General features: G+C 34.3%; 1 pseudogene; it reads right to left on the bottom strand.

Annotated features, from left to right (window-relative positions):
* Positions 1-41597: 41597 nt before the first annotated feature.
* On the bottom strand, positions 41598-122888 carry LOC139876399 (uncharacterized; annotated as a pseudogene).
* Positions 122889-144179: the final 21291 nt, after the last annotated feature.

The following is a 144179-nucleotide window of genomic DNA, read 5'->3' as shown; positions in this document are numbered from 1 at the left end:
AAGAAATTCTTCAGTGATATAAAACACTATTTTTGGGAAGATCCACATCTGTTTAAAAGTTGTCCTGATGGAATAATACGCCGATGTGTATTTGGAGATGAAGCTAGTAAAATATTAAACCATTGTCACACAGGACCAACAGGAGGGCATTATGGGCCTCAACTAACAGCAAGAAAAGTTTATGATGCTGGATTCTATTGGCCTACAATTTACAAAGACGCACACCTTCTTTGCAAATCCTGTGATGCTTGTCAAAGGGCCGGAAAAATAAGTCAACGTGATGAAATGCCACAAAATGTCATCCAAGTATGTGAAGTATTTGACATTTGGGGTATTGACTTTATGGGTCCATTTCCAAAATATCATAATAATCTATATATACTCGTAGCCATTGATTATGTATCTAAATGGGCGGAAGCACACGCTCTCCCAACTAACGATGCACGAGTTGTAGTCAACTTTTTAAAACGTCTTTTTGCAAGGTTTGGAACACCGAAAGCTTTAATAAGTGATCGGGGTACTCATTTCTGTAATAATCAACTTGAGAAAGTTCTTAAAAGATATGGAGTAACTCATAAAATCTCCACCGCATATCATCCACAAACAAGTGGACAAGTTGAAAATACCAACCGAGCTTTAAAACGTATTCTAGAGAAAACAGTAGGATCAAATCCGAAGGAATGGTCCATTAAATTGGAGGATGCACTCTGGGCTTTTAGAACAGCCTACAAAACTCCAATTGGAACCACACCTTTTAGACTTGTTTATGGAAAAGCATGTCATCTTCCAGTAGAAATTGAACACAAAGCATTTTGGGCTTTGAAGACATGTAATCTTGATTTACATGAAGCCGGACGTCTACGATTAAGTCAACTAAACGAATTAGAAGAATTAAGACATGAAGCATACGAAAATTCGTTAATCTATAAAGAAAGAACGAAGAAATGGCCTGATAAAAGAATCAGAAGTTCAAAAGAATTTAAGGAAGGAGACAGAGTTCTTCTTTTCAATTCACGATTCAAGCTATTTCCTGGAAAATTGAAATCAAGATGGTCTGGACCATTCATAGTCAAAAGAGTTTTCCCATACGGAACGATAGAATTAATAAATTCAAATGAGATTGAATTTAAAGTTAATGGTCACAGAGTTAAACACTACATAGATAGTCCGATGGAAGTCGACAACGAAGTTAATCACAATTTCGACATCACAGCTAACTAAGTATGGGGAGAATCAAGGGGTTTATGTATTTCTGTTAGAGTTAGATTGTCTGTTTTCGTGTAGTTTTCGAAAATGGAACCCGAATGGTCTTTTCCTAGCAGACCCTAAAGAACTAGTCTTCTCCCCCCATTCTGAATTTTTATTTTTTTTAGGAAATGAAGACTGCCTGTGAACTAAACCATGGTCTAATGCTACATGCTTTGATCACTAAACGTAATAATGACACACTACCAAGTGAAATAGTATCAGTAATCTGAGAAAGATTGGACGGAGTTAGAAAAGAATCCAGATGCGAAGATAATAAGTTACAATTTGGTAAAGGAAAATCAAAATCCGCTGCGAAAAGAAGAGCACGACACCTAGAAAGATGTCACAAATGCGGAAAATGGTCACATGGAGGTAAATGTTCAAATAATCAAACCTATTCAAATACCGAATTTGTTACTTTATGCAGAGACGGACCGTTCATATGTTTAGAAGAAAAGACACTGAATGCTCGAGGTTACGCCTATGTAGCCATGGAAAACCAATTAAACCGACTATCTTATGAATGGGATAAATCATATAACTAATAAATCTATTTCACAGGTATGCTTGTACAGTTTTTTTTTTATTTTTTTTTTATTTTTAACCTTTTGATAATAAACGCTAATTTGTTCGCTATAAAGTATTAAATTGGTATTGAATAAAATTAGGTTTGGCGACCGAAATTATTGATATCATTCAAAAATTTATTACATCACTGCGAAATTTAACGTTTATTCTTAAGGTATAAATATCTTTAATCAATCAACCCAAAATATTTCAAAAATTCGTCATGAGTTAAATTAGGTCTTGGAACCAAAATTACTTTACCGAAAAGAGGGGCGCATATTTTTGATAATATTTGATTGATTAAAGTGGGATAAAAAGCCAAAAAGATTTTTAATTTTATTTTTACCATGTTTTTAAAATTAATATATAAATCTTAAATTAATATTGTAAACTTTATAAAATCAAAATATTTAAAATTGTAAATATTTGAAAAATTAATATAAGTTTGGTGTGAATTTATAATATGAATTTTTAAATTAAGTTTGGTGTGAATTTTTAATTTTTAAAATATGAATTTTATTTTTATGCATTTTAAATTTTAAGTTTGGTGAGAATTTTTAATATTAATTTTGAATTTTATATTTAAATTGTATGAATTTAAAAACAAAAATTTACTTTATCTCATTAAGTTAAAAATATGATTTTTAAAATTCGTCGTAAGTTGAAGACTAGGTCGTTGAACCTAAATTGCTTTACCCGAGGGAGGGACGAGAACTTTTATTATCATTATTTTTAATCTTATTGAATTAAAGTATGCCAAAAACATTAAAAAAACCCAAAAATCTTAGCTTTTAAAACAATCGCTACAAAAAGACAAATTTTAAAATTTTGTCGAGGGACGGACTAGGACATCGATCCGAAACGACCTCGTCCTAAATAACAAGGAAAACAAAAGTTTAAAATTAATTACTTAATTGTTTTAATTAGTATAAGATATATAAAAAAAAAAAAATAACAAACTCCGCGAGTCGCGGAGTTTGAAGGTTTAAACCCCGCGACTCGCGGGAGGACCAAAATACAGAAAAAGATAAAAGCTGAACGAACAGCTCAGTCCACACACCACAAAACCAAATACTGCGAAAATAAAATCCGAAAATACACGAGAAAACACCCCCAAAATCATAATTTTTATCCGTTAATCATCAAATCTTTTACTAAAATCATGTTGAGAAGGATGCTATCAAGGAATTACTCAAGAAAAACGACTGAAAGGGGTGAATCTTCATCCCAATCTCGCAATGCTCCTGCTGAAAATGCGGAACAACAGGAGGTGGATAACTACTACAAGCAAGATATACCTCATCCAGTCATGACATTTTCTGATATGCACTTGGAAGATTTGCACCCGAACCTGATATTTGACAGACTTTGGATAGATTATCCAAAATACCAAAGGGGTTTGCATACTCTTCATTCTAAAGTTGTTGAGGTACCTAGGGTCATAGAATGGGGACCATTAGAAGCTGTAGAATTGGCCAGGCCAATTAGGAAATTACTTGCACAGAGGTATGGTAATTCTACTTTTAATGACTGGGTATGTTTATTCACCATGCGTAGACCTGTATATAAAGTATGGTGTGAAGAATTGTTGTGTAGTATAGAATTAAATGATCGGGTAGCTAGTTTAACCGATCGATCTTTTATTAGATTTTTGTTAGGAGGTTCGATGCGCCACATGTCTTTACTAGACATGGCTCAGGCTTTACGTATATATACGCCTGAGGAGTTAGCATCTGCCGATTGTAGAGGGTTGATACTAAATGGTAGAAAGATAGATGAAAATTTTGATACACATGGTGTATGGACTCAAATGACAAGCCATCACCGATTCAAAGGGGGAAATTACTCTTATTTAGATATAGATAGAGCTGAATTAAGAGTGATTCATAGGTTTTTAGCTAATTCGATTACACAAAGAGGTAAGAACAAGGAAAAGGTAAATGAACAGGATTTGTTTTACCATATGTGTATTCGAGACCCACAAAGCGCTGTAAGTATACCTTATTGTGTGGGTTATTATTTATCAGCTATGGTTAGGGGGATGAGACCGCATAGCATAATAGGAGGTGGTATTTTTATTTCTTTGATTGCTGAATATCTCGGTGTGGATATAAGTCGGGGGGGATTATTAGTCGAAGAACCAGAACCCCGCGATACAATAGGTTTAAATGTATACCATGGTGCGAAAGTTTTGAAGAGGCGAAATAACGCCGCAGTACAATACCATGGTAGACATCCATAGGTTGAGAGAAACCAACAGCAAGGTAATGTGGGAGGGGGAAATGAAATGCAAGAAATGCAAAGGTTTATAGCTTCACAGGAGTACGAAAATGCTAGACAGAGAGCATTTGAAGATTGGCAAGTTCATCAAAACCAAATCATAGCTCATTGCCAACATATAGGTAGAAACTATATTCCTACTCCAAAACCCATATTCCCTTCCTGGTCTATAGAGATGCAACCACCGTATCCTACGTATAACCCAGTCGAAGCATTCTATAGCACCTATGGTTATGCATGGAACCCCTATTGGTATCAGTATCATCCCTAGTCTACTTAGTTTTATTTATTTTGTAATTTGTAATGTTGATACGTTTAATACTTATGTTAATATTGTAATAGTTTTTATAATTTTCTAACTTTTATTCTTAGATTTTAATAATTTTTGAATGTGGGGTAATATACCAAACTTCAAAAAATATGTATATATGTTTGCAGTTTATCTTATGTATACAATAGGGTAAAACAACGCATTTTGAAAGACTGGCATTAAGTTCAGCAAAAGCAACTAATTTTGACGACAAGATGCAAAATATATGTGAAATAACAACAAGACGGAATGAACAAATGATGTGCACCATTTATCATTCAGCAAACAAACGCCAATATATTTGGAAACTTTGGTAAAAATTTAATCATTTTCACACAAATCACCCTCAATAATTTAAATTGTTACTGATTTCTTGCAAATGAGGGCATTGCAAGATCTTAAGTGTGGGAAGGGGTTAAATTCTTTCGGATTTTATAATTTTTATCTTAAACACTTGGTTACTATTAAAAATACTAGTAAAGCAGTAGTTGTATTAGAATCTAGTGCTCTCTGATAATAAAGAACAGCCCTAGTCTTATATACTGACTACCCAATTCTAGTAAAATTTTTCAAAATTTTCAATTAAATGAACTCAAAATCATGTTTATACATATTTATGAACGATAAAACTAGGTTTTAACACCGAAATTATTGTAACCTCGGAAAGGACATAAATTGAGAAACAAACCAAAATGTTAAAATTCATTTAAAATGGAATAGAGGACAATAAAAAGGAAAATAAAAGCCAAGTGTGGGAAAATTCTCCAAGTTATTCAAAACATATATCACATATTTTTGTACAAATAACTGAAAATACTTTTGCTTTGGACTAAACTAAAAAGTTTTACCTGATTTACTGTAAGAAAGATGGATCTACACGATGAATCAATTCCATCATTAAAAGGAAGTAAAGTCTTCCGAAAAAGACACGCGCTTCTTGATTTAGGTCAAGAAGTTGTCGTCCAGACCAGCTGTAGGTTGACGAAAAATCTAGAAAAGTCATCACTAAAATCAGCAGGAAATCCACGGACCTCAGCATTAAACAGGGTCGCCAAGTGGTCAGATTTATCCTAACCATGAGAAGGATTTATCTCGTAAAATGGGGGGCACCATGCAAATTAGCTGGATAAGACTAATGAATCAGATCCCCAGAAAGGATAATCTCTTTAAAAGATCAAAAATCAGCTTTTAAGCCTGATATTACTCAATCCTTGAGATTGACCTTAAAGATTGAGAATTACAAACTCATGGAATTCAATGATATCTAAACTCGAGCTTGAACGAGAAAATATTTTGATCAAAATTACAAACCGATTTGTTTTCTGAAAATCCTATTTTCAATGCGTTCATTACCATTGAACGTAAAATTCTAGGAATTCACCTGGAATTCATTAGGTCACCTGAACCAAATCGGGTGTCAATCGTAAGAACGGTGGTTGCATAGTGGTCAAAGACAGGACCTTGTGCCAGACCGAAAAATTATAAGGATGAGCTTTACTATTGCTCCTACCAAGGATAGTAATTGCGTCTGACACATTATAGACCATAATTAAAAGCATGTCAGGGGACATTGCCTTAACAGTTGCTTGTTCAACGCTTTCCTTTACAACCGGACGGTAGTTTACCGAAAGGTAATATACGGGACAAGTAAACTGGACGTGTTGCTTTCCAAATACAAGGTTAGCAAATGGGTGACACAAAACAATAAGTTTTGAGCTAAAATTTTCAAATCTGAAACCCACCAAACCCACAAAAATATTTTGCAAACACCGGTAAAGGGTTATTCCGGATAACTTACCTAGGGTAAAAACTAGATTTAATTTTCAAAAGATCAAATGTTTTCATAAAGATCCAATTTCCTTAATGGATCTAAATTTTTATAGTCATGTGGGACTGTAAACCATATCGTTACTACCATTGTTTATACCGCCGTATAGAAATCATTGATGTACAAAGTGTGAAGAATAAATAAGTGATTCTAGTATTTCAAGACGATATTGCTTGAGGACAAGCAACGCTCAAGTGTGGGAATATTTGATAATGCTAAAAACGAACATATATTTCATAGCATTATTCCTCAAGAAAGACAAGCTTTTAGTTGCAATTGTTCTATTTAAAAATGATATTCGTTTAAATAATAAAAGGTGAAGACAAAAGACAGATTCGACGAAGTGAAGACGCAAACGACCAAAAAGCTCAAAAGTACAAAATACAATCAAAGAGGTTCCAATTATTGATAAGAAACGTCTCGAAATTACAAGAGTACAAGATTCAAAACGCAAAGTACAAGATATTAAATTGTACGCAAGGACGTTCGAAAATCCAGAACCGGGACATGAGTCAACTCTCAACGCTCGACGCAACGGACTAAAAATTACAAGTCAACTATGCAAATAAATATAATATAATATTTAAATAATTCTTATAATTATTTATATATTATATAAATAAAAAAAATCCGTCGGCAAGAAAGACTCCAAAGTTGGTGAGCTGTATTTTCAAACTCCGCGACTCGCGAAGTTTGAAGGCAAAAAAGGGCCGCGAGTCACGGAGTACCCCTGAACTCAATTCCCTATAAAGCCAACCGAATTCTGATCATTTTCATCATCCATAATCTATCTCTCTCTCAATATATACATAAATATATATATATATAATTTATATTTTAATTTATATTTTAATTTTAAATCCTAATAATAAGGGTATGTTAGCGAATGTTGTAAGGGTGTAAGTCGAAATTCTGTCCGTGTAACGCTACGCTATTTTTAATCATTGTAAGTTATGTTTAACCTTTTTAATTTAATGTCTCATAGCTAAGTTATTATTATGCTTATTTAATCCGAAGTAATCATGATGTTGGGCTAATTACTAAAATTGGGTAATTGGGCTTTGTACCATAATTGGGGTTTGGACAAAGGAACGACACTTGTGGAAATTAGACTATGGGCTATTAATGGGCTTTATATTTGTTTAACTAAATGATAGTTTGTTAATGTTAATATAAAGATTTACAATTGAGCGTCCCTATAAATTACCATATACACTCGATCGGACACGATGGGCGGGGTATTTATATGTACGAATAATCGTTCATTTAACCGGACACGGGAATGGATTAATAGCCACTAGAATAATTAAAACAGGGGTGAAATTATGTACAAGGACACTTGGTATAATTGATAACAAAATATTAAAACCTTGGGTTACACTCAGTCGACATCCTGGTGTAATTATTAAACAAAGTATTAAAATCTTGTTACAGTTTAAGTCCCCAATTAGTTGGAATATTTAACTTCGGGTATAAGGATAATTTGACGAGGACACTCGCACTTTATATTTATGACTGATGGACTGTTATGGACAAAAACCAGACGGACATATTAAATAATCCAGGACAAAGGACAATTAACCCATGAGAATAAACTAAAAATCAACACGTCAAACATCATGATTACGGAAGTTTAAATAAGCATAATTCTTTTATTTCATATTTAATTTCCTTTATTTTATATTTAATTGCACTTCTAATTATAGCACTTTTATTTATTGTTATTATATTTAATTGCACTTTTAATTATCGTACTTTTTAATTATCGCAAGTTTATTTTATCGCACTTTTATTATTCGCAATTTCATTATCGTTATTTACTTTACGCTTTAAATTAAGTCTTGTATTTATTTATTATTTTACATTTGGTTTTAACTGCGACTAAAGTTTTAAAATCGACAAACCGGTCATTAAACGGTAAAAACCCCCCTTTATAATAACAATATTACTCTTATATATATATATTTGTATTTTTATAAAAGTAAACTAATATAGCGTTAAGCTTTGTTTAAAGATTTTCCCTGTGGAACGAACCGGACTTACTAAAAACTACACTACTGTACGATTAGGTACACTGCCTATAAGTGTTGTAGCAAGGTTTAAGTATATCCATTCTATAAATAAATAAATATCTTGTGTAAAATTGTATCGTATTTAATAGTATTTTCTGCTAAAAATTTAATAGTATTTTATACCACTCTGCTCAAACATCAGTAACAGCCGAGAGTTATTCCATTTTCTTTCTATTTGTGATTAGATCTTTCAAGAATTTAGCATATCTAGGTATTTCTGAAATCACATCAATGAACGGAAGATTTACATTTATTTGTTTAAACATATCCAAGAATTTGGATTGTTCGGCTTCAAGTCTCTCTTTTCTCATTTTACTCGGGGTAAGGAAGTGGTGGTTGGTATGGTTTAACATAAGGTTTAGCCTTAACTGTGTTATCTTCATTAACCTTTTCAACTACCGGTTCTTTTTCCTTATCTTGTTCAGACTGTGGTTCTTGTGGAGTAGGAATAGCTTCATCAGAAATTACAGGCATTTCAGGTGGTTTAAGTGTAATACCACTTCTTGTGGTAATGGCTTTAGCTGTTTCATTTCGGGGGTTAGCATTTGTATCACTAGGTAGACTTCCCGGTTTCCTTTGACCTATCAACCTTGCTAGGTTACTTACTTCTTGTTTCAAATTTTGAATAGAAGCTTGTTGATTTCTAAATGCTTGAGCATTTTGTTCATTCGTTTGTTTCTAAGATGTGAAAAACTGCGTTTGAGATTCAACTAGCTTCGACATCATGTCTTCTAAATTTGGCTTTTTATCATCGGTTTGTGGTGGTTTATTTTGAAAAATAGGTCTTTGTTGATTGTAAGTATTGTTGGATACTTGTTGATTACTAGGACCTTGCTGGTTGTTGTATGGAACATTACGGTTATAATTCTGATTTTGATTGTAGTTTGGTCTTGGCGGTTGATAATTATTCTGATAATTATTTTCAGGCCTTTGGTTTATGTATGAAACATTCTCTCTTTGTTCCATTGTTAGTTCAATACTGAGACAATCTTTTGTTAAATGTGGTCCTCCACACTGCTCACAACTAATTCGTATTGAGTGAATATCTTTATTCATCTTTTCCATTCGTCTCTCGACATCATCTATCTTTGCGGAAATGGAATCTAAGTCATGGCTAGAATCGGCTCTAGCTGCTTTAGATGATCTAACGATATCTTTTTCTTGGTGCCACTCATGTGAGTGGGAAGCAGTGTTATCAATAATTTTGTAAGCGTCAGTTGCTATTTTCTTCAAAATGGAACCACCTGCTGCTATATCGATGTCTTTTCTTGTAGTGATGTCGCATCCTTGGTAGAATATTTGTACTATTTGACAGGTGTCTAAACCATGTTGCGGACATCCTCTTAACAACTTTCCAAATCTTGTCCACGCCTCATAAAGAGTTTCGTTTGGCTTTTGTGTGAACGTAACAATTTCTCCTTGAAGTCTCACGGCTTTAGATGCCGGAAAGAATTGTTTAAGAAAATTTTCAACTAAAACGTCCCATGTATCAATCGCCCCTTCAGGTAACAATTCTAACCAATCTTTGGCTTCTCCCTTTAAAGTCCAGGGAAATAACATGAGATATATCTGTTCATCCTCAACTTCTCTTATTTTGAATAAAGTACAGATCCTATTAAAGGTACGAAGATGTTCATTTGGATCTTCCTTCGGTGCACCACTAAATTGGCATTGATTAGTTACCATATGTAGGATTTGTCCTTTGATTTCATAATCTGGCGCATTAATGTCTGGTTGAGTAATTGCGTGACCTTGGCCAGTGCGTTTAGCTCTCATTCGGTCTTCCATACTTAGAGGTTCCAGATTCTCCATGATTGAATTTGTTGAATCTGAATCACTATAGGATTCTAATTTAATAGTTGGTTCCTCGACAATCTCCGTTTGAATGATTGGTGGTTCCGGAGGAAAGATTAGTGGTTCAGGATCTCTGAATTGTCCCTGAAGATCCTCCGGATTCTCAAATGTGAGGTTGGGTTCAAAAAATGGATTATCGAAAATTTGAATTAGAGTACTTGGTCGACCAGATGACGATTCTAAAGAAAAATCAACGGTGACAATATTTGCTAGATGTCTTGATCGAGTTACAGGTGGTGAACGTACAAAAGGTGGTGAACGTTTTGCTCGGTGCATTCACTGAATATCCTATTAGTTATAAAAGATAAAAATTATTAAAGTTATCAAATTAATAGACTTTTCTGCTTTTGCCCACGTTTCGAATAGCCAATAGATGCAGCAGGTAGCCAGGACCCTTTAAATCGGAAGCCCACAACTCGCCACTAACAAATCCAACTATTACTACGAACCAGAAAATTTTGGATGTCTATCAATTTAACCACTTAAAATAATTTTTCGTTAAAATTTTAAAGAAATTTAGAGAAGAAATAGAAAATTTTATGTCCTAAAAACTAGAGTGTCGAGAAATAAGAAAGAAAAAGAGTGCGTCCAAAAACGTCGAAAAATAAAAGGTCGAAAAATAATAGGCGTCGAAAAATAAAAATAAGAATGTAGCGCGTCGAAACTTAAAAAGGAACTAAAAACTAAGAATTAAAAGTTGCGTCTAAAAATATTAAAGCTTAAAAGAAAAACTATTTCCCAAATGGCAATAACTTAAAAAGGTACTAAAATATAAAAACGGCGTCGTAAAATTCTAAAGCACCTAAATCTTAGTCTAAAGAAAAAGCACTTAAGGGATTTTACGGCAAAGCCTAAAAATCTAGAAATAAAATAACTATGGCAAATACTATGAATTAAAACTAAATACGAGCGAAAAATACAAATATTACGCTAAAACAAATTAAAAAGATACAAAAATATAAAAATAAACTTAAAGTTGTAAAAAGTACAATTTTTATAAAAATATTAATTTTTATATAATTTATTTTATAAAAGTATTAATTTTATATAATTTGTAAAACTAAATAAACTAAATAATACAAATTAAATAATAAAACTAAAACTTAATAATATTAAATATAAAACCTAATTAGGGTTTAATTAATAATAATAATAATAATTACCCGTAATGATTGCGGTTTTAGGTTAAACCTGGCTTGTCAGGTATGTTCATGCGATCGCATGAATTTTTGCCTTCGGGCTCATGCGATCGCATGGGCTAGGGTTTCGGGCCAGTATATGGGCTGCTACAGTACGGGCCGAGTAATTTTTATTTTTTTTCTTCTGTTTTCTGATTTATATATTTATATAATATATTTATATAAATTAAATAAAACTTATATTTTTACAAAAAAAAAATAAAGAAACTTTATATATATATATATATATATATATATATATATATATATATATATATATATATATATATATTTAACAAACTATTAAAAATATATAATTTTTGTTTTTCTTTTTATATTTTCGTATATTTAAAACGTATTTTTACAAAAGCGTATTTTTATAAAAGTAAACTTAAAAATTAATAAAAATCTTTTTTTATATATATTTAGCGTTGCGCTTTCGGCGTTTTAGATTTCCCCGGCAGTGGCGCCAAAAATACTTGATGTGTGCGAGGAGTACTAGGAAATAGTATTATTTTTGCAACGAAATACTATTAAATATGATACAATTTTACACAAGATATTTATTTATTTATAGAATGGATATACCTAAACCTTGCTACAACACTTATAGACAGTGTATCTAATCGTATAGTAGTGTAGTTTTTAGTAAGTCCGGTTCGTTCCACAGGGATCTTTAAAACAAGCTTAACGCTATATTTTTTAAAAACTATATTTGCAAAAATACAAAAATATATATAAGTAATATTATTATTATAAAAGGGGGTTTTTACAGTTTAATGACCGGTTTGTCGATTTAAAAAAAACTTTAGTCGCAGTTAAAACCTAATGTAAAATATTAAAAATAAATACAACTTAATTTAAAGCGTAAAGTAAATAACGATAATGAAATTGTGATAAATAAAAGTGCGATAAAATAAAATTGCGATAATTAAAGAGTACGATAATTAAAAGTGCAATTAAATATAATGACAATAAATAAAAGTGCGATAATTAAAAGTGCAATTAAATATGAAATAAAAGAATTATGCTTATTTAAACTTCCATAATCATGATGTTTGACGTGTTGATTTTTAGTTTTATTCCCATGGGTTAATTGTTCTTTGTCCTGGATTATTCAATATGTCCATACGGATTTGTCCATAATAGTCCATCAGTCATAATCATAAAATACGGAAGTCTTCGTCAAATTATTCTTATTCCCGAAGTCAAATATTCCAACTAATTGGGGATTCGAATTGTAACAAGGTCTTAATACTTTGTTTAATGAATACACCAGGTTATCGACTGTGTGTAAACCAAGGTTTTACTACTTTGTTAACAATTACACCAATTACCCTTGAATGTAATCCACCCCTATTTCAACAAGTCTATTAACTATTAATCCAGTTCTGTGTCCGGTAAAATGAACAATTATTGGTATTTATAGATATCCCGCTCACCGTGCCCAGTCAAGCGTATGTGGTTATATATAAATACGTCAAATTATAAGTCTATATATTAAATCAATGAGATATTATTTAGTTAATATAAAACCCATTAATAGCCCATAGTCTAATTTTCACAAGTGTCGTTCTTTTATCCAAACCCCAATTATGGTACAAAGCCCAATTACCCAATTTTAATATTTAGCCCAACATCACAATTATTTCGGCATTAAATAATCATAATAATAATTTAGCTACGAGACATTAATTTAAAAATAACATTAACCATAACTTACAGTGATTAAAAATAGCGTAGCGTTACACGGACAGAATTTTAACTTACACCCTTACAACATTCGCTAACATACCCTTATTATTAGAATTTAAAATTAAAATTAATATATATATATATATATATATATATATATATATGTATATATATGTATATATATATATATATATATGTATATATATATATATATGTATATATATATATATATATATATATATATATATATATATATATATATATATATATATATATATATATATATATGTACGTTTATAGATAGAGAGATAGGATGGATATTGAAATGTCCCGTTCTTATTGATTAAAAATGTTCCATATTAATTGATTTCATTGCGAGGTTTTGACCTCTATATGAGACGTTTTTCAAAGACTGCATTCATTTTAAAACAAACCATAACCTTTATTTCATAAATAAAGGTTTAAAAAGCTTTACTTAGATTATCAAATAATGATAATCTAAAATGTCCTGTTTACACCCGACCATTACATAATGGTTTACAATACAAATATGTTACATCGAAATCAGTTTCTTGAATGTAGTTTTTACACAATATCATACAAACATGGACTCCAAATCTTGTCCTTATTTTAGTATGCAACAGCGGAAGCTCTTAGTATTCACCTGAGAATAAACATGCTTTAAACATCCACAAAAATGTTGGTGAGTTATAGGTTTAACCTATATATATCAAATCATAACAATATACCACAAGATTTCATATTTCAATACACATCCCATACATAGAGATAAAAATCATTCATATGGTGAACACCTGGTAACCGACATTAACAAGATGCATATATAAGAATATCCCCATCATTCCGGGACACCCTTCGGATATGATATTAATTTTGAAGTACTAAAGCATCCGGTACTTTGGATGGGGTTTGTTAGGCCCAATAGATCTATCTTTAGGATTCGTATCAATTAGGGTGTCTGTTCCCTAATTCTTAGATTACTAGACTTAATAAAAAGGGGCATATTCGAGTTCGATAATTCAACCATAGAATGTAGTTTCACGTACTTGTGTCTATTTTGTAAATCATTTATAAAACCTGCATGTATTCTCATCCCAAAAATATTAGATTTTAAAAGTGGGACTATAACTCACTTTCACAGATTTTTACTTCGTCGGGAACTAAGACTTGGCCACTGGTTGATTCACGAACCTATAACAATATATACATATATATCAAAGTATGTTCAAAATATATTTACAACACTTTTTAATATATTTTGATGTTTAAAGTTTATTAAGTCAGCTGTCCTCGTTACTAACCTACAACTAGTTGTCCACAGTTAGATGTACAGAAATAAATCGATAAATATTATCTTGAATCAATCCACGACCCAGTGTATACATATCTCAGTATTGATCACAACTCAAACTATATATATTTTGGAATCAACCTCAACCCTGTATAGCTAACTCCAACATTCACATATAGAGTGTCTGTGGTTGTTCCGAAATATATATAGATGTGTCAACATGATAGGTCGAAACATTGTATACGTGTCTATGGTATCTCAAGATTACATAATATACAATACAAGTTGATTAAGTTATGGTTGGAATAGATTTGTTACCAATTTTCACGTAGCTAAAATGAGAAAATTTATCCAATCTTGTTTTACCCATAACTTCTTCATTTTAAATCTGTTTTGAGTGAATCAAATTGCTATGGTTTCATATTGAACTCTATTTTATGAATCTAAATAGAAAAAGTATAGGTTTATAGTCGGAAAAATAAGTTACAAGTCATTTTTGTAAAGGTAGTCATTTCAGTCGAAAAAACGACGTCTAGATGACCATTTTAGAAAACATACTTCCACTTTGAGTTTAATCATAATTTTTGGATATAGTTTCATGTTCATAATAAAAATAATTTTCCCAGAGTAACAACTTTTAAATCAAAGTTTATCATAGTTTTTAATTAACTAACCCAAAACAGCCCGCGGTGTTATTACGACGGCGTAAATCCGATTTTATGGTGTTTTTCGTGTTTCCAGGTTTTAAATCATTTAGTTAGCATATCATATAGATATAGAACATGTGTTTAGTTGATTTTAAAAGTCAAGTTAGAAGGATTAACTTTTATTTGCGAACAAGTTTAGAATTAACTAAACTATGTTCTAGTGATTACAAGTTTAAACCTTCGAATAAGATAGCTTTATATGTATGAATTGAATGATGTTATGAACATCATTACTACCTCAAGTTCCTTGGATAAACCTACTGGAAATGAGAAAAATAGATCTAGCTTCAAAGGATCCTTGGATGGCTTGAAAGTTCTTGAAGCAGAATCATGACACGAAAACAATTTCAAGTAAGATTTCCACTCGAAATAAGATTGTTATAGTTATAGAAATTGAATTAAAGTTTGAATATGATTATTACCTTGTATTAGAAAGATAACCTACTGTAAGTAACAAAGGTTTCTTGATCTTGGATGATTACTTGGAATGGATTTAGAAAACTTGGAAGTAAACTTGCAATCTTGGAAGTATTCTTGATTTTATGAAACTAGAACTTTTGGAATTTATAAAGAACACTTAGAACTTGAAGATAGAACTTGAGAGAGATCAATTAGATGAAGAAAATTGAAGAATGAAAGTGTTTGTAGGTGTTTTTAGTCGTTGGTGTATGGATTAGATATAAAGGATATGTAATTTTGTTTTCATGTAAATAAGTCATGAATGATTACTCATATTTTTGTAATTTTATGAGATATTTCATGCTAGTTGCCAAATGATGGTTCCCACATGTGTTATGTGACTCACATGGGCTGCTAAGAGCTGATCATTGGAGTGTATATACCAATAGTACATACATCTAAAAGCTGTGTATTGTACGAGTACGAATACGGGTGCATACGAGTAGAATTGTTGATGAAACTGAACGAGGATGTAATTGTAAGCATTTTTGTTAAGTAGAAGTATTTTGATAAGTGTCTTGAAGTCTTTAAAAAGTGTATGAATACATATTAAAACACTACATGTATATACATTTTAACTGAGTCGTTAAGTCATCGTTAGTCGTTACATGTAAGTGTTGTTTTGAAACCTTTAGGTTAACGATCTTGTTAAGTGTTGTTAACCCAATGTTTATAATATCAAATGAGATTTTAAATTATTATATTATCATGATATTATGATGTATAAATATATCTTAATATGATATATATACATTAAATGACGTTACAACGATAATCGTTACATATATGTCTCGTTTCAAAATCATTAAGTTAGTAGTCTTGTTTTTTACATATGTAGTTCATTGTTAATATACTTAATGATATGTTTACTTATCATAATATCATGTTAACTATATATATATATCCATATATATGTCATCATATAGTTTTTACAAGTTTTAACGTTCGTGAATCACCGGTCAACTTGGGTGGTCAATTGTCTATATGAAACCTATTTTAATTAATAAAGTCTTAACAAGTTTGATTGCTTAACATGTTGGAAACACTTAATCATGTAAATAACAATTTCATTTAATATATATCTAAACATGGAAAAGTTCGGGTCACTACAGTACCTACCCGTTAAATAAATTTCGTCCCGAAATTTTAAGCAGTTGGAGATGTTGACGTATCTTCTGGAAATAAATGCGGGTATTTCTTCATCTGATCTTCTCGTTCCCAGGTGAAATCGGGTCCTCTACGAGCATTCTATTGAACCTTAACAATTGGTATCTTGTTTTGCTTAAGTCTTTTAACCTCACGATCCATTATTTCGACGGGTTCTTCGATGAATTGAAGTTTTTCGTTGATTTGGATTTCATCTAACGGAATAGTGAGATCTTCTTTAGCAAAACATTTCTTCAAATTCGAGACGTGGAAAGTGTTATGTACAGCCGCGAGTTGTTGAGGTAACTCAAGTCGGTAAGCTACTGGTCCGACACGATCAATAATCTTGAATGGTCCAATATACCTTAGATTTAATTTCCCTCGTTTACCAAATCGAACAACGCCTTTCCAAGGTGCAACTTTAAGCATGACCATCTCTCCAATTTCAAATTCTATATCTTTTCTTTTAATGTCAGCGTAGCTCTTTTGTCGACTTTGGGCGGTTTTCAACCGTTGTTGAATTTGGATGATCTTCTCGGTAGTTTCTTGTATTATCTCCGGACCCGTAATCTGTCTATCCCCCACTTCACTCCAACAAATCGGAGACCTGTACTTTCTACCATAAAGTGCTTCAAACGGTGCCATCTCAATGCTTGAATGGTAGCTGTTGTTGTAGGAAAATTTTGCTAACGGTAGATGTCGATCCCAACTGTTTCCAAAATCAATAACATATGCTCGTAGCATGTCTTCAAGCGTTTGTGTCGTCCTTTCACTCTGCCCATCAGTTTGTGGATGATAGGCAGTACTCATGTCTAGACGAGTTCCTAATGCTTGCTGTAATGTCTGCCAGAATCTTGAAATAAATCTGCCATCCCTATCAGAGATAATAGAGATTGGTATTCCATGTCTGGAGACGACTTCCTTCAAATACAGTCGTGCTAACTTCTCCATCTTGTCATCTTCTCTTATTGGCAGGAAGTGTGCTGATTTGGTGAGACGATCAACTATTACCCAAATAGTATCAAAACCACTTGCAGTCCTTGGCAATTTAGTGATGAAATCCATGGTAATGTTTTCCCATTTCCATTCTGGGATTTCGGGTTGTTGAAGTAGACCTGATGGTTTCTGATGCTCAGCTTTGACCTTAGAACACGTCAAACATTCTCCTACGTATTTAGCAACATCGGCTTTCATACCCGGCCACCAAAAATGTTTCTTGAGATCCTTGTAGATCTTCCCCGTTCTAGGATGTATTGAGTATCTGGTTTTATGAGCTTCTCTAAGTACCATTTCTCTCATATCTCCAAATTTTGGTACCCAAATCCTTTCAGCCCTATACCGGGTTCCGTCTTCCCGAATATTAAGATGCTTCTCCGATCCTTTGGGTATTTCATCCTTTAAATTTCCCTCTTTTAAAACTCCTTGTTGCGCCTCCTTTATTTGAGTAGTAAGGTTATTGTGAATCATTATATTCATAGATTTTACTCGAATGGGTTCTCTGTCCTTCCTGCTCAAGGAGTCGGCCACCACATTTGCCTTCCCCGGGTGGTAACGAATCTCAAAGTCGTAATCATTCAACAATTCAATCCACCTACGCTGCCTCATATTCAGTTGTTTCTGATTAAATATGTGCTGAAGACTTTTGTGGTCGGTATATATAATACTTTTGACCCCATATAAGTAGTGCCTCCAAGTCTTTAATGCAAAAACAACCGCGCCTAATTCCAAATCATGCGTCGTATAATTTTGTTCGTGAATCTTCAATTGTCTAGACGCATAAGCAATCACCTTCGTTCGTTGCATTAATACAAAACCGAGACCTTGCTTTGATGCATCACAATAAATCACAAAATCATCATTCCCTTTAGGCAATGACAATATAGGTGCCGTAGTTAGCTTTTTCTTCAATAACTGAAATGCTTTCTCTTGTTCATCCTTCCATTCAAATTTCTTCCCTTTATGCGTTAATGCAGTCAAGGGTTTTGCTATTCTGGAAAAGTCTTGGATGAACCTTCTGTAGTAACCAGCTAATCCTAAAAATTGACGTATATGCTTCGGAGTTTTTGGGATTTCCCACTTTTCAACAGTTTCTATCTTTGCCGAATCCACCTTAATACCTTCTTTGTTCACTATGTGACCGAGGAATTGAACTTCTTCCAACCAAAATGCACACTTTGAAAACTTAGCGTACAATTCTTCCTTCCTCAATACTTCTAACACCTTTCTCAAATGTTCACCGTGTTCTTGGTCATTCTTTGAGTAAATAAGTATGTCATCAATGAAAACAATGACAAACTTGTCAAGGTATGGTCCACACACTCGGTTCATAAGGTCCATGAACACAGCTGGTGCATTAGTTAAACCAAACGGCATGACCATAAACTCGTAATGACCGTAACGTGTTCTGAAAGCAGTCTTTGGAATATCATCTTCTTTCACCCGCATTTGATGATACCCGGAACGTAAGTCAATCTTTGAATAAACAGACGAGCCTTGTAGTTGATCAAATAAGTCATCGATTCTCGGTAGTGGGTAGCGGTTCTTGATGGTAAGTTTGTTCAACTCTTGGTAGTCGATACACAACCTGAATGTACCATCTTTCTTCTTGACAAACAAAACAGGAGCTCCCCACGGTGATGTGCTTGGTCGAATGAAACCACGCTCTAAAAGTTCTTGTAATTGGCTTTGCAGTTCTTTCATCTCGCTGGGTGCGAGTCTGTAAGGAGCACGAGCTATTGGTGCAGCTCCTGGTACAAGATCTATTTGAAATTCAACGGATCGATGTGGGGGTAATCCCGGTAATTCTTTCAGAAATACATCGGGAAATTCTTTTGCCACGGGAACATCATTGATGCTCTTTTCTTCAGTTTGTACTTTCTCGACGTGTGCTAGAACAGCATAGCAACCTTTTCTTATTAGTTTTTGTGCCTTCAAATTACTAATAAGATGTAGCTTCGTGTTGCCCTTTTCTCCGTACACCATTAAGGGTTTTCCTTTTTCTCGTATAATGCGAATTGCATTTTTGTAACAAACGATCTCTGCTTTCACTTCTTTCAACCAGTCCATACCGATTATCACATCAAAACTCCCTAACTCTACTGGTATCAAGTCAATCTTAAATATTTCGCTACCCAGTTTAATTTCTCAATTCCGGCATATATTATCTGCTGAAATTAATTTACCGTTTGCTAATTCGAGTAAAAATTTACTATCCAACAGCGTCAATGGACAACTTAATTTAGCACAAAAATCTCTACTCATATAGCTTCTATCCGCACCCGAATCAAATAAAACGTAAGAAGATTTATTGTCAATATGAAACGTACCCGTAACAAGCTCCGGGTATTCCTGTGCCTCTGCCGCATTAATATTGAAAACTCTTCCGCGGCCTTGTCCATTCGTGTTCTCCTGGTTCGGGCAATTTCTAATAATGTGGCCCGGTTTTCCACATTTATAACAAACTACATTGGCATAACTTGCTCCGACACTACTTGCTCCGCCATTACTCGTTCCGACACCATTTGTTCCTTTCGTTCTGTTAACCCCTAGTCCGTAGACCTCACACTTCGCCGCGCTATGACCATTTCTTTTACACTTGTTGCAAAATTTGGTGCAGAACCCCGAGTGATACTTTTCACACCTTTGGCATAGCTGCTTCTGATTGTTGTTGTTGTTGCGGTTATTATTGTTGTTGGGATGATTGTTGTTGTAGTTGCTGTTGTTGTTGTTGTTGTTGTTGTTGTTGTTGGGCCGTTTGTTGTAGTTACGATTGATGTTGCGATTGTTAGGATAATTGTTGCGATTATTGTTGTAATTGCTGTTGTTGTTGTATTGGTGACTCTTATCACCGTTTTCCTCCCACTTTCTTTTGACTTGCTTCACATTGGCCTCTTCAGCAGTCTGTTCTTTAATTCTTTCTTTAATCTGGTTCACTAGTTTGTGAGCCATTCTACATGCCTGTTGTATAGAGGCGGGCTCGTGTGAACTTATATCTTCTTGGATTCTTTCCGGTAATCCTTTCACAAACGCGTCGATCTTCTCTTCCTCATCTTCGAACGCTCCCGGACACAATAGGCACAATTCTGTTAATCGTCTTTCGTACGTGGTAATATCAAATACTTGGGTTCGTAACCCTCTAAGTTCTGTCTTGAGCTTATTGACCTCGGTTCTAGGACGGTACTTCTCGTTCATCAAGTGCTTGAATGCTGACCACGGTAGTGCGTAAGCATCATCTTGTCCCACTTGCTCTAGATAGGTATTCCACCATGTTAACGCAGAACCTATGAAGGTATGCGTAGTGGACTTCACTTTGTACTCTTCAGTACACTTACTTATGGCAAACACCGATTCGACCTTCTCGGTCTACTGTTTCAATCCGATCGGTCCTTCGGTTCCATCAAATTCCAAAGGTTTGCAGGCAGTGAATTCTTTGTAGGTGCATCCTACACGATTTCCTGTACTGCTAGATCCAAGGTTATTATTGGTATGTAGCACATCCTGTACTGCGGCTATGTTTGAAGCTAGAAAAGTACGGAATTCCTCTTCATTCATATTCACGGTGTGTCGAGTAGTCGGTGCCATTTCCTTCAAAATAGTCAAATGGAACAAGTTAATCATACAGAATATTAAGAGTAGTTAATAGTATTTCGTAGCATAATATGAACTCATTTATAAAAGCTTTTTCTTCATATTAGCGTTTTATAAGTTTAAATTCGGGTAGTACCTACCCGTTAAGTTCATACTTAGTAGCTAATATACAATTCAACTACTACAATTCTATATGAAAAACTGATTATAATAATATTTCGCATTCAAACTTTTATACAATATTTTACAAACTTACAATACCGCATATTTTACATAAAGCATGAAATATAGCACACAATAACTTTGATACAAGATAGTTGTGAAGATAATTCTAGCTAGTACACAAGTCGTTCAGCAAAGGCAATAAAGACACGTAATTCATACGTCCAGAAACAAGTCATGCATTCTAGTTTTACTAGGACTACTTCCCATCCTTGGTCTTGTGGAACATAACCGTTATGGCCGTTGATAAGACAGCGTGTTGTAACGTTGTCAAAGGGACGAGGGTTACATAATGACCAACAGTCTCGTAATAACCTAAAAACCTCATTTCTTACCCCAATTACCGACTCCGTCACTTGTGGGAACATTTTGTTTAATAGTTTTAGCCCGATGTTCTTTTTCTCACTTTGGTGAGAAGCGAACATTACTAACCCGTAAGCATAGCATGCTTCTTTATGTTGCATGTTAGCCGCTTTTTCTAAATCATGAAGTCCTATATTCGGATACATTGAGTCAAAATAATTTATTAACCCGTTGCGTAAAATAGCATTTGGGTTCCCCGTAATATATGCGTCAAAGTAAACACATCGTAACTTATGGGTTTCCCAATGTGATATCCCCCATCTTTCAAACGAAAGTCTCTTATAAACCAAGACATTCTTGGAACGTTCTTCGAATGTCTTACAAACTGATTTCGCCGTAAATAGTTGTGCCGAAGAATTCTGACCGACTCTAGACAAGATTTCATCAATCATGTCTCCGGGTAGGTCTCTTAAAATATTGGGTTGTCTATCCATTTTGTGTTTTTATACTGTAAAATAGACAAGAGTTAGATTCATAAAAAAAAATACTTATTAATACAAACAATTTTTACATATATCATAAAGCATAAGCACACTATATTACATATATTACACCACAAGAATACAACTATCTTATTCCGACTCGCTCGTTTCTTCTTCTTCGGTTTTGGTTTGTTTTGCCAAGTTTCTAGGGATATATGATGTTCCCCTAATACGAGCTGTCGTTTTCCACAACGGTTTAGAAAAACCTGGTGGTTTAGAGGTTCCCGGGTCATTGTTACAACTTAAGGGCTTCGGGGGTTGACGATACATATAAAGTTCATCGGGGTTGGAATTAGATTTCTCTATTTTTATGCCCTTTCCCTTATTATTTTCTTTTTCCTTTTTAAATTCAGTTGGGGTAATTTCTATAACATCATCAGAATTCTCATCGGAATCCGATTCATCGAAGAATTGGTAATCCTCCCAATATTTTGCTTCCTTGGCGGAAACACCATTGACCATAATTAACCTTGGTCGGTTGGTTGAGGATTTTCTTTTACTTAACCGTTTTATTATTTCCCTCACCGGTTCTATTTCCTCCTCCGGTTCCTCCTCTTCCGGTTCTGATTATTCTTCCGGTTCTTCTTCGGGAACTTGTGAATCAGTCCAATATATATTCGACTCTTCATTATTATTAGGTGAGTCAATGGGATTTGTGCTAGAGGTGGACATCTATCACACAATATCAAACATGTTAAGAGATTAATATATCACATAATATATACATGTTAATAATATATAGTTTCCAACTAAAATGTTAAGCAATCATTTATAAAGAAAACACGGTCGAAGTCCAGACTCACTAATGCATCCTAACAAACTCGATAAGACACACTAATGTAAATTTTCTGGTTCTCTAAGACCAACGCTCGGATACCAACTGAAATGTCCCGTTCTTATTGATTAAAAACGTTCCATATTAATTGATTTCGTTGCGAGGTTTTGACCTCTATATGAGACGTTTTTCAAAGACTGCATTCATTTTAAAATAAATCATAACCTTTATTTCATAAATAAAGGTTTAAAAAGCTTTACGTAGATTATCAAATAATGATAATCTAAAATGTCCTGTTTACGCACGACCATTACATAATGGTTTACAATACAAATATGTTACATCGAAATCAGTTTCTTGAATGCAGTTTTTACACTATATCATACAAACATGGACTCTAAATCTTGTCCTTATTTTAGTATGCAACAGCGGAAGCTCTTAGTATTCACCTGAGAATAAACATGCTTTAAACGTCAACAAAAATGTTGGTGAGTTATAGGTTTAACCTATATATATCAAATCGTAACAATAGACCACAAGATTTCATATTTCAATACACATCCCATACATAGAGATAAAAATCATTCATATGGTGAACACCTGGTAACCGACATTAACAAGATGCATATATAAGAATATCCCCATCATTCCGGGACACCCTTCGGATATGATATAAATTTCGAAGTACTAAAGCATCCGGTACTTTGGATGGGGTTTGTTAGGCCCAATAGATCTATCTTTAGGATTCGCGTCAATTAGGGTGTCTGTTCCCTAATTCTTAGATTACCAGACTTAATAAAAAGGGGCATATTCGAGTTCGATAATTCAACCATAGAATGTAGTTTCACGTACTTGTGTCTATTTTGTAAATCATTTATAAAACCTGCATGTATTCTCATCCCAAAAATATTAGATTTTAAAAGTGGAACTTTAACTCACTTTCACAGATTTTTACTTCGTCGGGAAGTAAGACTTGGCCACTGGTTGATTCACGAACCTATAACAATATATACATATATATCAAAGTATGTTCAAAATATATTTACAACACTTTTTAATATATTTTGATGTTTTAAGTTTATTAAGTCAGCTGTCCTCGTTAGTAACCTACAACTAGTTGTCCACAGTTAGATGTACAGAAATAAATCAATAAATATTATCTTGAATCAATCCACGACCCAGTGTATACGTATCTCAGTATTGATCACAACTCAAACTATATATATTTTGGAATCAACCTCAACCCTGTATAGCTAACTCCAACATTCACATATAGAGTGTCTATGGTTGTTCCGAAATATATATAGATGTGTCAACATGATAGGTCGAAACATTGTATACGTGTCTATGGTATCTCAAGATTACATAATATACAATACAAGTTGATTAAGTTATGGTTGGAATAGATTTGTTACCAATTTTCACGTAGCTAAAATGAGAAAAATTATCCAATCTTGTTTTACCCATAACTTCTTCATTTTAAATCCGTTTTGAGTGAATCAAATTGCTATGGTTTAATATTGAACTCTATTTTATGAATCTAAACAGACAAAATATAGGTTTATAGTCGGAAAAATAAGTTACAAGTTGTTTTTGTAAAGGTAGTCTTTTTCAGTCGAAAGAACGACGTCTAGATGACCATTTTAGAAAACATACTTCCACTTTGAGTTTAACCATAATTTTTGGATATAGTTTCATGTTCATAATAAAAATCATTTTCTCAGAATAACAACTTTTAAATCAAAGTTTATCATAGTTTTTAATTAACTAACCCAAAACAGCCAGCGGTGTTACTACGACGGCGTAAATCCGGTTTTACGGTGTTTTTCGTGTTTCCATGTTTTAAATCATTAAGTTAGCATATCATATAGATATAGAACATGTGTTTAGTTGATTTTAAAAGTCAAGTTAGAAGGATTAACTTTTGTTTACGAACAAGTTTAGAATTAACTAAACTATGTTCTAGTGATTACAAGTTTAAACCTTCGAATAAGATAGCTTTATATGTATGAATCGAATGATGTTATGAACATCATTACTACCTTAAGTTCCTTGGATAAACCTACTGGAAAATAGAAAAATGGATCTAGCTTCAACGGATCCTTGGATGGCTCGAAGTTCTTGAAGCAGAATCATGACACGAAAACAAGTTCAAGTAAGATCATCACTTGAAATAAGATTGTTATAGTTATAGAAATTGAACCAAAGTTTGAATATGACTATTACCTTGTATTAGAATGATAACCTACTGTAAGAAACAAAGATTTCTTGAGGTTGGATGATCACCTTACAAGATTGGAAGTGAGCTAGCAAACTTGAAAGTATTCTTGATTTTATGTAACTAGAACTTGTAGAATATATGAAGAACACTTAGAACTTGAAGATAGAACTTGAGAGAGATCACTTAGATGAAGAAAATTGAAGAATGAAAGTTTTTGTAGTTGTTTTTGGTCGTTGGTGTATGGATTAGATATAAAGGATATGTAATTTTGTTTTCATGTAAATAAGTCATGAATGATTACTCATATTTTTGTAATTTTATGAGATATTTCATGCTAGTTGCCAAATGATGGTTCCCACATGTGTTAGGTGACTCACATGGGCTGCTAAGAGCTCATCATTGGAGTGTATATAACAATAGTACATACATCTAAAAGCTGTGTATTGTACGAGTACGAATACGGGTGCATACGAGTAGAATTGTTGATGAAACTGAACGAGGATGTAATTGTAAGCATTTTTGTTAAGTAGAAGTATTTTGATAAGTGTATTGAAGTCTTTCAAAAGTGTATAAATACATATTAAAACACTACATGTATATACATTTTAACTGAGTCGTTAAGTCATCGTTAGTCGTTACATGTAAGTGTTGTTTTGAAACCTTTAGGTTAACGATCTTGTTAAATGTTGTTAACCCAATGTTTATAATATCAAATGAGATTTTAAATTATTATATTATCATGATATTATCATGTATGAATATCTCTTAATATGATATATATACATTAAATGTTTTTACAACGATAATCGTTACATATATGTCTCGTTTAAAAATCATTAAGTTAGTAGTCTTGTTTTTACATATGTAGTTCATTGTTAATATACTTAATGATATGTTTACTTATCATAGTATCATGTTAACTATATATATATATCCATATATATGTCATCATATAGTTTTTACAAGTTTTAACGTTCGTGAATCACCGGTCAACTTGGGTGGTCAATTGTCTATATGAAACATATTTCAATTAATCAAGTCTTAACAAGTTGGATTTCTTAACATGTTGGAAACATTTAATCATGTAAATATCAATCTCAATTAATATATATAAATATGGAAAAGTTCGGGTCACTACAGTACCTACCCGTTAAATAAATTTCGTCCCGAAATTTTAAGCTGTTGAAGGTGTTGACGAATCTTCTGGAAATAGATGCGGGTATTTCTTCTTCATCTGATCTTCATGCTCCCAGGTGAACTCGGGTCCTCTACGAGCATTCCATCGAACCTTAACAATTGGTATCTAGTTTTGCTTAAGTCTTTTAACCTCACGACCCATTATTTCGACGGGTTCTTCGATGAATTGAAGTTTTTCGTTGATTTGGATTTCATCTAACAGAATAGTGAGATCTTCTTTAGCAAAACATTTCTTCAAATTCGAGACGTGGAAAGTGTTATGTACAGCCGCGAGTTGTTGAGGTAACTCAAGTCGGTAAGCTACTGGTCCGACACGATCAATAATCTTGAATGGTCCAATATACCTTGGATTTAATTTCCCTCGTTTACCAAATCGAACAACGCCTTTCCAAGGTGCAACTTTAAGCATGACCATCTCTCCAATTTCAAATTCTATATCTTTTCTTTTAATCTCAGCGTAGCTCTTTTGTCGACTTTGGGCGGTTTTCAACCGTTGTTGAATTTGGATGATCTTCTCGGTAGTTTCTTTTATAATCTCCGGACCCGTAATCTGTCTATCCCCCACTTCACTCTAACAAATCGGAGACCTGCACTTTCTACCATAAAGTGCTTCAAACGGCGCCATCTCAATGCTTGAATGGTAGCTGTTGTTGTAGGAAAATTCTGCTAACGGTAGATGTCGATCCCAACTGTTTCTGAAATCAATAACACATGCTCGTAGCATGTCTTCAAGCGTTTGTATCATCCTTTCACTCTGCCCATCAGTTTGTGGATGATAGGCAGTACTCATGTCTAGACGAGTTCCTAATGCTTGCTGTAATGTCTGCCAGAATCTTGAAATAAATCTGCCATCCCTATCAGAGATAATAGAGATTGGTATTCCATGTCTGGAGACGACTTCCTTCAAATACAGTCGTGCTAACTTTTCCATCTTGTCATCTTCTCTTATTGGCAGGAAGTGTGCTGATTTGGTGAGACGATCAACTATTACCCAAATAGTATCAAAACCACTTGCAGTCCTTGGCAATTTAGTGATGAAATCCATGGTAATGTTTTCCCATTTCCATTCCGGGATTTCAGGTTGTTGAAGTAGACCTGATGGTTTCTGATGCTCAGCTTTGACCTTAGAACACGTCAAACATTCTCCTACGTATTTAGCAACATCGGCTTTCATACCCGGCCACCAAAAATATTTCTTGAGATCTTTGTACATCTTCCCCGTTCCAGGATGTATTGAGTATCTGGTTTTATGAGCTTCTCTAAGTACCATTTCTCTCATATCTCCAAATTTTGGTACCCAAATCCTTTCAGCCCTATACCGGGTTTCGACTTCCTGAATATTAAGATGCTTTTCCGATCCTTTGGGTATTTCATCCTTTAAATTTCCCTTTTTTAAAACTCCTTGTTGCGCCTCCTTTATTTGAGTAGTAAGGTTATTATGAATCATTATATTCATAGATTTTACTCGAATGGGTTCTCTGTCCTTCCTGCTCAAGGCATCGGCTACCACATTTACCTTCCCCGGGTGGTAACGAATCTCAAAGTCGTAATCATTCAATAATTCAATCCACCTACGCTGCCTCATATTCAGTTGTTTCTGATTAAATATGTGTTGAAGACTTTTGTGGTCGGTATATATAATACTTTTGACCCCATATAAGTAGTGCCTCCAAGTCTTTAATGCAAAAACAACCGCGCCTAATTCCAAATCATGCGTCGTATAATTTTGTTCATGAATCTTCAATTGTCTAGACGCATAAGCAATCACCTTCGTTCGTTGCATTAATACACAACCGAGACCTTGCTTTGATGCGTTACAATAAATCATAAAATCATCATTCCCTTCAGGCAATGACAATATAGGTGCCGTAGTTAGCTTTTTCTTCAATAACTGAAACGCTTTCTCTTGTTCATCATTCCATTCAAATTTCTTCCCTTTATGCGTTAATGCAGTCAAGGGTTTTGCTATTCTGGAAAAGTCTTGGATGAACCTTCTGTAGTAACCAGCTAGTCCTAAAAACTGGCGTATGTGTTTCGGAGTTTTTGGGGTTTCCCACTTTTCAACAGTTTCTATCTTTGCCGGATCCACCTTAATACCTTCTTTGTTTACTATGTGACCGAGGAATTGAACTTCTTCTAACCAAAATGCACACTTTGAAAACTTAGCGTACAATTCTTCCTTCCTCAATACTTCTAACACCTTTCTCAAATGTTCACCGTGTTCTTGGTCATTCTTTGAGTAAATAAGTATGTCATCAATGAAAACAATGACAAACTTGTCAAGGTATGGTCCACACACTCGGTTCATAAGGTCCATGAACACAGCTGGTGCATTAGTTAAACCAAACAGCATGACCATAAACTCGTAGTGACCGTAACGTGTTCTGAAAGCAGTCTTTGGAATATCATCTTCTTTCACCCGCATTTGATGATACCCGGAACGTAAGTCAATCTTTGAATAAATAGACGAGCCTTGTAGTTGATCAAATAAGTCGTCGATTCTCGGTAGTGGGTAGCGGTTCTTGATGTTAAGTTTGTTCAACTCTCGGTAGTCGATACACAACCTGAATGTACCATCTTTCTTCTTGACAAACAAAATAGGAGCTCCCCACGGTGATGTGCTTGGTCGAATGAAACCACGCTCTAAAAGTTCTTGTAATTGGCTTTGCAGTTCTTTCATCTCGCTGGGTGCGAGTCTGTAAGGAGCACGAGCTATTGGTGCAGCTCCTGGTACAAGATCTATTTGAAATTCAACGGATCGATGTGGGGGTAATCCCGGTAATTCTTTCGGAAATACATCTGGAAATTCTTTTGCAATGGGAACATCATTGATGCTCTTTTCTTCAGTTTGTACTTTCTCGACGTGTGCTAGAACAGCATAGCAACCTTTTCTTATTAGTTTTTGTGCCTTCAAATTACTAATAAGATGTAGCTTCGTGTTGCCCTTTTCTCCGTACACCATTAAGGGTTTTCCTTTTTCTCGTATAATGCGAATTGCATTTTTGTAACAAACGATCTCTGCTTTCACTTCTTTCAACCAGTCCATACCGATTATCACATCAAAACTCCCTAACTCTACTGGTATCAAATCAATCTTAAATGTTTCGCTAACCAGTTTAATTTCTCGATTCCGACATATATTATCTGCTGAAATTAATTTACCATTTGCTAATTCGAGTAAAAATTTACTATCCAAAGGCGTCAATGGACAACTTAATTTGGCACAAAAATCTCTACTCATATAGCTTCTATCCGCACCCGAATCAAATAAAACGTAAGCAGATTTATTGTCAATAAGAAACGTACCCGTAACAAGCTCCGGGTCTTCCTGTGCCTCTGCCGCATTAATATTGAAAACTCTTCCGCGGCCTTGTCCATTCGTGTTCTCCTGGTTCGGGCAATTTCTAATAATGTGGCCCGGTTTTCCACATTTATAACAAACTACATTGGCATAACTTGCTCCGACACTACTTGCTCCGCCATTACTCGTTCCGACACCATTTGTTCCTTTCGTTCTATTAACCCCTGGTCCGTAGACCTCACACTTCATCGCGATATGACCATTTCTTTTACACTTGTTGTAAAATTTGGTGCAGAACCCCGAGTGATACTTTTCACACCTTTGGCATAGCTGCTTCTGATTGTTGTTGTTGTTGCGGTTATTATTGTTGTTGGGATGATTGTTGTTGTAGTTGTTGTTGTTGTTGTTGTTGTTGTTGTTGTTGGGCCGTTTGTTGTAGTTGCGATTGATGTTGCGATTGTTAGGATAATTGTTGCGATTATTGTTGTAATTGCTGTTGTTGTTGTATTGGTGACTCTTATCACCGTTTTCCTCCCACTTTCTTTTGACTTGCTTCACATTGGCCTCTTCAGCAGTCTGTTCTTTAATTCTTTCTTCAATCTGGTTCACTAGTTTGTGAACCATTCTACATGCCTGTTGTATGGAGGCGGGCTCGTGTGAACTTATATCTTCTTGGATTCTTTCCGGTAATCCTTTCACAAACGCGTCGATCTTCTCTTCCTCATCTTCGAATGCTCCCGGACACAATAGGCACAATTCCGTGAATCGTCTTTCGTACGTGGTAATATCAAATCCTTGGGTTCGTAACTCTCTAAGTTCTGTCTTGAGCTTATTGACCTCGGTTCTGGGACGGTACTTCTCGTTCATCAAGTGCTTGAATGCTGATCACGGTAGTGCGTACGCATCGTCTTGTCCCACTTGCTATAGATAGGTATTCCACCATGTTAACGCAGAACCTGTGAAGGTATGCGTAGCGTACTTCACTTTGTCCTCTTCAGTACACTTACTTATGGCAAACACCGATTCGACCTTCTCGGTCCACCGTTTCAATCCGATCGGTCCTTCGGTTCCATCAAATTCCAAAGGTTTGCAGGCAGTGAATTCTTTGTAGGTGCATCCTACACGATTTCCTGTACTGCTAGATCCAAGGTTATTGTTGGTATGTAGCGCAGCCTGTACTGCGGCTATGTTTGAAGCTAGAAAAGTACGGAATTCCTCTTCATTCATATTCACGGTGTGTCGAGTAGTCGGTGCCATTTCCTTCAAAATAGTCAAATGGAACAAGTTAATCATACAGAATATTAAGAGTAGTTAATAGTATTTCGTAGCATAATATGAACTCATTTATAAAAGCTTTTTCTTCATATTAGCGTTTTATAAGTTTAAATTCGAGTAGTACCTACCCGTTAAGTTCATACTTAGTAGCTAATATACAATTCAACTACTACAATTCTATATGAAAAACTGATTATAATAATATTTCGCGTTCAAACTTTTACACAATATTTTACAAACTTACAATACCGCTTATTTTACATATAGAAGGAAATATAGCACACAATAAATTTGATACAAGATGGTTGTGAAGATAATTCTAGCTAGTACACAAGTCGTTCAGCAAAGGCAATAAAGACACGTAATTCATACGTCCAGAAACAAGTCATGCATTCTGGTTTTACTAGGATTACTTCCCATCCTTGGTCTTGTGGAACATAACCGTTATGGCCGTTGATAAGACAGCGTGTTGTAACGTCGTCAAAGGGACGAGGGTTACGTAATGTCCAACAGTCCCGTAACAATCTAAAAACCTCATTTCTTACCCCAATTACAGACTCCGTCACTTGTGGAAACGTTTTGTTTAATAGTTGTAGCCCGATGTTCTTGTTCTCACTTTGGTGAGAAGCGAACATTACTAATGCGTAAGCATAAGATGCTTCTTTATGTTGCATGTTAGCCGCTTTTTCTAAATCACGAAGTCCAATATTCGGATATATTGAGTCAAAATAATTTATTAACCCATTGCGTAAAATAGCATTTGGGTTCCCCGCAATATATGCGTCAAAGTAAACACATCGTAACTTATGGATTTCCCAATGTGATATCCCCCATCTTTCGAACGAAAGCCTTTTATAAACCAAGGCATTCTTGGAACGTTCTTCAAATGTCTTACAAACTGATCTCACCTTAAATAGTTGTGCCAAAGAATTCTGACCGACTCTAGACAAGATTTCATCAATCATGTCTCCGGGTAGGTCTCTTAAAATATTGGGTTGTCTATCCATTTTGTGTTTTTATACTGTAAAATAGACAAGAGTTAGATTCATAAAAAAAATACTTATTAATACAAGCAATTTTTACATATATCATAAAGCATAAGCACACTATATTACATATATTACACCACACGAATACAACTATCTTATTCCGACTAGCTCGTTTCTTTTTCTTCGGTTTTGGTTCGTTTTGCCAAGTTTCTAGGGATATATGATGTTCCCCTAATACGAGCTGTCGTTTTCCATAACGGTTTAGAAAAACCTGGTGGTTTAGAGGTTCCCGGGTCATTGTTACAACTTAAGGGCTTCGGGGGTTGACGATACATATAAAGTTCATCGGGGTTGGAATTAGATTTCTCTATTTTTATGCCCTTTCCCTTATTATTTTCTTTTGCCTTTTTAAATTCAGTTGGGGTAATTTCTATAACATCATCGGAATTCTCGTCGGAATCCGATTCATCGGAGAATTGGTAATCCTCCCAATATTTTGCTTCCTTGGCGGAAGCACCATTGACCATAATTAACCTTGGTCGGTTGGTTGAGGATTTTATTTTACTTAACCGTTTTATTATTTCCCCCACCGGTTCTATTTCTTCATCCGGTTCCGATTCTTCTTCCGGTTCCGATTCTTCTTCCGGTTCCGACTCTTCTTCCGGTTCCTCTTCGGGAACTTGTGAATCAGTCCACGAATCATTCCAATTTACATTTGACTCTTCATTATTATTAGGTGAGTCAATGGGACTTGTTCTAGAGGTAGACATCTATCACATAATATCAAACGCGTTAAGAGATTAATATATCACATAATATTCACATGTTAAAAATATATAGTTTCCAACAAAATTTGTTAAGCAATCATTTTTCAAGTAAACACGGTCGAAGTCCAGACTCACTAATGCATCCTAACAAACTCGATAAGACACACTAATGCAAAATTCTGGTTCTCTAAGACCAATGCTCGGATACCAACTGAAATGTCCCGTTCTTATTGATTAAAAACGTTCCATATTAATTGATTTCGTTGCGAGGTTTTGACCTCTATATGAGACGTTTTTCAAAGACTGCATTCATTTTTAAAACAAACCATAACCTTTATTTCATAGATAAAGGTTTTAAAAAGCTTTACGTAGATTATCAAATAATGATAATCTAAAATATCCTGTTTACACACGACCATTACATAATGGTTTACAATACAAATATGTTATAACAAAATAAGTTTCTTGAATGCAGTTTTTACACAATATCATACAAGCATGGACTCCAAATCTCGTCCTTATTTAAGTATGCAACAGCAGAAGCTCTTAATAATCACCTGAGAATAAACATGCTTAAAACGTCAACAAAAATGTTGGTGAGTTATAGGTTTAACCTATATATATCAAATCATAATAATAGACCACAAGATTTCATATTTCAATACACATCCCATACATAGAGATAAAAATCATTCATATGGTGAACACCTGGTAACCGACATTAACAAGATGCATATATAAGAATATCCCCATCATTCCGGGACACCCTTCGGATATGATATAAATTTCGAAGTACTAAAGCATCCGGTACTTTGGATGGGGTTTGTTAGGCCCAATAGATCTATCTTTAGGATTCGCGTCAATTAGGGTGTCTGTTCCCTAATTCTTAGATTACAAGACTTAATAAAAAGGGGCATATTCGATTTCGATAATTCAACCATAGAATGTAGTTTCACGTACTTGTGTCTATTTTGTAAATCATTTATAAAACCTGCATGTATTCTCATCCCAAAAATATTAGATTTTAAAAGTGGGACTATAACTCACTTTCACATATTTTTACTTCGTCGGGAAGTAAGACTTGGCCACTGGTTGATTCACAAACCTATAACAATATATACATATATATCAAAGTATGTTCAAAATATATTTACAACACTTTTAATATATTTTGATGTTTTAAGTTTATTAAGTCAGCTGTCCTCGTTAGTAACCTACAACTAGTTGTCCACAGTTAGATGTACAAAAATAAATCGATAAATATTATCTTGAATCAATCCACGACCTAGTGTATACATATCTCAGTATTGATCACAACTCAAACTATATATATTTTGGAATCAACCTCAACCCTGTATAGCTAACTCCAACATTCACATATAGAGTGTCTATGGTTGTTCCGAAATATATATAGATGTGTCGACATGATAGGTCGAAACATTGTATACGTGTCTATGGTATCTCAAGATTACATAATATACAATACAAGTTGATTAAGTTATAGTTGGAATAGATTTGTTACCAATTTTCACGTAGCTAAAATGAGAAAAATTATCCAATCTTGTTTTACCCATAACTTCTTCATTTTAAATCCGTTTTGAGTGAATCAAATTGCTATGGTTTCATATTGAACTCTATTTTATGAATTTAAACATAAAAAGTATAGGTTTATAGTCGGAAAAATAAGTTACAAGTCGTTTTTGTAAAGGTAGTCATTTCAGTCGAAAGAACGACGTCTAGATGACCATTTTAGAAAACATACTTTCACTTTGAGTTTAACCATAATTTTTGGATATAGTTTCATGTTCATAATAAAAATCATTTTCTCAGAATAACAACTTTTAAATCAAAGTTTATCATAGTTTTTAATTAACTAACCCAAAACAGCCCGCGGTGTTACTACGACGGCGTAAATCCGGTTTTACGGTGTTTTTCGTGTTTCCATGTTTTAAATCATTAAGTTAGCATATCATATATATATATAACATGTGTTTAGTTGATTTTAAAAGTCAAGTTAGAAGGATTAACTTTTGTTTGCGAACAAGTTTAGAATTAACTAAACTATGTTCTAGTGATTACAAGTTTAAACCTTCGAATAAGATAGCTTTATATGTATGAATCGAATGATGTTATGAACATCATTACTACCTTAAGTTCCTTGGATAAACCTACTGGAAAAGAGAAAAATGGATCTAGCTTCAACGAATCCTTGGATGGCTCGAAGTTCTTGAAGCAGAATCATGACACGAAAACAAGTTCAAGTAAGATCATCACTTGAAATAAGATTGTTATAGTTATAGAAATTGAACCAAAGTTTGAATATGATTATTACCTTGTATTAGAATGATAACCTATTGTAAGAAACAAAGATTTCTTGAGGTTGGATGATCACCTTACAAGATTGGAAGTGAGCTAGCAAACTTGAAATTATTCTTGATTTTATGTAACTAGAACTTGTAGAATATATGAAGAACACTTAGAACTTGAAGATAGAACTTGAGAGAGATCAATTAGATGAAGAAAATTGAAGAATGAAAGTGTTTGTAGGTGTTTTTGGTCGTTGGTGTATGGATTAGATATAAAGGATATGTAATTTTGTTTTCATGTAAATAAGTCATGAATGATTACTCATATTTTTGTAATTTTATGAGATATTTCATGCTAGTTGCCAAATGATGGTTCCCACATGTTTTAGGTGACTCACATGGGCTGCTAAGAGCTGATCATTGGAGTGTATATAACAATAGTACATACATCTAAAAGCTGTGTATTGTACGAGTACGAATACGGGTGCATACGAGTAGAATTGTTGATGAAACTGAACGAGGATGTAATTGTAAGCATTTTTGTTAAGTAGAAGTATTTTGATAAGTGTATTGAAGTCTTTCAAAAGTGTATAAATACATATTAAAACACTACATGTATATACATTTTAACTGAGTCGTTAAGTCATCGTTAGTCGTTACATGTAAGTGTTGTTTTGAAACCTTTAGGTTAACGATCTTGTTAAATGTTGTTAACCCAATGTTTATAATATCAAATGAGATTTTAAATTATTATATTATCATGATATTATCATGTATGAATATCTCTTAATATGATATATATACATTAAATGTCTTTACAACGATAATCGTTACATATATGTCTCGTTTAAAAATCATTAAGTTAGTAGTCTTGTTTTTACATATGTAGTTCATTGTTAATATACTTAATGATATGTTTACTTATCATAGTATCATGTTAACTATATATATATATCCATATATATGTCATCATATAGTTTTTACAAGTTTTAACGTTGGGTGGTCAAATGTCTATATGAAACATATTTCAATTAATCAAGTCTTAACAAGTTGGATTGCTTAACATGTTGGAAACATTTAATCATGTAAATATCAATCTCAATTAATATATATAAACATGGAAAAGTTCGGGTCACTACACACAAGTCCATCAAATCCACCTATATGTGAAGTGAGCTCTATAGCCGAGAATCACTTCACCCGACCCGCACCCATCCTACACATACATATGCACATAGGATATTAACACTCACCTTGTCGCCTTGATGAATGCCACCGAATAATCCGCAATTCACCGATGTAATGAACCTATTCCATTATCACAAATACAACAACACAATTAGGGAGGATTTACAAACTAACCCAAATTGATAACTAGTGCAATCTCGACCCAAATGCACCTCCAAGCACAAACCGCGCCCAAACTAACCAATAATCACTATCACTAGTGACAATGGTCCTAATAAGCCAATTAAACCCGAACACAAGTGTTAAACACTTGTCTTGCCCAATTTGACACCAAAACCCTAATTTTGGCCCATTTCAAAATTAGTCAACCAAACACACCCAAATGAGTTCCAACACTTCCATAATCACTATTAATAGTGATTACACTCAATTCAAAGCTCCAAACAAGGCTAAATCATCAACCAACCCAAAACTCGCCTTCATCACTAATAAGCCCGAATCCTAGTTATTATCTTCCATTAACAACTAGTGGAGTTCCAAGTTTGAACATACAATCAAAAACCCTAAATTTGGATGAAGAACACGAAAACGAAATTCAGAGTTAGAGCTTACTAATAATATCACCTTGTAGCTAAGAATGAGGAGAACAAACCTGTCTCTTACGCCTTCGATCAAAACCCGAATCTTCCTTTCCAAAATTCCACTTGAATGATTTGAAGAATTTGTGTTTTGAGAGAAAAGGAGGAAGAAAAATGGAAAAGAAAATGAAATAATGAATGAGTGGACCAGAATTGGGGCTTAAATCTGCCCAATACGCGAAATGACCAAAATGCCCCCATTTATTCATTTTTAAAATTGCTGTCCAGCATTTTCTCCTGTTATAGGCCGCGGCGCGGCTGAAGAGCCTGCGGCACAGCTTAAAACTGAAATCCAGGATCGAGCATATTCAAAGAAGTGACCATCAGAGCCTGTTGTAGCCCGTGGCGCAGCTAGAATACCCGCTGCGCGGCTTAAAGCTGGGACAGAAAATTTGGGATGTTACACCAAGTCAAGCTGACTTCCATGAACACGTTCGATTATCCTAACAGTCAAATCCTTTATGTGTCTAAACAAATAATTCCTTAATTAACTAAGAATCCCTCAAGTGGGGTGCAATGCTTGAGACCGCGTTATGGTGCAGTGTACTAATCAACACTGACCGGGTTCCATGGCCTTACTTAGCAGAGGTACAGCTTACAACAACCTTTGTGCTTCAGCGTGCACGTACGAATTTTATATGCTTGGTGACTACACTAGCATGGTCTGGGACAGACAATGTACTAAGGGTTTAGTCAAATGTTTCACTACGAAAGAGTCCTCAGTCGGAATCCAAAGCTCGATAGACTTACTACAACCGGTGTGCCTCAGTCGATCTTACATTGTATTCGATAGACTTCTCTTACCAAGGGGTGACACAGATAGTGTACTCTGAATCGGGGTTCGCGACTTCCCAATAACAGAGCCAATAACTACGTTCTATTAGTTGGAAAAGAGATTGAGTTTAAAGCATAATCGGAAAGAATTTCAACAACATACACAAACCATAATATTATTTCGACATTATAACTACTTACATCATAGCATACACTAAAGATAACTACTCGCTAATCATGGCAACAATATCACATAACATAATGATAGAAGACATTATATAAAGATAAAGGATAGAAGTACCAGTAGATTAAACGAGTTCCGAATACAAAAGTGACAACTTCAAGACTCCAGACTGCTCCTAATACAATCTTCGGCGTTCTTCTCCGGGTACTAGGTTTCTCGCACGGAGTCGAAGGCCTTGAAAGTATGACTAATATTGTACAAGAGAGAGAAAGAAGTGAATTGAAGTGTGTGTTGGAATGAATGACAAATACCCTTTAAATAAGCATGAAATTTGCCTGCAAATGGCTGGCAGGCCATTTGGCAAGCCGTTTGCAGGGCCCTATTTTCCAAGGCAAGCCTTTTAATGTGCCCGTTTGATCTGGGCATATGGCAGGCCGTTTGCCATGCTGGCAAGCTGTTTAGCAGCCAGTTTGGCTTGCTGGTTTGCTGGATCGTAACTTGATTTCTTGTCTTTCACCGTTTTCGCTATAGAATCTTCATTTTAGCTCTGATTCTCTTGATTCTTTTTGCACCGTCTTCATAATTACTTGTTCTTCAATTCTAACTGATGAAGTGGGTATTTTTCCAACAAAGTTTGAATCTTTCTTGTTTTTGGGCCTTAATAACGGGGTGAAAACGTGACTTTTTAGCCGATATCACCCATTTAAACTTTTCTTCCACTCTTTTGTTCACAATCCCTCGATGCAAGTAATTTGTCCAGTATCAGGCTCTGTCAAGTCTTTCTTCCATCTTGCATCCGAGGCACTGACACTGCTTATCTCGTCCAACACACCCCATCTTCTCTCTCTCAGCTTTCTCTCTCTCTCAACTTCTTCCTCAGTCATTTGAACTCTTACAACATTCGCATGATGATCATATGTGTCAGTCACAAAAATCGACCAGTCATAAACCTCATCTTCATATGTTGCAGCTAAGGCTTTTGTGGTCTCCTCTGCAACAGGTATATTGATCTTAGTAGTAGGTTCTTTTTTCTGATTGTAAAATGGATTATAAAAGCCTGGTTGCTTTGGCTTGCTACAGTTTCTCTTGAAGTGTCTCAACTCATTACAATTGAAGCACCTAACTTTATTCATGTCGAAGCCAAACTTGGTGTTCTTGGTAACACCCAAATTCTTCTCATCAGTCTTCTGAAGATACCTCTTTTCCCTGCGAATAACACTACCCATATCCCAGAGGATGTCCATCTTTTCCATTTCATTCTCATCGATCTGATCATAATCCTCTTGTTCCAAATGACTGTTTCCAATGCGTCCATTCAGCAGATCCTTATATGAATTCACAACCATAGCAACCAACGCCATGTCCTCTTCAACCCATTGAATAGTACGCAAACGAATGTTATCAGTTTTTAAGACCTCTGTGGTCTCATTCTTGCAATAAGTAGTCTTGGGAAGAATACATTGTGGAGCTGGAGTGACATAACTAGACGTTAGCTTCTGAGTGTTCGAAGTGAAAGCGGTCTGAAGAGGTGCGTGTTTCTTGTTTATCAAACCAATTGCCGGAGCTTTGTAAACCATGAGGCTTTGTACTACCTCCAATCTCTTTAACCTCTCCTGCAAATCTAGTTCCTTTGCCTGCAACTTAGTGACAAAACTGCTAAAAGAGTTATCATAGATCACACAAGTTTTCTCAATCTCTTGCACAATAGGATCCCATTTAATCGGTAAACCCTCACGAAAACACTACATGATTCTCTTATTTGTGAAAACAATATCAAATTGTTTCAGCTCTGTCATCAAATGACGAAACCTAGCAACAACAGCTTCTAAAGTTTCATCGGGCTGAATTGTAAAATTCTTCCATTCCTTCTTGAGAACCTTACCCTTGGTTTTTCGATATTCAGCACTTCCCTCAACTCCACTCTCAATTGCATTCCACATAGCATATGCGGTCAGATGAGTCTCGAATTGATGGAATATATCCTTAGAAAGAGCCTGAGTAAGATGACTGTAGGTTTTTCATTCTAAGTTGTAATCCTCTCTTTCAACTACATTCAGTTCCATAGGGGTCTTTGGTTCACCATGATCCTTAAACGGGAATGTATACTCAACCTTCAAGAAATTGTATAGACGTGAGTATATTCCATTCAGTGAGATCAAGAACCTAGGTTTCCATTCAGCAAAGTCATCAAGTGATTCAAGCCTAGGTACACGGTACACGCTTCCTATCTCATTCTTTGTCTTAAGCAAATGATGTAAACCCGACGAGGAAGCACCAACTAGAGCGGATTGTATTTCTGAACTATCAAATTGATCTGACATTGTAACCGTATGGTTGCAATACATGGTTGCAAAAATTAACACGGGTGCAAAACACGGTTGCAGAATTAATACGGGTGCAAGGTCAACACGGTTGCACTAATACGGTTGCAAACTACACGGTTGCAGGGTGTAACCGGGTTAAATGAATACGGTTGCAAGTAACCAGACGGGTACAGTGTGTATCTGTACGGTTGGAGTTGGAATGGTTGTGTAATGCACGGATGCAGATGTGTATCCGTGCGGTTGTAGTAACCGGGTGGTGTATCCGTACGATTGCAGAGTGTAACCGTACAGTTCTGTTCTTGGCTGAATCTAGGCAGAATACTGCACAAAAACTAGGGTTTTGGGTTGGATTGGTTCCAGCACTCGATCTGGATCAAAACATTAAGGTTTTTAACGTTTAAAACATTAAATAGACCTGACTAACAGTTTAGGTTAACAAAAACATGATTAAACACGTGAAAGTTTTAAGATTTATTAATTTTTCAACAAAACCCTAAAAACCCAAACTTTTCAAAAACTTTGTAAACGATTTTAACACAAAACAGATCGTTCAATCACGTACACAATCTCTAATACCACTTGTAGGATCGTGTAGAGAGGATTAAACGATCTAATCTTCTATATCGAGTGCAGAAAATCTCGATATCGGGTCTTATACTCAAAACACACAATAATACTTTGATCTATAGGTAATAAACGACTTTAGGGTGTTAAAGATCGACCTAGATGAATGCTAGATAACCAGGGAATCGATCTGGACGTTTTTGTGCGGCTTGGAACGTTAACCTAACAATGAACCCGTAATTCAAAATATATAAACACATCATGTGCAATCGTGCGGTTGCACCCCTGCAACCGTGCGGTTGCCCTGTGTACCCGTACGGTTTCATTTCACCAGTGAAAGTTAAACGTTAAAGCATTCCAACTTGATCGTAATGAACTCGAGGACTATAATGCACCAACACAAGTTTTAAACCTTAATCCATACTTTTTCTCATCAATGTGAATTGATTGGTTGGGTACCTTTTGGGCTCAGTTAGTTTGGGCGTGAATCGTCACTTTATTGCAAATTTCAAAAGAAAAAGAAAAAAAAAACTTTGCTTTTTACTCGAATATTTTATCTTTCCTGTCACACTTTAAGTTGCTCTTTGGGTTCGATTATTATGACATGTATTGTATAGTTACCGTAATTGACAACCTTAAAAAACACAAATTTATATGAATTTGTATGAACTTGAATACAAAACATGGATGTATATATATGATCCATGTTACATACTGTTATACAATTTGTTGAACTCTGTACGCGCTATCGACGCAAAATTAATATTCATAGTTTGAGTAGTCATCATTTGATTGGAATCATAACTTCATTAGTCCTAAAAGGAGGCAACGTGATCCACGGCGGATTATACCTTCCCAATACATATTCTCCGGCAACTTTAAACCCGTCTCTCTCCAAATCCTTCTTTAACTTGTCCACTTTGTCAGCCACCACCTTGTGTGTGGCCACCCCGCTAAACGTCACAACCCCGCACTTTCGTTCACCCTCTTCCCTTGTTAGATTTGTAGTAGTTTTAGATTAGTTTAATTTGATAAAATAATGTATTGGTTTTAATTGATTGGTTGAATTGTTGTTGTAAGTGAGGGGATGTTTTGAAGTATTGCAAGTTGAAGACTTAGATTTAGAAATGAAAGCTTTTTATTACTTGAGTTTTTGGTGTGTTTGTGAACTTCAACTTTGCAAACATCTTAGCCTATTTATAGGCCTCCTAAGTTGGCTAGAATCATCTAGCAATTGCTAATCTAGATTATTCTAATTAAATATCTACTAGTTAATATCTAATACTACTACATAATTCTAGATTAATCTTTTTATTCCTAATTACATGTAGATGAGTCTAGAAATACATTACTATATTTCAACACTCCTCCTTAATGTATTCCGATGTTACTCCGAGCATGTTGCGCAGGAACTCGAACTTCGGTCTTGGAAGTGCTTTGGTGAATATGTCTGCAATTTGCTCTTCAGTTTTGCAGTATTTTAATTCAATCTCTTTCTTAGCCGTGACTTCTCGTAAGAAGTGATATTTGATATCAATGTGTTTTGTTCTACCATGAAACACAGAATTCTTTGCCATTGCAATTGCAGACTTGTTGTCGCAGAATATTTGAGTTGCTTCGTCTTGTTTTTTACCCATATCTTCAAGTATTCTTCTTAGCCATATAGCTTGATTAGCTGAGTTAGCAACTGTGACGTACTCTGCTTCGGCTGACGATTGTGCTACTGTTTCTTGTTTCTTTGATGCCCATGAGAATACACCAGATCCAAGTGTGAATGCGTATCCAGAAGTACTTCTCATGTCATCTACCGATCCGGCCCAATCGCTATCTGTGTATCCTTGAAGCTTCGAATCTATAGTGGGCTTGTACCATATACCATAGTCCATGGTACCTTGCAAGAATCGTAGTATTCTTTTAGAAGCTCCGTAATGTTTTTGAGTAGGGTTTTTCATGTACCTGGATAGTAGACTCGTTGCGTACATGATGTCTGGTCTTGTTGCTGTTAGATATAGTAGACTTCCGATGAGACTTCTAAATCTTGAAGCGTCTGTTTTCTCCGATCCATCTTCTTGTCTCATCTTCTCATTGGCAACTAGTGGCATCGCGACGGTTTTACAACCGTATAGCTTAAACTTTTTCAGGAGATTTTCTGTGTATTTCTTTTAACAAATGAAGATGCCTTCATTTTCTTGACTGATTTCGATGCCAAGAAAATAGCGCATCAAACCAAGGTCGCTCATCTCGAACGTTTTCATCATGTCTTCTTTAAATTCTTGTATCATTATCTCATTGTTTCCCGTATATATAAGATCATCGACGTACAGGGAAATAATGAGAGTGTCAGAGTTACCTAGGGTTTTGATGTAGAGTGTGGGCTCACTTTGACTCCTCTTGAATCCTAAACTTGTGAAGTAGCTATTAATACGAATGTACCATGCGCGTGGCGCTTGTTTTAGTCCATATAAGGCTTTCTTTAGCTTTAGGACTTGATCTTCTTTTCCTTTCTGGACGAACCCTTGTGGTTGCTCTACATATATTTCTTCTTCGAGATACCCATTTAGAAAGGCTGATTTCACATCTAGTTGGTGAATCTTCTACCTTCGTTGAGCTGCTAGCGCCACAAGTGCTCTTATAGTATCCAGTCGTGCTACAAGTGCGAAAGTTTCATTGTAGTCAACTCCAGGCTGTTGTGAGTAGCCTTTAGCTACTAGCATTGCTTTATGTTTTTGTATAGAACCGTCAGGGTTAAGCTTTATTTTGTAAACCCACTTAACTCCGATGACTTCTTTATCTTTGGGACAATTAACTAACTCCCACGTGTTGTTTTTCTTGATCATCTGGATTTCTTCGTTCATAGCAGCCACCCACTTTTCGTCTTTGGCTGCAACTTCATAGCTTTCAGGTTCTATAGTTGTGAAGTTGCAAGTCTCGTATACCTCTGTTAACTTTTTAACTCTTCCAGGTGTTGACTCTGGACTTGATTCGTCTTGTGCTAATGGTAATGTTGCTGACGGAGAAGTTGGCATAGTAGGGCTAGTTTCTCCGGTGCTTTCCTGTTGTCCAGAATGCTCCATTTGTAGTGGTTGTTCAGCTGGAGTTTTCATAATCCGCGGCAGATATGTTTGTTTCTCAACTTTGTCTTTCTCCCAGTTCCAAGAAGCGTCTTCATCAAACTCCACGTCTCAGCTGATCACAATGTTATTGGTTTTCAAGTTGTAGACTCGATAGCCTTTTGATTGTGTGCTATAGCCCAAAAATATTCCTTTTTTTGATTTTTCTTGGAGTTTGTGACGTTTCTCCTTAGGAACATGGATGTAGCAGATAGATCCAAATACTCGCAGATGTTTCGCCGATGGTTTCCTTCCACTTCATACCTCTATCGGAGTCGTATTTTCTATAGCTTTCGTGGGACATCGATTTAGTATATATACAGCTGTGTATACAGCTTCAGCCCAGAAACTGTTTGGAAGGCCTTTTTCATGTATCATTGTTTTGGCCATTTCCATTACAGTTCTATTCTTACGTTCAGAGACGCCATTTTGTTCAGGGGCGTAACCAACAGTGAGTTGGCGTTTAACTCCTTCATCTTCACAGAATTTATTAAACTGTGTAGAGGTGTATTCTTTCCCTCTATCACTCCTCAGTGTTTTTATATAATGGCCACCACTTTTTTTTTACGTAATTTTTGAATTTCTTGAATATCGTGAAGACTTCTGATTTTTCACGCATGAAATAAACCCACGTCATTCTAGAATAATCATCGATGAAGAGGATGAATTACGTGTTTTGGTTAAGAGGCGGGGTCCTCATTGGTCCACAAATGTCAGTGTGCACCAGTTCTAGTATACCTTTCGCTCTCCAGGCTTTGTCATGAGGGAAATGTTTTCGATGTTTCTTGCCCATCATACAACTTTCACACGTATCATTGATCTCGTCTATGTTCGGCAAGTCTCTCATCATATTCTTTTGTTGGAGGATTTTTAGTGCGTGAAAGTTAAAGTGGTCAAATCTTCGATGCCATAGCCATGATTCTTCAACTTGAACTTTCATGGATGTGTCTCTGATATACTGATATACTGCCAACGAAGTGGAAAATTGCGATTCTCCATTGGAACTTTGGCTATTAATTTATAGTTGTTTTTCTTGTCACGAATAACACATGATTTGTCTTTGAAGAGTAAAGAGTAGCCATGCTCCATTATTTGGCCAACACTTAGCAAGTTATTCGCTAAGCTTGGTACTAAAATAACGTCATTAACAGATCGAGTGATGTTATTAGTTTGAACAGTTATCGTACCTTTGCCTTTAGTGTCAACAAGCGCTTCATTCCCTAGTTTGACGCGGGACTTTACGGAAGTGTTGATACTATCAAATAACTTTTTATCTCCTGTCATGTGGTTGCTGCACCCACTGTCGATCAACTAAGTATCGTCCCTCAGTTTATTTGTGACATGACAGACATAGAATAGCTGATTTTTGTTCTCTGGTATATCTTCACTTTCTTTCGTGAAGTTAGCTCGATGATTTTGTTTTAAATGGCAATTTTTTTCTAGATGCCCAAATCTTTTGCAGTTATTGCATTGTGGTTTCCCTTTGTGAAAACAATCTTTCTCCAAGTAGTTTGTCTTTTTGCAGATATCACATGGAGGATAGTTTTTTCTCTGATAGAACCCGGTTCTGGGTTTTTCTCATCCTCTCGAATTTTCTTCAAGATTTCTTTTCCCCCTATTATTAGATTTTTGAGACCTTATTTTGAGTTTAGACTGAAAGGCACTTTCAAGTGAGTTTTCACTACGCCGACTCAGTCTAGCCTCGTATGCTTCAAGAGAGCCAATTAATTCTGGTACCGACAGAGTCTCGATGTCTTTCGACTCTTCGATGACATGGTCATATTTTTCTGTTGTGATGCCCCGACCAAATCCATATGGACGAGAACATTACATATGATTACATCGCGAGGTATTTGACCTCTATATGATAAATTTTAAAAACATTGCATTCATTTTTAAAAGACAAAATTTCATTTCATCGAAAGTTGACAGGTATGCATACCATTTCATATATCCAATCTATAAATGACCTAATCCGTCATTTACTTAATAATAATCTCTAATGAACTTCAACGACTCGAATGCAACGTCTTTTGAAATAGGTCATGAATGACTCCAAGTAATATCTTTAAAATGAGCTAATGCATAGCGAAAGATTTCTTTCAAACCTGAGAATAAACATGCTTTCAAGTGTCAACCAAAAGGTTGGTGAGTTCATTAGTTCATAGTAATCATTTTCATTTTCATCATTTTAATAGACCACAAGATTTTAAATATTATAAAACGTGCAGAAGTCCCATTCCAACTGCAAAAAAAAAATATCTTTCATATGAAGAACACCTGGTGAGGATTCAAAATATAATTGTAACCATCTGTGCCAGTCTTTCACCCCACGGCTGAATACATATGTCTTCAAAATATAGAACCTCTGTGCTGGTCTTTCACCCCACGGCTGAATACATGTGCCTTCAAAATATAGAACCTCTGTGCCGGTCTTTACATCCCACGGCTGAACACATGTTTATAAAATATAGGACAACCGGTGCCAAAATGTCGTAAATAATAAACCATCCACCCGGCTCGCGAGCTCACACGCTCTAACGGAAACCGGGGGCTAATGCGTGTCATAATAATCAACCCCAATCCCAGATAATTCTATCATAGAATGCAGTTAAGGTACTTGTGTTTATTGCGTCAAACATTTATAAATGCGCATGTATTCTCAGTCCCAAAAATGTAAAGAGTAAAAAGGGAATCAAATGAAACTCACCTATTGTATTTTGTAGTAAAAATACATATGACTATATTAAACAATGCAGGGTTGACCTTTGATTCACGAACCTATATCATTCATATATATATTAAAACATATACTTGTAATCTACTAAATATATATATTATTACTAGTGATATAATTTTTATGTTATTAATTTATGTATTTCATTGTTACTATATAAAAATATAGCTTTTGTTATGTTATATGTATCAAATATTTTATATGTATATATTTCATTTGTATGTTAAAATTATAATTATATTAATACTAAAATAATACTAGTAGTGATTAAAATAATGATAATGATAATGCTAGTGTTAATAATAATGATAATAATGTTAATGATTTTATTAATAATAATATTAATAATAGTTTTAATGACAAATCTTATAATAATGATAATAATAGTAGTTTTTAATGAAATGAAAAATTTAATAGTAATGGTAATGAAAATAATGATTTTGATAATAATACTTATTATTTAATAATAATAATAATAATTATAACAATCTTATTATTAGTGTAATCTTAATGATAATATTTTTGTTAATAAAAAGTCTAAATGTTACTAATACTAATATTAATGGTGATTATAATAGTTTGTATTATTTTTATACCATCGATAATAATAATAATCCTAATCATAATAATACTTATAGCAATAATAATGATTATGATATTTATAATTAGGATAATATTAATAATAATGATAATTATAATACTAACACTAAAAACAATTATAATACTTATAAATATAAATGTGATAATAATTATAATCATAATATTTAATGATAATAATAATAATCATAATAATAATAATAATAATAATAATAATAATAATAATAATAATAATAATAATAATAATGAAAAGGAAAATAATAATAATAACAATAATTTTAATATTAATGACTACCTTAGAAGTCCCTTAAAAATAGTTGCACCTAGCAAGGATCGATCCTGAGACCTCTCGAAACCCAACACTTCTCATAACCAACTGATCTAGCGTGTTTTTCTGTTTATATCACCAACCCGTAATTATTTAACCCGTCTTCTTTTACGGCCCAACAACTGAAATACTTTGAAGCCCAACAGAACCAGGAACCCAATAGAAGAAGGAAGGTAACAGCCCAAATCTAATAATGACCCCATAGTATTTAACGTAGGTTAGGTTTATTACTCTTCGACAGGCACAGAAACAAGGAAATACGTAATCATCCTCTTTATCTCTTCATTATTAATTTGTCATCAACGTGATCATCATCAAGCATCATCTCTTTCGTTGTAAATAGAAATATAATAGAAACAGAAATCGAGTAGCGATATGGGTTTTGTTTAAATTATGTAAGTGGGATTAGGATCCAATGGATATGTGACCCCTCCATTCTTCCTTTATTTTCGTAAAAAAAACATTGTCACCCTCCACTAACTAGCCCACCAATCAAGTCCCTAATTGGAATAAATTCCTGGTTGGATTGAAACCCCACTTATAATCTGTAATTGATTGTTTCAGTTCCTTTGTCGGCCATCAAGAAGTAATACCCATTTAGCAAAAAAAATATGATACGGAGTAATATATAACACATATAGCAATAAGCTTGAGTACATAACAATTGTGGTGGTGTTCGGTTTAGAATAGAAACAGTGGCTGTAGCGAGGGACAAGATGAAAAAAGAATATATAGTGATAATGAAAGCTGCAGTTTGCAGCATGAAAACAACGAGTATTTCTCGAGTAGATGATCGACTAGATAAAAAAATACAGAAGATAGCGATTAGCATAACAGTAGTTTATATTCAAGATAGAGTTTGTGTTGAAGGGTTTGGCTTGTTCGATCCAAACAGAAAATAACAGTTTACTTTAGCAAAGTTTAATGGGTGGTTCAAGGTTGTTTGGGTCTCGGTTACAGAAACAATACAGAAACTCAACATTGGTGATAATAGTTTATGTGATGATGGTCTCATGGTTTTTTATCATGAAAAAGAAGAAGCCGTTCAGGTAATAACATATAAATGGATTGTTTGTGATTTTATGTGATGATTTAACAACAGAAAAATAAAAAGAAACGAGTAGGTGATTGTTTGATACAAAGAATGAGGTGTGAGTGGTGGTTATAACAGAAAAAGGTATCGAGCTTGTGATTGTTATGATGGGTTTGGTGAAGGAGGTTATATTTGTTGGTTTCGTTTGACAGAAACATTAAATGAAGGAGAGAAAAATTTTAGATGATGGTTTGAGGTGGGTTCGATGGTCATGGTGGTTGTTACGTGTAGTGACCCGAACTTTTCCATGTTTATATATATATATATATATTAAATGAAATTGTTATTTACATGATTAAGTGTTTCCAACATGTTAAGCAATCAAACTTGTTAAGACTTGATTAATTGAAATAGGTTTCATATAGACAATTGACCACCCAAGTTGACCGGTGATTCACAAACGTTAAAACTTGTAAAAACTATACGATGACATATATATGGTTATATATATAGTTAACATGATTTTATTATAAGTATGTATCTCATTAGGTATTTTAACAATGAGTTATATACATAAAAATGAGACTATTAATTTAAGAAACTCGAAAACGATATATATAACGATTATCGTTATAACAACGTCTTACTAGGTACATATGAATCATATTAAGATATTGATACACTTGGTTAATTATGTTAAATGATAAGTAAATATATTATTAAGTGTATTAACGATGAAATACATATGTAAAAATAAGACTACTAACTTAATGATTTCGAAACGAGACATATATGTAACGATTATCGTTGTAACGACATTTAACTGTATATATATCATACTAAGATATATTATATATCATAATATCATGATAATATAACAATTTAACATCTCATTTGTTATAATAAATAATGGGTTAACAACATTCAACAAGATCGTTAACCTAAAGCTATCAAAACAACATTTACATGTAACGACTAACAATGACTTAACGACTCAGTTAAAATGTATATACATGTAGTGTTTTAATATGTATTCATACACTTTTGAAAGACTTCAAGCCACTTATCAAAATACTTCTACTTAACAAAAATGCTTACAATTACATTCTCGTTCAGTTTCATCAACAATTCTACTCATATGCACCCGTATTCGTACTCGTACAATTCACAGCTTTTAGATGTATGTACTATTGGTATATACACTCCAATGATCAGCTCTTAGCAGCCCATGTGAGTCACCTAACACATGTGAGAACCATCATTTGGCAACTAGCATGAAATATCTCATAAAATTACAAAAATATGAGTAATCATTCATGACTTATTTACATGAAAACAAAATTACATATCCTTTATATCTAATCCATACACCAACGATCAAAAACACCTACAAACACTTTCATTCTTCAATTTTCTTTAGCTAATTGATCTCTCTCAAGTTCTATCTTCAATTTCTAAGTGTTCTTCATAAATTCCAAAAGTTCTAGTTTCATAAAATCAAGAATACTTCCAAGATTGCAAGTTTACTTCCAAGTTTTCTAAATCCATTCCAAGTAATCATCCAAGATCAAGAAACCTTTGTTACTTACAGTAGGTTATCTTTATAATACAAGGTAATAATCATATTCAAACTTTAATTCAATTTCTATAACTATAACAATCTTATTTCGAGTGGAAATCTTACTTGAAATTGTTTTCGTGTCATGATTCTGCTTCAAGAACTTTCAAGCCATCCAAGGATCCTTTGAAGCTAGATCCATTTTTCGTATTTCCAGTAGGTTTATCAAGGAACTTGAGGTAGTAATGATGTTCATAACATCATTCGATTCATACATAAAAAGCTATCATATTCGAAGTGGTAAACTTGTAATCACTAGAACATAGTTTAGTTAATTCTAAACTTGTTCGCAAATAAAAGTTAATCCTTATAACTTGACTTTTAAAATCAACTAAACACATGTTCTATATCTATATGATATGCTAACTTAATGATTTAAAACCTGGAAACACGAAAAACACCGTAAAACCGGATTTATGCCGTCGTAGTAACACCGGGGGCTGTTTTGGGTTAGTTAATTAAAAACTATGATAAACTTTGATTTAAAAGTTGTTATTCTGGGAAAATGATTTTTATTATGAACATGAAACTATATCCAAAAATTATGGTTAAACTCAAAGTGGAAGTATGTTTTCTAAAATGGTCATCTAGACGTCGTTCTTTCAACTGAAATGACTACCTTTACAAAAATGACTTGTAACTTACTTTTCTGACTATAAACCTATACTTTTTCTGTTTATATTCATAAAATAGAGTTCAATATGAAACCATAGCAATTTGATTCACTCAAAACGGATTTAAAATGAAGAAGTTATGGGTAAAACAAGATTGGATAATTTTTCTCATTTTAGCTACGTGAAAATTGGTAACAAATCTATTCCAACCATAACTTAATCAACTTGTATTGTATATTATGTAATCTTGAGATACCATAGACACGTATACAATGTTTTGACCTATCATGTCGACACATCTATATATATTTCGGAACAACCATAGACACTCTATATGTGAATGTTGGAGTTAGCTATACAGGGTTGAGGTTGATTCCAAAATATATATAGTTTGAGTTGTGATCAATACTGAGATATGTATACACTGGGTCCTGGATTGATTCAAGATAATATATATCGATTTATTTCTGTACATCTAACTGTGGACAACTAGTTGTAGGTTACTAACGAGGACAGCTGACTTAATAAACTTAAAACATCAAAATGTATTAAAAGTGTTGTAAATATATTTTGAACATACTTTGATATATATGTACATATTTGTTATAGGTTCGTGAATCGACCAGTGGCCAAGTCTTACTTCTCAACGAAGTAAAAAATCTGTGAAAGTGAGTTATAGTCCCACTTTTAAAATCTAATATTTTTGGGATGAGAATACATGCAGGTTTTATAAATGATTTACAAAATAGACACAAGTACTTGAAACTACATTCTATGGTTGAATTGTCGAAATCGAATATGCCCCTTTTTATTAAGTTTGGTAATCTAAGAATTAGGGAACAGACACCCTAATTGACGCGAATCCTAAAGATAGATCTATTGGGCCTAACAAACCCCATCCAAAGTACCGGATGCTTTAGTACTTCGAAATTTATATCATATCCGAAGGGTGTCCCGGAATGATGGAGATATTCTTATATATGTATCTTGTTAATGTCGGTTACCAGGTGTTCACCATATGAATGATTTTTATCTCTATGTATGGGATGTGTATTGAAATATGAAATCTTGTGGTCTATTGTTACGATTTGATATATATAGGTTAAACCTATAACTCACCAACATTTTTGTTGACGTTTAAAGCATGTTTATTCTCAGGTGAATACTAAGAGCTTCCGCTGTTGCATACTAAAATAAGGATAAGATTTGGAGTCCATGTTTGTATGATATTGTGTAAAAACTGCATTCAAGAAACTGATTTCGATGTAACATATTTGTATTGTAAACCATTATGTAATGGTCGTGTGTAAACAGGATATTTTAGATTATCATTATTTGATAATCTACGTAAAGTTTTTTTAAACCTTTATTTATGAAATAAAGGTTATGGTTTGTTTTAAAAATGAATGCAGTCTTTGAAAAACGTCTCATATAGAGGTCAAAACCTCGCAACGAAATCAATTAATATGGAACGTTTTTAATCAATAAGAACGGGACATTTCAGTTGGTATCCGAGCGTTGGTCTTAGAGAACCAGAAAATTTGCATTAGTGTGTCTTATCGAGTTTGTTAGGATGCATTAGTGAGTCTGGACTTCGACCGTGTTTTCTTTAAAAATGATTGCTTAACATTTTTGTTGGAAACTATATATTATTAACATGTATATATTATGTGATATATTAATCTCTTAACATGTTTGATATGGTGTGATTGATGTCTACCTCTAGCACAAATCCCATTGACTCACCTAATAATAACGAAGAGTCGAATATATATTGGACTGATTCACAAGTTCCAGAAAGAAGAACCGGAAGAAGAATCAGAACCGGAAGAAGAATCAGAACCGGAAGAGGAAGAACCGGAGGAGGAAATAGAACCGGTGTGGGAAATAATAAAACGGTTAAGTAAAAGAAAATCCTCAACCAACCAACCAAGGTTAATTATGGTCAATGGTGTTTCCGCCAAGGAAGCAAAATATTGGGAGGATTACCAATTCTCTGATGAATCGGATTCCGAAGAGAATTCCGATGATGTTATAGAAATTACCCCAACTGAATTTAAAAAGGCAAAAGAAAATAATAAGGGAAAGGGCATAAAAATAGAGAAATCTAATTCCAACCCCGATGAACTTTATATGTATCTTCAACCCCCGAAGCCCTTAAGTTGTAACAATGATCCGGGAACCTCTAACCCACCAGGTTTTTCTAAACCGTTGTAGAAAACGACAGCTCGTATTAGGGGAACATCATATATCCCTAGAAACTTGGCAAAATGAACAAAAACCGAAGAAAAATAAACGAGCTAGTCGGAATAAGATAGTTGTATTCGTGTGGTGTAATATATGTAATATAGTGTGCTTATGCTTTATGATATATGTAAAAATTGCTTGTATTAATAAGTATTTTTTTTTTTTTTTATGAATCTAACTCTTGTCTATTTTACAGTATAAAAACACAAAATGGATAGACAACCCAATATTTTAAGAGACCTACCCGGAGACATGATTGATGAAATCTTGTCTAGAGTCGGTCAGAATTCTTCGGCACAACTATTTACGGCGAAATCAGTTTGTAAGACAATCGAAGAACGTTCCAAGAATGTCTTGGTTTATAAGAGACTTTCGTTTGAAAGATGGGGGATATCACATTGGGAAACCCATAAGTTACGATGTGTTTACTTTGACGCATATATTGCGGGGAACCCAAATGCTATTTTACGCAACGGGTTAAGAAATTATTTTGACTCAATGTATCCGAATATAGGACTTCATGATTTAGAAAAAGCGGCTAACATGCAACATAAAGAAGCATGCTATGCTTACGGGTTAGTAATGTTAGCTTCTCACCAAAGTGAGAAAAAGAACATCGGGCTAAAACTATTAAACAAAATGTTCCCACAAGTGACGGAGTCGGTAATTGGGATAAGAAATGAGGTTTTTAGGTTATTACGAGACTGTTGGTCATTACGTAACCCTCATCCCTTTGACGACGTTACAACACGCTGTCTTATCAACGGCCATAACGGTTATGTTCCACAAGACCAAGGATGGGAAGTAGTCCTAGTAAAACCAGAATGCATGACTTGTTTCTGGACGAATGAATTATGTGTCTTTATTGCCTTTGCTGAACGACTTGTGTACTAGCTAGAATTATCTTCACAACTATCTTGTATCAAAGTTATTGTGTGCTATATTTCATGCTTTATGTAAAATAAACGGTATTGTAAGTTTGTAAAATATTGTATAAAAGTTTGAACGCGAAATATTATTATAATCAGTTTTTCATATAGAATTGTAGTAGTTGAATTGTATATTAGCTACTAAGTATGAACTTAACGGGTAGGTACTACCCGAATTTAAACTTATAAAACGCTAATATGAAGAAAAAGCTTTTATAAATGAGTTCATATTATGCTACGAAATACTATTAACTACTCTTAATATTCTGTATGATTAACTTGTTCCATTTGACTATTTTAAAGGAAATGGCATCGACTACTCGACACACCGTGAATATGAATGAAGAGGAATTCCGTACTTTTCTAGCTTCAAACATAGCCGCAGTACAGGCTGCGCTACATACTAACAATAACCTTGGATCTAGCAGTACAGGAAATCGTGTAGGATGCACCTACAAAGAATTCACTGCCTGCAAACCTTTGGAATTTGATGGAACCGAAGGACCGATCGGATTGAAACGGTGGACCGAGAAGGTCGAATCGGTGTTTGCCATAAGTAAGTGTACTGAAGAGGACAAAGTGAAGTACGCTACGCATACCTTCACAGGTTCTGCGTTAATATGGTGGAATACCTATCTAGAGCAAGTGGGACAAGATGATGCGTACGCACTACCGTAGTCAGCATTCAAGCACTTGATGAATGAGAAGTACCGTCCCAGAACCGAGGTCAATAAGCTCAAGATAGACCTTAGAGGGTTACGAACCCAAGGATTTGATATTACCACGTACGAAAGACGATTCACAGAATTGTGCCTATTGTGTACGGGAGCGTTCGAAGATGAGGAAGAGAAGATCGACGCGTTTGTGAAAGGATTACCGGAAATAATCCAAGAAGATATAAGTTCACACGAGCCCGCCTCCATACAACAGGCATGTAGAATGGCTCACAAACTAGTGAACCAGATTGAAGAAAGAATTAAAGAACAGACTGCTGAAGAGGCCAATGTGAAGCAAGTCAAAAGAAAGTGGGAGGAAAACGATGATAAGAATCACCAATACAACAACAACAACAACAGCAATTACAATAATAATCGCAACAATTATCCCAACAATTGCAACATCAATCGCAACTACAACAAACGGCCCAACAACAACAACAATAACAACAACAACAACAACAACAACAACAACAACAACAATAACAACAACTACAACAATCATCCCAACAACAATAACAACCGCAACAACAACAACAATCAGAAGCAGCTATGCCAAAGGTGTGAAAAGTATCACTCGGGGTTCTGCACCAAATTTTGCAACAAGTGTAAAAGAAATGGTCATAGCGCGGCGAAGTGTGAGGTCTACGGGCCAGGAGTTAACAGAACGAAAGGAACAAATGGTGTCAGAACGAGTAATGGCGGAGCCAGTAGTGTCGGAGCAAGTTATGCCAATGTAGTTTGTTATAAATGTGGAAAACCGGGCCACATTATTAGAAATTGCCCGAACCAGGAGAACACGAATGGACAAGGCCGCAGAAGAGTTTTCAATATTAATGCGGTAGACGCACAGGAAGACCCGGAGCTTGTTACGGGTACGTTTCTTATTGACAATAAATTTGCTTACATTTTATTTGATTCGGGTGCGGATAGAAGCTATATGAGTAGAGATTTTTGTGCTAAATTAAGTTGTAGCGACCCGACAAAATCGTCATTGACGGCGCCGTCTACTTAGGTCCCGTTACGTGGTCATAAGTCTTTAAAACAACGTTTGACCAAAAGATATGTCCCATTCATTTCAAATGTAAAGATTTTTCAAAGTTTACAAGAATAGTTCCACCACAAGATACGATACAAAGTTTTAAGTACAAATGAAACTTATGCGACACAATTTAAAAGTAGCCAAAAGACGCTCCATGTATGCATATATACTCGACATCCAATGCAAGTATCAAAATAATGAGCGGAAGCATGTATCATGTATCGTTCGAGGACCTGAGAAAAACATAGAAATCTGTCAACGAAAACGTTGGTGAAATCATAGGTTTAAGTAAGTAAGTACAATTGAACCACAAGATTTGCAACCATGAGATAATAGTAATACATTCCAAAAGTTTGTTTCACGAGCACCCAATTATCAATGCTTAACATTCCTTCCATAGAACCCCATCACAATAGTGTTAGAACATACACTGTTTCTCGAAAATACATTTCATTCGTAAACGGTAGCGAACCGTTTGAATGAGGGTTTGTCAAACCCATATGGCCATATAACATAAGTTCTCACTTACACCCGGCAAGTGTAACTAATGATAATCGAATTGAGGATTTTTGTTCAAACTCGTATGTAGAATGTTTGTTTTCCTGTACTTGTGTTCACTTAGTAAAAAGAAACATTTATGTTTTTCTCATCCCAAATGTAAGTGCAAAAGAGTAAAAGTGGGACTATGATCTCACCTTGAGTGCACGTACGAAAAGTACTTCACAAAATAACGTGTTTCAAGGATAGTGCTAGTCTTGACCTAAACAAATAGGTCGTATCAATAACGGTAAACACGATAGGTCAAAGATGTTCAATTAGTCCTATGGCTCGTTATAACTCGATTATGTAGCATGTGAAATCAAATTGTCAAGTTTCATGCAAGATACAAGTATATAAACAAGTTAGGAAGGTTGCATAATCATTTGGTTAAGTTTGACAAAAAGCCAAACTTTGGTCGGTCAAAGTCAACGAAAAAGTCAACACGTTCGGGTCGGGTCCCGAACTATTTTTCTGAGGTTTTTAATCATATATGAGCATGTTAGAACAAGTTACATGTGAATCGGAGGTGCGTAGCATAGCAAACATTATTCAAAAATTGACAAAGTTGGACAGACCACTTTGGCGCGCCGCGCGGGTATATGGCGCGCCGCGCCATTACCTGTGCAGAGAATTCTGGCAGTTTTTAAGTTTTATGCACGAACCTAACTTCAAACAATCACCATTTATGATCCGCAAACAATCAAGACAAGTATCTTATACCGTTGGGAAGGTAATTTGACGAGGAAAACAACTAAACACATTTCATCAATCAATCTACCTATTACAACAACCAAAACCGCATCTAATGCTTAACATTAACCGCATACAAGTTCATAAATGCAATTCAATGATTCGGGCAACCAATTTACATGAATGATATGCCGTTTCGAAGGTAATCAAGCATACAATCCAACTAAACACTTACCAATAATAATCCATGGCATTCAATGCATCAAAAGTCCATTTCAAGTTCATCAAACCCTAACCCAAATTCACCAAAATCAATAATCAAGTTCATGAAGTTTTCTAAGGCAACCTACACATCAAATTGAAGCTAGTGATGCTAGTAACACAATTAAAACATCAACTTTTAACATCTAACAACATATGATCATCCTAAATTCAAGAACAACACACCAAAATTCAAGTTCATGCTAGTTACACTAAAACAACGAGATCGAGCATATAAATCATATATTCATGTTAGACTTGAGCCATAGACACTAATTAACACTTTTATAAGTTAAAAACATCAAGAACACAAAATCTAGTGATTTTAGAAAGTTACCCAAATGTAATGAAATCGGTATGGAATCGAAGAGGAAGATGCAAGGATCACGAATTTGCAATTTGTTTTGTTGCTAGCTTCCTAATCCGAATTTAGATGATGAATTCTTGTTGGTGTTCTTGAGAGAAAAAGGGAGTAGAAGAAAGATGGAGATGTTGAAATGAGAGGAGGAGGTTGAAGGTTTGACTAGTTGACCTAGTCAAATCTTTGGCCTCTTGGCAAGTTTAGTCCCTCTAATTTAGATCGGGTGCGTGAATTACCTAAACGAGATAATTTAAAACGCGTATTAACGGGAGATGTTATAAACATATAACGGAGTTTAAATTAGTATAACGGAAAAGTAAATGGAAAAAGGCGGGATGTTACATTACCTACTCCTTAAAAGAAATTTCGTCCCGAAATTTAAGTAGGCGTAATAGTCGTTGTTTCTTCCTCGAGATCTTGTGTTTCTGAATTCACGAATAGATGAGGGTACTTCCTTTGCATTTGATCTTGCCTTTCCCAAGTAAACTCGGGTCCCCTTTTGGCGTTCCAACGGACTTTAACAAAATGAAGTTTGTCATCAATAGTAAGTTCCTCGAGAGGAATGACGATATCGGGTTCGGCAAGACACTTTTTCAAGTTAGATACATGGAAGGTAGGATGAACGGAGTTCAATTGAGGCGGAAGATCTAAATGATACGCAACGGTTCCAATACGCTCCAAGATTTCAAAAGGACCAATATACCTTGGATTCAGCTTCCCGCGTTTCCCAAAACGGATTACACCTTTCCAAGGCGTGACTTTTAACATTACTCGGTCACCGACTTGAAATTCAAGATCGTTGCGTCATTTGTCGGTATAGCTCTTTTGACGACTTCGGGCCATCCTAAGCCTATCTCGGATTTGAACGATTTTCTCGGTGGTTTCGTGAATGAGTTCGGGTCCGGTGATTTGTACGTCGCCTACTTCGGCCCAACAAAGAGGTGAACGACATTTTCGGCCATATAGCACTTCAAAAGGTGCGACTTTAATACTCGCGTGATAACTATTGTTGTAAGAGAACTCGGCGAGAGGTAAGTGCTTGTCCCAAGCTTTTCCGAAATCAACCACGCAAGCTCGTAACATGTCCTCTAAGGTTTGAATTGTACGTTCGCTTTGTCCATCGGTTTGAGGATGATATGCGGTGCTCATGTCTAAATGCGTTCCCAATGCTTCTTGCAAAGTACGCCAAAATCTAGAAACGAAACGGCCATCTCGGTCGGAGATAATCGATAAAGGTACACCATGTCGGGCTACGATCTCCTTAATGTAAAGTTGTGCAAGTTTATCCATTTTGTCCGTTTCTTTCATGGCAAGGAAGTGTGCGGATTTGGTGAGACGGTCAACAATAACCCAAATGGTATCATAACCGCCCGTCATTTTTGGTAGCTTGGTGATAAAATCCATCGTTATCCTTTCCCACTTCCATTGCGGGATCTCGGGTTGTTGAAGTAGTCCGGACGGTCTTTGGTGTTCGGCTTTGACTTTGGAACATGTCAAACACTTGGAAACATAAGTAGCTACGTCCCTTTTGATGTTCGGCCACCAATATAGTTGTTTAAGGTCGTGGTACATCTTATTGGCACCGGGGTGAATCGAGTATCGTGACTTATGGGCTTCATCTAAAATAAGGCTTCGTAGGTCCCCATAACTAGGCACCCAAATCCTTCCGGCGTAATATCGGAGTCCGGTCTCCCTAATTTCGAATCGAGAGACGAGAATGTTTAAGAGCTCGTGTGAAAGGTTTTCATCCTTGAGAGCCTCATCTTGGGCTACCGGAATTTAGCTATTAAGGTTGGTGTGAATGGTGATGTTTAAAGCTCGGACACGAAGAGGCACCGCTCTTTCTTTTCGACTTAAGGCATCGGCTACTACGTTTGCCTTCCCGAGATGGTAACGAAGCTCGCAATCGTAATCGTTCAAAGTTTCAATCCACCGTCGTTGTCTCATGTTTAGTTGCTTTTGATTGAAGATGTGTTGAAGGCTTTTGTGATCAGTGAAGATAGTACTCTTGGTTCCATAAAGATAGTGTCTCCACATTTTAAGTGCAAAGACAACGGCTCAGAGTTCGAGATCATGTGTCGTATAGTTTCGTTCATGAATTTTGAGTTGTCGAGAAGCATAAGCAATGACTTTCGTTCGTTGCATCAATACACACCTAAAACCATGTTTCGAGGCATCGTAATATACAACAAAGTCATCATTGCCTTCGGGAAGTGACAAGATAGGAGCGGTGGTTAGCTTCGTTTTCAAGATTTGGAATGCGGATTCATGTTCGGTCGCCCAAATGAATTTCTTTCCCTTGTGAGTCAATGCGGTTAGAGGACGTGCAACCAAAGAGAAGTTTTCGATGAATCTACGATAGTACCCGGCGAGACCCAAGAATTGACGAATGTGAGTAGGAGTAGTAGGAGTCTCCCATTTACTAATGGCTTCGATTTTCGTGGGATCGACTTTAATACCTTGATCACTTACAACATGACCAAGAAATTGAACTTCCTTTAACCAAAATTCACACTTGGAGAATTTGGCATAAAGTCGTTCTTGTCTCAAGAGTTCAAGCACAAGTCGGAGATGTTGTTCGTGCTCTTCTTCATTTTTAGAATAGATCAATATGTCATCGATGAACACAATAACGAATTTATCGAGATACGGTTTGCACACGCGGTTCATAAGATCCATGAACACCGCCGGTGCGTTAGTGCGACCAAATGGCATGACAAGGAATTCATAACTACCATAACGAGTTCGGAAAACAGTTTTGGAGACATCTTCCCCCTTAACCCTCAATTGATGATAACCCGAGCGGAGATCGATTTTCGAATATACACAAGACCCTTGTAGTTGATCAAAGAGGTCATCGATGCGAGGAAGAGGATATCGGTTCTTAACCGTCAATTTGTTTAGTTCACGATAGTCAATGCACATTCGTAGGGATCCGTCTTTCTTTTTAACAAACAAAATCGGAGCGCCCCATGGTGAATGGCTAGGTTGGATAAGACCACGATCAAGTAGTTCTTGGATTTGACTTTGCAATTCTTGCATTTCGGATGGAGTAAGTCTATACGGTGCATGTGCTACGGGTGCGGCTCCCGGAATAAGATCGATTTGGAATTCAACCGGTCGATGAGGTGGAAGACCCGGCAATTCGTCGGGAAATACATCGGAAAAGTCACTAACAATTTGCACATCATCGATATGCTTCTCATCGGACTCGACTTTCTTAACGTGGGCAAGGATCGCAAAACAACCCTTACGGAGTAGTTTTCTAACTTTAAGGCACGAAACGAGGTTGAGTCTGGTGCAACTCTTATCGCCATAAACAATCAAAGGTTCACCATTCTCGATAGGAATTCGGATTGCGTTAAGATCACAAAGGATGTGAGATTTCGTTTTGACTAACCAATTCATACCGATTATTACATCAAAGCTTCCTAGTTCCATGGGTATCAAGTCAATTTCAAATTCCTTACCCAAAATGTTTAACGTACACCCTCGGTAATATGTGTCAGCACTTAATAGTTTCCCGTTAGCCACTTCAATGGTATAAGTGGTATCTAATGGAAGAGGTGGAGTGCTAAAAGAATGAGTCAAAGTCTTGGATACAAAGCATTTATCGGCACCCGAATCGAATAAGCAAGAGACATAAGAATTGTTGAGAAGAAACGTACACGTGACTAGTTCAGTGTCATCCCGGGCTTCCTCGGTGTTGATGTTGAAAGCTCGGCCGCGCGTATTGGGGTTATCTTTCTTCTTTGGGCATGCATTTCTATAATGACCCGTTTGGCCACATTCGTAACAAGTGCCCGTATTTGGTGCATTGGGCCACTTTCGAGCGACGGGAGTGGCACTTTTACAATCGTTGGCCTTATGACCAACTCCTTGGCACCGGTGGCAAATTAACTTACTACATTCGCCAAAGTGATGTTTGTTGCATTTGTTGCAAAGAGGTAGGTTCCCGGCATAACCCTTCTTGCCGTCGGAGGTGTAAGGCTTCTTAGCAAAGTTGTTGTTGTTTGATTGGGAGGGTTCCCACTTTCTTTTGTTGCCGCCCAATTTATCCTCGGCCTTAGGTGCCGGAACTACGATTTCGTCAACCGTTTCTATCAATTTGCGGGCCATGTTCAAAGCTTCTTGATGATTACTGGGTTTGGATGACATTACTCCGTGTTTGATACTCTTTGGAAGACCATCCATGTAAAGTTCAACCCTTAAAGCTTCGGGGTTCACAAGATTTGGGCACATCAAGGCTAGTTCGGAAAATCGTTGATTGTAAGCCTTGAGATCATTTCCGATCGCCTTTAAAGTTCTTAGCTCTTGTTCGAGCCTTCGGGTTTCTTCACGAGGGAAATATTCAACAATCATCTTTTCCCTCAAGTCGGCCCAAGAGAGGGCGTGAGCTTCATCGGTACCCACCGATTGTACATAAGTATTCCACCATGTAAGAGCGACACCGGCGAAGGTGTGAGTGGAGTATTTGACCTTGTCTTGGTCTCGACAACCGCTTATGCTAAAGACGGCTTCTGTTTGCTCAAACCATCGGGTGAGCACGACCGGTCCCCCGGTTCCATCAAAAGTGTGAGGTTTGCACCCCATGAAAGCTTTATAGGAGCATCCCTCGTTTAAGTTTTCGGCTCCATTGTTGTTGTTGTTGTTGTTGTTGTTGTTGTTGTTGTGGTTGTTATTATTATTGTTGTTGGATGAGTGACCGGCCATGGCCGCATCTACGGCGGTGGCTATCATCCGTTCAAGAGCTTGTTCGGGAGTTTCATTGCGGCGTACAAGACGAGGAGCCATTGTTCCTTCAAGACACAAGAATATCATTGATTAGTATTCTCAATAATACTAACCGTGATATAGAATAAAGATAAAGAGAAGTTTTTCCTCGACTAGCCTTAAATTCTTTATGTCATAATGTCGGAACGTTCATATGAGTCACCGTAATATAATCCCGGCAATTATATTACCCTGATTCATATGTGCATTCGACATTATTCTATAAAGTCAAGGTGGCGTGTCAATCAATTTAAACAATGTGAGATTAAGATGAACTAAGAGTAGATATGAGTAGAAGCGTTCGAGTATAAATGCACAAGTAGTCAAGTAATTCCTACTTCAAGTCTATATGCCGGTTGTAGTCTAGACTCAACAATGTACCCTATGACTCGAGGTTGACACCAATGAACTCTAAATCCCTACAACCAACGCTCTGATACCATCTGTAGCGACCCGACAAAATCGTCATTGACGGCGCCATCTACTTAGGTCCCGTTACGTGGTCATAAGTCTTTAAAACAACGTTTGACCAAAAGATATGTCGCATTCATTTCAAATGTAAAGATTTTTCAAAGTTTACAAGAATAGTTCCACCACAAGATACGATACAAAGTTTTAAGTACAAATGAAACTTATGCGACACAATTTAAAAGTAGCCAAAAGACGCTCCATGTATGCATATATACTCGACATCCAATGCAAGTATCAAAATAATGAGCGGAAGCATGTATCATGTATCGTTCAAGGACCTGAGAAAAACATAGAAATCTGTCAACGAAAACGTTGGTGAAATCATAGGTTTAAGTAAGTAAGTACAAGTGAACCACAAGATTTGCAACCATGAGATAATAGTAATACATTCCAAAAGTTTGTTTCACGAGCACCCAATTATCAATGCTTAACATTCCTTCCATAGAACCCCATCACAATAGTGTTAGAACATACACTGTTTCTCGAAAATACATTTCATTCGTAAACGGTAGCGAACCGTTTGAATGAGGGTTTGTCAAACCCATATGGCCATATAACATAAGTTCTCGCTTACACCCGGCAAGTGTAACTAATGTTAATCGAATTGAGGATTTTTGTTCAAACTCGTATGTAGAATGTTTGTTTTCCTGTACTTGTGTTCACTTAGTAAAAAGAAACGTTTATGTTTTTCTCATCCCAAATGTAAGTGCAAAAGAGTAAAAGTGGGACTATAATCTCACCTTGAGTGCACGTACGAAAAGTACTTCACAAAATAACGTGTGCGAAGGATAGTGCTAGTCTTGACCTAAACAAATAGGTCGTATCAATAACGGTAAACACGATAGGTCAAAGATGTTCAATTAGTCCTATGGCTCGTTATGACTCGATTATGTAGCATGTGAAATCAAATTGTCAAGTTTCATGCAAGATGCAAGTATATAAACAAGTTAGGAAGGTTGCATAATCATTTGGTTAAGTTTGACAAAAAGCCAAACTTTGGTCGGTCAAAGTCAACGAAAAAGTCAACACGTTCGGGTCGGGTCCCGAACTATTTTTCTGAGGTTTTTAATCATATATGAGCATGTTAGAACAAGTTACATGTGAATCGAAGGTGCGTAGCATAGCAAACATTATTCGAAAATTGACAAAGTTGGACAGACCACTTTGGCGCGCCGCGCGGGTATATGGCGCGCCGCGCCATTACCTGTGCAGAGAATTCTGGCAGTTTTTAAGTTTTATGCACGAACCTAACTTCAAACAATCACCATTTATGATCCGCAAACAATCAAGAAAAGTATCTTATACCGTTGGGAAGGTAATTTGACGAGGAAAACAACTAAACACATTTCATCAATCAATCTACATATTACAACAACCAAAACCGCATCTAATGCTTAACATTAACCGCATACAAGTTTATAAATGCAATTCAATGATTCGGGCAACCAATTTACATGAATGATATGCCGTTTCGAAGGTAATCAAGCATACAATCTAACTAAACACTTACCAATAATAATCCATGGCATTCAATGCATCAAAAGTCCATTTCAAGTTCATCAAACCCTAACCCAAATTCACCAAAATCAATAATCAAGTTCATGAAGTTTTCTAAGGCAACCTACACATCAAATTGAAGCTAGTGATGCTAGTAACACAATTAAAACATCAACTTTTAACATCTAACAACATATGATCATCATAAATTCAAGAACAACACACCAAAATTCAAGTTCATGCTAGTTACACTAAAACATTGAGATCGAGCATATAAATCATATATTCATGTTAGACTTGAGCCATAGACACTAATTAACACTTTTATAAGTTAAAAACATCAAGAACACAAAATCTAGTGATTTTAGAAAGTTACCCAAATGTAATGAAATCGGTATGGAATCGAAGAGGAAGATGTAAGGATCACGAATTTGCAATTTGTTTTGTTGCTAGCTTCCTAATACGAATTTAGATGATGAATTCTTGTTGGTGTTCTTGAGAGAAAAAGAGAGTAGAAGAAAGATGGAGATGTTGAAATGAGAGGAGGAGGTTGAAGTTTTGACTAGTTGACCTAGTCAAATCTTTGGCCTCTTGGCAAGTTTAGTCCCTCTAATTTGGATCGGGTGCGTGAATTACCTAAACGAGATAATTTAAAACGCGTATTAACGGGAGATGTTATAAACATATAACGGAGTTTAAATTAGTATAACGGAAAAGTAAATGGAAAAAGGCGGGATGTTACATAAGTTGTCCATTTACGCCGTTGGATAGTAAATTTTTTATCGAATTAGCAAACGGTAAATTAATTTCAGCAGATTATATATGCCGGAATCGAGAAATTAAACTGGGTAGCGAAATATTTAAGATTGATTTGATACCAGTAGAGTTAGGGAGTTTTGATGTAATAGTTGGCATGGACTGGCTGAAGAAGGTGAAAGCAGAGATCGTATGTTATAAAAATGCAATTCGCATTGTACGAGAAGAAGGAGAACCCTTAATGGTGTACGGAGAAAAGGGCAACACGAAGCTACATCTTATTAGTAATTTGAAGGCACTAAAACTAACAAGAAAAGGTTGCTATGTTGTTCTAGCACACGTCGAGAAAGTACAAACTGAAGAAAAGAGCATCAATGATGTTCCCGTCGCAAAAGAATTTCCCGATGTATTTTCGAAAGAATTACCGGGACTACCTCCACATCGATCTGTTGAATTTCAAATAGATCTTGTACCAGGAGCTGCACCAATAGCTCGTGCTCCTTATAGACTCGCACCCAGCGAGATGAAAGAACTGCAAAGCCAACTGCAAGAACTATTAGAACGTGGTTTCATTCGACCAAGCACATCACCATGGGGAGCTCCTATTTTGTTTGTCAAGAAGAAGGATGGTACATTTAGGTTGTGTATTGACTATAGAGAGTTGAACAAACTTACCATCAAAAACCGTTATCCACTGCCGAGAATTGACAACTTATTTGATCAACTACAAGGCTCGTCGGTTTATTCGAAGATCGATTTACGTTCTGGATATCATCAAATGCGAGTAAAGGAGGATGATATTCCAAAAACTGCTTTTAGGACGGTTTATGGTCATTACGAGTTTATGGTTATGCCGTTTGGATTGACTAACGCACCAGCTGTGTTCATGGACCTTATGAACCGAGTGTGTGGGCCATATCTTGACAAGTTTGTCATTGTTTTCATCGATGACATACTTATTTACTCAAAGAATGATCAAGAGCACGAAGAACATTTGAGAAAAGTGCTAGAAGTATTGAGGAAAGAAAAACTGTACGCTAAGTTTTCAAAGTGTGCATTTTGGTTGGAAGAAATTCAATTCCTCGGTCACATAGTGAACAAAGAAAGTATCCAGGTAGACCCGGCAAAGATCGAAACCGTTGAAAAGTGGGAAACCCCAAAAACTCCGAAGCATATACGTCAATTTTTAGGATTGGCTGGTTACTACAGAAGATTCATCCAAGATTTCTCCAAAATAGCAAAACCCTTGACTGCATTAACGCATAAAGGGAAGAAATTTGAATGGAAGGATGAACAAGAGAAGGCGTTTCAGTTATTGAAGAAAAAGCTAACTACGGCACCTATATTGTCATTGCCTGAAGGGAATGATGATTTTGTGATTTATTGTGACGCATCAAAGCAAGGTCTCGGTTGTGTATTAATGCAACGGACGAAGGTGATTGCTTATACGTCTAGACAATTGAAGATTCACGAGCAAAATTATACGACGCATGATTTGGAATTAGGCGCGGTTGTTTTTGCATTAAAGACTTGGAGGCACTACTTATATGGGGTCAAAAGTATTATATATACCGACCACAAAAGTATTCAACACATATTTAATCAGAAACAACTGAATATGAGGCAGCGTAGGTGGATTGAATTGTTGAATGATTACGACTTTGAGATTCGTTACCACCCGGGGAAGACAAATGTGGTAGCCGACGCCATGAGCAGAAAGGACAGAGAACCCATTCGATTAAAATCTATGAATATAATGATTCACACTAACCTTACTACTCAAATAAAGGAGGCGCAACAAGGAGTTTTAAAAGAGGGAAATTTAAAGGATGAAATACCCAAAAGATCGGAGAAGCATCTTAATATTCGGGAAGACGGAACCCGGTATAGGGCTGAAAGAATTTGGTTACCAAAATTTAGAGATATGAGAGAAATGGTACTTAGAGAAGCTCATAAAACCAGATACTCAATACATCCTGGAACGGGGAAGATGTACAAAGATCTTAAGAAACATTTTTGGTGGCCAGGTATGAAAGCCGATATTGGTAAATATGTAGGAGAATGTTTGACGTGTTCTAAGGTCAAAGCTGAACATCAGAAACCATCAGGTCTACTACAACAACCTGAAATCCCGGAATGGAAATGGGAAAACATTACCATGGATTTCATTACTAAATTGCCAAGGACTGCAAGTGGTTATGATACTATTTGGGTAATAGTTGATCGTCTCACCAAGTCAGCACACTTCCTGCCAATAAGAGAAGATGACAAGATGGAGAAGTTAGCACGACTGTATTTGAAGGAAGTCGTCTCCAGACATGGAATACCAATCTCTATTATCTTTGATGGGGATGGCAGATTTATTTCAAGATTCTGGCAGACATTACAGCAAGCATTGGGAACTCGTCTAGACATGAGTACTGCCTATCATCCACAAACTGATGGGCAGAGCGAAAGGACGATACAAATGCTTGAAGACATGCTACGAGCTTGTGTTATTGATTTCAGAAACAGTTGGGATCGACATCTACCGTTAGCAGAATTTTCCTACAACAACAGCTACCATTCAAGCATTGAGATGGCGCCATTTGAAGCACTTTATGGTAGAAAGTGCAGGTCTCCAATTTGTTGGAGTGAAGTGGTGGATAGACAGATTACGGGTCCGGAGATAATACAAGAAACTACCGAGAAGATCATCCAAATTCAACAACGGTTGAAAACCGCCCAAAGTCGACAAAAGAGCTACGCTGACATTAAAAGAAAAGATATAGAATTTGAAATTGGAGAGATGGTCATGCTTAAAGTTGCACCTTGGAAAGGCGTTGTTCGATTTGGTAATCGAGGGAAATTAAATCCAAGGTATATTGGACCATTCAAGATTATAGATCGTGTCGGACCAGTAGCTTACCAAATGGAGCTACCTCAACAACTCGCGGCTGTACATAACACTTTTCACGTCTCAAATTTGAAGAAATGTTTTGCTAAAGAAGATCTCACTATTCCGTTGGACGAAATCCAAATCAATGAAAAACTACAATTCATTGAAGAACCCGTCAAAATAATGGATCGTGAGGTTAAGAGACTTAAACAAAACAAGATACCGATTGTTAAGGTTCGATGGAATGCTCGTAGAGGACCCGAGTTCACCTGGGAGCATGAAGATTAGATGAAGAAGAAATACCCGCATTTATTTCCAGAAGATACGTCAACACCTCCAACTGCTTAAAATTTTGGGACGAAATTTATTTAACGGGTAGGTACTGTAGTGACCCGAACTTTTCCATGTTTATATATATATTAAATGAAATTGTTATTTACATGATTAAGTGTTTCCAACATGTTAAGCAATCAAACTTGTTAAGACTTGATTAATTGAAATAGGTTTCATATAGACAATTGACCACCCAAGTTGACCGGTGATTCACGAACGTTAAAACTTGTAAAAACTATAAGATGACATATATATGGTTATATATATAGTTAACATGATTTTATTATAAGTATGTATCTCATTAGGTATTTTAACAATGAGTTATATACATAAAAATGAGACTATTAATTTAAGAAACTCGAAAACGATATATATAACGATTATCGTTATAACAACGTCTTACTAGGTACATATGAATCATATTAAGATATTGATACACTTGGTTAATTATGTTAAATGATAAGTAAATATATTATTAAGTGTATTAACAATGAAATACATATGTAAAAATAAGACTACTAACTTAATGATTTCGAAACGAGACATATATGTAACGATTATCGTTGTAACGACATTTAACTGTATATATATCATACTAAGATATATTATATATCATAATATCATGATAATATAACAATTTAACATCTCATTTGTTATAATAAACAATGGGTTAACAACATTCAACAAGATCGTTAACCTAAAGCTATCAAAACAACATTTACATGTAACGACTAACAATGACTTAACGACTCAGTTAAAATGTATATACATGTAGTGTTTTAATATGTATTCATACACTTTTGAAAGACTTCAAGCCACTTATCAAAATACTTCTACTTAACAAAAATGCTTACAATTACATTCTCGTTCAGTTTCATCAACAATTCTACTCATATGCACCCGTATTCGTACTCGTACAATACACAGCTTTTAGATGTATGTACTATTGGTATATACACTCCAATGATCAGCTCTTAGCAGCCCATGTGAGTCACCTAACACATGTGGGAACCATCATTTGGCAACTAGCATGAAATATCTCATAAAATTACAAAAATATGAGTAATCATTCATGACTTATTTACATGAAAACAAAATTACATATCCTTTATATCTAATCCATACACCAACGACCAAAAACACCTATAAACACTTTCATTCTTCAATTTTCTTCAGCTAATTGATCTCTCTCAAGTTCTATCTTCAAGTTCTAAGTGTTCTTCATAAATTCCAAAAGTTCTAGTTTCATAAAATCAAGAATACTTCCAAGATTGCAAGTTTACTTCCAAGTTTTCTAAACCCATTCCAAGTAATCATCCAAGATCAAGAAACCTTTGTTACTTACAGTAGGTTATCTTTCTAATATAAGGTAATAATCATATTCAAACTTTAATTCAATTTCTATAACTATAACAATCTTATTTCGAGTGGAAATCTTACTTGAAATTGTTTTCGTGTCATGATTCTGCTTCAAGAAGTTTCAAGCCATCCAAGGATCCTTTGAAGCTAGATCCATTTTTCTTATTTCCAGTAGGTTTATCCAAGGAACCTGAGGTAGTAATGATGTTCATAACATCATTCGATTCATACATAAAAAGCTATCATATTCGAAGTGGCAAACTTGTAATCACTAGAACATAGTTTAGTTAATTCTAAACTTGTTCGCAAATAAAAGTTAATCCTTATAACTTGACTTTTAAAATCAACTAAACACATGTTCTATATCTATATGATATGCTAACTTAATGATTTAAAACCTGGAAACACGAAAAACACCGTAAAACCGGATTTACGCCGTCGTAGTAACACCGGGGGCTGTTTTGGGTTAGTTAATTAAAAACTATGATAAACTTTGATTTAAAAGTTGTTATTCTGGGAAAATGATTTTTATTATGAACATGAAACTATATCCAAAAATTATGGTTAAACTCAAAGTGGAAGTATGTTTTCTAAAATGGTCATCTAGACGTCGTTCTTTCGACTGAAATGACTACCTTTACAAAAACGACTTGTAACTTATTTTTCCGACTAAAAACCTATACTTTTCTGTTTAGATTCTTAAAATAGAGTTCAATATGAAACCATAGCAATTTGATTCACTCAAAACGGATTTAAAATGAAGAAGTTATGGGTAAAACAAGATTGGATAATTTTTCTCATTTTAGCTACGTGAAAATTGGTAACAAATCTATTCCAACCATAACTTAATCAACTTGTATTGTATATTATGTAATCTTGAGATACCATAGACACGTATACAATGTTTCGACCTATCATGTCGACACATCTATATATATTTCGGAACAACCATAGACACTCTATATGTGAATGTTGGAGTTAGCTATACAGGGTTGAGGTTGATTCCAAAATATATATAGTTTGAGTTGTGATCAATACTGAGATATGTATACACTGGGTTGTGGATTGATTCAAGATAATATATATCGATTTATTTCTGTACATCTAACTGTGGACAACTAGTTGTAGGTTACTAACGAGGACAGCTGACTTAATAAACTTAAAACATCAAAATGTATTAAAAGTGTTGTAAATATATTTTGAACATACTTTGATATATATGTACATATTTGTTATAGGTTCGTGAATCGACCAGTGACCAAGTCCTACTTCTCGACGAAGTAAAAAATCTGTGAAAGTGAGTTATAGTCCCACTTTTAAAATCTAATATTTTTGGGATGAGAATACATGCAGGTTTTATAAATGATTTACAAAATAGACACAAGTACTTGAAACTACATTCTATGGTTGAAATGTCGAAATCGAATATGCCCCTTTTTATTAAGTCTGGTAATCTAAGAATTAGGGAACAGACACCCTAATTGACGCGAATCTTAAAGATAGATCTATTGGGCCTAACAAACCCCATCCAAAGTACCGGATGCTTTAGTACTTCGAAATTTATATCATATCCGAAGGGTGTCCCGGAATGATGGAGATATTCTTATATATGCATCTTGTTAATGTCGGTTACCAGGTGTTCACCATATGAATGATTTTTATCTCTATGTATGGGATGTGTATTGAAATATGAAATCTTGTGGTCTATTGTTACGATTTGATATATATAGGTTAAACCTGTAACTCACCAACATTTTTGTTGACGTTTAAAGCATGTTTATTCTCAGGTGAATACTAAGAGCTTCCGCTATTGCATACTAAAATAAGGACAAGATTTGGAGTCCATGTTTGTATGATATTGTGTAAAAATTGCATTCAAGAAACTGATTTCGATGTAACATATTTGTATTGTAAACCATTATGTAATGGTCGTGTGTAAACAGGATATTTTAGATTATCATTATTTGATAATCTACGTAAAGTTTTTTTAAACCTTTATTTATGAAATAAAGGTTATGGTTTGTTTTAAAAATGAATGCAGTCTTTGAAAAACGTCTCATATAGAGGTCAAAACCTCGCAACGAAATCAATTAATATGGAACGTTTTTAATCAATAAGAACGGGACATTTCAGTTGGTATCCGAGCGTTGGTCTTAGAGAACCAAAAAATTTGCATTAGTGTGTCTTATCGAGTTTGTTAGGATGCATTAGTGAGTCTGGACTTCGACCGTGTTTTCTTTAAAAATGATTGCTTAACATTTTTGTTGGAAACTATATATTATTAACATGTATATATTTTGTGATATATTAATCTCTTAACATGTTTGATATGGTGTGATTGATGTCTACCTCTAGCACAAATCCCATTGACTCACCTAATAATAACGAAGAGTCGAATATATATTGGACTGATTCACAAGTTCCCGAAGAAGAACCGGAAGAAGAATCAGAACCGGAAGAAGAATCAGAATCGGAAGAGGAAGAACCGGAGGAGGAAATAGAACTGGTGTGGGAAATAATAAAACGGTTAAGTAAAAGAAAATCCTCAACCAACCGACCAAGGTTAATTATGGTCAATGGTGTTTCCGCCAAGGAAGCAAAATATTGGGAGGATTACCAATTCTCCGATGAATCGGATTCTGACGAGAATTCCGATGATGTTATAGAAATTACCCCAATTGAATTTAAAAAGGCAAAAGAAAATAATAAGGGAAAGGGCATAAAGATAGAGAAATCTAATTCCAACCCCGATGAACTTTATATGTATCGTCAACCCCCGAAGCCCTTAAGTTGTAACAATGATCCGGGAACCTCTAAACCACCAGGTTTTTCTAAACCGTTATGGAAAACGACAGCTCGTATTAGGGGAACATCATATATCCCTAGAAACTTGGCAAAACGAACCAAAACCGAAGAAAAAGAAACGAGCTAGTCGGAATACGATAGTTGTATTCGTGTGGTGTAATATATGTAATATAGTGTGCTTATGCTTTATGATATATGTAAAAATTGCTTGTATTAATAAGTATTTTTTTTTTTATGAATCTAACTCTTGTCTATTTTACAGTATAAAAACACAAAATGGATAGACAACCCAATATTTTAAGAGACCTACTCGGAGACATGATTGATGAAATCTTGTCTAGAGTCGGTCAGAATTCTTCGGCACAACTATTTACGGCGAAATCAGTTTGTAAGACATTCGAAGAACGTTCCAAGAATGTCTTGGTTTATAAGAGACTTTTGTTTGAAAGATGGGGGATATCACATTGGGAAACCCATAAGTTACGATGTGTTTACTTTGACGCATATATTGCGGGGAACCCAAATGCTATTTTGCGCAACGGGTTAAGAAATTATTTTGACTCAATGTATCCGAATATAGGACTTCATGATTTAGAAAAAGTGGCTAACATGCAACATAAAGAAGCATGCTATGCTTACGGGTTAGTAATGTTCGCTTCTCACCAAAATGAGAAAAAGAACACCGGGCTACAACTATTAAACAAAACGTTCCCACAAGTGACGGAGTCAGTAATTGGGGTAAGAAATGAGGTTTTTAGGTTATTACGAGACTGTTGGTCATTACGTAACCCTCGTCCCTTTGACGACGTTACAACACGCTGTCTTATCAACGGCCATAACGGTTATGTTCCACAAGACCAAGGATGGGAAGTAGTCCTAGTAAAACCAGAATGCATGACTTGTTTCTGGACGTATGAATTATGTGTCTTTATTGCCTTTACTGAACGACTTGTGTACTAGCTAGAATTATCTTCACAACTATCTTGTATCAAAGTTATTGTGTGCTATATTTCATGCTTTATGTAAAATAAGCGGTATTGTAAGTTTGTAAAATATTGTATAAAAGTTTGAACGCGAAATATTATTATAATCAGTTTTTCATATAGAATTGTAGTAGTTGAGTTGTATATTAGCTATTAAGTATGAACTTAACGGGTAGGTACTACCCGAATTTAAACTTATAAAACGCTAATATGAAGGAAAAGCTTTTATAAATGAGTTCATATTATGCTACGAAATACTATTAACTACTCTTAATATTCTGTATGATTAACTTGTTCCATTTGACTATTTTGAAGGAAATGGCACCGACTACTCGACACACCGTGAATATGAATGAAGAGGAATTCCGTACTTTTCTAGCTTCAAACATATCCGCAGTACAGGCTGCGCTACATACTAACAATAACCTTGGATCTAGCAGTACAGGAAATCGTGTAGGATGCACCTACAAAGAATTCACTGCCTGCAAACCTTTGGAATTTGATGGAACCGAAGGACCGATCGGATTGAAACGGTGGACCGAGAAGGTCGAATCGGTGTTTGCTATAAGTAAGTGTACTGAAGAGGACAAAGTGAAGTACGCTACGCATACCTTCACAGGTTCTGCGTTAACATGGTGGAATACCTATCTAGAGCAAGTGGGACAAGATGATGCGTACGCACTACCGTGGTCAGAATTCAATCACTTGATGAATGAGAAGTACCGTCCCAGAACCGAGGTCAATAAGCTCAAGATAGAACTTAGAGGGTTACGAACCCAAGGATTTGATATTACCACGTACGAAAGACGATTCACAGAATTGTGCCTATTGTGTACGGGAGCGTTCGAAGATGAGGAAGAGAAGATCGACGCGTTTGTGAAAGGATTACCGGAACGAATCCAAGAAGATATAAGTTCACACGAGCCCGCCTCCATACAACAGGCATGTAGAATGGCTCACAAACTAGTGAACCAGATTGAAGAAAGAATTAAAGAACAGACTGCTGAAGAGGCCAATGTGAAGCAAGTCAAAAGAAAGTGGGAGGAAAACGATGATAAGAATCACCAATACAACAACAACAACAGCAATTACAATAATAATCACAACAATTATCCCAACAATCGTAACATCAATCGCAACTACAACAAACGGCCCAACAACAACAACAACAATAACAACAACAACAACAACAACAACAACAACAACAACAACAACAACAACAACAACAACAACAACAACAACAACAACAACAACAACAACAACAACAACAACAACAACAACAACAACTACAACAATCATCCCAACAACAATAACAACCGCAACAACAACAACAATCAGAAGCAGCTATGCCAAAGGTGTGAAAAGTATCACTCGGGGTTCTGCACCAAATTTTGCAACAAGTGTAAAAGAAATGGTCATAGCGCGGTGAAGTGTGAGGTCTACGGGCCAGGGGTTAACAGAACGAAAGGAACAAATGGTGTCAGAACGAGTAATGGCGGAGCAAGTAGTGTCGGAGCAAGTTATGCCAATGTAGTTTGTTATAAATGTGGAAAACCGGGCCACATTATTAGAAATTGCCCGAACCAGGAGAACACGAATGGACAAGGCCGCGGAAGAGTTTTCAATATTAATGCGGCAGAGGCACAGGAAGACCCGGAGCTTGTTACGGGTACGTTTCTTATTGACAATAAATCTGCTTACGTTTTATTTGATTCGGGTACGGATAGAAGTATATGAGTAGAGATTTTTGTGCTAAATTAAGTTGTCCATTTACGCCGTTGGATAGTAAATTTTTACTCGAATTAGCAAACGGTAAATTAATTTCAGCAGATTATATATGCCGGAATCGAGAAATTAAACTGGGTAGCGAAATATTTAAGATTGATTTGATACCAGTAGAGTTAGGGAGTTTTGATGTAATAGTTGGCATGGACTGGCTGAAGAAGGTGAAAGCAGAGATCGTATGTTATAAAAATGCAATTCGCATTGTACGAGAAGAAGGAGAACCCTTAATGGTGTACGGAGAAAAGGGCAACACGAAGCTACATCTTATTAGTAATTTAAAGGCACTAAAACTAATAAGAAAAGGTTGCTATGTTGTTCTAGCACACGTCGAGAAAGTACAAACTGAAGAAAAGAGCATCAATGATGTTCCCGTCGCAAAAGAATTTCCCGATGTATTTCCGAAAGAATTACCGGGACTACCTCCACATCGATCTATTGAATTTCAAATAGATCTTGTACCAGGAGCTGCACCAATAGCTCATGCTCCTTATAGACTCGCACCCAGCGAGATGAAAGAACTGCAAAGTCAACTGCAAGAACTATTAGAACGTGGTTTCATTCGACCAAGCACATCACCATGGGGAGCTCCTGTTTTGTTTGTCAAGAAGAAGGATGGTACATTTAGGTTGTGTATTGACTACAGAGAGTTGACAAACTTACCATCAAAAACCGTTATCCACTGCCGAGAATTGACAACTTATTTGATCAACTACAAGACTCGTCGGTTTATTCGAAGATCGATTTACGTTCTGGATATCATCAAATGCGAGTAAAGGAGGATGATATTCCAAAAACTGCTTTTAGGACGCGTTATGGTCATTACGAGTTTATGGTTATGCCGTTTGGATTGACTAACGCACCAGCTGTGTTCATGGACCTTATGAACCGAGTGTGTGGGCCATATCTTGACAAGTTTGTCATTGTTTTCATCGATGACATACTTATTTACTCAAAGAATGATCAAGAGCACGAAGAACATTTGAGAAAAGTGCTAGAAGTATTGAGGAAAGAAAAACTGTACGCTAAGTTTTCAAAGTGTACATTTTGGTTGAAAGAAATTCAATTCCTCGGTCACATAGTGAACAAAGAAGGTATCCAGGTGGACCCGGCAAAGATCGAAACCGTTGAAAAGTGGGAAACACCAAAAACTCCGAAGCATATACGTCAATTTTTAGGATTGGCTGGTTACTACAGAAGATTCATCCAAGATTTCTCCAAAATAGCAAAACCCTTGACTGCATTAACGCATAAAGGGAAGAAATTTGAATGGAAGGATGAACAAGAGAAGGCATTTCAGTTATTGAAGAAAAAGCTAACTACGGCACCTATATTGTCATTGCCTGAAGGGAATGATGATTTTGTGATTTATTGTGACGCATCAAAGCAAGGTCTCGGTTGTGTATTAATGCAACGGACGAAGGTGATTGCTTATGCGTCTAGACAATTGAAGATTCACGAGCAAAATTATACGACGCATGATTTGGAATTAGGCGCGGTTGTTTTTGCATTAAAGACTTGGAGGCACTACTTATATGGGGTCAAAAGTATTATATATACCGACCACAAAAGTCTTCAACACATATTTAATCAGAAACAACTGAATATGAGGCAGCGTAGGTGGATTGAATTGTTGAATGATTACGACTTTGAGATTCGTTACCACCCGGGGAAGGCAAATGTGGTAGCCGACGCCTTGAGCAGAAAGGACAGAGAACCCATTCGAGTAAAATCTATGAATATAATGATTCACACTAACCTTACTACTCAAATAAAGGAGGCGCAACAAGGAGTTTTAAAAGAGGGAAATTTAAAGGATGAAATACCCAAAAGATCGAAGAAGCATCTTAATATTCGGGAAGACGGAACCCGGTATAGGGCTGAAAGAATTTGGGTACCAAAATTTAGAGATATGAGAGAAATGGTACTTAGAGAAGCTCATAAAAGCAGAAACTCAATACATCCTGGAACGGGGAAGATGTACAAAGATCTTAAGAAACATTTTTGGTGGCCAGGTATGAAAGCCGATATTGGTAAATATGTAGGAGAATGTTTGACGTGTTCTAAGGTCAAAGCTGAACATCAGAAACCATCAGGTCTACTACAACAACCTGAAATCTCGGAATGGAAATGGGAAAACATTACCATGGATTTCATTACTAAATTGCCAAAGACTGCAAGTGGTTATGATACTATTTGGGTAATGGTTGATCGTCTCACCAAGTCAGCACACTTCCTGCCAATAAGAGAAGATGACAAGATGGAGAAGTTAGCAAGACTGTATTTGAAGGAAGTCATCTCCAGACATGGAATACCAATCTCTATTATCTCTGATAGGGATGGCAGATTTATTTCAAGATTCTGGCAGACATTACAGCAAGCATTGGGAACTCGTCTAGACATGAGTACTGCCTATCATCCACAAACTGATGGGCAGAGCGAAAGGACGATACAAATGCTTGAAGACATGCTACGAGCTTGTGTTATTGATTTCAGAAACAGTTGAGATCGACATCTACCGTTAGCAGAATTTTCCTACAACAACAGCTACCATTCAAGCATTGAGATGGCGCCATTTGAAGCACTTTATGGTAGAAAGTGCAGGTCTCCGATTTGTTGGAGTGAAGTGGGGGATAGACATATTACGGGTCCGGAGATAATACAAGAAACTACCGAGAAGATCATCCAAATTCAACAACGGTTGAAAACCGCCCAAAGTCGACAAAAGAGCTACGCTGACATTAAAAGAAAAGATATAGAATTTGAAATTGGAGAGATGGTCATGCTTAAAGTTACACCTTGGAAAGGCGTTGTTCGATTTGGTAAACGAGGGAAATTAAATCTAAGGTATATTGGACCATTCAAGATTATAGATCGTGTCGGACTAGTAGCTTACCAACTGGAGCTACCTCAACAACTCGTGGCTGTACATAACACTTTTCACATCTCAAATTTGAAGAAATGTTTTGCTAAAGAAGATCTCACTATTCCGTTGGACGAAATCCAAATCAATGAAAAACTACAATTCATTGAAGAACCCGTCAAAATAATGGATCGTGAGGTTAAGAGACTTAAACAAAACAAGATACCGATTGTTAAGGTTCGATGGAATGCTCGTAGAGGACCCGAGTTCACCTGGGAGCGTGAAGATTAGATGAAGAAGAAATACCCGCATTTATTTCCAGAAGATACGTCAACACCTCCAACTGCTTAAAATTTCGGGACGAAATTTATTTAACGGGTAGGTACTGTAGTGACCCGAACTTTTCCATGTTTATATATATATATATTAAATGAAAATGTTATTTACATGATTAAGTGTTTCCAACATGTTAAGCAATCAAACTTGTTAAGACTTGATTAATTGAAATAGGTTTCATATAGACAATTGACCACCCAAGTTGACCGGTGATTCACGAACGTTAAAACTTGTAAAAACTATACGATGACATATATATGGTTATGTATATAGTTAACATGATTTTATTATAAGTATGTATCTCATTAGGTATTTTAACAATGAGTTATATACATAAAAATGAGACTATTAATTTAAGAAACTCGAAAACGATATATATAACGATTATCGTTATAACAACGTCTTACTAGGTACATATGAATCATATTAAGATATTGATACAATTGGTTAATTATGTTAAATGATAAATAAATATATTATTAAGTGTATTAACAATGAAATACATATGTAAAAATAAGACTACTAACTTAATGATTTCGAAACGAGACATATATGTAACGATTATCTTTGTAACGACATTTAACTGTATATATATCATACTAAGATATATTATATATCATAATATCATGATAAAATAACAATTTAACATCTCATTTGTTATTATAAACAATGGGTTAACAACATTCAACAAGATCGTTAACCTAAAAGTTTTAAAACAACATTTACATGTAACGACTAACATTGACTTAACGACTCAGTTAAAATGTATATACATGTAGTGTTTTAATATGTATTCATACACTTTTGAAAGACTTTAAGCCACTTATCAAAATACTTCTACTTAACAAAAATGCTTACAATTACATTCTCGTTCAGTTTCATCAACAATTCTACTCATATGCACCCGTATTCGTACTCGTACAATACACAGCTTTTAGATGTATGTACTATTGGTATATACACTCCAATGATCAGCTCTTAGCATTCCATGTGAGTCACCTAACACATGTGAGAACCATCATTTGGCAACTAGCATGAAATATCTCATAAAATTACAAAAATATGAGTAATCATTCATGACTTATTTACATGAAAACAAAATTACATATCCTTTATATCTAATCCATACACCAACGACCAAAAACACCTACAAAAACTTTCATTCTTCAATTTTCTTCAGCTAATTGATCTCTCTCAAGTTCTATCTTCAAGTTCTAAGTGTTCTTCATAAATTCCAAAAGTTCTAGTTTCATAAAATCAAGAATACTTCCAAGATTGCAAGTTTACTTCCAAGTTTTCTAAATCCATTCCAAGTAATCATCCAAGATCAAGAAACCTTTGTTAATTACAGTAGGTTATCTTTCTAATACATGGTAATAATCATATTCAAACTTTAATTCAATTTCTATAACTATAACAATCTTATTTCGAGTGAAAATCTTACTTGAAATTGTTTTCGTGTCATGATTCTGCTTCAAGAACTTTCAAGCCATCCAAGGATCCTTTGAAGCTAGATCCATTTTTTTTATTTCCAGTAGGTTTATCCAAGGAACCTGAGGTAGTAATGATGTTCATAACATCATTCGATTCATACATAAAAAGCTATCATATTCGAAGTGGTAAACTTGTAATCACTAGAACATAGTTTAGTTAATTCTAAACTTGTTCACAAATAAAAGTTAATCCTTCTAACTTGACTTTTAAAATCAACTAAACACATGTTCTATATCTATATGATATGCTAACTTAATGATTTAAAACCTAGAAACACGAAAAACACCGTAAAACCGGATTTACGCCGTCGTAGTAACACCGCGGGCTGTTTTGGGTTAGTTAATTAAAAACTATGATAAACTTTGATTTAAAAGTTGTTATTCTGGGAAAATGATTTTTATTATGAACATGAAACTATATCTAAAAATTATGGTTAAACTCAAAGTGGAAGTATGTTTTTCAAAATGGTCATCTAGACGTCGTTCTTTCGACTGAAATGACTACCTTTACAAAAACGACTTGTAACTTATTTTTCCGACTAAAAACCAATATTTTTTCTGTTTAGATTCATAAAATAGAGTTCAATATGAAACTATATCAATTTGATTCACTCAAAACGGATTTAAAATGAAGAAGTTATGGGTGAAACAAGATTGGATAATTTTTCTCATTTTAGCTACGTGAAAATTGGTAACAAATCTATTCCAACCATAACTTAATCAACTTGTATTGTATATTATGTAATCTTGAGATACCATAGACACGTATACAATGTTTCGACCTATCATGTCGACACATCTATATATATTTCGGAACAACCATAGACACTCTATATATGTGAATGTTGGAGTTAGCTATACAGGGTTGAGGTTGATTCCAAAATATATATAGTTTGAGTTGTGATCAATACTGAGATATGTATACACTGGGTCGTGGATTGATTCAAGATAATATATATCGATTTATTTCTGTACATCTAACTGTGGACAACTAGTTGTAGGTTACTAACGAGGACAGCTGACTTAATAAACTTAAAACATCAAAATGTATTAAAAGTGTTGTAAATATATTTTGAACATACTTTGATATATATGTACATATTTGTTATAGGTTCGTGAATCGACCAGTGGCCAAGTCTTACTTCCCGACGAAGTAAAAAATCTGTGAAAGTGAGTTATAGTCCCACTTTTAAAATCTAATATTTTTGGGATGAGAATACACGCAGGTTTTATAAATGATTTACAAAATAGACAAAAGTACTTGAAACTACATTCTATGGTTGAATTATCGAAATCAAATATGCCCCTTTTTATTAAGTCTGGTAATCTAAGAATTAGGGAACAGACACCCTAATTGACGCGAATCCTAAAGATAGATCTATTGGGCCTAACAAACCCCATCCAAAGTACCGGATGCTTTAGTACTTCGAAATTTATATCATATCCGAAGGGTGTCCTGGAATGATGGGGATATTCTTATATATGCATCTTGTTAATGTCGGTTACCAGGTGTTCACCATATGAATGATTTTTATCTCTATGTATGGGATGTGTATTGAAATATGAAATCTTGTGGTCTATTGTTACGATCTGATATATATAGGTTAAACCTATAACTCACCAACATTTTTGTTGACGTTTAAAGCATGTTTATTCTCAGGTGAATACTAAGAGCTTCCGCTGTTGCATACTAAAATAAGGACAAGATTTAGAGTCCATGTTTGTATGATATAGTGTAAAAACTGTATTCAAGAAACTGATTTCGATGTAACATATTTGTATTGTAAACCATTATGTAATGGTCGTGTGTAAACATGATATTTTAGATTATCATTATTTGATAATCTACGTAAAGTTTTTTTAAACCTTTATTTATGAAATAAAGGTTATGGTTTGTTTTAAAAATGAATGCAGTCTTTGAAAACGTCTCATATAGAGGTCAAAACCTTTCAACGAAATTAATTAATATGGAACGTTTTTAATCAATAAGAACGGGACATTTCATTACGGTTGGTTCATGGGTGCATAACAGTAGCAGTAATAGAATTTTATGGTGTGTTTGATATTGGTTGATATTGGAATGATTAAAGAGTGATCGTTCCTTTAATTTGTAAGCTGCTCTGTCGACATTAAGAATCAATCCAGTAAGGAAAATACAAAACCGGTGGAAAGCAGATAAAGAACCAAAACAGATTTTTGTAATCTACATGGTGGATCGAATTTCACAGATAGTGAAAGAATAAAGTTTGACATAGTTGTGTAACTAATTAATTGCTTATTTTTCTGCCTATATGAATTTCGTATATATTTAATATTGAACTTGTGAAATGTTGATATTGATAATAAATATAAATATATTAGTAATACCAATTAATAATAATAATAATACTAATAATAACACTGTTATTATTGTTAAAGATACTAATAATATTAATTTATAATAATACTAATAATTTTTAATGATAATACTATCTAATAATACAAATGATAGGAAAGATTTAATGAGTTACATGTATTTTATTTTCATATTAGAATAATGATATTAATATTAATAATAATGATATTGATATTAATATTAATATTAATAATAAAAGTAATAATAATATTATACAAATATATTTTCAACTTGTAATTTCATTTAATGTATTAAATTTACAATTTGCTAATTATATCATATTTACTAATTATATAATATATTATAAAATAACATATATTGAATATTTAATCTTTATAAATTTTATATATATTACAATATATATAATACTACTTATGTAAAAATTTATACATATATATATATTGATAATGCTAAAAACGAACATATATTTCATAGCATTATTCCTCAAGAAAGACAAGCTTTTAGTTGCAACTGTTCTATTTACAAGTGATATTCGTTTAAATAATAAAAGGTGAAGACAAAAGACAGATTCGACGAATTGAAGACGCAAACGACCAAAAAGCTCAAAAGTACAAAATACAATAAATGAGGTTCCAATTATTGATAAGAAACGTCTCAAAATTACAAGAGTACAAGATTCAAAACGCAAAGTACAAGATATTAAATTGTACGCAAGGACGTTCGAAAATCCGGAACCGGGACCAGAGTCAACTCTCAACGCTCGACGCAACGGACTAAAAATTACAAGTCAACTATGCATATGAATATAATATAATATATAATTAATTCTTAAAATTAATATATATATTATATTATATTTATAAAATGTCAGCACAAGGAAACAAGCAACATGTGAGCTCTCCCAGCTGGCCATGCGATCGCATAGCCAGGAAGAAGAAAGTCCATGCGATCGCATGGCATGAAAAGTCAGGCCACATCTCCTATAAATTCGCAGTTTGGTGAACGCAAAAATATATATATCTTTCTCTTCTCCATTCATACGTAATATTTATATTTATAATTTATATTTTAATTTTAATTTTAATTTTAATTATAATTCTAATAATAAGGGTATGTTAGCGAATGTTGTAAGGGTGTAAGTCGAAATTCTGTCCGTGTAACGCTACGCTATTTTTAATCATTGTAAGTTATGTTCAACCTTTTTAATTTAATGTCTCGTAGCTAAGTTATTATTATGCTTATTTAATTCGAAGTAATCATGATGTTGGGCTAATAACTAAAATTGGGTAATTGGGCTTTGGACCATAATTGGGGTTTGGACAAAAGAACGATACTTGTGGAAATTAGACTATGGGCTATTAATGGGCTTTATATTTGTTTAACTAAATGATAGTTTGTTAATGTTAATATAAAGATTTACAATTGGGCGTCCCTATAAATAACCATTTATACTCAATCGGACACGATGGGCGGGGTATTTATATGTACAAATAATCGTTCATTTAACCGGACACGGGAATGGATTAATAGTCTATGAAATTATTAAAACAGGGGTGAAATTATGTACAAGGACACTTGGCATAATTGTTAAACAAAGTAATAAAACCTTGTTACAGTTTAAGTCCCCAATTAGTTGGAATATTTAACTTCGGGTATAAGGATAATTTGACGAGGACACTCGCACTTTATATTTATGACTGATGGATTGTTATGGACAAAAACCAGACGAACATATTAAATAATCCAGGACAAAGGACAATTAACCCATGGACATAAAACTAAAATCAACACGTCAAACATCATGATTACGGAAGTTTAAATAAGCATAATTCTTTTATTTCATATTTAATTTCCTTTATTTTATATTTAATTGCACTTCTAATTATCGCATTTTTATTTATTGTTATTGTATTTAATTGCACTTTTAATTATCGTACTTTTTAATTATCGCAAGTTTATTTTATCGCACTTTTATTATTCGTAATTTCATTATCGTTATTTACTTTACGCTTTAAATTAAGTCTTTTATTTAATATTTTACATTTGGTTTTAACTGCGACTGAAGAATTAAAATCGACAAACCGGTCATTAAACGGTAAAAACCCCCCTTTATAATAATAATATTACTTATATATATATTTGTATTTTTATAAAAGTAAACTAATATAGCGTTAAGCTTTGTTTAAAGATTTTCCCTGTGGAACGAACCGGACTTACTAAAAACTACACTACTGTACGATTAGGTACACTGCCTATAAGTGTTGTAGAAAGGTTTAAGTATATCCATTCTCTAAATAAATAAATATCTTGTGTAAAATTGTATCGTATTTAATAGTATTTTCTGCTAAAATATAAAGCTATTTTATATACACCTCGCATAACATCAAGTATTTTTGGCGCCGCTGCAGGGGAAAATCTAGCTTAAAAGCCGGAAGCGCAACGCTATATAAAAAAAAAAAATTTATTTTTAAGTTTACTTTTATAAAAAAAAAATACGCTTTTGTAAAAATACGTTTTAAATATTCTAAAATATAAAAAGAAAAATATAAATATAAATATTTTTAAGAGTTTGTTAAATATTTATGTTCTATAAAAGTTTCTTTATCTTTATTTTATAAAAATATAAGTTTTATTTAATTTATATAAATATATTATATTATATAAATATATAAAACAGAAAAATAAAACACAAAAAAAAAACACTCGAGTCCAGTACTGTAGCAGCCCAGTAACTGGCCCGAAACCCTAGCCCATGCGATCGCATGGCTGGGTAACTTAGGACTCATGCGATCGCATGAGCCCTGCTGACACGTCACAGTTTGACATCGTACTGCATTAATTACGGATTATAATTATTATTATTATATTTAAACCCTAATTAGGGTTATATATTATATTATTTAGTTTAGTTTATTTATTATTTGTATTATTTAGTTAAATTAGTTTAAATAAATTATAAATTTAATAGTTTTATAAAATAAATAATATAAAAATAATATTTTTATAAAAATTGTACTTTTTACAACTTTTTGTATATTTTTATATTTTGTCCCTTTTTAATTGTTTTAGCGTAATATTTGTATTTTTAGCTCATAATTAGTTTTAAACTTAGTTTTTGACATAGTTAATTTTACTTCTAGATTTTTAGGCTTTGCCGTAAAATTCCTTAAGTGCTTTTTCTTTAGACTAAGATTTAGGTGCTTTAGAATTTTGCGACGCCTTTTTAAGTTTTAGTTTCTTTTTAAGTTATTGCCATTTGGGATATAGCTTTTCTTGTAAGCTTTAATATTTTTAGACACCTTTTACCTATGTATCAATTATCATTCCAATTAGTAATTTCAATTTGCGATTATAATTTTAAGTTAGTTGTAGTAATAAGGTTAGGTTAGTCAAGTGTTTTTAAGTTTTATAAGCTTCTTTTATTTTTTTCCGTCACCTTTTATTTTTCTTTCTTATTTTTCTTTTTCGATCTTTTTTCGACGAACTCTTTTTCTTTCTTATTTCTCGCTATTCTAGTTTTAGGACATAGATTTTTATTCTACTTCTTATCTAAATTTCTTAAAATTACAAAAATTTATTTTAAGTGGTTAAATTGATTGATATTAAAATTTTCTGGTTCGTAGTAATAGTTGGATTTGTATGTGGACCGGGTTATTGGAGCCAAACAGTCCTCAATTATATTGAGACCAAACGAATCCTACCCCTCTGCTGCATCTTTTGGCTATTCGAAACGTGGGCAAAATCAGAAAAGTCTATTGATTGGATAACTTATTATAATTTTTCTTTCCTTTTAAAAACTAATAGGATATTCAGTGAATGCACCGAGCAAGACGTTCACCACCTTTTGTACGTTCACCACCTGTAACTAGATCAAGACATTTAGCAAATATTACCGCCGTTGATTTTTCTTTAGAATCGTCATCCAGTCGACCAAGTACTCTAGTTCAAATTTCCGATAATCCATTTTTTGAACCCGACCTCACAATTGAGAATCCGGAGAATATTCAGGGACGATTCATAGATCCTGAACCATTAAATTTTCCTCCGGAACCACCAATCATTCAAACAGAGATTGTTGAGGAACGAACCATTAAATCAGAATCCTCTAGTGATTCCGATTCAACAAATTCAATTATGAAAGTAACAGAACCTTTAAGTATGGAAGACCGAATTAGAGCTAAACGCACTGGCCAAGGTCACGCAATTACTCATCCAGACATTAATGCGCCAGATTATGAAATCAAAGGACAAATTCTACACATGGTGACTAATCAATGCCAATTTAGTGGTGCGCCGAAGGAAGATCCAAATGAACATTTACGTACCTTTAATAGGATCTGCACACTATTTAAAATCCGAGAAGTAGAGGATGAACAGATATATCTCATGTTATTTCCCTGGACTTTAAAGGGAGAAGCCAAAGATTGGTTGGAATCGTTACCTGAAGGGGCGATTGATACATGGGACGTTTTAGTTGAAAAATTTCTTAAACAATTCTTTCCTGCATCTAAAGCCGTAAGACTTCAAGGAGAAATTGTTACATTCACACAGAAGCCGAATGAAACTCTATATGAGGCGTGGACAAGATTTGGAAAGTTATTAAGAGGATGTCCGCAACATGGTTTAGATACCTGTCAAATAGTACAAATATTCTACCAAGGATGCGACATCACTACAAGAAAAGACATAGATATAGCAGCTGGTGGTTCTATTATGAAGAAAACCGAAACTGATGCTTATAAAATTATTGATAACACTGCTTCCCACTCACACGAGTGGCACCAAGAAAAAGATATCGTTAGATCATCTAAAGTAGCTAGAGCCGATTCTAGCCATGACTTAGATTCCATTTTCGCAAAGATAGATGCTGTCGAGAGACGAATGGAAAAGATGACTAAAGATATTCACTCAATACGAATTAGTTGTGAGCAGTGTGGAGGACCACATTTGACAAAAGATTGTCTCAGTATTCAATTAACAATGGAACAAAGAGAGAACATTTCATACATAAACCAAAGGCCTGGAAATAATTATCAGAATAATTATCAACCGCCAAGACCTATTTACAATCAAAACCAGAACTATAACAGAAATATTCCATACAACAACCAACAAGGTCCTAGCAATCAACAAGTATCCAATAGTACTTACAATCAGCAAAGACCTAATTTTCAAAATAAACCACCACAACAAACCGATGATAAAAAGCCGAATTTAGAAGATATGATGACAAAGCTAGTTGAAACTCAAACGCAGTTTTTCACATCTCAAAAACAAACCAATGAACAAAATGCTCAAGCATTTAGAAATCAACAAGCTTCTATTCAAAACTTGGAACAAGAAGTAAGTAACCTAGCAAGGTTAATAGGTGAAAGAAAACCGGGAAGTCTACCTAGTGATACAAATGCTAACCCCCGGAATGAAACAGCTAAAGCTATTACCACAAGAAGTGGTACAACACTTAAACCACCTGAAATACCTGTAACTTCTGATGAAGCTATTCCTACTCCACAAGAACCACAACCTAATAAAGATAAGGAAAAAGAACCGGTAGTTGAGAAGGTTAATGAAGATAACACAGTTAAGGCTAAACCTTATGTTAAACCATACCAACCACCACTTCCTTACCCGAGTAAAATGAAGAAAGAGAAACTTGAAGCCGAGCAATCCAAATTCTTGGATATGTTTAAACAGATAAATGTAAATCTTCCTTTCATTGATGTGATTTCAGGAATGCCTAGATATGCTAAATTCTTGAAAGATCTAATCTCAAATAGAAAGAAAATGGAAGAACTCTCGGCTGTTACCATGAATGCTAATTGTTCAGCAGTGCTGTTGAATAAGATACCAGAAAAACTATCTGATCCAGGAAGTTTCACAATTCCATGTTTTCTGGGTAGTCTTAGTTCAATAGAAGCATTGGCAGACTTAGGTGCTAGTATAAATTTAATGCCGTTTTCACTATACACTAAACTAGACCTTGGAGAATTGAAACCAACAAGAATAAGCATACAACTAGCCGATCGATCAATAAAATATCCTAGAGGGATAATGGAGAACATGCTAGTTAAAGTTGGTACTTTAGTATTTCCAGTAGATTTTGTTGTTCTGGACATGGAAGAAGATTCTCAAGTTCCTATCATATTAGGAAGACCATTCTTAAACACGACTAAAGAAATGATAGGCGTGTTCGGTAAGAAATTGACCCTAAGTATAGAGGACGAGAGTGTTACCTTTTCAGTTGATAGAGTAATGCAACAACCACAATCTGCAGATGATACATGTTATTATATTCAAACTATAGATACGCATGCAGAATTATTAGAAGAATTTCCAGAATTACAAGGAACAGGAGAATGTTCTTTAGGAGAAGGTTATGAACCAATTGATGAAGCTGAAATGTTAGCTACACTTATAGCTAATGGATATGAACCAACAACAGAAGAAATTCAAATGCTAAAAGAAGAAGACAGATATCGATACAAATCATCGATAGAAGAACCTCCGAAATTAGAGTTAAAGCCACTTCCAAACCATTTGGAATACGCTTATTTACATGGTAAATCTGAATTACCTGTAATAATATCGTCTTCTCTTACTGAAAATGAGAAATCACAACTCATTTCTGTGTTGAAAGCTCATAAACCAGCTATTGCATGGAAGATTCATGATATTAAAGGAATAAGTCCTTCGTATTGCACACATAAAATCCTTATGGAAGAAGGTCATAAAACGTATGTGCAACGCCAACGAAGACTAAATCCTAATATGCAAGATGTAGTTAAGAAAGAGATTATTAAACTGCTAGATGCAGGTCTAATTTATCCAATCTCTGATAGTCCATGGGTAAGCCCAGTTCAATGCGTGCCTAAGAAGGGTGGCATGACTGTCATTACAAATGAGAAAAATGAGATTATTCCTACTAGGACTGTAACAGGATGGCGTGTGTGTATTGATTATAGAAAATTAAATGACGTCACCAGAAAAGATCACTTTCCCTTGCCTTTCATTGATCAAATGTTGGAAAGATTAGCCGGAAATAGTTACTATTGTTTTCTAGATGGATTTTCCGGATATTTTCAAATTCCAATAGCACCCGAAGATCAAGAGAAAACCACATTCACGTGCCCTTATGGTACTTTTGCTTACAAACGCATGCCTTTTGGACTTTGCAACGCCCCTGCAACCTTTCAAAGGTGTATGATGGCGATTTTTCATGACATGATAGAAGAATGCATGGAAGTTTTCATGGATGACTTTTCAGTCTTCGGTGATACATTTGAAACATGTCTAGCTAATCTTGAACGAATGCTTATTAGATGCGAACAATCAAATCTAGTACTTAATTTAGAGAAATGCCATTTCATGGTTAAAGAGGGCATCGTTCTTGGACATAAAATTTCAAAAGAAGGAATTGAAGTGGATAGAGCTAAAGTAGATGTAATTACTAAACTTCCACATCCCACCAATGTTAGAGGAGTTAGGAGTTTTTTAGGGCATGCCGGTTTTTACCGACGTTTCATAAAAGATTTTTCTAAAATTGCCACTCCTATGAATAAACTCCTAGAAAAGGATGCTCCATTCATCTTTTCAGATGAGTGTATCAAATCTTTTAATATTCTTAAAGAGAAACTCACTAATGCGCCGATCATGATAACACCAAATTGGAATCTACCATTTGAACTAATGTGCGATGCAAGTGATTTTGCAATGGGAGCCGTTTTAGGACAAAGGATTGAAAAACGATTTCAACCTATATATTATGCTAGTAAGACATTACAAGGAGCACAAACGAACTATACAACTACTGAAAAAGAACTCCTTGCTATTGTCTTTGCTTTTGACAAATTTCGATCATATCTCGTTCTAGCAAAAACGGTGGTTTATACCGACCATTCTGCTCTTAGATACCTATTTTCGAAACAAGATGCTAAACCAAGATTAATCCGTTGGATCTTACTCTTACAAGAGTTCGATATTGAAATCCTAGATAAAAGAGGAGCAGAAAATCTAGCAGCTGATCATCTTTCTCGACTTGAAAATCCCGCATTAGAAGTTCTAAATGAATCAGCCATACAAGACAACTTTCCTGATGAATATCTATTGAAGATAGATTATAATGAAATTCCATGGTTTGCAGACTATGCAAACTACTTAGTTTGTGGATTCCTTGAAAAAGGATTATCGTACCAAAAACGAAAGAAATTCTTAGTTATATAAAACACTATTTTTGGGAAGATCCACATCTGTTTAAAAGTTGTCCCGATGGAATAATACGCCGATGTGTATTTGGAGATGAAGCTAGTAAAATTTTAAACCATTGTCACACAGGACCAACAGGAGGGCATTATGGGCCTCAACTAACAGCAAGAAAAGTTTATGATGCTGGATTCTATTGGCCTACAATTTACAAAGACGCACACCTTCTTTGCAAATCCTGTGATGCTTGTCAAAGGGCCGGAAAAATAAGTCAACGTGATGAAATGCCACAAAATGTCATCCAAGTATGTGAAGTATTTGACATTTGGGGTATTGACTTTATGGGTCCATTTCCAAAATCTCATAATAATCTATATATACTCGTAGCCATTGATTATGTATCTAAATGGGCGGAAGCACAAGCTCTCCCAACTAACGATGCACGAGTTGTAGTCAACTTTTTAAAACGTCTTTTTGCAAGGTTTGGAATACCGAAAGCTTTAATAAGTGATCGGGGTACTCATTTCTGTAATAATCAACTTGAGAAAGTTCTTAAAAGATATGGAGTAACTCATAAAATCTCCACCGCATATCATCCACAAACAAGTGGACAAGTTGAAAATACCAACCGAGCTTTAAAACGTATTCTAGAGAAAACCGTAGGATCAAATCTGAAGGAATGGTCCATTAAATTGGAGGATGCACTCTGGGATTTTAGAACAGCCTACAAAACTCCAATTGGAACCACACCTTTTAGACTTGTTTATGGAAAAGCATGTCATCTTCCAGTAGAAATTGAACACAAAGCATTTTGGGCTTTGAAGACATGTAATCTTGATTTACATGAAGCTGGACGTCTACAATTAAATCAATTAAACGAATTAGAAGAATTAAGACATGAAGCATACGAAAATTCGTTAATCTATAAAGAAAGAACGAAGAAATGGCATGATAAAAGAATCAGAATTTCAAAAGAATTTAAGGAAGGAGACAGAGTTCTTCTTTTCAATTCACGATTCAAGCTATTTCCTGGAAAAAATTGAAATCAAGATGGTCTGGACCATTCATAGTTAAAAGAGTTTTCCCATACGGAACGATAGAATTAATAAATTCAAATGGAATTGAATTTAAAGTTAATGGTTATAGAGTTAAACATTACATACATGGTTCGATGGAAGTTGACAACGAAGTTAATCACAATTTCGACACCACAGCTAACTAAGTGTGGGGAGAATCAAGTCTTTTAAGGATAATATGTATTTCTGTTAGAGTTAGATTGTCTGTTTTCGTGTAGTTCTCGAAAATGGAACCCAAATGGTCTTTCCCTAGCAGACCCTAAAGAACTAGTCTTCTCCCCCCATTCTGAATTTTTATTTTTTTTTAGGTTTTTACAAAATGAAGACTGCCTGTGAATTAAACCATGGTCTAATGCTACATGCTTTGATAACTAAACGTAATAATGACACACTTCCGAGTGAAATAGTATCAGTAATCAGAGAAAGATTGGACGGAGTTAGAAAAGAATCCAGATGCGAAGATAATAAGTTACAATTTGGTAAAGGAAAATCAAAATCCGCAGCGAAAAGAAGAGCACGACACCTAGAAAGATGTCACAAATGCGGAAAATGGTCACATGGAGGTAAATGTTCAAATAATCAAACCTATTCAAACACCGAATTTGTTACTTTATGCAGAGACGGACCGTTCATATGTTTAGAAGAAAAAACACTGAATGCTCGAGGTTACGCCTATGTAGCCATGGAAAACCAATTAAACCAACTATCTTATGAATGGGATAGATCATATAACTAAGAAATCTATTTCACAGGTATGTTTGTACAGTTTTTATTTTTTTTTATTTTTATTTTTAACCTTTTGATAATAAACGCTAATTTGTTCGCTATAAAGTATTAAATTGGTATTGAATAAAATTAGGTTTGGTGACCGAAATTATTGATATCATACAAAAATTTATTACATCACTGCGAAATTTAACGTTTATTCTTAAGGTATAAATATCTTTAATCAATCAACCCAAAATATTTCAAAAATTCGTCATGAGTTAAATTAGGTCATGGAACCGAAATTACTTTACCGAAAAGAGGGGCGCATATTTTTGATAATATTTGATTGATTAAAGTGGGATAAAAGCCAAAAAGATTTTTAATTTTATTTTTACCATGTTTTTAAAATTAATATATAATATAAATCTTAAATTAATATTGTAAACTTTGTAAAAACAATATATTTAAAATTGTAAATATTTGAAAAATATAATATAAGTTTGGTGTGAATTTTTAATTTTTAAAAAAAAAATAAGAATTTTTAATTTTATGCATTTCAAATTTTAAGTTTGGTGTGAATTTTTAATATTAATTTTGAATTTTATGTATTTTTATTTTAAGTTTGGTGTGAATTTAAAAACAAAAATTTACTTTATCTCATTAAGTTAAAAATATGATTTTTAAAATTCGTCGTAAGTTGAAGACTAGGTCATTGAACCGAAATTGCTTTACCCGAGGGAGGGACGAGAACTTTTATTATCATTATTTTTAATCTTATTGAATTAAGGTATGCCAAAAAAATTAAAAAAACCCAAAAATCTAAGCTGTTAAAACAATCGCTTGAAAAAGACAAATTTTAAAATTTTGTCGAAGGACGGACTAGGACATCGATCCGAAACGACCTCGTCCTAAGACAAAGGGAAACAAAATTTTAAAATTAATCACTTAATTGTTTTATAAGTTAAAGTTTAAAAAAAAAAAAAAAGCCAAAAATACTGTAGCCGGGTGCCCATGCGATCGCATGGGAATCACCCTATCTATCCATGTGATTGCATGGAGGCCAATTACAGGCCTGATACATACAGCAGACTGGTCTGTTTCTTCTCCACAAAACACACACATTCACGAAACTCACCCAAAAATTCACCAATTTTCGCCATTTTTCCACCGTAATTCATCAAATTTCTTGCTCTAATCATGCCTAGATTCTCATTCTTCAGCAAATTGGTAAAAATTACACCCCTAAACTATATAAATTCCTAGTTTTTGTGATAATTACCAATTTTTTACCTAATGCAATTTTGTTAATTTCTAGTGTAATTAGTGTTAAATTGTTAGTATTTTATGCATGTATAACCTAGATTGATGCTATTTAACATGATTTGAAGCCAAAAACTTCAAAATTTTTAGAAATCTAGGGTTTGTGTTCTTGAGCAATTTGGGGCTTTTTGATTTAAACAGGTTATGGTCGATTTTTGTCATGAATTATTGCTAAATTGAGTAGTGTAACATGTTTAGATAGTTAAATGATCCAAACATTGATCCTAAACATGATTTTTGAAGATTAAAGTGGACTTTTTAAGTCCAAAATTCATGAACTTGATTAATTTGATATATTTGCCATTTGAGACTTGTTTAATTATTAGTAATGAATATTTTGACATGTTATTTGAGTTAAAAGCTTATGAACTTTGTATACATTTTCATATGTGCTTATTTGAAAAGTATAGAATTGTGAAAAATTGTGAAAATGTGTATAAGTTTAATTTTGATTTAACATGTTATAGTGATTGTTTTAAGTTGTTATTTTGCTAACACTAATGCATATTTGGATGCACAATTTTGTGTTTAATGTGTTTTGCAGAAAGCCGATATTGGAGGTTCAGGAGCATCATCATCTAGATTATCAGCACCAGAACCAGAACCAGATATGCAACACGAACAAGAACCACAACAGGAACAACAACAACAACAGCCTGATCAGCACATACCTTATTATGATCCGGTACAGTTTGTTGATGAATTCATAGTATTCCCAATGAGGCCGCCAGTAGAATTCCCAACGATTCCTGAGCACACTCTGCATCCTAATCTGAGATTTGATAGGAGATGGAGAGATTACGAGACATATCAAAGGAACAAATTCAAATTGGTAACAAAAATGTAGAGGTGCCAAGGGTAATCGATTGGGCCCCTTTGGAAACGGTCCATCTAGCTGACCGTGTTAGACAGCTTTTAGTTCAAAGGTATGGCAGTTCTTCTTTTACAGATTAGGAACGTCTTTTCACCATTCGTAGACCTGTATATAAGGAGTGGTGTGTTGAGTTGATGAGTACTGTATCACTTGATACAAATATAGTTAGAATAGATGATAGAAGATTTCTTAGGTTTATCCTTGGCGGTACGATATACAGAATGTCCATGCTGGACATGGCCAGGGCCTTACAGATATATAATCCTGGTGAGTTGCTATTACCCGATTGTACAAATTTGATTCATTATGGTGAAAGGGTAGATAGTAACTTTGACGCTGACGCCATTTGGAGGCGTATGTCACATTTTGATGTTTTTACACGAGCAGGAGGACACTCCTATACACATATTGACAGAGCCGAGCTTCGTATTATTCATAGATTTTTGGCTAACTCGATTACACAGAGAGGTCATAATAAAGAAAAAATTACCTTACATGATTTATTCTACCTTAAGTGTATTCGGGATCCTAGAAGCTTTGTCAATATCCCTTACTGTGTTGCTTTTTATTTATCTAAAATGGTAGAAGGAATGCAGGACGGGAGTATAATAGGAGGAGGTATTTTTGTTACTCTCATTGGAGAGTATTTAGGTGTTGATAGGAACTAAGGGGGTCCATTACAGCTTTGTAGAGAACAGGTTGAGCCCTTAGGATTGAAAGTTTATGTGGGTGCTAAGGTATTGAAAAGTAGACGTAACCAAGCAGTACCCTATGAGGGATCTCATCCTCAGGTAGAGAGAGGCTCAGACGAGGAAATTGAGGAGGTGGAAGACATTAGGGATGTCTTTCGAGATGCTATTCTTGACGTCCACGTTCGTATAGATGAGGAAGCAATGACGAACGCGGCCAGACATAGTATGTATGAGCAGTGGAACTCCGAGCGAGTATACGAGGATTATAGGCGACGCCAACACGATAGCTGGTTAGTCCATCAGCACCAAATCATGAGCCAGCTATCATATCAGGTACCAAATAACTATGTACCTACTCGACCTGCTCATTTTCTGCCACATAGCCCCGATATCCGACCCCCCTTTAACCGGTATGACTATAACCAAGCCTATCAAAACACCTATAACCAACAATGGAACCCACCTGACGAGATGAACTGGAACCCATATCCAGACTGATTTAGTTCCATTTGGTTATTTTTATGATTTTTATGTTTTTATCTTTTGACTTTTTCATGTTTAAACTTATGTTATTGGATATATTTGTGTAATTTTTATTATTTTTATTATTATTGTGTACTAATATTTTATATTTAGAATTTGAAAGTGGGATATTAAGTCCCATTTCAAATTGCCATGCATGATTATATTTGTATGTATGTGTATTGTCGATTGTACAAAACAGGGTAAAACAGCGCATTTTCAAAGACTGGCATTAAGTTCAGCAAAAGCTACTAATTTTGACGACAAGATGACAAATAAATGTGATGTAACAACAGACGAAATGAACAAATGATATGCACCATTTATCATTCAGCAACCAAACGCCAATATGTTTGGAAACTTTGGTAAAATTTAATCATTTTTACGCTAATCACCCTCAATAATTTAAATTGTTACTGATTTCTTGCAAATGAGGGCATTGCAAGATCTTAAGTGTGGGAAGGGGTTAAATTCTTTCGGATTTTTAAAATTTTTATCTTAAACACTTGGTTACCATTAAGAATACTAGTAACGTAGTAGTTGTATTAGAATCTAGTGCTCTCTGATGATAAAGAACAGCCCTAGTCTTATATACTGACTACCCAATTCTAGTAAAAATTTTCAATTAAATGAACTCAAAATCATGTTTATACATATTTATGAACGATAAAACTAGGTGTTAACACCGAAATTATTGTTACCTCAGAAAGGACATAAATTGAGAAACAAACCAAAATGTTAAAATTCATTTAAAATGGAATAGAGGACAATAAAAAGGAAAATAAAAGCCAAGTGTGGGAAAAATTACCAAGTTATCTTAAACATATGTCACATATTTCTGTAACAAATAACTGAAAATACTTTTGCTTTAGACTAAACTAAACTATTTTACCCGATGAAAGAAAAGAAGAGATGGATCTACACGATGAATCAATTCCATCATTAAAAGGAAGTAAAGTCTTCCGAAAAAGAAACGCGCTTCTTGATTTAGGTCAAGAAGTTGTCGTCCAGACCAGCTGTAGGTTGACGAAAAATCTAGAAAAATCATCTCTAAAATCAGCAAGAAATCCACGAACCTCAGCATTAAACAGGGTCACCAAGTGGTCAGATTTATCCTAACCATGAGAAGGATTTATCTCGTAAAATGGGAGGGCACCGTGCAAATTAGCTGGATAAGACTAATGAATCAGACCCCCAGAAAAGGATAATCTCCTTAAAGATTAAAAATCAGCATTTAAGCCTGATATTACTCAATCCTTGAGATTGACTTTAAAGATTGAGAATTACAAACTCATGGAATTCGATGATGAAATGTCCCGTTCTTATTGATTAAAAACGTTCCATATTAATTGATTTCGTTGCGAGGTTTTGACCTCTATATGAGACGTTTTTCAAAGACTGCATTCATTTTTAAAACAAACCATAACCTTTATTTCATAAATAAAGGTTTAAAAAGCTTTACGTAGATTATCAAATAATGATAATCTAAAATATCCTGTTTACACACGACCATTACATAATGGTTTACAATACAAATATGTTACATCGAAATCAGTTTCTTGAATGCAGTTTTTACACAATATCATACAAACATGGACTCCAAATCTTGTTCTTATATTAGTATGCAACAGCGGAAGCTCTTAATATTCACCTGAGAATAAACATGCTTTAAACGTCAACAAAAATGTTGGTGAGTTATAGGTTTAACCTATATATATCAAATCGTAACAATAGACCACAAGATTTCATATTTCAATACACATCCCATACATAGAGATAAAAATCATTCATATGGTGAACACCTGGTAACCGACAATAACAAGATGCATATATAAGAATATCCCCATCATTCCGGGACACCCTTCGGATATGATATAAATTTCGAAGTACTAAAGCATCCGGTACTTTGGATGGGGTTTGTTAGGCCCAATAGATCTATCTTTAGGATTCGCGTCAATTAGGGTGTCTGTTCCCTAATTCTTAGATTACCAGACTTAATAAAAAGGGGCATATTCGATTTCGATAATTCAACCATAGAATGTAGTTTCACTTACTTGTGTCTATTTTGTAAATCATTTATAAAACCTGCATGTATTCTCATCCCAAAAATATTAGATTTTAAAAGTGGGACTATAACTCACTTTCACAGATTTTTACTTCGTCGGGAAGTAAGACTTGGCCACTGTTGATTCACGAACCTATAACAATATATACATATATATTAAAGTATGTTCAAAATATATTTACAACACTTTTAATATATTTTGATGTTTTAAGTTTATTAAGTCAGCTGTCCTCGTTAGTAACCTATAACTAGTTGTCCACAGTTAGATGTACAGAAATAAATCGATAAATATTATCTTGAATCAATCCACGACCCAGTGTATACGTATCTCAGTATTGATCACAACTCAAACTATATATATTTTGGAATCAACCTCAACCCTGTATAGCTAACTCCAACATTCACATATAGAGTGTCTATGGTTGTTCCGAAATATATATAGATGTGTCGACATGATAGGTCGAAACATTGTATACGTGTCTATGGTATCTCAAGATTACATAATATACAATACAAGTTGATTAAGTTATGGTTGGAATAGATTTGTTACCAATTTTCACGTAGCTAAAATGAGAAAAATTATCCAATCTTGTTTTACCCATAACTTCTTCATTTTAAATCCGTTTTGAGTGAATCAAATTGCTATGGTTTCATATTGAACTCTATTTTATGAATCTAAACAGAAAAAGTATAGGTTTATAGTCGGAAAAATAAGTTACAAGTCGTTTTTGTAAAGGTAGTCATTTCAGTCGAAAGAACGACGTCTAGATGACCATTTTAGAAAACATACTTCCACTTTGAGTTTAACCATAATTTTTGGATATAGTTTCATGTTCATAATAAAAATCATTTTCTCAGAATAACAACTTTTAAATCAAAGTTTATCATAGTTTTTAATTAACTAACCCAAAACAGCCCGCGGTGTTACTACGACGGCGTAAATCCGGTTTTACGGTGTTTTTCGTGTTTCCAGGTTTTAAATCATTAAGTTAGCATATCATATAGATATAGAACATGTGTTTAGTTGATTTTAAAAGTCAAGTTAGAAGGATTAACTTTTGTTTGCGAACAAGTTTAGAATTAACTAAACTATGTTCTAGTGATTACAAGTTTAAACCTTCGAATAAGATAGCTTTATATGTATGAATCGAATGATGTTATGAACATCATTACTACCTTAAGTTCCTTGGATAAACCTACTGGAAAAGAGAAAAATGGATCTAGCTTCAATGGATCCTTGGATGGCTCGAAGTTCTTGAAGCAGAATCATGACACGAAAACAAGTTCAAGTAAGATCATCACTTGAAATAAGATTGTTATAGTTATAGAAATTGAACCAAAGTTTGAATATGATTATTACCTTGTATTAGAATGATAACCTACTGTAAGAAACAAAGATTTCTTGAGGTTGGATGATCACCTTACAAGATTGGAAGTGAGCTAGCAAACTTGAAAGTATTCTTGATTTTATGAAACTAGAACTTTTGGAATTTATGAAGAACACTTAGAACTTGAAGATAGAACTTAAGAGAGATCAATTAGATGAAGAAAATTGAAGAATGAAAGTGTTTGTAGGTGTTTTTGGTCGTTGGTGTATGGATTAGATATAAAGGATATGTAATTTTGTTTTCATGTAAATAAGTCATGAATGATTACTCATATTTTTGTAATTTTATGAGATATTTCATGCTAGTTGCCAAATGATGGTTCCCACATGTGTTAGGTGACTCACATGGGCTGCTAAGAGCTGATCATTGGAGTGTATATACCAATAGTACATACATCTAAAAGCTGTGTATTGTACGAGTACGAATACGGGTGCATACGAGTAGAATTGTTGATGAAACTGAACGAGGATGTAATTGTAAGCATTTTTGTTAAGTAGAAGTATTTTGATAAGTGTATTGAAGTCTTTCAAAAGTGTATAAATACATATTAAAACACTACATGTATATACATTTTAACTGAGTCGTTAAGTCATCGTTAGTCGTTACATGTAAGTGTTGTTTTGAAACCTTTAGGTTAACGATCTTGTTAAATGTTGTTAACCCAATGTTTATAATATCAAATGAGATTTTAAATTATTATATTATCATGATATTATCATGTATGAATATCTCTTAATATGATATATATACATTAAATGTCTTTACAACGATAATCGTTACATATATGTCTCGTTTAAAAAATCATTAAGTTAGTAGTCTTGTTTTTACATATGTAGTTCATTGTTAATATACTTAATGATATGTTTACTTATCATAGTATCATGTTAACTATATATATATCCATATATATGTCATCATATAGTTTTTACAAGTTTTAACGTTCGTGAATCACCGATCAACTTGGGTGGTCAATTGTCTATATGAAACATATTTCAATTAATCAAGTCTTAACAAGTTTGATTGCTTAACATGTTGGAAACATTTAATCATGTAAATATCAATCTCAATTAATATATATAAACATGGAAAAGTTCGGGTCACTACAGTACCTACTCGTTAAATAAATTTCGTCCCGAAATTTTAAGCTGTTGAAGGTGTTGACGAATCTTCTGGAAATAGATGTGGGTATTTCTTCTTCATCTGATCTTCACGCTCCCAGGTGAACTCGGGTCCTCTACGAGCATTCCATCGAACCTTAACAATTGGTATCTTGTTTTGCTTAAGTCTTTTAACCTCACGATCCATTATTTCGACGGGTTCTTCGATGAATTGAAGTTTTTCGTTGATTTGGATTTCATCTAACGGAATAGTGAGATCTTCTTTAGCAAAACATTTCTTTAAATTCGAGACGTGGAAAGTGTTATGTACAGCCGCGAGTTGTTGAGGTAACTCTAGTCGGTAAGCTACTGGTCCGACACGATCAATAATCTTGAATGGTCCAATATACCTTGGATTTAATTTCCCTCGTTTACCAAATCGAACAACGCCTTTCCAAGGTGCAACTTTAAGCATGACCATCTCTCCAATTTCAAATTCTATATCTTTTCTTTTAATGTCAGCGTAGCTCTTTTGTCGACTTTGGGCGGTTTTCAACCGTTGTTGAATTTGGATGATCTTCTCGGTAGTTTCTTGTATAATCTCTGGACCCGTAATCTGTCTATCCCCCAATTCACTCCAACAAATTGGAGACCTGCACTTTCTACCATAAAGTGCTTCAAACGGCGCCATCTCAATGCTTGAATGGTAGCTGTTGTTGTAGGAAAATTCTGCTAACGGTAGATGTCGATCCCAACTATTTCCGAAATCAATAACACATGCTCGTAGCATGTCTTCAAGCGTTTGTATCGTCCTTTCGCTCTGCCCATCAGTTTGTGGATGATAGGCAGTACACATGTCTAGACGAGTTCCTAATGCTTGTTGTAATGTCTGCCAGAATCTTGAAATAAATCTGCCATCCCTATCAGAGATAATAGAGATTGGTATTCCATGTCTGGAGACGACTTCCTTCAAATACAGTCGTGCTAACTTCTCCATCTTGTCATCTTCTCTTATTGGTAGGAAGTGTGCTGATTTGGTGAGACGATCAACTATTACCCAAATAGTATCAAAAACACTTGCAGTCCTTGGCAATTTAGTGATGAAATCCATGGTAATGTTTTCCCATTTCCATTCCGGGATTTCGGGTTGTTGAAGTAGACCTGATGGTTTCTGATGCTCAGCTTTGACCTTAGAACACGTCAAACATTCTCCTACATATTTAGCAACATCGGCTTTCATACCCGGCCACCAAAAATGTTTCTTGAGATCCTTGTACATCTTCCCCGTTCCAGGATGTATTGAGTATCTGGTTTTATGAGCTTCTCTAATTACCATTTCTCTCATATCTCCAAATTTTGGTACCCAAATCCTTTCAGCCCTATACCGGGTTCCGTCTTCCCGAATATTAAGATGCTTCTCCGATCCTTTGGGTATTTCATCCTTTAAATTTCCCTCTTTTAAAACTCCTTGTTGCGCCTCCTTTATTTGAGTAGTAATGTTATTATGAATCATTATATTCATAGATTTTACTCGAATGGGTTCTCTGTCCTTCCTGCTCAAGGCATCGGCTACCACATTTGCCTTCCCCGGGTGGTAACGAATCTCAAAGTCGTAATCATTCAATAATTCAATCCACCTACGCTGCCTCATATTCAGTTGTTTCTGATTAAATATGTGTTGAAGACTTTTGTGGTCGGTATATATAATACTTTTGACCCCATATAAGTAGTGCCTCCAAGTCTTTAATGCAAAAACAACCGCGCCTAATTCCAAATCATGCGTCGTATAATTTTGTTCGTGAATCTTCAATTGTCTAGACGCATAAGCAATCACCTTCGTTCGTTGCATTAATACACAACCGAGACCTTGCTTTGATGCATCACAATAAATCACAAAATCATCATTCCCTTCAGGAAATGACAATATAGGTGCCGTAGTTAGCTTTTTCTTCAATAACTGAAACGCTTTCTCTTGTTCATCATTCCATTCAAATTTCTTCCCTTTATGCGTTAATGCAGTCAAGGGTTTTGCTATTCTGGAAAAGTCTTGGACGAACCTTCTGTAGTAACCAGCTAGTCCTAAAAACTGGCGTATGTGTTTCGGAGTTTTCGGGGTTTCCCACTTTTCAACAGTTTCTATCTTTGCTGGATCCACCTTAATACCTTCTTTGTTCACTATGTGACCGAGGAATTGAACTTCTTCCAACCAAAATGCACACTTTGAAAACTTAGCGTACAATTCTTCCTTCCTCAATACTTCTAACACCTTTCTCAAATGTTCACCGTGTTCTTGGTCATTCTTTGAGTAAATAAGTATGTCATCAATGAAAACAATGACAAACTTGTCAAGGTATGGTCCACACACTCGGTTCATAAGGTCCATGAACACAGCTGGTGCATTAGTTAAACCAAACGGCATGACCATAAACTCGTAATGACCGTAACGTGTTCTGAAAGCAGTCTTTGGAATATCATCTTCTTTCACCCGCATTTGATGATACCCGGAACGTAAGTCAATCTTTGAATAAACAGACGAGCCTTGTAGTTGATCAAATAAGTCGTCGATTCTCGGTAGTGGGTAGCGGTTCTTGATGGTAAGTTTGTTCAACTCTCGGTAGTCGATACACAACCTGAATGTACCATCTTTCTTCTTGAAAAACAAAACAGGAGCTCCCCACGGTGATGTGCTTGGTCGAATGAAACCACGCTCTAAAAGTTCTTGTAATTGGCTTTGCAGTTCTTTCATCTCGCTGGGTGCGAGTCTGTAAGGAGCACGAGCTATTGGTGCAGCTCCTGGTACAAGATCTATTTGAAATTCAACGGATCGATGTGGGGGTAATCCCGGTAATTCTTTCGGAAATACATCGGGAAATTCTTTTGCAATGGGAACATCATTGATGCTCTTTTCTTCAGTTTGTACTTTCTCGACGTGTGCTAGAACAGCATAGCAACCTTTTCTTATTAGTTTTTGTGCCTTCAAATTACTAATAAGATGTAGCTTCGTGTTGCCCTTTTCTCCGTACACCATTAAGGGTTTTCCTTTTTCTCGTATAATGCGAATTGCATTTTTGTAACAAACGATCTCCGCTTTCACTTCTTTCAACCAGTCCATACCGATTATCACATCAAAACTCCCTAACTCTACTGGTATCAAATCAATCTTAAATGTTTCGCTAACCAGTTTAATTTCTCGATTCCGACATATATTATCTGCTGAAATTAATTTACCATTTGCTAATTCGAGTAAAAATTTACTATCCAAAGGCGTCAATGGACAACTTAATTTAGCACAAAAATCTCTACTCATATAGCTTCTATCCGCACCCGAATCAAATAAAACGTAAGCAGATTTATTGTCAATAAGAAACGTACCCGTAACAAGCTCCGGGTCTTCCTGTGCCTCTGCCGCATTAATATTGAAAACTCTTCCGCGGCCTTGTCCATTCGTGTTCTCCTGGTTCGGGCAATTTCTAATAATGTGGCCCGGTTTTCCACATTTATAACAAACTACATTGGCATAACTTGCTCCGACACTACTTGCTCCGCCATTACTCGTTCCGACACCATTTGTTCCTTTCGTTCTATTAACCCCTGGTCCGTAAACCTCACACTTCGCCGCGCTATGACCATTTCTTTTACACTTGTTGCAAAATTTGGTGCAGAACCCCGAGTGATACTTTTCACACCTTTGGCATAGCTGCTTCTGATTGTTGTTGTTGTTGCGGTTATTATTGTTGTTGGGATGATTGTTGTAGTTGCTGTTGCTGTTGTTGTTGTTGTTTTTATTGTTGGGCCGTTTGTTGTAGTTGCGATTGATGTTGCGATTGTTGGGATAATTGTTGCGATTATTGTTGTAATTGCTGTTGTTGTTGTATTGGTGATTCTTATCACCGTTATCCTCCCACTTTCTTTTGACTTGCTTCACATTGGCCTCTTCAGCAGTCTGTTCTTTAATTCTTTCTTCAATCTGGTTCACTAGTTTGTGAGCCATTCTACATGCCTGTTGTATGGAGGCGGGCTCGTGTGAACTTATATCTTCTTGGATTCTTTCCGGTAATCCTTTCACAAACGCGTCGATCTTCTCTTCCTCATCTTCGAATGCTCCCGGACACAATAGGCACAATTCTGTGAATCGTCTTTCGTACGTGGTAATATCAAATCCTTGGGTTCGTAACCCTCTAAGTTCTGTCTTGAGCTTATTGACCTCGGTTCTGGGACGGTACTTCTCGTTCATCAAGTGCTTGAATGCTGACCACGGTAGTGCGTACGCATCATCTTGTCCCACTTGCTCTAGATAGGTATTCCACCATGTTAACGCAGAACCTGTGAAGGTATGCGTAGCGTACTTCACTTTGTCCTCTTCAGTACACTTACTTATGGCAAACACCGATTCAACCTTCTTGGTCCACCGTTTCAATCCGATCGGTCCTTCGGTTCCATCAAATTCCAAAGGTTTGCAGGCAGTGAATTCTTTGTAGGTGCATCCTACACGATTTCCTGTACTGCTAGATCCAAGGTTATTGTTGGTATGTAGCGCAGCCTGTACTGCGGCTATGTTTGAAGCTAGAAAAGTACGGAATTCCTCTTCATTCATATTCACGGTGTGTCGAGTAGTCGGTGCCATTTCCTTCAAAATAGTTAAATGGAATAAGTTAATCATACAGAATATTAAGAGTAGTTAATAGTATTTCGTAGCATAATATGAACTCATTTATAAAAGCTTTTTCTTCATATTAGCGTTTTATAAGTTTAAATTCGGGTAGTACCTACCCGTTAAGTTCATACTTAGTAGCTAATATACAATTCAACTACTACAATTCTATATGAAAAACTGATTATAATAATATTTCGCGTTCAAACTTTTATACAATATTTTACAAACTTACAATACCGCTTATTTTACATAAAGCATGAAATATAGCACACAATAACTTTGATACAAGATAGTTGTGAAGACAATTCTAGCTAGTACACAAGTCGTTCAGCAAAGGCAATAAAGACACGTAATTCATACGTCCAGAAACAAGTCATGCATTCTGGTTTTACTAGGACTACTTCCCATCCTTGGTCTTGTGCAACATAACCGTTATGGCCGTTGATAAGACAGCGTGTTGTAATGTCATCAAAGGGACGAGGGTTACGTAATGTCCAACAGTCCCTTAATAATCTAAAAACCTCATTTCTTACCCCAATTACCGACTCCGTCACTTGTGGAAACGTTTTGTTTAATAGTTGTAGCCCGATGTTCTTGTTCTCACTTTGGTGAGAAGCGAACATTACTAATCCGTAAGCATAACATGCTTCTTTATGTTGCATGTTTGCCGCTTTTTTCTAAATCACGAAGTCCAATATTCGGATATATTGAGTCAAAATAATTTCTTAACCCGTTGCGTAAAATAGCATTTGGGTTCCCCGCAATATATGCGTCAAAGTAAACACATCGTAACTTATGGGTTTCCCAATGTGATATCCCCCATCTTTCAAACGAAAGTTTCTTATAAACCAAGACATTCTTGGAACGTTCTTCGAATGTCTTACAAACTGATCTCGCCTTAAATAGTTGTGCCGAAGAATTCTGGCCGACTCTAGACAAGATTTCATCAATCATGTCTCCGGGTAGGTCTCTTAAAATATTGGGTTGTCTATCCATTTTGTGTTTTTAAACTGTAAAATAGACAAGAGTTAGATTCATAAAAAAATACTTATTAATACAAGCAATTTTTACATATATCGTAAAGCATAAGAACACTATATTACATATATTACACCACACGAATACAACTATCTTATTCCGACTCGCTTGTTTCTTCTTCTTCGGTTTTGGTTCGTTTTGCCAAGTTTCTAGGGATATATGATGTTCCCCTAATACGAGCCGTCGTTGTCCACATTGGTTTAGAAAAACCTGGTGGTTTAGAGGTTCCCGGGTCATTGTTACAACTTAAGGACTTCGGGGGTTGACGATACATATAAAGTTCATCGGGGTTGGAATTAGATTTCTCTATTTTTATGCCCTTTCCCTTATTATTTTCTTTTGCCTTTTTAAATTCAGTTGGGGTAATTTCTATAACATCATCAGAATTCTCGTCGGAATCTGATTCATCGGAGAATTGGTAATCCTCCCAATATTTTGCTTCCTTGGCGGAAACACCATTGACCATAATTAACTTTGGTCGGTTGGTTGAGGATTTTCTTTTACTTAACCGTTTTATTATTTCCCCCACCGGTTCTATTTCTTCATCCGGTTCCGATTCTTCTTCCGGTTCCGACTCTTCTTCCGGTTCCTCTTCGGGAACTTGTGAATCAGTCCACAAATCATTCCAATTTACATTTGACTCTTCATTATTATTAGGTGAGTCAATGGGACTTGTTCTAGAGGTAGACATCTATCACATAATATCAAACACGTTAAGAGATTAATATATCACATAATATTCATATGTTAAAAATATATAGTTTCCAACAAAAATGTTAAGCAATCATTTTTAAAGAAAACACGGTCGAAGTCCAGAATCACTAATGCATCCTAACAAACTCGATAAGACACACTAATGCAAATTTTCTGGTTCTCTAAGACCAACGCTCTGATACCAACTGAAATGTCCCGTTCTTATTGATTAAAAACGTTCCATATTAATTGATTTCGTTGCGAGGTTTTGACCTCTATATGAGACGTTTTTCAAAGACTGCATTCATTTTTAAAACAAACCATAACCTTTATTTCATAAATAAAGGTTTAAAAAGCTTTACGTAGATTATCAAATAATGATAATCTAAAATATCCTGTTTACACACGACCATTACATAATGGTTTACAATACAAATATGTTACATCGAAATCAGTTTCTTGAATGCAGTTTTTACACAATATCATACAAACATGGACTCCAAATCTTGTCCTTATATTAGTATGCAACAGCGGAAGCTCTTAATATTCACCTGAGAATAAACATGCTTTAAACGTCAACAAAAATGTTGGTGAGTTATAGGTTTAACCTATATATATCAAATCGTAACAATAGACCACAAGATTTCATATTTCAATACACATCCCATACATAGAGATAAAAATCATTCATATGGTGAACACCTGGTAACCGACAATAACAAGATGCATATATAAGAATATCCCCATCATTCCGGGACACCCTTCGGATATGATATAAATTTCGAAGTACTAAAGCATCCGGTACTTTGGATGGGGTTTGTTAGGCCCAATAGATCTATCTTTAGGATTCGCGTCAATTAGGGTGTCTGTTCCCTAATTCTTAGATTACCAGACTTAATAAAAAGGGGCATATTCGATTTCGATAATTCAACCATAGAATGTAGTTTCACTTACTTGTGTCTATTTTGTAAATCATTTATAAAACATGCATGTATTCTCATCCCAAAAATATTAGATTTTAAAAGTGGGACTATAACTCACTTTCACAGATTTTTACTTCGTCGGGAAGTAAGACTTGGCCACTGTTGATTCACGAACCTATAACAATATATACATATATATTAAAGTATGTTCAAAATATATTTACAACACTTTTAATATATTTTGATGTTTTAAGTTTATTAAGTCAGTTGTCCTCGTTAGTAACCTATAACTAGTTGTCCACAGTTAGATGTACAGAAATAAATCGATAAATATTATCTTGAATCAATCCACGACCCAGTGTATACGTATCTCAGTATTGATCACAACTCAAACTATATATATTTTGGAATCAACCTCAACCCTGTATAGCTAACTCCAACATTCACATATAGAGTGTCTATGGTTGTTCCGAAATATATATAGATGTGTCGACATGATAGGTCGAAACATTGTATACGTGTCTATGGTATCTCAAGATTACATAATATACAATACAAGTTGATTAAGTTATGGTTGGAATAGATTTGTTACCAATTTTCACGTAGCTAAAATGAGAAAAATTATCCAATCTTGTTTTACCCATAACTTCTTCATTTTAAATCCGTTTTGAGTGAATCAAATTGCTATGGTTTCATATTGAACTCTATTTTATGAATCTAAACAGAAAAAGTATAGGTTTATAGACAGAAAAATAAGTTACAAGTCGTTTTTGTAAAGGTAGTCATTTCAGTCGAAAGAACGACGTCTAGATGACCATTTTAGAAAACATACTTCCACTTTGAGTTTAACCATAATTTTTGGATATAGTTTCATGCTCATAATAAAAATCATTTTCTCAGAATAACAACTTTTAAATCAAAGTTTATCATAGTTTTTAATTAACTAACCCAAAACAGCCCGCGGTGTTACTACGACGGCGTAAATCCGGTTTTACGGTGTTTTTCGTGTTTCCAGGTTTTAAATCATTAAGTTAGCATATCATATAGATATAGAACATGTGTTTAGTTGATTTTAAAAGTCAAGTTAGAAGGATTAACTTTTGTTTGCTAACAAGTTTAGAATTAACTAAACTATGTTCTAGTGATTACAAGTTTAAACCTTCGAATAAGATAGCTTTATATGTATGAACCGAATGATGTTATGAACATCATTACTACCTTAAGTTCCTTGGATAAACCTACTGGAAAAGAGAAAAATGGATCTAGCTTCAATGGATCCTTGGATGGCTCGAAGTTCTTGAAGCAGAATCATGACACGAAAACAAGTTCAAGTAAGATCATCACTTGAAATAAGATTGTTATAGTTATAGAAATTGAACCAAAGTTTGAATATGATTATTACCTTGTATTAGAATGATAACCTACTGTAAGAAACAAAGATTTCTTGAGGTTGGATGATCACCTTACAAGATTGGAAGTGAGCTAGCAAACTTGAAAGTATTCTTGATTTTATGAAACTAGAACTTTTGGAATTTATGAAGAACACTTAGAACTTGAAGATAGAACTTGAGAGAGATCAATTAGATGAAGAAAATTGAAGAATGAAAGTGTTTGTAGGTGTTTTTGGTCGTTGGTGTATGGATTAGATATAAAGGATATGTAATTTTGTTTTCATGTAAATAAGTCATGAATGATTACTCATATTTTTGTAATTTTATGAGATATTTCATGCTAGTTGCCAAATGATGGTTCCCACATGTGTTAGGTGACTCACATGGGCTGCTAAGATCTGATCATTGGAGTGTATATACCAATAGTACATACATCTAAAATCTGTGTATTGTACGAGTACGAATACGGGTGCATACGAGTAGAATTGTTGATGAAACTGAACGAGGATGTAATTGTAAGCATTTTTGTTAAGTAGAAGTATTTTGATAAGTGTATTGAAGTCTTTCAAAAGTGTATAAATACATATTAAAACACTACATGTATATACATTTTAACTGAGTCGTTAAGTCATCGTTAGTCGTTACATGTAAGTGTTGTTTTGAAACCTTTAGGTTAACGATCTTGTTAAATGTTGTTAACCCAATGTTTATAATATCAAATGAGATTTTAAATTATTATATTATCATGATATTATCATGTATGAATATCTCTTAATATGATATATATACATTAAATGTCTTTACAACGATAATCGTTACATATATGTCTCGTTTAAAAAATCATTAAGTTAGTAGTCTTGTTTTTACATATGTAGTTCATTGTTAATATACTTAATGATATGTTTACTTATCATAGTATCATGTTAACTATATATATATCCATATATATGTCATCATATAGTTTTTACAAGTTTTAACGTTCGTGAATCACCGATCAACTTGGGTGGTCAATTGTCTATATGAAACATATTTCAATTAATCAAGTCTTAACAAGTTTGATTGCTTAACATGTTGGAAACATTTAATCATGTAAATATCAATCTCAATTAATATATATAAACATGGAAAAGTTCGGGTCACTACAGATGATATCTAAACTCGAGCTTGAACGAGAAAATATTTTGATCAAATTAAAACCAATTTGTTTTCTGAAAACCCATTTTCAATGCGTTCATTACCATTGAACGTAAAATCCTAGGAATTCACCTTGAATTCATTAGGTCACCTGAACCAAATCGGGTGTCAACCGTAAGAACGGTGGTTGCATAGCATGGTCGAAGACAGGACCTTGTGCCAGACCGAAAAATTATAAGGGTGAGCTTTACTATTGCTCCTACAAAGGATAGTAATTGCGTCCGACACGTTATAGACCATAATTAAAAGCATGCAGGGGACATTGCCTTAACAGTTGCTTGTTCAACGCTTTCCTTTACAACCGGACGGTAGTTTACCGAAAGGTAATATACGGAAAAAGTAAACTGGACGTGTTGCTTTCCTAATACAAGGTTAGCAAGTGGGTGACACAAAACCATAAGTTTTGAGCTAAAAATTTTCAAATCTGAAACCCACCAATACCACAAAAATATTTTGCAAACACCGGTGAAGGGTTATTCCGGAAAACTTATCTAGGGTAAAAGCTAGATTGAATTTTCAAAGATCAAATGTTTTCATAAAGATCCAATTTTCTTAATGGATCTAAATTTTTATATAGTCATATGGGACTGTAAACCACATCGTTACTACCATTGTTTATACCGTCGTATAGAAATCACTGATGTACAAAGTGTGAAGAATAAAGAAGTGATTCTTGTATTTCAAGACTATATTGCTTGAGGACAAGCAACGCTCAAGTGTGGGAATATTTGATAATGCTAAAAACGAACATATATTTCATAGCATTATTCCTCAAGAAAGATAAGCTTTTAGTTGCAACTGTTCTATTTACAAGTGATATTCGTTTAAATAATAAAAGGTGAAGACAAAAGACAGATTCGACGAATTGAAGACGCAAACGACCAAAAAGCTCAAAAGTACAAAATACAATCAATGAGGTTCCAATTATTGATAAGAAACGTCTCAAAATTACAAGAGTACAAGATTCAAAACGCAAAGTACAAGATATTAAATTGTACGCAAGGACGTTCAAAAATCCGGAACCGGGACCAGAGTCAACTCTCAACGCTTGACGCAACGGACTAAAAATTACAAGTCAACTATGCATATGAATATAATATAATATATAATTAATTCTTAAAATTAATATATATATTATATTATATTTATAAAACGTCGGCACAAGGAAACAAGCAACATGTGAGCTCTCCCAGCTGGCCATGCGATCGCATGGCCAGGAAGAAGAAAGTCCATGCGATCGCATGGCATGAAAAGTCAGGCCACATCTCCTATAAAATCGCAGTTTGGTGAACGCAAAAATATATATATCTTTCTCTTCTCCATTCATACGTAATATTTATATTTATAATTTATATTTTAATTTTAATTTTAATTATAATTCTAATAATAAGGGTATGTTAGCGAATGTTGTAAGGGTGTAAGTCGAAATTCTGTCCGTGTAACGCTACGCTATTTTTAATCATTGTAAGTTATGTTCAACCTTTTTAATTTAATGTCTCGTAGCTAAGTTATTATTATGCTTATTTAATTCGAAGTAATCATGATGTTGGGCTAATTACTAAAATTGGGTAATTGGGCTTTGGACCATAATTGGGGTTTGGACAAAAGAACGACACTTGTGGAAATTAGACTATGGGCTATTAATGGGCTTTATATTTGTTTAACTAAATGATAGTTTGTTAATGTTAATATAAATATTTACAATTGGGCGTCCCTATAAATAACCATTTACACTCGATCGGACACGATGGGCGGGGTATTTATATGTACAAATAATCGTTCATTTAACCGGACACGGGAATGGATTAATAGTCTATGAAATTATTAAAACAGGGGTGAAATTATGTACAAGGACACTTGGCATAATTGTTAAACAAAGTAATAAAACCTTGTTACAGTTTAAGTCCCCAATTAGTTGGAATATTTAACTTCGGGTATAAGGATAATTTGACGAGGACACTCGCACTTTATATTTATGACTGATGGACTGTTATGGACAAAAACCAGACGAACATATTAAATAATCCAGGACAAAGGACAATTAACCCATGGACATAAAACTAAAATCAACACGTCATACATCATGATTACGGAAGTTTAAATAAGCATAATTCTTTTATTTCATATTTAATTTCCTTTATTTTATATTTAATTGCACTTCTAATTATCGTATTTTTATTTATTATTATTGTATTTAATTGCACTTTTAATTATCGTACTTTTTAATTATCGCAAGTTTATTTTATCGCACTTTTATTATTCGTAATTTCATTATCGTTATTTACTTTACGCTTTAAATTAAGTCTTTTATTTAATATTTTACATTTGGTTTTAACTGCGGCTGAAGAATTAAAATCGACAAACCGGTCATTAAATGGTAAAAACCCCCCTTTATAATAATAATATTACTTATATATATATTTGTATTTTTATAAAAGTAAACTAATATAGCGTTAAGCTTTGTTTAAAGATTTTCCCTGTGGAACGAACCGGACTTACTAAAAACTACACTACTGTACGATTAGGTACACTGCCTATAAGTGTTGTAGCAAGGTTTAAGTATATCCATTCTCTAAATAAATAAATATCTTGTGTAAAATTGTATCGTATTTAATAGTATTTTCTGCTAAAATATAAAGCTATTTTATATACGCCTCGCATAACATCAAGATATATATATATATATATATATATATATATATATATATATATATATATATATATATATATATATATATATATATATATATATATATATATATATATATATATATATATATATAGATTCCTTTTAGTAACAACTTAACTATTCTGCATGTTACTTTATATTTACATTTCATCTAATTAAATTGTATTCTATTAATTCAAATTAATATATATACTTATATTTATAGTCACATATTTATTTGCACACAGTTGTTCGTGAATCGTCGGGAGCCGTCGAAGGTCAATTGAATATATGAAACAGTTCAAAATTCTTGAGATTTAACATAACAGACTTTGCTAGTGTCAAAAAATATTAAATCGTATCGAGTGTTTGGTTTAAAATTAGTCGAAATTTTCCGGGTCACTACATCTGTCATACTGATAAGTATTTTTTCTACGATCCTCTTATCAATTATGTTATCTCCATAGGCTCTCATTTGATTTACTATTTCTTTAATTCTAGAATAGTAATCTTTTACGGTCTCATTGTCTTTCATATTTAAATTCTCAAAGTCTCGTCTTAGAGTTAGTAGCTTGACAGATCTCACCTTGGCATTTCCTTGAAATTCTTCTTGAAGGATCTTCCACGCCTCTTTGGCTGTCGTAGCTCCCATGATTCGTGGAAAGATAGACGGTGTCAAGGCTTGTTGAATGTAGCCTAGAGCGGCATCATTTCTTACATTATTTTTGTTGTATTTTTCCTGTTCTTCTGCGGACAGAGTTCCGACGTCTTTCGGAGTTGTAAACCTGTAACGACCCGTCAAAATCGCTATTGATGCGGCACGTTAATCATTGATTCCACAGTGAGGTTTTGACCTCTATATGATACGTTTTGATAAAATATTGCATTCATTAAAATAAGTGACTTTCTAAACATAGAAAGTTATAAACATGTGGGCGAGTGCTTAGGTATAAGCAAAACCCCGAAATACATAAGTCTTTAATTTACAGGTTGACATCACAGTCCAATTATTTATTACACAACGCAGTTTTATTTTGAATGCAATAAACTTTGTACAAAGCATGAGAGACTCCATGCAGGCAACAAGCACATCACAGCGGAAGCATTCTAAGGACCTGAGAATAAAACATGCTAAAAAGTCAACACGAATGTTGGTGAGTTATAGGTTTAATTGCTCGAGTCATAAACATATATAAAGATAGACCACAAGATTTCATCAAAAGTTTATCAATAGATTCTACGTAACAGAGCACCCTGGTAACTAAACTTAACGCTATAGTGATAATTACCCCATTCGTTTTAATACACGCAAACCAACGTGTCTTAAACTCAAATAACATACGTCCGTTAAAAGGCTAGCGCTCTAGCTTGGACGGGGATGTCAAGCCCTATGGATCCATATACAATTATTCGCGCCCACCAGTCCATATTCTATGTACTGGCAGCTACTAGTTACCAAAGCTAAGGGCTTTTCGGTTTAACTCAGTGTAGAATTTAGTATGTACTTGTGTCTTATCGCGTTTAAAATAAATTGCATGTATTCTCAGCCCAAAAATATTTAAAGTATTTAAAAAGGGAGACTATAAACTCACTGTTCAATATTAAGACTCAATATTGTAGGCAAATTGCGTAGACGTAATGATGGTAGACGACTGTATGGTTGGCCTTGGATTCAAGAACAATACCCCGAACAATACCCAATACTTCCTTAACTTAAAGCGGTTTGAAACCCGAATTAAAAACACCCTTGTATATACCTTATTATTATTAAACTTAAATTTAAAATTATAATTATAATATAAATATAAATATTGATTAAAGAAAAAAAATTGTAAATATTACGTCGAGTAAACTGGCCTTTTATAGGCATGTTTCCTGATTTTGGTCCCCATGCGATCGCATGGGTTTTCAGTGCTTTTGCCATGCGATCGCATGGCCGCCTGAACCCCTTTTGGTTGCTAGTTTGTCGAAATCAAATAGTTTTTACTGTAGCCCATGCGATCGCATGGGTTTTCAGTGTTTTTGCCATGCGATCGCATGGCCGTCTTTTCCGTTTTTGTTTGCTAGTTCGTCGACATCAAATAGTGTTCACTGTAGCAAATAGTGTGTACTGTAGCAAATAGTGTACTGTAGCAAATCACTGTAGCAAAGTCATTTTCAATGTAGCACTGTAGTAAAATACGGTTTCACTGTAGCACTGTAGCAAATAGTGTTTTACTGTAGCAAAATAATTTTTACTATAGCAAATAAGGTTTTACTGTAGGAAAGTCGTTTTTACTTGTACATATATATATACATACATATAATTGTTCATGAATCGTCGAGAGTAGTCAAAGGTAATTGTATATATGAAACAGTTCTAAAATTTTGAGACTCAATCTAACAGACTTTGTTTTACGTGTTAAAATAATAAATCGTATAGAGAATTGGTTTAAATAAGTCAAAAATTTTCGGGTCATCACAGTACCTCCCCGTTAAAGAAAATTTCGTCCCGAAATTTTGAGTAGTACCTGTTTCATGAGCGATATCAGTGAACAAATGTGGATACTTTTGCTTCATTTGATCTTCACGTTCCCAAGTAAACTCGGGTCCTCGTCTTGCGTTCCAACGAACCCTAACTATCGGTATTTTGCTTTGTTTTAATTGTTTGACCTCACGGTCCATGATTTCAACAGGTTCTTCGACAAAATGGAGTTTATCATTAATTCGTATTTCGTCAAGAGGAATTACGACATTCTCTTCAGCTAAACATTTCTTCAAATTTGACACATGAAATGTGTCGTGAACACTACTAAGTTCTTGCGGTAGCTTTAATCGATAAGCAACTGCTTCAATTCTTTCGGTGATTTCAAAGGGTCCTACGTACCTAGGACTTAACTTTCCTCGTTTACCAAATCGTACAACGCCTTTCCAGGGTGACACTTTCAACATGACTTTGTCGCCCACTTGAAATTCTAGCGGTTTTCTTCTTACATCCGCATAACTCTTTTGGCGACTCATGGCCGTTTTCAATCGCTGTTGTATTTGAATGATCTTTTCGGTGGTTTCGTGAATAATTTCTGGTCCAGTAAGTTGTCTTTCTCCTACTTCACTCCAACAGATAGGAGATCTGCACTTTCTACCATAAAGTGCTTCAAATGGCTCTGCGTTGATGCTCGTATGATAGCTGTTATTGTATGAAAATTCTGCCAACGGTAAGTGTCGATCCCAACTGGTTCCAAAGTCAATCACGCATGCCCGTAACATGTCTTCCAATGTTTGTATTGTTCTTTCACTTTGACCATCTGTCTGTGGGTGATAAGCGGTGCTCATATCTAATCGAGTTCCCAATGCTTTTTGTAATGACTGCCAGAAACGTGATGTGAATTGGGTGTCGCGATTAGATATGATGGAGATAGGTACACCATGCTTGGAAACTACTTCCTTCAAATATAGGCGTGCTAATTTCTCCATACTGTCTGTCTCCTTTATTAGTAGAAAGTGAGCTGATTTAGTTAGACGATCAACTATCACCCAAATAGTATCATGACTACTTGTAGTCCTTGGCAATTTCGTAATGAAATCCATAGTTATTCTTTCCCATTTCCACTGCGGAATTTTTGGTTGTTGCAGTAATCCCGACGGCTTTTGGTGCTCAGCTTTGACCTTTGCACACGTCAAACATTTACTTACATAAGTAGCAATTTCTGTCTTCATATTAGGCCACCAATAAAACTTCTTGAGATCGTGGTACATTTTCCCATTTCCTGGGTGAATTGAGTACCTTGTTTTGTGTGCTTCATCCAGTACTAGTTGCCTTAGATTACCATGTTTTGGTACCCATATCCTATCAGCAAAATACAGGGTTCCATCGGCTTTTACTTCAAGCTGTTTTTCTAACCCTCTGCTCATTTCGCCTTTTTCATTTTCTTCTTTTAAAGCCTCTAACTGTGTTGCTTGAATTTGCTTTGTGAGATCAGTACGAATTGTAATATTCAAAGCACGGACCCTAAGAGGTTTTACTCTTTCTTTTCGACTTAGGGCATCAGCTACAACATTAGCCTTTCCGGGGTGGTAACGGATTTCACAATCGTAATTGTTTAACAACTCTATCCAGCGACGTTGCCTCATATTGAGTTGTTTTTGATCAAAAATATGCTGAAGACTCTTATAGTCAGTGTACACTGTACACTTGGTGCCATATAGGTAGTGTCTCCATATTTTGAGTGCAAAAACTACTGCTCCAAGTTCCAAATTGTGCGTCGTATAGTTCTTTTCATGAATTTTTAGTTGTCGTGAGGCATATGTGATAACTTTTGTGCGTTGCATTAATACACATCCTAAACCTTGGTGTGAAGCATCACAATAGATCACGAAATCATCATTTCCTTCCGGTAATGACAAAATGGGTGCAGACGTTAACTTCTTCTTTAATAACTGGAATGAGGATTCCTGTTCTGTGGACCAATCATACTTCTTTCCCTTTTGAGTCAATGCAGTTAAGGGTTTGGCGATTCTAGAGAAATCTTGAATTAATCTTCGGTAGTAACCAGCAAGACCTAAGAATTGGCGAATTTGTGTTGGAGTCTTCGGGGTTTCCCATTTACTAATGGCTTCGATCTTGGCGGGGTCAACTTTAATTCCATGTTTACTGACAACATGGCCCAAAAATTGTACTTCTTGTAACCAGAAATCACACTTCGAAAATTTTGCGTACAATTCTTCTTTCTTGAGTATCTCCAGTACCAGTCTTAAGTGTTGCTCATGTTCTTCCTTGTTCTTCGAGTAAATCGATATGTCGTCGATAAAAACAATGACAAATTTGTCTAAATACGGTCTACAGATGCGATTCATTAGATCCATGAATATTGCTGGAGCATTAGTTAATCCAAAAGGCATGACTAGAAACTCATAGTGACCGTAACGGGTTCTGAACGCGGTTTTAGGAACATCTTCTTCCTTCACTCTCAGCTGATGATATCCGGAGCGTAGATCAATCTTAGAATAAACACTTGATCCTTGCAATTGATCAAACAAATCATCAATCCTCGGTAATGGGTACCGATTCTTGATCGTTAATTTGTTTAATTCTCGGTAATCTATGCACATTCTCATAGATCCATCCTTCTTCTTGACGAACAGAATAGGAGCACCCCAAGGTGAAAAACTGGGACGAATAAATCCACGATCCGATAATTCTTGCAACTGGTCTTGTAATTCTTGCATTTCTGAAGGTGCAAGTCTATATGGGGATCGGGCTACAGGTGCGGCTCCTGGTATGAGATCAATCTGGAATTCTATACATCTGTGTGGAGGTAGCCCCGGTAATTCTTCTGGAAATATTCCAGGATATTCTCTTACAACCGGCATGTCATCAATGCTTCTTTCTTCAGTATCGATCTTCTTTACATGTGCCAGAATAGCATAACAACCTTTTCTTATAAGTTTCTGAGCCTTCATACAGCTGATAAGGTTCAGCTTCGAGTTGCTCTTCTCCCCATAAATCATTAATGACGTTTCATCCTTTCGAGGGATGCGGATCGCTTTCTCAGCGCAAACAACTTCCGCTCTTGTTTTGGACATCCAGTCCATGACAACGATTACGTCAAAACTTCCTAATTCTACGGGTATCAAATCGATTTTTAAGGTTTCACCAGCGAGATTTATTTCGCAACCATGGCAAATTTTATCGGCTTTTATCAGTTTTCCATTTGCTAATTCAATAATATATTTATCGTCTAGAGGCAATGATGCACATTTTAGTTTAGAACTAAAGTCTTTACACATATAACTTCTATCAGCACCCGTATCAAACATAATAGAAGCTAGTTGATTATTAACGGTAAACGTACCCGTGACCAGATTAGGATCCTCACGTGCTTCACTGGTACTAACATTAAATGCCCTTCCACGTGCGGGTTCTTTGTTCTTCTCCTTATCAGTGCATTGATTTATAAAGTGACCAGACTTCCCGCATCGAAAACATTTCTTGACATCGGTCGGTTTTGTCTTTACTTCAGAAACGGTGGCATAACAATCTTTCGCCACATGTCCTTTCTTGTTGCACTTATCACAGACCACTTGGCAATAGCCTGCATGATGTGTGTAACATCTTTTGCAGAACGGATGGGGTCCCTTATAGTTTGGACTTGCAGTTGCCCCATCCTGTTTACCTTTAAAGGTTTCTTGTTTCTTTAGGTGAGTACTTTTGCCCTTATAGTCTTCCCATTTCCTCTTTCCTTCAGTTGTCTTGACTTCGGTAATTGGTGCCTTAATCGAACTCTCTGTGATCTTGTCCATGAGTTGGTGTGCCATTGTCATGGCTTCCTGCATCGTATTCGGTTTGAACGATGTAACATTTCCTTTGATATTGATCGATAAACCGTCAATATACATTTCTATCTTTCGTTTCTCGTTTGGCACCAATTCGGGACACAACAAGGCTAGTTCCATGAAACGCTTTTCATAGTTATTGAGATTCGCGCCGATAACCATCAGATTACGTAACTCAGATTCCATTTTTCTGATCTCGTTTCGAGGACAGTACTCCTCGATTAGCATCTTTTTCAGTTCTTCCCAAGAGATATCATATGCCGTATCTATTCCTTCTGCTTTAGCATAATTGTTCCACCAAGTAAGTGCACCATCTTGCAATGTGCATGAAGCATACTTTGACTTGTCTCCGTTTGCACAATTGCTAATTTTGAAAACGGACTCCATCTTTTCAAACCATCGGGTTAGACCGACTGGTCCCTCGGTTCCACTAAACGTCTGTGGTTTGCATCCTTGAAAAGTTTTGTATGAGCATCCGTTTCATGAGTTTATGTTTACGGCTGCTGCTTTGGCTGCTGCTTCGGCTGTTGCTTTTGCTGCCTCGGCTGCAGCAATTCTTTCATTCACACGTTTCTCGGCTAGTTGCTCAAACTCAGCATCCGACATTTGAGACATGTTTCTTCAATAAACACAACAGATATAATTTAATCATATAGAATATTATAGGTAAAATGAGTTGTCAATAGTTAATCGTAGCATATTAATAATATGAACCGATTATTATAAAAGCCTTTTCTTCTTATTAGCATTTTATAATTATTTCTAGGGTATTACCTACCCGTTAAGTTCATACATAATAGCTAGTACAAGGAATTAACTACTAAAATCCTAATAATATTCCTCTATGAAAAATTATAGCGAGTTATTACATTATTATGTAATAATAATAATAAGAAGTAGTAATAATACAAATAATCATTCCATGCATTTATTATTAATAAACCAAAATAATACAATACCATACAATACCGATATTTTACATATGCATATTTTACATAACAAGATAGAGTAGCACACATAAGCAATAAAATAGCGCATGGAAGATTTATGGTTGCGAGGTCGTTTATTCAGAACTATCAGAAACTTCTTCCCATTTGGTTCTCTCTGCCAATTGTTTGTGTGCACATGGTCCGACAGACATTCTGGCAGTGTATTTTATTTTTGGTTGGGGTTTTGAGGTACCCGTTGCCTCAGTGGGTTTAATACAATAAGGGTGGTTACGGATCGAATGGTCCTGTTCCTTTTTAATAATTAAGGACTTTTTATTATTGTGGTTATTTTTATTATCTATAGCAAGTTGGAATTTCTCCTTAGTGATCTCTTTTATTTCATTAGCGAAATCCTCCTCCTTACTGATCTCGTCTGATGACGAACTGTCTGAGTCATGTGTAGGAGAATATGATGACGAACTGCGAGAATATGTACCGGTGGTCATGAACCGAAATCTGCCAGGCGTAATCGGCACAACCCGCCCGTCGGCGGTATATCTGGACCAATGTCCATATTTGTTTTGAAATGCACGATCCTCGTTTACTCCAGGGATCATGGGTCCATGCCAACGATACTGTGGCTCCGGAAAACTAGAGTTGGGTGGAGCTGGAACCTCCTCTGGGTTTACCGGGAGTTGAGATTCCCCGGCTAACACAATTTCTTCTTTAATAGGTATTGGAACGCCCTTTTCAGTTGTGGATAGAATAGATTCAGTGTCCGATTCTGAGTCGTACAAAATGATAGGATTAGAAGAAGTCATCTATCACATAATTGAAACAACAATTACGTTAGCATATAAATATATCACATATAATGTTTTTGACCAAATAATAAGCAAAAATCAGTAAAAACAGATATGGTCATAGTCCAGACTCACTAATGCATCCTAACAATTACCAATTAAACACACTAATGTAATTTCTGGTTCCCTATGACCTCAAGCTCGGATACCAACTGTAACGACCCGTCAAAATCGTTATTGACGCGGCACGTTAATCATTGATTCTACAGTGAGGTTTTGACCTCTATATGATACGTTTTGATAAAATATTGCATTCATTAAAATAAGTGACTTTCTAAACATAGAAAGTTATAAACATGTGGGCAAGTGCTTAGGTATAAGCAAAACCCCGAAATACATAAGTCTTTAATTTACAGGTTGACATCACAGTCTAATTATTTATTACACAACGCAGTTTTATTTTGAATGCAATAAACTTTGTACAAAGCATGAGAGACTCCATGCAGGCAACAAGCACATCACAGCGGAAGCATTCTAAGGACCTGAGAATAAAACATGCTAAAAAGTCAACACGAATGTTGGTGAGTTTGTGTACATAAACTTTGCAAACATCTTAGCCTATTTATAGGCATGTTTCCTGATTTTGGCCTTTTATAGGCATGTTTCCTGATTACGTCAAGTAAACTGGCCTTTTATAGGCATGTTTCCTGATTTTGGTCCCCCTGCGATCGCATGGGTTTTCAGTGCTTTTGCCATGCGATCGCATGGCCGCCTGAACCCCTTTTGTTTGCTAGTTTATCTACAGCAAATAGTGTTTTACTGTAGCAAATAGTGTTTTACTGTAGCAAAGTAATTTTTACTGTAGCAAATAGGGTTTTACTGTAGAAAAGTCGTTTTTACTTGTACATATATATATACATACATATAATTATTCATGAATCGTCGAGAGTAGTCAAAGGTAATTGTATATATGAAACAGTTCTAAAATTTTGAGACTCAATCTAACAGACTTTGTTTAACGTGTCAAAATAATAAATCGTATAGAGAATTGGTTTAAATAAGTCAAAAATTTTCGGGTCATCACAAAACCCGACTTCGACAATATCCCACAAGCTTTGTGCTTGAAAATATATCTTCATTCGGATACTCCAAAATCATAGTTGTCGCCATCAAAGATGGGGACGAGAATATTATATGCACCAACGGCAGTCATGGTGTATACGAACGAACGCCCAAAATGGCTCTGATACTACTTGTTAGATTTGTAGTAGTTTTAGATTAGTTTAATGTGATAAAATAATGTATTGGTTTTAATTGATTGGTTAAATTGTAGTTGTAAGTGAGGGAATGTTTTGAAGTATTGCAAGTTGAAGACTTAGATTTAGAAATGAAAGCTTTTTATTACTTGAGTTTTTGGTGTGTTTGTGTACATAAACTTTGCAAACATCTTAGCCTATTTATAGGCCTCCTAAGTTGGCTAGAATCATCTAGCAATTGCTAATCTAGATTATTCTAATTAAATATCTACTAGTTAATATCTAATACTACTACAAAATTCTAGATTAATCTTTTTATTCCTAATTACATGTAGATGAGTCTAGAAATACATTACTATATTTCAACACCTTATTACCACCCTCTCATCCGTTGGCGTCGGAACCTCTTCCGCCTTTTTAAACTTGGCCGGCAATATAAATTGCATGGTCACCTTGCTTCCACTGTCCGGTGTTAGCACCGGTGTCGTCATGTCTATCTTCTCTGGTGTCGTTGACGACTTTGTTAGTACTGGTGTGGTCATTGCAATCTTATTTTTAGGTTTTGTGTTTTGTGGTGTTCCTAATACGCCTATGTAGTTTTCTTAGATTGAGAACCCGCCGTCTTTGTTTCCCTTGAGGTCGGTTGGATCGTAGGTGATCTCTGCTGCAACGGATGTTGGGTACTGACGGATTTCGTAGGTCGGAGTTGATTTGAGGATTTCAAATTTGGGTCTCAACCCTCATTATGCCAAAGATCATACCCATGATTATAAAAAAATTCATAAAGTTTATAACTGCTGCTTGCTTAATAGCTTAATGCATGGTGGTTTATATTTAAGAAATATTTAAGTAATGAACATAATAATGTGGTTTTTATTAGAGTTTTAGAGAGAAACAAACGGTGGGGAATGGAGCAAGTGTTGTGTGGAGTTCGACTAACCACATCCTCCAAGTCGATCTTTGTTGAACGTTGAATGTTGAAAGCGCGGGAGAGGACATTTTGTACGGATACGAATTTAACATCGGTTTTTCTTTATTTTTCAAAATAAGATATATTAGGTTCGATAATACATGCTGAGATGTGTTCACATGTAAGTAAGTATTTATTGTAATGATAATTTCACTTATAGATTTGATAAATCCACTTATATTAACAATAAACAGTTGTACTATACATACATGTTAAGCATTATCGTGAGTGAATTTATCAAAACCATAAGTGGATTTATCATTACCCATTCCTTAATGGTGCGTCCTATTATTTGCACATATAAAAAATCCTTTACATGACGAAAGAAGCACTTAAAAAGCATAAGAAATGGCTTTAAAGACATTTTTGTAAATAAATATGTTCATCGTTCTTGTGCAAAAATCATATTAAAATAGCAAATCAGGCCGTCCAGCGTTTTAAGTAAGTCCTAAAGGCGGTTTTTTTATGCTTAAGCCCTAAAAGTAGTACGTTAACATCATACATGGCACGTCAACATAAAGCACAAAGTCGGTTACACACTTTTTGAATAAATCGATCAATGATAGCATGACACGTGTCTCTAAACATTCTGGAGCACTCACACCTATAAATAGGCCACTTGGGTCATCACTTTTCGGACACTTGGACCGGTGACTGAGAACACACTTTCTCTAACACACAATACTTTCTCACTCTAGAACCTGAAGACTTAACCGTATAATGCTAGCCGGACCAACTCACAGTTTGATCCCGTGAGATTTTTTTAAGCCACCTCACAGTTTTAGATCGTGATCCAGGTTTGCTGGTACTTTATCCTAAGAGTAATTTTCAATCGACAATCTACCTCACCACGCTAAGAAGTTCTTGACTTTGACGTTCTTCCGAAAGCTCGATGTTTTACAAGAAATGATTTTGTTATTTTTTCTTGTTTGTTAGGGCCAAGGTTGGAGAATTCGAATCTCGGGGAGATCTCGTTTGGACTTTTTAGGGAGATCTTGGCATCTCGGAATAATCCCGGGGAGATCTCGGACGTTGACTTACGTTGACTTTATAGTTTTTTTAATAAAAATATACATAAAAACATATATATATATATATATATATATATATATATATATATATATATATATATATATATATATATATATATATATATATATATATATTACGAGATTTTAGAAAAATATCCAAGAAATGAGAGAGAAAAGCTCAAAAATTACGAATTTTACAAGAAAATTCGAGAAATCGTGGATTTGACTAAGTTTGACCCCGTTGACCAAGTTAAGCCTAAAAAGAATAATAGAAAGCATGTTGCGGTTGATGGAGATTCGTTTTGTGACGATCGCTCCAAATCCATATGGACGAACACGTCATTCATCGATTTCATTGTGAGGTATTTGACCTCTATATGATACGTTTTATAAACATTGCATTCTTTTGAAAAGGCATAACATAAATGAATATTTAAATCAAAGGTTTTCGACATCTGATGATTTCTACATATAGACAATCACCGTAAATAATAGTTTACAATAGTACTTCCGTTGACAATGCAATCAAAATAAGATACATGGTGATGATTTGGTGAATGCAACGTTTTCTTGAAAAGTATGCCATGTAAGACTCCATGTACATAGCTTGTCTAACATATAAGCAAACAACGGAAGACTTCTAGGAAGCTGAGAATAAACATGCTAACAAGTGTCAACACAAAGGTTGGTGAGTTCATAATTTTAGTGTTTCGCATAATCTGTATATAAAGGTAGACCACAAGATTTCAGTTGTTTCATCCGAAACGTTTATCAAAAGATTCTACGAAATTGAGCACCCTGGTAACTAAACTTAATGTATATATAATAAGTACCCCTGTTTTAACATACATGCAACTAACATGTACAATACACGCAATCCAACGTGTACTAAACTCAAATAGCATACGTCTGTTTTATAGTTCAGGCTAGGGTCTCTATACCTGGAACAGACGGGGATGTCAAGCCCTATGGATCCATATACAACTACTCGCGCCCACCAGTTCTTATAACCGGCAGTTACTAGTTACCAAAGCTAAGGGATTTTCGGTTCAAACTCAGTGTAGAATTAAGTGTGTACTTGTGTCCATTGCGTTTAAAATAAAGTGCATGTATTCTCAGCCGAAAAATATATATTGCAAAAGCATTTTAAAAAGGGATCTATAAACTCACCTTAGCAGCACATAAAGTAATTCACCGAAATGTGACCGAAATTCAGAATGGAAAATAACCGTAGACCTCAACGTATCAATATTGTGATTCAATATTGCAGGAAAGTACGTAGACGCAACGGAGATGATAAACACTAGGTTTGACTTGAGAACAATACCCACGAACATTACCCATAACCTCCATAGCTATAACCCATAATTTCCCTAGCTTTAAACCATTTGAAAACCCATTTTGAAATCACTTGAGCATAACCTTGTCGTAATATTTTATGTATACTACTAATACTAATTTTGGAAATGTAACTAGAAATTGGACAGAGTAATATGAAATCATGAGTGTGTGTTATCGATCGATCGACGTTCATATATATAGTTAAAAAATAATATTATAATAATAAAAAGAATCAAACGTGTTTAATTATAATAATATAATAATATAATAAAGTAATAAAATAACAATATAATAATAAAAGGATTCGTTCGTTTATAATTATTATAATATAATAATAAAATCGAATCGAATAATATTTTAAAAGTCGTATTTTTAAAATATTTTAGGGGTATTTTATGTAACTTATAATTAATAATTTCAATCATGTCGCTTTCATGTGAATAGTAAATGAATTAATTTCGTTTCATTTACTATTCAATGAATAGTAAATGAAATAATTTAAATTCAACTATTTAAGCTACACGTTGTTGTACGTTGTGCTTTACAAATTGTACATTTTTAATTTAACTTCGTTTCTTAAAAAAAATTACAAAAATTATATCATAAAAATAAAATGACTTAATACGTAAAAATTTTAATTTGAAATAGCAACGTTTAATAGTAAATTTTTAATTATTTCGTACATAATTATTATAAAATTTAGTTTTCTAGAACTAATTATATTCAAAATCATTTTATTAAGAGGTAATAATAATAGAAATTATTATATCATAAAACGTCTTCGTTTAAGAAAGTAAAATCATATATAAATCATGACGGGTTCGAGTTTTAACTTATAGGTTGTTCGTGAATCGTAGGGTAAAGTCCAAAGGTTAATTAAATGTATGAAAATATTTTAATGCAATACATCAATTTGCTTATCTTGTCGGAGTTATCAGAGTTTAAATTTGACCGAAATTTCCGGGTCGTGACAGTACCTACCCGTTAAAAAAAATTTCGTCCCGAAATTTGAGTGAGGTCATCATGGCTAACAATAAAAATGTTTTCATGACGAATATGAGTTGATAAATTGAGTTTTATCATTATTCATTAATATAGATAAAACAATCCGATTACTCGAAGCGTATGAAAGAAGTTATCATAAAAGAGTGAAATGGAGAATAAAGATTCGTCTGAACTCTTGACGTAGTAACGATTGATTTTCGGAATTTAAGGAACAGAAAATCTTCATAATCTAAATAAGATTTGATTCTTCAGGAATTAAGGAGATTAAGATCTTCTTTAATTAAATACGGTCATCTGCCTCGATTGCTCTGTCTGTTATTTCGCTATAAATTAACCACTTCCGTTACATTATTTTCATCACTCCTAGATCTTCTCCCTCATTTCATACTTTCAAAAGATTGTGAAATGCTTCATCCAGTTATGATTCTTGATATACTCCTAACTTTCATATCTGTCATTCTTCTTTTTCATCTACCACCAGAGGAAGTTATTTTCTTCTAGCATTACCTTGGGGTTATAGTGTTTTTCATTCTCCCGTTTCTTTATATTGCTATACGCATTGATATACACAGTTTGTAATTTTGGGGTTGTTATCGGGCTTTATATTCTCCATTATATTTCGGAGCTTCATGCTTTCGTTTTCTCTTCACGACCTTAAGTCAAGCGAATAATGGTCCAGAATTCGTAGGTATGGAGTTTTCGAATGATCATAATATACAAAGCACAGAGGAAAAGTAATAGCACGATTTGATTTGTCAAATTACCAGAATATCTGGAAAAGACCGAATCATCAAGAAAAATATTTTCTTGATATGTTTAGAGGTTAAATAGAATGAAAGAGTTATGTAACATGGTTCATGATGAGGGTGTGATCTGTGAACCTTTATCACATTCCATTAGAAACTCAGCATGACTTACTGTAATATAATCACGTTGATCAAGTGTCATTATATTATACTAACTCATGTTTCAGTTCCCAACATTACTTCAAAACATCCATTTTTCGAATTTTTCAGATTTTAAAAACTAAAATAGTTTCTTTTATGATGTAACACAGATATCGCGAAGAGATAAATAATTTTAGATAATAATAGTTATGAAGATATATTTAGAAATATCGAAGATATTTGTAATGAAAGATATGATAATATCTTAGAATTTCTAATATCGAAGGATGATGAAGAAGATTTGTTCATAAAGGTTTAGAGTCAGGAGCAAGATAGTCTTTGTCCAAGCCTCCTTCATGGTCTACTCAATCCATTTTCCAGTTCTAAACCTTCTCTTTTTCTCAGCTATACCACCATACTATTCTTTATCATCAAACTTTTGACTGTTAAGGTCGTTTACAGTTTTTGCTGCTTCATCAACATTTTTCCAATTTCGGAGAACTAGTTTCGCAGTTTGGGGTATTTTTCAGAAACTTCACATTCGGAGTAAGTAAGTCTAGGAGATAGACATTATATGTTTATATATAACTGTTGGTTTAGAATTGCTGCGAAATTCGAAATACTGATTACTAATTCCCGGTAGTTGGTATGCCAATTATTGTTAGAAGATGTAGACGAGTACATGATAGGGTTTCAATGAGTATAATGATTTTTTGAAAGATCAAGGATCAATGAAGTTATTGGTAAATTTACAGCTAATGTGGTGGGACATGAAAGGTTCCCCTGTAACAAGAACGTATTTGTCCAGATTACAATAAGGCTAATATGAAAAGTTGAAGTTGATGTCATACCCCGTCCTAATCCATCTGGACGAAGTCACCAACATCTGGTTCCATTGCGATGATCGACTCCAAATAATGTCTTTAAAATGAGTAAATGCACAGCGGAAGATTTCTTTCATACCTGAGAATAAACATGCTTTCAAGTGTCAACCAAAAGGTTGGTGAGTTCATAGGTTTATCATAAAACAATAAAATTCATCATTTTGATAGACCACAAGTTTTAAATCCTGCATGGTACAAATGGGCCCGAATCCTATACCCACCTGTAATGTACATGCGATATCTTTTAAATACAGTACACCTTTCTCGTGTACGAAATCATCTTTCATAAATCTTAGTAACCGTACACATATCTCGTGCACAAAAATAACATACATAACCTGTGTATAAAATCATTCTCTCGATACATAACATTCACTTTTCATTGCTTTCATAGCTTGGCTTGGTAACCGACCTTAACATATAATGCGCATAATAATATCCCCAAAATAGAACATCTCGTCTGTATAATAATCATATAAACTTCGAAGTACTAAACACCACGCCCACTAGCCCTTCTGTCTAGTGAACATTCTGGGTGGGGGTGTTAAACCCGGTAGCTACCTTTAGGATTCGCGTCAATTAGGCATGCACTAATTCTCAAAATTAGTGATGTTCCCTAATTCTTAGGTTACCAAGCAATAATAATCAGGGGAAAAATATTCATATCAATTGTGACAATTATCACGTTCACATAATTCAATGGTGGCAATTATCACATCCACATAATTCATTCGAGGAATGTTTTGCTTGTGTCTATCTCGTCAAACATTTATAAAAGCATTTCATGTATTCGTAGTTCAAAATATATTTCAAAAGCAGTTATAAAAACAGCGCATGTATTCTCAGTCCCAAAAATATAAAGAGTAAAAGGGAATCAAATGAACTCACATTACGATATTTTATAGTAAAAATATTCATACGACGATACTGAACAATGCAGGGTTGGCCTCGGATTCACGAACCTATATCATTTATATATATATTAACACATATAATAACAATTAAACAAGTTTTATATATTAGTATTAATATACTTTATAATTTGTATGTTATATTAATAAATAGTTTAATTATACCTATTTTATATATTATAGATAATTATATATATATGATTATATTAAAAGGTATTTATTTATTATATATAACTTAATTAATATTTTATAATAATAACATTTTATTTAAATCAATATGTAATATTAATATAGTTAGGATATATGTAATAATATATTTTTATATAATTATTATTTTTTTATTATAAAATTACTAAAACAATGATAATAGTAATAATAATGATAGAATAATGATAATTCTAAAAAAATGATAAACTTAATAAAAATAATAATTTTAATAATAATACTAACTTTAATAATAATAATAATAATAATAATAATAATGATAATTTTAAATATTAATGTTAGTTTTAATAAGAATAATAATTTTTCTAACAATGATACTCCTAATAATAATAATAATAATGATTATTTCCCTAATAATGATAACATTGATAATAATAATACTTATATTAATAATAATGATGTGATAATAATAATAATAATAATATCAATAAAAATGATATTACTAGTAATGATAATAGTATTAGTCATAATAATAATAATAATAATAATAATAATAATAATAATAATAATAATAATAATAATAATAATAATAATAATAATAATAATAATAATAATAATAACAGCAAAAATTTTTAGAATACAACCTTTGAAGAAACAAGCTTCTAAAAATAAAACACCATTGCCCGGATTTGAACCCGAGACCTCTCGCTAACCCGCAAACACTCCTAACCGTTACTCCGTCTCTCTTTTTCAGTTTTAATTCACCGAAATAAAATCTATAACCTATATTTCTAGTCGTTTCTTCTTCTTCATTAATCTATTTCGACCAGAGTTATTACCGTCGCTAAACCCCATCAATACATTACCACTCGTATCATACTCGTTTTCATCATCTCATCTTTATCATCACTGTAATAGTGATTTAATTCGAAAACCCAGAACTATAGCAAAAGAAAAAAAATATGTATGTGCAACAGTATGCGAGCAGAAGGAACAATAGGGTGATGATGGTTCATTGTTTTTGAGCTGCAACATGAATGAATTAAACAGTGTAGCAGCATAGCAGTAGTAAAACAGAAGGATGATGGTTTCTATGGTAACGAACCGGAATAGTAGCAGTGAGTAATAAAAGGTACAGCAGTAGCAACCAAAATAGCAGCTGCAATTGATGATGGTGTTTGGTTTTTTAGGTTGTTTAGACATAAACAACAATGAGCAAATGTTGATGATCAAAGGTGGCGTTTTGGTGATCATTTCCTGGCTCTTTACTGCAGTAAAAGAAACAGCGAAATAGTAGTTGTTGTTGTGAGTTGCAGAAGAGAGTGAGACAAAGGTGGTGATCGTGTACTGCAGCAATCGTTGAGGTTATTTTCATGGTGGTTGTGATGGGTTGTCGAATGGAAGAGAAATACTAGAAACTGTAACGAAGCAATAGCAATAGAACAAAGTTGATGGTTATCGATCAGCTAGGGACTCGGTGATGGTGGTGTGGGTATTTGTCGAATGTAAACATGAAAATAGAAGATACCGGTTTTAATAGTGATGGGTTTAAGGAAGGTGATGGTTCGATGATGGGTTGGTTGGGAAGGGAAGTCGAGTAGTAGAGGAGAGTAGAGATGGTTGCAGGTTTGTTATGTTATTCCAACAAAATAAGAAGTAATGGGTCATTGGTTGTTTTCGATAGGTAAGTATGTGTGTGTGTGTATATATATATATATATATATATATATATATATATATATATATATATATATAAATTAAATTTCTGCATGGTAAACAAAAACTAGCCCCACCTCTATATACATGTGAAAGTTATTTTTCGGGTGGTTCTTGCTAGTACAGAGAAAAGAAACCCAAAAGTTGTAGTAGGTGATGATAATATGGTTTTAGTTGATGCATGCGTATAACATATATAATTTTTAAATATTTCTATTGCAAGAAATTGGATATAGAGGTGGGTTTGTGTTGGTTTCACTGGAAAACAAAAACAATAATGTGGTAGGGTTGGTTTTTGGTTTATGCAGAAAATAAACAAAGGTGATGGATGATAGGTTGGTAATATGTATTATATATATATCGTGTGTGTGTGTATATATATATATATATATATATATATATATATATATATATATATATATATATATATATATATTATCCAAAAGTTGGTGCATGTATGTGAAGTCAAAAGGTTACAAGAAACAAAACTAAAAGAAAGTGGTGTTCCATCATGATTACTCATATATGTCTAAATGCATGTATATATATTAAGATAGTTAAAGAACAAAAACTGTAGAAATTTAATTAATGTGTTTTATAGCAAAGGGGAATCCAAACAATATATCTATCGATATCACTCGGTCGCATTTAAAAATATAATACAACTTAGTGGAAAACAACAAGTGGCTTTGATTGTCATTTACGCTTTTAACTTGAAGTGGGTTTTGGAAAAGAAATCATCTAATGATGATGGATGGCTACCAAAGAAATTTTAAAAAGGATATGACTACAACTTAAATCATTTTCTAATTGAATACAACACTCACTTTGTAAAAAGAATGATTTATCAATTCAATTATAAAATATTAAAAGGAAGTGGAGTGTCGGTTAAGTTTAATAATCCATAACAAGCCAAGATAAGTTTTTCCATTCTTTTAATATTCGAAATGAAGACTCACCATGTATTAAATAATTCGATCCTTTTTAATATATAAAGAAAATGAGACACATAGAGAGGAAGCAGTACAAGGTGAGTGTTATGTAGCGATTCTTGTTTCAAAATTCCTTATTTCATTACCACGACTCTACTTTGGTAACAAATTCGTATTATTAACAGAAGTAACAAATATATACGAGGTTTTAAAAATGTAATATATAGCATTGCTAATGTGAAATAAAAGATAATCATTTTATTAGCTTCAAAATTTTCAAATTATTTTATATATATATATATATATATATATATATACAAGTAGTTGTTCGTGAATCGGGGAGAACACTCGAAGGTCAATTGAATATATGAAACAGTTCAAACATTTTTTTTTAGACGCAACGTAACGGATTTTGCTTATCGTGTCGAAATCATATAGAGACTAAGTTTAAATTTGGTCGGAAATTTCTGGGTCGTCACAGTACCTACCCGTTAAAGAAATTTCGTCCCGAAATTTGAGTGGAATGGTCATGGATGATAATATGTATGTTTTCATGACGCATACGAGCCGAAAATTAGAGTTTTATCACCATTGAGTAAGATATATCAAACAATTTGATTTTGTAAAGAGTACGAGTGAAGCTAACACAAAATAGTGGAACGAGAAAAATAAGTTTCGTCATAACTTTTGACGTAGTCATGGTTGAATTTAGAAAATAAGGTGCGTCTTAACTTTTGACGTAGAGGGTTGAAATCCGGAATTCAAGGAATTAAAGAAAATCTTCAAAATCTAAAAGATTTGATTCTTCGGCGAATAAGGAAATTAAGATCTCTATAGTTAAATACGGTGTTCTGTCTCGATTCCTCTGTCTGATATTTTCCATTATAAGGTAAACTCTTTCGTTCCATTATTCTCACCATTCCTATACTTTCTTTCTTAGTTCTTACATCCAAAAGATTGTGAAAATGCTTAATCCAGTTCTAATCCTTGATATTTTCCTAATTATCATTTCTGTCATCCTTCTTTTCAATCTTCCACCAGTAAAATCTATTTACTTCCACTATTACCTTGGGGTGATACTATTCTTAATGCTACCGTGTCTTTATATTGCTATTCGTATTAATATCTACGGTTTGTAATCTCCGTGTTGTTATTGGGCTTTATATTTTCTCTTATATTTTGGATCTCTTTGCCTTTTTATTATCTTCTCATCCTCTAGTAAAGCGAGTAACGGTCCAGAATTCGTAAGTATGGAACTTCGAATGAACTTAATGTTCTAAACAAGAAAGAACGTAATCACACGATTTAATTTCTCAAATTACCTGAATACCTCGGAAAAGGCCGAATTATCAAAAAAAGTATTTTCTTGATATGTTAAGAGGTTAAGTAGAATACAAGAGTCATGTAACATGGCACATGATGACGTTATGATCTGTGAATCATCACGTCCCATTAGAAACTCAGCATGACTTACTGTAATATAATCACGTTGATCAAGTGTCATTATATTATACTAATTCATGCATCAATTTCTTTACATTTCTCCAGAATTCATTCATAAATTAACTTAGATTTTACAAAAGTTTCCAATACAATGAAACACAGGAAGCACGAAGAGGTATATAATTTCGGACGAGAATATTTATGAAAATATCCTCAGAAATATCGAAGATATTTATGATGATATTTTAGAATTTCTAAGTTCGAAGGTTAATGGAGAAAAATTTTCCGCAAGATTTTAACATGACTTCGGAGCAAGATATTCTCTAAAGATTTCAACGGACCCAGAATTACCTGGATTCTTTGGATATAGGGTATGATCCTTGTATTTGTCATTGGTCTTCTTCGTGGTTAGCTCAATCCGTTTTTCAGTTCCAACTTTTCTGAGCTTTTCTAACATATTCTTCTTTATCATCAAACTTTTGACTGTTAAGGTCGTTTACAGTTGTCTACAGTTTCTGCTACTTCATTCAACTTTTCAACATTCAGAGTATTGATAATGCTCTTCAGAATTTCAGAATGGGAGATCATAATTCTATGAGATAAATGTTATATATATACATATAACTGTTGTTGTAGGCATGTTGCGAGATACTGATTGCTGATTTTCAGTAATTGGTATGGCAATTCTTGTTATAAGATGCAGATAAGTATATGATAGGGTTTTAATGAATATAATGATTTTCAGAAGGCTAATCCGAATAAAAGTCGAAGTTGATTTGCTAGAGCTGTGACAAAATTTGCTAATTTGAAAAGAAATAGCAAAGTTATTTTCGGTAATAACAACGCCAAAGAAGTTAGCACAGATACGTGTTAATCGTTTACTCAGGTTCCGAGTGTTTTCAGGTGCATAAGTATATGCATAAATCTTTCCTTCCGTAGATGAAGTGAGGTTGGTTCATTCTCTCGATTGAGGTGTTTTCAAGAATCATGAAGGGTTTGAACGCAGATCGTAATCGTCAAGATACAAATAAGGTTTAAGATGAAATCAAGTGGCAAACTTGAAGAAATGTTTAGTTTCATATGTTATAATCAATATTTTAATTCATTTTAATTGTCCAATGTTGACAGTCCACAGTTGATAGTCCACAGTTAGCAATTCAATAATTCATATATAATATTCGAATTAATTAATAAGTATCGTGACCCGTGTACATGTCTCAGACTCGATCATAACTCAAAGTATATATATTATTGTAGAATCAACCTCAACCCTGTATAGCTAACTCCAGCATTACTGCATATAGAGTGTCTATGGTTATTCCAAATAATATATATAGATGCGTCGATATGATATGTCAAAACCTTGTATACGTGTCCCGATATTTAAAATGCGTAAATAACAGTATTTAAATGATAATAAATAAAGTGCGTAAAATAAATAACAGAAATTAAATGACGATAAATAAAATTGCGAGAATTAAAATTGCGATAATTAAATTGCGATAAATAAAATGTAATACGGAATTAACAGTTAGCTAGGCACAGTTAGCTAGGATTTCGTTTGCGTGGTTTCTTAATAAATTTTCTCATAGTTAATTTGTTTGTTTCTAACAAATTTTATTTTGTCATATGTTTTCTTCATTACGCCACTTGTTGGATTCTGATAAATCAAAATCCAAATATGAAATTGAATGAAAATGGTTATTCTGTGGTGTACGGATTCGTATATCGGTAGATGTAAGTAGGAGAGTAAATGACTGTTGAATCAGATTCGAAGAATGTACAGTGTAACTTATTAATGTGAAATCTAAATATTCCTCGGGTATTACCTACCCGTTAAAATATTTTCACCATCAACAGTTTGTACAAAAGAATTTTTAATTACAATCTTTATGAAAACATATATACATATATATATTTTCTTCAGATGTAATCATGGATTTTAATGAGTCAATATGATATTAATCTCATTTGATTTATCGTTAGATCTAGAATACATAATCTCTAAAACATTAGAGATTACATAATCGCCATGAAGAACGAAGGTAATTGATGTAGAACGATACGTAGAACAATGATTATACTCGAGATACAGAATGAGATGTTGAGACGTGTGTTGTTGATGGTACGGGTGCTGTTGCTGATGGTACTGTTGGTGCCGGTGATGTTGCTGAAGCTGGTATGTTTTGCACCATATTTTCCAAGGCTACAATTCGGGCGCGAAGTTCGTTGACTTCTTATATTATTCCGGGATGATTGTCGGTCGGAACGAGCGGATGAATAAGGTTTTGAATTTGAGATAGTATATAATCATGGCGAGATATTCGGGTAATGAGGGCGAAAATAGTGTTTCGGATTGGTTCACCGGTGAATGCTTCAGGTTCTTCGCCAAGAGTGCAGGTTGGTGGGTGGAAGGGATCGCCTTCTTCTCGTCTCCATCGGTTAAGTCGACTACGAACCCATCAGATGAATTGGGGATGGATGATTAGTTGGTCCATTCCGGTCACACTGCTTTCGGAGCTTGAGTGAGACTCTATGTCGGAATCCGAGGGACTTGAACAAGTGGCGAGTTCCATTTCGTACGATTGAATAAAGAATGTTTCGATATGAAATGATTTCCGGCTATCGGATGGTATTCTAATTATATAGAATATTTATATATATGGAACAAAGGATTTCGTAGATTACGGAGGAATTTACGGCATATGTCAGGCAAGTCTACATCAACAGATGTGCTAAGATATGAATTATCATATACGCTAAGATATAAATTTTGTCTATACATTATTCATGCAGTCAATGCAGTAAAACGTGTCTAGACTAAGAATGATAAGCAGGTAATTTCCTAAGGATGATATGCAGGTAATTTTCGTAACAAAATGATAAGCAAAACTTTTGACATGCAGACACGGTCGAAGTCCAGACTCACTAATGCATCTAAACAACTATCAGTTAGACACACTAATGCAAGACCTGGTTCGCTAAGACCACTGCTCTGATACCACATGTCATACCCCGTCCTAATCCATCTGGACGAAGTCACCAACATCTGGTTCCATTGCGATGATCGACTCCAAATAATGTCTTTAAAATGAGTAAATGCACAGCGGAAGATTTCTTTCATACATGAGAATAAACATGCTTTCAAGTGTCAACCAAAAGGTTGGTGAGTTCATAGGTTTATCATAAAACAATAAAATTCATCATTTTGATAGACCACAAGTTTTAAATCCTGCATGGTACAAATGGGCCCGAATCCTATACCCACCTGTAATGTACATGCGATATCTTTTAAATACAGTACACCTTTCTCGTGTATGAAATCATCTTTCATAAATCTTAGTAACCGTACACATATCTTGTGCACAAAAATAACATACATAACCTGTGTATAAAATCATTCTCTCGATACATAACATTCACTTTTCATTGCTTTCATAGCTTGGCTTGGTAACCGACCTTAACATATAATGCGTATAATAATATCCCCAAAATAGAACATCTCGTCTGTATAATAATCATATAAACTTCGAAGTACTAAACACCACGCCCACTAGCCCTTCCGTCTAGTGAACATTCTAGGTGGGGGTGTTAAACCCGGTAGCTACCTTTAGGATTCGCGTCAATTAGGCATGCACTAATTCTCAAAATTAGTGATATTCCCTAATTCTTAGGTTACTAAGCAATAATAATCAGGGGAAAAATATTCATATCAATTGTGGTAATTATCACGTCCACATAATTCAATGGTGGCAATTATCACGTCCACATAATTCATTCGAGGAATGTTTTGCTTGTGTCTATCTCGTCAAACATTTATAAAAGCATTTCATGTATTCGTAGTTCAAAATATATTTCAAAAAGCAGTTATAAAAACAGCTTATGTATTCTCAGTCCCAAAAATATAAAGAGTAAAAGGGAATCAAATGAACTCACATTACGATATTTTGTAGTAAAAATATTCATACGACGATACTGAACAATGCAGGGTTGGCCTCTGATTCACGAACCTATATCATTTATATATATATTAACACATATAGTAACAATTAAACAAGTTTTATATATTAGTATTAATATACTTTATAATTTGTATGTTATATTAATAAATAGTTTTATTATACCTATTTTATATATTATAGATAATTATATATATATATGATTATATTAAAAGGTATTTATTTATTATATATAACTTAATTAATATTTTATAATAATAACATTTTATTTAAATCAATATGTAATATTAATATAGTTAGGATATATGTAATAATATATTTTTATATAATTACCATTTGTTTATTATAATATTACTAAAACAATGATAATAGTAATAATAATGATAGAATAATGATAATTCTAATAAAAATGATAAACTTAATAAAAATAATAATTTTAATAATAATACTAACTTTAATAATAATAATAATAATGATAATTTTAAATATTAATGTTACTTTTAATAAGAATAATAATTTTTCTAACAATGATACTCCTAATAATAATAATGATGATTATATCCCTAATAATGATAACATTAATAATAATAATACTTATATTAATAATAATGATGTGATAATAATAATAATATCAATAAAAATGATATTACTAGTAATGATAATAGTATTAGTCATAATAATAATAATAATAATAATAATAATAATAATGATAATAATAATAATAATAATAATAATAATAATAATAATAATAATAATAATAATAATAATAATAATAACAACAAAAATTTTTAGAATGCAACCTTTGAAGAAACAAGCTTCTAAAAATAAAACACCATTGCCCGGATTTGAACCCGAGACCTCTCGCTAACCCGCAAACACTCCTAACCGTTACTTCGTCTCTCTTTTTCAGTTTTAATTCACCGAAATAAAATCTATAACCTATATTTCTAGTCGTTTCTTCTTCTTCATTAATCTATTTCGACCAGAGTTATTACCGTCACTAAACCCCATCAATACATTACCACTCGTATCATACTCATTTTCATCCTCTCATCTTTATCATCACCGTAATAGTGATTTAATTCGAAAACCCAGAACTATAGCAAAAGAAAAAAAATATGTATGTGCAACAGTATGCGAGCAGAAGGAACAATAGGGTGATGATGGTTCATTGTTTTTGAGCTGCAACATGAATGAATTAAACAGTGTAGCAGTGTAGCAGTAGTAAAATAGAAGGATGATGGTTTCTATGGTAATGAACCGGAATAGTAGCAGTGAGTAATAAAAGGTACAACATTAGCAACCCAAATAGCAGCTGCAATTGATGATGGTGTTCGGGTTTTTGGGTTGTTCAGACATAAACAACAATGAGCAAATGTTGATGATCAAAGGTGGTGTTTTGGTGATCGTTTCCCGGCTCTTTACTGCAGTAAAAGAAACAACAAAATAGTAGTTGTTGTCGTGAGTTGCAGAAGAGAGTGAGACATAGGTGGTGATCGTGTACTGCAGCAATCGTTGAGGTTATTTTCATGGTGGTTATGATGGGTTGTCGAATGGAAGATAAATACTAGAAACAGTAACGAAGCAATAGCAATAGAACAAAGTTGATGGTTATCGATCGGCTAGGGACTCGGTGATGGTGGTGTGGGTATTTGTCGAATGTAAACATGAAAATAGAAGATACCAGTTTTAATAGTGATGAGTTTAAGGAAGGTGATGGTTCGATGATGGGTTGGTTGGGAAGGGAAGTCGAGTAGTAGAGGAGAGTAGAGATGGTTGCAGGTTTGTTATGTTATTCCAACAAAATAAGAAGTAATGGGTCATTGGTTGTTTTCGATACGTAAGTATGTATATATATATATATATATACAAATTAAATTTCTGCATGGTAAACAAAAACTAGCCCCACCTCTATATACATGTGAAAGTTATTTGTCGGGTGGTTCTTGCTAGTACAGAGAAAAGAAACCCAAAAGTTGTAGTAGGTGATGATAATATGGTTTTAGTTGATGCATGCGTATAACATATATAATTTTTAAATATTTCTATTGCAAGAAAATGGATATAGAGGTGGGTTTGTGTTGGTTTCACTGGAAAACAAAAACAATAATGTGGTAGGGTTGGTTTTTGGTTTATGCAGAAAATAAACAAAGGTGATGGATGATAGGTTGGTAATATGTATTATATATATATATCGTGTGTATATATATATATTTATATATATATATATATATATATATATATATATATATATATATATATATATATATATATTTATATATATATATATATATAATCCAAAAGTTGGTACATGTATGTGAAGTCAAAAGGTTACAAGAAACAAAACTAAAAGAAAGTGGTGTTCCATCATGGTTACTCATATATGTCTAAATGCATGTATATATATTAAGATAGTTAAAGAACAAAAACTGTAGAGATTTAATTAATGTGTTTTATAGCAAAGGGGAATCCAAACAATATATCTATCGATATCACTCGGTCGCATTTAAAAATATAATACAACTTAGTGGAAAACAACAAGTGGCTTTGATTGTCATTTACGCTTTTAACTTGAAGTGGGTTTTGGAAAAGAAATCATCTAATGATGATGGATGGCTACCAAAGAAATTTTAAAATGGATATGACTACAACTTAAATCATTTTCTAATCGAATACAACACTCATTTTGTAAAAAGAATGATTTATCAATTCAATTATAAAATATTAAAAGGAAGTGGAGTGTCGGTTAAGTTTAATAATCCATAACAAGCCAAGATAAGTTTTTCCATTCTTTTAATATTCGAAATGAAGACTCACCATGTATTAAATAATTCGATCCTTTTTAATATATAAAGAAAATGAGTCACATAGAGAGGAAGCAGTACAAGGTGAGTGTTATGTAGCGATTCTTGTTTCAAAATTCCTTATTTCATTACCACGACTCTACTTTGGTAACAAATTCGTATTATTAACAGAAGTAACAAATATATACGAGGTTTTAAAAATGTAATATATAGCATTGCTAATGTGAAATAAAAGATAATCATTTTATTAGCTTCAAAATTTTCAAATTATTTTATATATATATATATATATATATATATATATATATATATATATATATATATATATATATATATATATATATATATATATATATATATATATATATATATATATATACAAGTAGTTGTTCGTGAATCGTCGAGAACAGTTGAAGGTCAATTGAATATATGAAACAGTTCAAACATTTTTTTTTAGGCGCAACGTAACGGACTTTGCTTATCGTGTCGAAATCATATAGAGACTAAGTTTAAATTTGGTCAGAAATTTCTGGGTCGTCACAGTTGACTGGTTGGAAGTGTGATAAAACTGGATACTTTGAAAAGGATTTCAAGATTATTTTCGGTAATAACAATGCTAAATGATCTTGCACAGTTTTGAAGTCAAAGTATTGCTTTGAAAGATGTAGAGATCTAAGAATGATGCCACTTGTTAAATCTTGACTTGGATTCTGTTCTGTCAGAATATGTAATTGATTTTGTATGAAATGATTGTGTATCACTGTGAAGATAGTGATTATAGTTAATGATTTTTGAATCAAAGTTGAAGAATGTACAGTGTAACATATTAATTGTGAACTTATATATTTCCCGGATATTCCTACCCGTTAAAGATTTCACAAGTAATATTTTGTACAAAAGAATTTTCATTACAGTCTTTATGAAAATATATGTATGTATATTTTCTTCAGATGTAATACAGATTTAATGAGTTAATATCACATTAAGCTCCTTTGATTTTTGGCTTGAATTAGAAATGAATAATCTCTAAAACATTAGAGATTACATAATCTTCGCGGAGTATTTTACTAATGAAATCAATACTTCATTATTTATTCTTATTGATATTCCTTGGTGAAGGGTGTGGTGCTCGTGGAAAATTTTTGTGAACCTTACAAGGCACAGATGATGTTTTCTGGAAAGTTTTGAGTACATCGAAAATGAAAATGTAAAATCAATTATGTAATTGAATAATACACTTGGTTTATTATGAAATGAAATTCATTGAGTTGAAATAGAGATTGTAGTTAACGATGGTTAAGTCGTTAACGAAGGATGTACATCATAGCATATTAGTAATATGAATTAACCGAGTAGTATTTACCCTTTTTCAATTCATACATAATAGCTTAGTACGAAAAGATTTATGATGGTTTTAAAATTTATATATATAAGATATACATATAAATTCTTTAGAGGAATTGAGTTATTACTTCATAACTCATTGATACAATATACTCGTTGTTAACTCCTAATGATGTCCACGGTGCTTTCTTGAACTGGCAGAGCTTATGATGTAGTAGATGCTGTTGGTGCTGACGATGCTGACGGTACTGACGGTGCTGTTGATGTTGTGATATAACAAGTCTAGCTTGTACACCATTCCGATCAGGGTTTCTAGGTTAAGGCTAGAATAGATAATCACTAAACTTTAGAAATTACATAATCGCCGTAGAATGTTTCTCCGATGAAGTTATGAATCCATACTTCATCGTTTGTTGCTGTTGGTAATCCTTGGTATCTATGGTGCGTATGATGTTGATATCCGAGGTATAGATTGTGATGTTGAGGCGTGTGATGGGGATGTTGTTGTTGGTGGTGGTAATGGTACTATTGGTGTTGTTGTCAGTGGTACTGTTGCTGCTGATGCTGGTGGTGCCTGTGATGCCTGCAAGTTGCGCATCATGTTCTCCAAAGTCACTACTCGAGCGCGAAGCTCGTTGACTTCTTCTACTACCCCCGGATGATTGGAGGTTCGGACAAGTGGATGAATAAGATTTAGAATATTGGATATTACGTAGTCGTTGCGAGCTATTCTGAAAATGAGGGTGTAAATGGTGTTTCGGACTGGTTCGCCGGTGAGTGCTTCAGGTTCTTCGCCAAGAGGTGAATGTGGTGGATGGAAGGGATCACCTTCTTCTTGTCTCTAATGATTAAGTAGGCTACGAACCCATCCCCAATTCATCCAGAATAGATGATGGCTAATTGGTTGATCCATTCCGGTCACACTGCTTTCGGAGCTCGAATGGAAATCCATATCGGAATAGCTGTCAGAATCTGAGGAATTTGAACTAGATGCGGAATTCATCTTACACGGTTTGGATAAAGGATTTTTGATATGAAATGGTTTTTAAATATCGGATGATATTCTAATTACATAGAATACCTATATATAGCACAAGGGATCCCGCAAATTACGGAGGAATTTTCGAAAGCTGTCAGGTAAAGTTTACAGTAACAGATATTCTAAGATATGAATTTTGTATATACACTATTTATGCAATCAATACAGTAAAACGTGTCTAGACTAAGAATGATAAGCATGTAATTTTCGACAAGAAATGATAAGCAAAACTTTTGACATGCAGACACGGTCGAAGTCCAGACTTACTAATGCATCCTAACAACTATCAGTTAGACACACTCATGCAAGACCTGGTTCGCTAAGACCAACGCTCTGATACCAACTGTGACGATCGCTCCAAATCCATATGGACGAACACGTCATTCATCGATTTCATTGCGAGGTATTTGACCTCTATATGATACATTTTGTAAACATTGCATTCTTTTGAAAAGGCATATCATAAATGAATATTTAAATCAAAGGTTTTCAACATCTGATGATTTCTACATATAAACAATCACCGTAAATAATAGTTTACAATAGTACTTCCGTTGACAATGCAGTCAAAATAAGATACATGGTGATGATTTGGTGAATGCAACGTTTTCTTGAAAATTATGCCATGTAAGACTCCATGTACATAGCTTGTCTAACATATAAGCAAATAGCAGAATACTTCTAGGAACCTGAGAATAAACATGCTAACAAGTGTCAACACAAAGGTTGGTGAGTTCATAGTTTTAGTGTTTCGCATAATCTGTATATAAAGGTAGACCACAAGATTTCAGTTGTTTCATCCGAAACGTTTATCAAAAGATTCTACAAAATTGAGCACCCTAGTAACTAAACTTAATGTATATATAATAAGTACCCCTGTTTTAACATACATGCAACCAACATGTATAATACACGTAATCCAACGTGTACTAAACTCAAATAGCATACGTCTGTTTTATAGTTCAGGCTAGGGTCTCTATACTTGGAACAGACGGGGATGTCAAGCCCTATGGATCCATATACAACTACTCGCGCCCACCAGTTCTTATAACCGGCAGTTACTAGTTACCAAAGCTAAGGGATTTTCGGTTCAAACTCAGTGTAGAATTAAGTGTGTACTTGTGTCCATTGCGTTTAAAATAAAGTGCATGTATTCTCAGCCCAAAAATATATATTTCAAAAGCATTTTAAAAAGGGATCTATAAACTCACCTTAGCAGCACATAAAGTAATTCACCGGAATGTGACCGAAATTCGAAATGCAAAATAACCGTAGACCTCAACGTATCAATATTGTGATTCAATATTGCAGGAAAGTACGTAGACGCAACGGAGATGATAAACACTAGGTTTGACTTGAGAACAATACACACGAACATTACCCATAACCTCCATAGCTATAACCCATAATTTCCCTAGCTTTAAACCATTTGAAAACCCATTTTGAAATCACTTGAGCATAACCTTGTCGTAATATTTTATGTATACTACTAATACTAATTTTGGAAATGTAACTAGAAATTGGACAGAGTAATATGAAATCATGAGTGTGTGTTATCGATCGATCGACGTTCATATATATAGTTAGAAAATAATATTATAATAATAAAAAGAATCAAACGTGTT

Source organism: Rutidosis leptorrhynchoides, chromosome 11 (assembly GCF_046630445.1).
Source record: "Rutidosis leptorrhynchoides isolate AG116_Rl617_1_P2 chromosome 11, CSIRO_AGI_Rlap_v1, whole genome shotgun sequence".
Taxonomy (NCBI): domain Eukaryota; kingdom Viridiplantae; phylum Streptophyta; class Magnoliopsida; order Asterales; family Asteraceae; genus Rutidosis; species Rutidosis leptorrhynchoides.
Note: the sequence above shows the minus strand (reverse complement) of the source record. Positions and strands in the feature narration are given on the sequence as shown.